Genomic DNA, 144179 nt, shown 5'->3' on the forward strand with positions numbered 1-144179 from the left:
TGCAGGTGAAACATTTTCTCTGGTTTCTCAGTCTGTTTCCTGTTGCCGGTATAAAGTTCCTGCAGTTTTCACTGTAAAACCGAGTTGGAGCTTGTACCTCACCATATATATGTATGGATTGGAATTTGCAACTTAAAAGAAACTTTGTGTTCCCAACAAGCTAGGGGAAGGACGGCTTTCACACACACTTATCTCTCAGAACTGAGCATGTGGAGAGACGTTCGTTCATCTAGCAAAAAGGGAACGGTGTGCAAGAGAAAATTTTACTCTGGTTTCTCAGTCTGATTCCTAGTGCCGTTTTGAAGTTCCTGCAGTTTTAACTGTAAAACAGATTTGGGGCTAGTACCTCCCCATATATATGTATGGAATGGAGTTTGCAACTGAAAAGAAACTTAGTGTTCCCAACAAGCTAGGTGAAGGACGGCTTTCACACACACTTATATCTCAGAACTGAGCATGTGGAGAGACTTTCGTTCATCTAGCACAAAGGGAACGGGTTGCAGGAGAAACTTTTTCTCTGGTTTCCTAGTCTGATTCCTATTGCCGGTTTGAAGTTCCTGCAGTTTTCACTGTAAAACCGAGTTGGAACAAGTACCTCCACATATATATGTATGGATTGGAGTTTGCATGTGAAAAGAAACTTTGTGTTCCCAACAAGCTAGTTAAAGGACGGCATTCACACACAATTATCTCTCAGAACTGAGCATGTGGAGAGACGTTCGTTCATCTAGCACAAAGGGAACGGGTTGCAGGAGAAACATTTACTCTGGTTTCTCAGTCTGTTTCCTAGTGCCGGTATGAATTTCCTGCAGTTTTCACTGTAAAACAGAGTTGGAGCTAGTACCTCCCCATATATATGTATGGAGTGGAGTTTGCAACTGAAAAGAAACTTTGTGTTCCCAACAAGCTAGGTGAAGGACGGCTTTCACACACACTTATCTCTCAGAACTGAGCATGTGGAGAGACGTTCGTTCATCTAGCACAAACGGAACGGGTTGCTGGAGAAACTTTTACTCTGGTTTCTCAGTCTGTTTCCTAATGCCGGTTTGAATTTCCTGCAGTTTTCACTGTAAAACCGAGTTGGAGCTAGTACCTACCCATATATATGTATGGAGTGGAGTTTGCAACTGAAAAGAATCTTTGTGTTCCCAACAAGCTAGGTGAAGGACAGCTTCCACACACACTTATCTCTCAGAACTGAGCATGTGGAGAGACGTTCGTTCATCTAGCACAAAGGGAACGGTTTGCAGGAGAAACTTTTACTCTGGATTCTCAGTCTGTCTCCTAGTGCCGGTTTGAAGTTCCTTCAGTTTTCACTGTAAAACATGGTTGGAGCTAATACCTCCCCATATATATGTATGGAGTGGTGTTTGCAACTGAAAAGAAACTTTGTGTTCCCAACAAGCTAGAGGAAGGACGGATTTCACACACACTTATCTCTCAGAACTTAGCATGTGGAGAGACGTTCGTTCATCTAGCACAAAGGGAACGGGTTGCAGGAGAAAATTTTACTCTGGTTTCTCAGTCTGTTTCCTAGTGCCGGTTTGATGTTCCTGCAGTTTTAACTTTAAAACAGAGTTGGGGCTAGTACCTCCCCATATATATGTATGGAGTGGAGTTTGCAACTGAAAAGCAACTTTGTGTTCCCAACTAGCTAGTTGAAGGACGGCTTCCACACACACTTATCTCTCAGACCTGGGCATGTGGAGAGACGTTCGTTCATCTAGCACAAACTGAACGGGTTGCAGGATAATCTTTTTCTCTGGTTTCTCAGTCTGTTTCCTTGTGCCGGTTTAAAGTTCCTGCAGTTTTCTCTGTAAAACCGAGTTGGAGCTTGTACCTCACCATATATATGTATGGATTGGAGTTTGCAACTTAAAGGAACTTTGTTTTCCCAAGAAGCTAGGTGAAGGACGGATTTTACACACACTTATCTCTCAGAACTGAGCATGTGGAGAGACGTTCGTTCATCTAGCACAAAGGGAACGGGTTGCAGGAGAAACTTTTACTCTGGTTTCTCAGTCTGTTTCCTAGTGCCGGTTTGAATTTCCTGCAGTTTTCACTGTAAAACAGAGTTGGAGCTAGTACCTACCCACATAAATGTATGGATTGGAGTTTGCAACTGAAAAGAATCTTTGTGTTCCCAACAAGCTAGGTGAAGGACGGCTTTCACACACACTTATCTCTCAGAACTGAGCATGAGGAGAGACGTTTGTTCATCTAGCACAAAGGGAACTGGTTGCAGGAGAAACATTTTCTCCGGTTTCTCAGTCTGTTTCCTGTTGCCGGTTTAAAGTTCCTGCAGTTTACACTGTAAATCCGAGTTGGAGCTTGTCCCTCCCCATATATATATATGGATTGATGTATGCAACTGAAAGGAAATTTGTGTTCCCAAGAAGCAAGGTGAAGGACGGCTTTCACACACACTTATATCTCAGAACTGAGCATGTGGAGAGACTTTCGTTCATTTAGCACAAAGGGAACGGGTTGCAGGAGAAACTTTTACTCTGGTTTCTCAGTCTGATTCCTATTGCCGGTTTGAAGTTCCTGCAGTTTTCACTGTAAAACCGAGTTGGAGCAAGTACTTCCACATATATATGTATGGATTGGAGTTTGCAAGTGAAAAGAAACTTTGTGTTCCCAACAAGCTAGGTAAAGGACGGCTTTCACACACAATTATCTCTCAGAACTGAGCATGTGGAGAGACGTTCGTTCATCTAGCACAAAGGGAACGGGTTGCAGGAGAAACATTTACTCTGGTTTCTCAGTCTGTTTCCTAGTGCCGGTATGAATTTCCTGCAGTTTTCACTGTAAAACAGAGTTGGAGCTAGTACCTCCCCATATATATGTATGGAGTGGAGTTTGCAACTGAAAAAAAACTTTGTGTTCCCAACAAGCTAGGTGAAGGACGGCTTTCACACACACTTATCTCTTAGAACTGAGCATGTGGAGAGACGTTCGTTCATCTAGCACAAAGGGAACGGGTTGCAGGAGAAACTTTTACTCATTTTTCTCAGTCTGTTTCCTAGTGCCGGTTTGAAGTTCCTTCAGTTTTCACTGTAAAACCGAGTTGGAGCTAGTACCACACCATATATACGTATGGAGTGGAGTTTGCAACTGAAAAGAAACTTTGTTTTCCCAACAAGCTAGGGGAAGGACGGCTTTCACACACACTTATCTCTCAGAACTGAGCATGTGGAGAGACGTCCGTTCATCTAGCACAAAGGGAACGGGTTGCAGGAGAAAATTTTACTCTGCTTTCTCAGTCTGTTTCCTAGTGCCGGTTTGAAGTTCCTTCAGTTTTCACTGTAAAACAGAGTTGGGGCTAGAACCTCCCCATATATATTTATGGAGTGGAGTTTGCAACTGAAAGAAACTTAGTGTTCCCAACAAGCTAGTTGAAGGACGGCTTTCACACACACTTATCTCTCAGAACTCAGCATGTGGAGAGACGTTCGTTCTTCTAGCACAAACTGAACGGGTTGCAGGAGAAACTTTTACTCTGGTTTCTCAGTCTGTTTCCTAGTGCCGGTTTGAAGTTCCTGCAGTTTTCACTGTAAAACCGATTTCGGGCTATTACCTCCCCATTTATATGTATGGAGTGGAGTTTGCAACTGAAAAGAAGCTTTGTGTTCCCAACAAGCTTGGTGAAGGACGGCTTTCACACACACTTATCTCTCACAACTGAGCATGTGGAGAGACGTTCGTTCATTTAGCACAAAGGAACGCGTTGCAGGAGAAACTTTTACTCTGGTTTCTCAGTCTGATGCCTACTGCCGGTTTGAATTTCCTGCAGTTTTCACTGTAAAACCGAGTTGGAGCTAGTACCTCCCCATATATAAATTTGGAGGGGAGTTTGCAACTGAAAAGGAACTTTGTGTTCCCAACAAGCTAGGGGAAGGACGGCTTTCACACACAATTATCTCTCAGAACTGAGCATGTGGAGAGACATTCGTTCATCTAGCACAAAGGGAACGGGTTGCAGGAGAAAATTTTACTCTGGTTTCTCAGTCTGTTTCCTAGTGCCGGTTTGATGTTCCTGCAGTTTTAACTTTAAAACAGAGTTGGGGCTAGTACCTCCCCATATATATGTATGGAGTGGAGTTTGCAACTGAAAAGCAACTTTTTGTTCCCAACTAGCTAGTTGAAGGACGGCTTCCACACACACTTATCTCTCAGACCTGGGCATGTGGAGAGACGTTCGTTCATCTAGCACAAACTGAACGGGTTGCAGGATAAACATTTTCTCTGGTTTCTCAGTCTGTTTCCTTGTGCCGGTTTAAAGTTCCTGCAGTTTTCTCTGTAAAACCGTGTTGGAGCTTGTACCTCACCATATATATATATGGATTGGAGTTTGCAACTTAAAGGAACTTTGTTTTCCCAAGAAGCAGGATGAAGGACGGATTTCACACACACTTATCTCTCAGAACTGAGCATGTGGAGAGACGTTCGTTCATCTAGCACAAAGGGAACGGGTTTCAGGAGAAACTTTTACTCATTTTTCTCAGTCTGTTTCCTAGTGCCGGTTTGAAGTTCCTTCAGTTTTCACTGTAAAACTGAGTTGGAGCTAGTACCTCCCCATATATATGTATGGAGTGGAGTTTGAAACTGAAAAGAAACTTTGTGTTCCCAACAAGCTAGGGGAAGGACGGCTTTCACACACACTTATCTCTCAGAACTGAGCATGTGGAGAGACGTCCGTTCATCTAGCACAAAGGGAACGGTGTGCAAGAGAAAATTTTACTCTGGTTTCTCAGTCTGATTCCTAGTGCCGGTTTGAAGTTCCTGCAGTTTTAACTGTAAAACATATTTGGGGCTAGTACCTCCCCATATATATGTATGGAATGGAGTTTGCAACTGAAAAGAAACTTAGTGTTCCCAACAAGCTAGGTGAAGGACGGCTTTCACACACATTTATCTCTCAGAACTCAGCATGTGGAGAGACGTTCGTTCATCTAGCACAAAGGGAACGGGTTGCAGGAGAAACTTTTACTCTGGTTTCTCAGTCTGTTTCCTAGTGCCGGTTTGAAGTTCCTGCAGTTTTCACTGTAAAACCGATTTCGGGCTATTACCTCCCCATTTATATGTATGGAGTGGAGTTTGCAACTGAAAAGAAGCTTTGTGTTCCCAACAAGCTTGGTGAAGGACGGCTTTCACACACACTTATCTCTCACAACTGAGCATGTGGAGAGACGTTCGTTCATTTAGCACAAAGGAACGCGTTGCAGGAGAAACTTTTACTCTGGTTTCTCAGTCTGATGCCTACTGCCGGTTTGAATTTCCTGCAGTTTTCACTGTAAAACCGAGTTGGAGCTAGTACCTCCCCATATATAAATTTGGAGGGGAGTTTGCAACTGAAAAGGAACTTTGTGTTCCCAACAAGCTAGGGGAAGGACGGCTTTCACACACAATTATCTCTCAGAACTGAGCATGTGGAGAGACATTCGTTCATCTAGCACAAAGGGAACGGGTTGCAGGAGAAAATTTTACTCTGGTTTCTCAGTCTGTTTCCTAGTGCCGGTTTGATGTTCCTGCAGTTTTAACTTTAAAACAGAGTTGGGGCTAGTACCTCCCCATATATATGTATGGAGTGGAGTTTGCAACTGAAAAGCAACTTTTTGTTCCCAACTAGCTAGTTGAAGGACGGCTTCCACACACACTTATCTCTCAGACCTGGGCATGTGGAGAGACGTTCGTTCATCTAGCACAAACTGAACGGGTTGCAGGATAAACATTTTCTCTGGTTTCTCAGTCTGTTTCCTTGTGCCGGTTTAAAGTTCCTGCAGTTTTCTCTGTAAAACCGTGTTGGAGCTTGTACCTCACCATATATATATATGGATTGGAGTTTGCAACTTAAAGGAACTTTGTTTTCCCAAGAAGCAGGATGAAGGACGGATTTCACACACACTTATCTCTCAGAACTGAGCATGTGGAGAGACGTTCGTTCATCTAGCACAAAGGGAACGGGTTTCAGGAGAAACTTTTACTCATTTTTCTCAGTCTGTTTCCTAGTGCCGGTTTGAAGTTCCTTCAGTTTTCACTGTAAAACTGAGTTGGAGCTAGTACCTCCCCATATATATGTATGGAGTGGAGTTTGAAACTGAAAAGAAACTTTGTGTTCCCAACAAGCTAGGGGAAGGACGGCTTTCACACACACTTATCTCTCAGAACTGAGCATGTGGAGAGACGTCCGTTCATCTAGCACAAAGGGAACGGTGTGCAAGAGAAAATTTTACTCTGGTTTCTCAGTCTGATTCCTAGTGCCGGTTTGAAGTTCCTGCAGTTTTAACTGTAAAACATATTTGGGGCTAGTACCTCCCCATATATATGTATGGAATGGAGTTTGCAACTGAAAAGAAACTTAGTGTTCCCAACAAGCTAGGTGAAGGACGGCTTTCACACACATTTATCTCTCAGAACTCAGCATGTGGAGAGACGTTCGTTCATCTAGCACAAAGGGAACGGGTTGCAGGAGAAACTTTTACTCTGGTTTCTCAGTCTGTTTCCTAGTGCCGGTTTGAAGTTCCTGCAGTTTTCACTGTAAAACCGATTTGGGGCTAGTACCTCCCCATATAAATGTATGGAGTGGAGTTTGCAACTGAAAAGAAACTTTGTGTTCCCAACAAGCTAGGGGAAGGACGGCTTTCACACACACTTATATCTCAGGACTGAGCATGTGGAGAGACCTTCGTTCATCTAGCACAAAGGGAACGGGAGGCAGGAGAAACTTTTACTCTGGTTTCTCAGTCTGTTTCCTAGTGCCGGTTTGAAGTTCCTGCAGTTTTCACTGTAAAACCGATTTCGGGCTATTACCTCCCCATTTATATGTATGGAGTGGAGTTTGCAACTGAAAAGAAGCTTTGTGTTCCCAACAAGCTTGGTGAAGGACGGCTTTCACACACACTTATCTCTCACAACTGAGCATGTGGAGAGACGTTCGTTCATTTAGCACAAAGGAACGCGTTGCAGGAGAAACTTTTACTCTGGTTTCTCAGTCTGATGCCTACTGCCGGTTTGAATTTCCTGCAGTTTTCACTGTAAAACCGAGTTGGAGCTAGTACCTCCCCATATATAAATTTGGAGGGGAGTTTGCAACTGAAAAGGAACTTTGTGTTCCCAACAAGCTAGGGGAAGGACGGCTTTCACACACAATTATCTCTCAGAACTGAGCATGTGGAGAGACATTCGTTCATCTAGCACAAAGGGAACGGGTTGCAGGAGAAAATTTTACTCTGGTTTCTCAGTCTGTTTCCTAGTGCCGGTTTGATGTTCCTGCAGTTTTAACTTTAAAACAGAGTTGGGGCTAGTACCTCCCCATATATATGTATGGAGTGGAGTTTGCAACTGAAAAGCAACTTTTTGTTCCCAACTAGCTAGTTGAAGGACGGCTTCCACACACACTTATCTCTCAGACCTGGGCATGTGGAGAGACGTTCGTTCATCTAGCACAAACTGAACGGGTTGCAGGATAAACATTTTCTCTGGTTTCTCAGTCTGTTTCCTTGTGCCGGTTTAAAGTTCCTGCAGTTTTCTCTGTAAAACCGTGTTGGAGCTTGTACCTCACCATATATATATATGGATTGGAGTTTGCAACTTAAAGGAACTTTGTTTTCCCAAGAAGCAGGATGAAGGACGGATTTCACACACACTTATCTCTCAGAACTGAGCATGTGGAGAGACGTTCGTTCATCTAGCACAAAGGGAACGGTGTGCAAGAGAAAATTTTACTCTGGTTTCTCAGTCTGATTCCTAGTGCCGGTTTGAAGTTCCTGCAGTTTTAACTGTAAAACATATTTGGGGCTAGTACCTCCCCATATATATGTATGGAATGGAGTTTGCAACTGAAAAGAAACTTAGTGTTCCCAACAAGCTAGGTGAAGGACGGCTTTCACACACATTTATCTCTCAGAACTCAGCATGTGGAGAGACGTTCGTTCATCTAGCACAAAGGGAACGGGTTGCAGGAGAAACTTTTACTCTGGTTTCTCAGTCTGTTTCCTAGTGCCGGTTTGAAGTTCCTGCAGTTTTCACTGTAAAACCGATTTGGGGCTAGTACCTCCCCATATAAATGTATGGAGTGGAGTTTGCAACTGAAAAGAAACTTTGTGTTCCCAACAAGCTAGGGGAAGGACGGCTTTCACACACACTTATATCTCAGGACTGAGCATGTGGAGAGACGTTCGTTCATCTAGCACAAAGGGAACGGGAGGCAGGAGAAACTTTTACTCTGGTTTCTCAGTCTGTTTCCTAGTGCCGGTTTGAAGTTCCTGCAGTTTTCACTGTAAAACATTGTTGGGGCTACTACCTCCCCTTATATATGTATGGATTGGGGTTTGCAACTGAAAAGAAACTTTGTGTTCCCAACAAGCTAGGTGAAGGACGGCTTTCACACTCACTTATCTGTCAGATATTGACAAGTGGATAGACGTTCGTTTATCTAGAACAAAGGGAACGGGTTGCAGGTGAAACATTTTCTCTGGTTTCTCAGTCTGTTTCCTGTTGCCGGTATAAAGTTCTTGCAGTTTTCACTGTAAAACCGAGTTGGAGCTTGTACCTCACCATATATATGTATAGATTGGAATTTGCAACTTAAAAGAAACTTTGTGTTCCCAACAAGATAGGGGAAGGACGGCTTTCACACACACTTATCTCTCAGAACTGAGCATGTGGAGAGACGTTCGTTCATCTAGCAAAAAGGGAACGGTGTGCAAGAGAAAATTTTACTCTGGTTTCTCAGTCTGATTCCTAGTGCCGGTTTGAAGTTCTTGCAGTTTTAACTGTAAAACAGATTTGGGGCTAGTACCTCCCCATATATATGTATGGAATGGAGTTTGCAACTGAAAAGAAACTTAGTGTTCCCAACAAGCTAGGTGAAGGACGGCTTTCACACACACTTATATCTCAGAACTGAGCATGTGGAGAGACTTTCGTTCATCTAGCACAAAGGGAACGGGTTGCAGGAGAAACTTTTTCTCTGGTTTCTCAGTCTGATTCCTATTGCCGGTTTGAAGTTCCTGCAGTTTTCACTGTAAAACCGAGTTGGAGCAAGTACCTCCACATATATATGTATGGATTGGAGTTTGCATGTGGAAAGAAACTTTGTGTTCCCAACAAGCTAGGTAAAGGACGGCTTTCACACACAATTATCTCTCAGAACTGAGCATGTGGAGAGACGTTCGTTCATCTAGCACAAAGGGAACGGGTTGCAGGAGAAACATTTACTCTGGTTTCTCAGTCTGTTTCCTAGTGCCGGTATGAATTTCCTGCAGTTTTCACTGTAAAACAGAGTTGGAGCTAGTACCTCCCCATATATATGTATGGAGTGGAGTTTGCAACTGAAAAGAAACTTTGTGTTCCCAACAAGCTAGGTGAAGGACGGCTTTCACACACACTTATCTCTCAGAACTGAGCATGTGGAGAGACGTTCGTTCATCTAGCACAAAGGGAACGGGTTGCTGGAGAAACTTTTACTCTGGTTTCTCAGTCTGTTTCCTAATGCCGGTTTGAATTTCCTGCAGTTTTCACTGTAAAACCGAGTTGGAGCTAGTACCTACCCATATATATGTATGGAGTGGAGTTTGCAACTGAAAAGAATCTTTGTGTTCCCAACAAGCTAGGTGAAGGACAGCTTCCACACACACTTATCTCTCAGAACTGAGCATGTGGAGAGACGTTCGTTCATCTAGCACAAAGGGAACGGGTTGCAGGAGAAACATTTTCTCCGGTTTCTCAGTCTGTTTCCTGTTGCCGGTTTAAAGTTCCTGCAGTTTACACTGTAAAACCGAGTTGGAGCTTGTCCCTCCCCATATATATATATGGATTGGTGTATGCAACTGAAAGGAAATTTGTGTTCCCAAGAAGCTAGGTGAAGGACGGCTTTCACACACACTTATATCTCAGAACTGAGCATGTGGAGAGACTTTCGTTCATTTAGCACAAAGGGAACGGGTTGCAGGAGAAACTTTTACTCTGGTTTCTCAGTCTGATTCCTATTGCCGGTTTGAAGTTCCTGCAGTTTTCACTGTAAAACCGAGTTGGAGCAAGTACCTCCACATATATATGTATGGATTGGATTTTGCAAGTGAAAAGAAACTTTGTGTTCCCAACAAGCTAGGTAAAGGACGGCTTTCACACACAATTATCTCTCAGAACTGAGCATGTGGAGAGACGTTCGTTCATCTAGCACAAAGGGAACGGGTTGCAGGAGAAACATTTACTCTGGTTTCTCAGTCTGTTTCCTAGTGCCGGTATGAATTTCCTGCAGTTTTCACTGTAAAACAGAGTTGGAGCTAGTACCTCCCCATATATATGTATGGAGTGGAGTTCGGAACTGAAAAAAAACTTTGTGTTCCCAACAAGCTAGGTGAAGGACGGCTTTCACACACACTTATCTCTTAGAACTGAGCATGTGGAGAGACGTTCCTTCATCTAGCACAAAAGGAACGGGTTGCAGGAGAAACTTTTACTCATTTTTCTCAGTCTGTTTCCTAGTGCCGGTTTGAAGTTCCTTCAGTTTTCACTGTAAAACCGAGTTGGAGCTAGTACCACACCATATATACGTATGGAGTGGAGTTTGCAACTGAAAAGAAACTTTGTTTTCCCAACAAGCTAGGGGAAGGACGGCTTTCACACACACTTATCTCTCAGAACTGAGCATGTGGAGAGACGTCCGTTCATCTAGCACAAAGGGAACGGGTTGCAGGAGAAAATTTTACTCTGCTTTCTTAGTCTGTTTCCTAGTGCCGGTTTGAAGTTCCTTCAGTTTTCACTGTAAAACAGAGTTGGGGCTAGAAACTCCCCATATATATTTATGGAGGGGAGTTTGCAACTGAAAGAAACTTAGTGTTCCCAACAAGCTAGTTGAAGGACGGCTTTCACACACACTTATCTCTCAGAACTCAGCATGTGGAGAGACGTTCGTTCTTCTAGCACAAACTGAACGGGTTGCAGGAGAAACTTTTACTCTGGTTTCTCAGTCTGTTTCCTAGTGCCGGTTTGAAGTTCCTGCAGTTTTCACTGTAAAACCGATTTCGGGCTATTACCTCCCCATTTATATGTATGGAGTGGAGTTTGCAACTGAAAAGAAGCTTTGTGTTCCCAACAAGCTTGGTGAAGGACGGCTTTCACACACACTTATCTCTCACAACTGAGCATGTGGAGAGACGTTCGTTCATTTAGCACAAAGGAACGCGTTGCAGGAGAAACTTTTACTCTGGTTTCTCAGTCTGATGCCTACTGCCGGTTTGAATTTCCTGCAGTTTTCACTGTAAAACCGAGTTGGAGCTAGTACCTCCCCATATATAAATTTGGAGGGGAGTTTGCAACTGAAAAGGAACTTTGTGTTCCCAACAAGCTAGGGGAAGGACGGCTTTCACACACAATTATCTCTCAGAACTGAGCATGTGGAGAGACATTCGTTCATCTAGCACAAAGGGAACGGGTTGCAGGAGAAAATTTTACTCTGGTTTCTCAGTCTGTTTCCTAGTGCCGATTTGATGTTCCTGCAGTTTTAACTTTAAAACAGTGTTGGGGCTAGTACCTCCCCATATATATGTATGGAGTGGAGTTTGCACCTGAAAAGCAACTTTTTGTTCCCAACTAGCTAGTTGAAGGACGGCTTCCACACACACTTATCTCTCAGACCTGGGCATGTGGAGAGACGTTCGTTCATCTAGCACAAACTGAACGGGTTGCAGGATAAACATTTTCTCTGGTTTCTCAGTCTGTTTCCTTGTGCCGGTTTAAAGTTCCTGCAGTTTTCTCTGTAAAACCGTGTTGGAGCTTGTACCTCACCATATATATATATGGATTGGAGTTTGCAACTTAAAGGAACTTTGTTTTCCCAAGAAGCAGGATGAAGGACGGATTTCACACACACTTATCTCTCAGAACTGAGCATGTGGAGAGACGTTCGTTCATCTAGCACAAAGGGAACGGGTTTCAGGAGAAAATTTTACTCATTTTTCTCAGTCTGTTTCCTAGTGCCGGTTTGAAGTTCCTTCAGTTTTCACTGTAAAACTGAGTTGGAGCTAGTACCTCCCCATATATATGTATGGAGTGGAGTTTGAAACTGAAAAGAAACTTTGTGTTCCCAACAAGCTAGGGGAAGGACGGCTTTCACACACACATATCTCTCAGAACTGAGCATGTGGAGAGACGTTCGTTCATCTAGCAAAAAGGGAACGGTGTGCAAGAGAAAATTTTACTCTGGTTTCTCAGTCTGATTCCTAGTGCCGGTTTGAAGTTCCTGCAGTTTTAACTGTAAAACATATTTGGGGCTAGTACCTCCCCATATATATGTATGGAATGGAGTTTGCAACTGAAAAGAAACTTAGTGTTCCCAACAAGCTAGGTGAAGGACGGCTTTCACACACATTTATCTCTCAGAACTCAGCATGTGGAGAGACGTTCGTTCATCTAGCACAAAGGGAACGGGTTGCAGGAGAAACTTTTACTCTGGTTTCTCAGTCTGTTTCCTAGTGCCGTTTTGAAGTTCCTGCAGTTTTCACTGTAAAACCGATGTGGGGCTAGTACCTCCCCATATAAATGTATGGAGTGGAGTTTGCAACTGAAAAGAAACTTTGTGTTCCCAACAAGCTAGGGGAAGGACGGCTTTCACACACACTTATATCTCAGGACTGAGCATGTGGAGAGACGTTCGTTCATCTAGCACAAATGGAACGGGAGGCAGGAGAAACTTTTACTCTGGTTTCTCAGTGTGTTTCCTAGTGCCGGTTTGAAGTTCCTGCAGTTTTCACTGTAAAACATTGTTGGGGCTACTACCTCCCCTTATATATGTATGGATTGGGGTTTGCAACTGAAAAGAAACTTTGTGTTCCCAACAAGCTAGGTGAAGGACGGCTTTCACACTCACTTATCTGTCAGATCTGGACAAGTGGATAGACGTTCGTTTATCTAGAACAAAGGGAACGGGTTGCAGGTGAAACATTTTCTCTGGTTTCTCAGTCTGTTTCCTGTTGCCGGTATAAAGTTCCTGCAGTTTTCACTGTAAAACCGAGTTGGAGCTTGTACCTCACCATATATATGTATAGATTGGAATTTGCAACTTAAAAGAAACTTTGTGTTCCCAACAAGATAGGGGAAGGACGGCTTTCACACACACTTATCTCTCAGAACTGAGCATGTGGAGAGACGTTCGTTCATCTAGCAAAAAGGGAACGGTGTGCAAGAGAAAATTTTACTCTGGTTTCTCAGTCTGATTCCTAGTGCCGGTTTGAAGTTCCTGCAGTTTTAACTGTAAAACAGATTTGGGGCTAGTACATCCCCATATATATGTATGGAATGGAGTTTGCAACTGAAAAGAAACTTAGTGTTCCCAACAAGCTAGGTGAAGGACGGCTTTCACACACACTTATATCTCAGAACTGAGCATGTGGAGAGACTTTCGTTCATCTAGCACAAAGGGAACGGGTTGCAGGAGAAACTTTTTCTCTGGTTTCTCAGTCTGATTCCTATTGCCGGTTTGAAGTTCCTGCAGTTTTCACTGTAAAACCGATTTGGAGCAAGTACCTCCACATATATATGTATGGATTGGAGTTTGCATGTGAAAAGAATCTTTGTGTTCCCAACAAGCTAGGTGAAGGACAGCTTCCACACACACTTATCTCTCAGAACTGAGCATGTGGAGAGACGTTCGTTCATCTAGCACAAAGGGAACGGTTTGCAGGAGAAACTTTTACTCTGGTTTCTCAGTCTGTTTCCTAGTGCCGGTTTGAAGTTCCTTCAGTTTTCACTGTAAAACCGAGTTGGAGCTAATACCTCCCCATATATTTGTATGGAGTGGTGTTTGCAACTGAAAAGATACTTTGTGTTCCCAACAAGCTAGAGGAAGGACGGATTTCACACACACTTATCTCTCAGAACTTAGCATGTGGAGAGACATTCGTTCATCTAGCACAAAGGGAACGGGTTGCAGGAGAAAATTTTACTCTGGTTTCTCAGTCTGTTTCCTAGTGCCGGTTTGATGTTCCTGCAGTTTTAACTTTAAAACAGAGTTGGGGCTAGTACCTCCCCATATATATGTATGGAGTGGAGTTTGCAACTGAAAAGCAACTTTGTGTTCCCAACTAGCTATTTGAAGGACGGCTTCCACACACACTTATCTCTCAGACCTGGGCATGTGGAGAGACGTTCGTTCATCTAGCACAAACTGAACGGGTTGCAGGATAAACTTTTTCTCTGGTTTCTCAGTCTGTTTCCTTGTGCCGGTTTAAAGTTCCTGCAGTTTTCTCTGTAAAACCGAGTTGGAGCTTGTACCTCACCATATATATGTATGGATTGGAGTTTGCAACTTAAAGGAACTTTGTTTTCCCAAGAAGCTAGGTGAAGGACGGATTTCACACACACTTATCTCTCAGAACTGAGCATGTGGAGAGACGTTCGTTCATCTAGCACAAAGGGAACGGGTTGCAGGAGAAACTTTTACTCTGGTTTCTCAGTCTGTTTCCTAGTGCCGGTTTGAATTTCCTGCAGTTTTCACTGTAAAACATGGTTGGAGCTAGTACCTACCGACATAAATGTATGGAGTGGAATTTGCAACTGAAAAGAATCTTTGTGTTCCCAACAAGCTAGGTGAAGGACGGCTTTCACACACACTTATCTCTCAGAACTGAGCATGAGGAGAGACGTTCGTTCATCTAGCACAAAGGGAACGGGTTGCAGGAGAAACATTTTCTCCGGTTTCTCAGTCTGTTTCCTGTTGCCGGTTTAAAGTTCCTGCAGTTTACACTGTAAAACCGAGTTGGAGCTTGTCCCTCCCCATATATATATATGGATTGGTGTATGCAACTGAAAGGAAATTTGTGTTCCCAAGAAGCTAGGTGAAGGACGGCTTTCACACACACTTATATCTCAGAACTGAGCATGTGGAGAGACTTTCGTTCATTTAGCACAAAGGGAACGGGTTGCAGGAGAAACTTTTACTCTGTTTTCTCAGTCTGATTCCTATTGCCGGTTTGAAGTTCCTGCAGTTTTCACTGTAAAACCGAGTTGGAGCAAGTACCTCCACATATATATGTATGGATTGGAGTTTGCATGTGAAAAGAAACTTTGTGTTCCCAACAAGCTAGGTAAAGGACGGCTTTCACACACAATTATCTCTCAGAACTGAGCATGTGGAGAGACGTTCGTTCATCTAGCACAAAGGGAACGGGTTGCAGGAGAAACATTTACTCTGGTTTCTCAGTCTGTTTCCTAGTGCCGGTATGAATTTCCTGCAGTTTTCACTGTAAAACAGAGTTGGAGCTAGTACCTCCCCATATATATGTATGGAGTGGAGTTTGCAACTGAAAAGAAACTTTGTGTTCCCAACAAGCTAGGTGAAGGACGGCTTTCACACACACTTATCTCTCAGAACTGAGCATGTGGAGAGACGTTCGTTCATCTAGCACAAAGGGAACGGGTTGCTGGAGAAACTTTTACTCTGGTTTCTCAGTCTGTTTCCTAATGCCGGTTTGAAATTCCTGCAGTTTTCTCTGTAAAACCGAGTTGGAGCTTGTACCTCACCATATATATGTATGGATTGGAGTTTGCAACTTAAAGGAACTTTGTTTTCCCAAGAAGCTAGGTGAAGGACGGATTTCACACACACTTATCTCTCAGAACTGAGCATGTGGAGAGACGTTCGTTCATCTAGCACAAAGGGAACGGGTTGCAGGAGAAACTTTTACTCTGGTTTCTCAGTCTGTTTCCTAGTGCCGGTTTGAATTTCCTGCAGTTTTCACTGTAAAACAGAGTTGGAGCTAGTACCTACCCACATAAATGTATGGAGTGGAATTTGCAACTGAAAAGAATCTTTGTGTTCCCAACAAGCTAGGTGAAGGACGGCTTTCACACACACTTATCTCTCAGAACTGAGCATGAGGAGAGACGTTCGTTCATCTAGCACAAAGGGAACGGGTTGCAGGAGAAACTTTTACTCTGGTTTCTCAGTCTGATTCCTATTGCCGGTTTGAAGTTCCTGCAGTTTTCACTGTAAAACCGAGTTGGAGCAAGTACCTCCACATATATATGTATGGATTGGAGTTTGCAAGTGAAAAGAAACTTTGTGTTCCCAACAAGCTAGGTAAAGGACGGCTTTCACACACAATTATCTCTCAGAACTGAGCATGTGGAGAGACGTTCGTTCATCTAGCACAAAGGGAACGGGTTGCAGGAGAAACATTTACTCTGGTTTCTCAGTCTGTTTCCTAGTGCCGGTATGAATTTCCTGCAGTTTTCACTGTAAAACAGAGTTGGAGCTAGTACCTCCCCATATATATGTATGGAGTGGAGTTTGCAACTGAAAAAAAACTTTGTGTTCCCAACAAGCTAGGTGAAGGACGGCTTTAACACACACTTATCTCTTAGAACTGAGCATGTGGAGAGACGTTCGTTCATCTAGCACAAAGGGAACGGGTTGCAGGAGAAACTTTTACTCATTTTTCTCAGTCTGTTTCGTAGTGCCGGTTTGAAGTTCCTTCAGTTTTCACTGTAAAACCGAGTTGGAGCTAGTACCACACCATATATACGTATGGAGTGGAGTTTGCAACTGAAAAGAAACTTTGTTTTCCCAACAAGCTAGGGGAAGGACGGCTTTCACACACACTGATCTCTCAGAACTGAGCATGTGGAGAGACATCCGTTCATCTAGCACAAAGGGAACGGGTTGCAGGAGAAAATTTTACTCTGCTTTCTCAGTCTGTTTCCTAGTGCCGGTTTGAAGTTCCTTCAGTTTTCACTGTAAAACAGAGTTGGGGCTAGAACCACCCCATATATATGTATTTAGTGGAGTTTGCAACTGAAAGCAACTTAGTGTTCCCAACAAGCTAGTTGAAGGACGGCTTTCACACACACTTATCTCTCAGAACTCAGCATGTGGAGAGACGTTCGTTCTTCTAGCACAAACTGAACGGGTTGCAGGAGAAACTTTTACTCTGGTTTCTCAGTCTGATGCCTACTGCCGGTTTGAATTTCCTGCAGTTTTCACTGTAAAACCGAGTTGGAGCTAGTACCTCCCCATATATAATTTTGGAGGGGAGTTTGCAACTGAAAAGGAACTTTGTGTTCCCAACAAGCTAGGGGAAGGACGGCTTTCACACACACTTATCTCTCAGAACTGAGCATGTGGAGAGACATTCGTTCATCTAGCACAAAATGAACGGGTTGCAGGAGAAAATTTTACTCTGGTTTCTCAGTCTGTTTCCTAGTGCCGGTTTGATGTTCCTGCAGTTTTAACTTTAAAACAGAGTTGGGGCTAGTACCTCCCCATATATATGTATGGAGTGGAGTTTGCAACTGAAAAGCAACTTTGTGTTCTCAACTAGCTAGTTGAAGGCGGCTTCCACACACACTTATCTCTCAGACCTGGGCATGTGGAGAGACGTTCGTTCATCTAGCACAAACTGAACGGGTTGCAGGATAAACTTTTTCTCTGGTTTCTCAGTCTGTTTCCTTGTGCCGGTTTAAAGTTCCTGCAGTTTTCTCTGTAAAACCGAGTTGGAGCTTGTACCTCACCATATATATGTATGGATTGGATTTTGCAACTTAAAGGAACTTTGTTTTCCCAACAAGCTAGGTGAAGGACGGGTTTCACACACACTTATCTCTCAGAACTGAGCATGTGGAGAGACGTTCGTTCATCTAGCACAAAGGGAACGGGTTGCAGGAGAAACTTTTACTCTGGTTTCTCAGTCTGTTTCCTAGTGCCGGTTTGAATTTCCTGCAGTTTTCACTGTAAAACAGAGTTGGAGCTAGTACCTACCCACATAAATGTATGGAGTGGAGTTTGCAACTGAAAAGAATCTTTGTGTTCCCAACAAGCTAGGTGAAGGACGGCTTTCACACACACTTATCTCTCAGAACTGAGCATGAGGAGAGACGTTCGTTCATCTAGCACAAAGGGAACGTGTTGCAGGAAAAACATTTTCTCCGGTTTCTCAGTCTGTTTCCTGTTGCCGGTTTAAAGTTCCTGCAGTTTTCACTGTAAAACCGAGTTGGAGCTTGTCCCTCCCCATATATATATATGGATTGGTGTATGCAACTGAAAGGAAATTTGTGTTCCCAAGAAGCTAGGTGAAGGACGGCTTTCACACACACTTATATCTCAGAACTGAGCATGTGGAGAGACTTTCGTTCATTTAGCACAAAGGGAACGGGTTGTAGGAGAAACTTTTACTCTGGTTTCTCAGTCTGATTCCTATTGCCGGTTTAAAGTTCCTGCAGTTTTCACTGTAAAACCGAGTTGGAGCTAGTACCTCCACATATATATGTATGGATTGGAGTTTGCTAGTGAAAGAAACTTTGTGTTCCCAACAAGCTAGGTAAAGGACGGCTTTCACACACAATTATCTCTCAGAACTGAGCATGTGGAGAGACGTTCGTTCATCTAGCACAAAGGGAACGGGTTGCAGGAGAAACATTTACTCTGGTTTCTCAGTCTGTTTCCTAGTGCCGGTATGAATTTCCTGCAGTTTTCACTGTAAAACAGAGTTGGAGCTAGTACCACCCCATATATATGTATGGAGTGGAGTTTGCAACTGAAAAAAACTTTGTGTTCCCAACAAGCTAGGTGAAGGACGGCTTTCACACACACTTATGTCTTAGAACTGAGCATGTGGAGAGACGTTCGTTCATCTAGCACAAAGGGAACGGGTTGCAGGAGAAACTTTTACTCATTTTTCTCAGTCTGTTTCCTAGTGCCGGTTTCAAGTTCCTTCAGTTTTCACTGTAAAACCGAGTTGGAGCTAGTACCTCACCATATATACGTATGGAGTGGAGTTTGCAACTGAAAAGAAACTTTGTTTTCCCAACAAGCTAGGGGAAGGACGGCTTTCACACACACTTATCTCTCAGAACTGAGCATGTGGAGAGACGTTCGTTCATCTAGCACAAAGGGAACGGGTTGCAGGAGAAAATTTTACTCTGCTTTCTCAGTCTGTTTCCTAGTGCCGGTTTGAAGTTCCTTCACTTTTCACTGTAAAACAGAGTTGGGGCTAGAACCTCCCCATATGTATGTATGGAGTGGAGTTTGCAACTGAAAGAAACTTAGTGTTCCCAACAAGCTAGTTGAAGGACGGCTTTCACACACACTTATCTCTCAGAACTCAGCATGTGGAGAGACGTTCGTTCTTCTAGCACAAACTGAACGGGTTGCAGGAGAAACTTTTACTCTTGTTTCTCAGTCTGTTTCCTAGTGCCGGTTTGAAGTTCCTGCAGTTTTCACTGTAAAACCGATTTCGGGCTATTACCTCCCCATATATATGTATGGAGTGGAGTTTGCAACTGAAAAGAAGCTTTGTGTTCCCAACAAGCTTGGTGAAGGACGGCTTTCACACACACTTATCTCTCACAACTGAGCATGTGGAGAGACGTTCGTTCATTTAGCACAAAGGAACGCGTTGCAGGAGAAACTTTTACTCTGGTTTCTCAGTCTGATGCCTACTGCCGGTTTGAATTTCCTGCAGTTTTTACTGTAAAACCGAGTTGGAGCTAGTACCTCCCCATATATAAATTTGGAGGGGAGTTTGCAACTGAAAAGGAACTTTGTGTTCCCAACAAGCTAGGGGAAGGACGGCTTTCACACACACTTATCTCTCAGAACTGAGCATGTGGAGAGACTTTCGTTCATCTAGCACAAAGGGAACGGGTTGCAGGAGAAAATTTTACTCTGGTTTCTCAGTCTGTTTCCTGTTGCCGGTTTGAAGTTCCTGCAGTTTTCACTTTAAAACAGAGTTGGGGCTAGTACATCCCCATATATATGTATGGAGTGGAGTTTGCAACTGAAAAGAAACTTTGTGTTCCCAACTAGCTAGTTGAAGGACGGCTTCCACACACACTTATCTCTCAGATCTGGGCAAGTGGAGAGACGTTCGTTCATCTAGCACAAAGGGAACGGGTTGCAGGAGAAACTTTTACTCTGGTTTCTCAGTCTGTTTCCTAGTGCCGGTTTAAAGTTCCTGCAGTTTTCTCTGTAAAACCGAGTTGGAGCTTGTACCTCACCATATATATGTATGGATTGGAGTTTGCAACTTAAAGGAACTTTGTGTTCCCAAGAAGATAGGTGAAGGACGGCTTTCACACACACTTATCTCTCAGAACTGAGCATCTGGAGAGACTTTCGTTCATCTAGCACAAAGGGAACGGGTTGCAGGAGAAACTATTACTCTGGTTTCTCACTCTGTTTCCTAGTGCCGGTTTGAATTTCCTGCAGTTTTCACTGTAAAACAGAGTTGGAGCTTGTACCTACCCACATATATGTATGGAGTGGAGTTTGCTACTGAAAAGAAACTTTGTGTTCCCAACAAGAGAGGTGAAGGACGGCTTTCACACACACTTATCTCTCAGAACTGAGCATGAGGAGAGACGTTCGTTCATCTAGCACAAAGGGAACGGGTTGCAGGAGAAACTTTTCTCCGGTTTCTCAGTCTGTTTCCTGTTGCCGGTTTAAAGTTCCTGCACTTTTCACTGTAAACCGAGTTGTAGCTTGTCCCTCCCCATATATATATATGGATTGGAGTATGCAACTGGAAGGAACTATGTGTTCCTAAGAACTAGGTGAAGGACGGCTTTCACACACACTTATCTCTCAGAACTGAGCATGTGGAGAGACGTTCGTTCATCTAGCACAAAGGGAACGGGTTGCAGGAGAAACTTTTACTCATTTTTCTCAGTCTGTTTCCTAGTGCCGTTTTGAATTTCCTTCAGTTTTCACTGTAAAACCGAGTTGGAGCTAGTACCTCACCATATATACGTATGGAGTGGAGTTTGCACCTGAAAAGAAACTTTGTTTTCCCAACAAGCTAGGGGAAGGACGGCTTTCACACACACTTATCTCTCAGAACTGAGCATGTGGAGAGACGTTCGTTCATCTAGCACAAAGGGAACGGGTTGCAGGAGAAAATTTTACTCTGGTTTCTCAGTCTATTTCCTAGTGCCGGTTTGAAGTTCCTGCAGTTTTCACTGTAAAACAGAGTTGGGGCTAGAACCTCCCCATATATATGTATGGAGTGGAGTTTGCAACTGAAAAGAAACTTAGTGTTCCCAACAAGCTAGGTGAAGGACGGCTTTCACACACACTTATCTCTCAGAACTCAGCATGTGGAGAGACGTTCGTTCTTCTAGCACAAACTGAACGGGTTGCAGGAGAAACTTTTACTCTGGTTTCTCAGTCTGTTTCCTAGTGCCGGTTTTAAGTTCCTGCAGTTTTCACTGTAAAACCGATTTCGGGCTTGTACCTCCCCATATATATGTATGGAGTGGAGTTTGCAACTGAAAAGAAACTTTGTGTTCCCAACAAGCTAGGTGAAGGACGGCTTTAATACACACTTATCTCTCAGAACTGAGCATGTGGAGAGACGTTCGTTCATCTAGCACAAAGGGAACGGGAGGCAGGAGAAACTTTTACTCTGGTTTCTCAGTCTGTTTCCTAGTGCCGGTTTGAAGTTCCTAGAAGTTTTCACTGTAAAACAGAGTTGGGGCTACTACCTCCCCTTATATATGTATGGAGTGGAGTTTGCAACTGAAAAGAAACTTTGTGTTCCCAACAAGCTAGGTGAAGGACGGCTTTCACACTCATTTATCTCTCAGAATTGGACAAGTGGAGAGACGTTCGTTCATCTAGCACAAAGGGAACGGGTTGCAGGAGAAACATTTTCTCTGGTTTCTCAGTCTGTTTCCTGTTGCCGGTATAAAGTTCCTGCAGTTTTCACTGTAAAACCGAGTTGGAGCTTGTACCTCACCATATATATGTATGGATTGGAGTTTGCAACTTAAAGGAACTTTGTGATCCCAAGAAGCTAGGTGAAGGACGGCTTTCACACACACTTATCTCTCAGAACTGAGCATGTGGAGAGACGTTCGTTCATCTAGCACAAAGGGAAAGGTTGCAGGAGAAACTTTTACTCTGGTTTCTCAGTCTGTTTCCTAGTGCCGTTTTGAATTTGCTGCAGTTTTCACTGTAAAACCGAGTTGGAGCTAGTACCTACACATATATATGTATGGAGTGGAGTTTGCAACTGAAAAGAAACTTTGTGTTCCCAACAAGATAGGTGAAGGACGGCTTTCACACACACTTATCTCTCAGAACTGAGCATGTGGAGAGACTTTCGTTCATCTAGCACAAAGGGAACGGTTTGCAGGAGAAACTTTTACTCATTTTTCTCAGTCTGTTTCCTAGTGCCGGTTTGAAGTTCCTGCAGTTTTCACTGTAAAACCGAGTTGGAGCTAGTACCTCCCCATATATATGTAAGGATTGCAGTTTGCAACTGAAAAGAAACTTTGTGTTCCCAACAAGCTAGGGGAAGGACGGCTTTCACACACACTTATCTCTCAGAATTGAGCATGTTTAGAGACGTTCGTTCATGTAGCACAAAAGGAACGGGTTGCAGGAGAAAATTTTACTCTGGTTTCTCAGTCTGTTTCCTAGTGCCGGTTTGAAGTTCCTGCAGTTTTCACTGTAAAACAGAGTTGGGGCTAGTACCTCCCCATATATATGTATGGAGTGGATTTTGCAACTGAAAAGAAACTTTGTGTTCCCAACAAGCTAGGTGAAGGACGGCTTTCACACACACTTATCGCTCAGAACTGAGCATGTGGAGAGACGTTCGTTAAACTAGCACAAAGTGAACGGGTGGCAGGAGAAACTTTTACTCTGCTTTCTCAGTCTGTTTCCTAGTGCCTGTTTGAAGTTCCTACAGTTTTCACTGTAAATTCGAGTTGGGGCTACTACCTCCCCATATATATGTATGGAGTAGAGTTTGCAACTAAAAAGAATCTTTGTATTCCCAACAAGCTATGTGAAGGACGGCTTTCACACACACTTATCTCTCAGATCTGGTCTAGTGGAGAGACGTTCGTTCAACTAGCACAAAGGGAACGGGTTGCTGGAGAAACTTTTAATCATTTTTCTCAGTCTGTTTCCTAGTGCCGGTTTGAAGTTCCTGCAGTTTTCACTGTAAAACCGAGTTGGAGCTAGTACCTCCCCATATATATGTATGGAGTGGAGTTTGCAACTGGAAAGAAACTTTGTGTTCCCAACAAGCTAGGGGAAGGACGGCTTTCACACACACTTATTTCTCAGAACTTAGCATGTGGAGAGACTTTCGTTCATCTAGCACAAAGGGAACGGGTTGCAGGAGAAAATTTTACTCTGGTTTCTCAGTGTGTTTCCTAGTGCCGGGTTGAAGTTCCTGCAGTTTTCACTGTAAAACAGAGTTGGGGCTTGTACCACCCCATATATATGTATGGAGTGGAGTTTGCAACTGAAAAGAAACTTTGTGTTCCCAACAAGCAAGGTGAAGGACGGCTTTCACACACACTTATCTCTCAGAACTGAGCATGTGGAGAGACGTTCGTTCATCTAGCACAAAGGAACGGGTTGCAGGAGAAAATTTTACTCTGGTTTCTCAGTCTGTTTCCTACTGCCGGGTTGAAGTTCCTGCAGTTTTCACTGTAAAACCGAGTTGGGGCTAGTACCTACCGATATATATGTATGGAGTGGAGTATGCAACTGAAAAGAAACTTTGTGTTCCCAACAAGCTAGTTGAAGGACGGCTTTCACACACACTTAACACTCAGAACTTAGCATGTGGAGAGACGTTCGTTCATCTAGCACAAAGGGAACGGGAGGCAGGAGAAACTTTTACTCTGGTTTCTCAGTCTGTTTCCTAGTGCTGGTTTGAAGTTCCTGCAGTTTTCATTGTAAAACAGTGTTGGGGCTACTACCTCCCCTTATATATGTATGGAGTGGAGTTTGCAACTGAAAAGAAACTTTGTGCTCAGAACAAGCTAGGTGAAGGACGGCTTTCACACTCACTTATCTCTCAGATCTGGACAAATGGAGAGACGTTCGTTCATCTAGCACAAAGGGAACGGGTTGCAGGAGAAAATTTTCTCTGGTTTGTCAGTCTGTTTCCTGTTGCCGGTTTGAAGTTCCTGCAGTTTTCACTGTAAAACCGAGTTGGAGCTAGTACGTCCCCATATATATGTATGGAGTGGAGTTTCAACTGAAAAGAAACTTTGTGTTCCCAAGAAGCTATGAGAAGGACGGCTTTCACACACACTTATCTCTCAGAACTGAGCATGTGGAGACTTTCGTTCAGTTAGCACAAAAGGAACGGGTGGCAGGAGAAATTTTACTCTGGTTTCTCAGTCTGTTTCCTAGTGCCGGTTAGAAGTTCCTGCAGTTTTCACTGTAAAACCGATTTTGGGCTACTACCTCCCCATATATATGTATGGAGTGGAGTTTGCAACTGAAAAGAATCTTTGTGTTCCCAACAAGCTAGGTGAAGTACGGCTTTCACACACACGTATATCTCAGATCTGGGCAAGTGGAGAGACGTTCATTCATCTAGCAGAAAAGGAACGGTTTGCAGGAGAAACTTTTTCTCTGGTGTCTCAGTCTGTTTCCTGTTGCCGGTTTAAAGTTCCTGCAGTTATCACTGTAAAACCGAGTTGCAGCTTGTCCCTCCCCATATATATGTATGGATTGGAGTTTGCAACTGAAAGGAACTTTGTGTTCCAAGGAAGCTAGGTGAAGGACGGCTTTCACACACACTTAACACTCAGAACTGAGCATGTGGAGAGACGTTCGTTCATCTAGCACAAAGGGAACGGGTTGCAGGAGAAACTTTTACTCATTTTTCTCAGTCTGTTTCCTAGTGCCGTTTTGAATTTCCTTCAGTTTTCACTGTAAAACCGAGTTGGAGCTAGTACCTCACCATATATACGTATGGAGTGGAGTTTGCACCTGAAAAGAAACTTTGTTTTCCCAACAAGCTAGGGGAAGGACGGCTTTCACACACACTTATCTCTCAGAACTGAGCATGTGGAGAGACGTTCGTTCATCTAGCACAAAGGGAACGGGTTGCAGGAGAAAATTTTACTCTGGTTTCTCAGTCTATTTCCTAGTGCCGGTTTGAAGTTCCTGCAGTTTTCACTGTAAAACAGAGTTGGGGCTAGAACCTCCCCATATATATGTATGGAGTGGAGTTTGCAACTGAAAAGAAACTTAGTGTTCCCAACAAGCTAGGTGAAGGACGGCTTTCACACACACTTATCTCTCAGAACTCAGCATGTGGAGAGACGTTCGTTCTTCTAGCACAAACTGAACGGGTTGCAGGAGAAACTTTTACTCTGGTTTCTCAGTCTGTTTCCTAGTGCCGGTTTTAAGTTCCTGCAGTTTTCACTGTAAAACCGATTTCGGGCTTGTACCTCCCCATATATATGTATGGAGTGGAGTTTGCAACTGAAAAGAAACTTTGTGTTCCCAACAAGCTAGGTGAAGGACGGCTTTAATACACACTTATCTCTCAGAACTGAGCATGTGGAGAGACGTTCGTTCATCTAGCACAAAGGGAACGGGAGGCAGGAGAAACTTTTACTCTGGTTTCTCAGTCTGTTTCCTAGTGCCGGTTTGAAGTTCCTAGAAGTTTTCACTGTAAAACAGAGTTGGGGCTACTACCTCCCCTTATATATGTATGGAGTGGAGTTTGCAACTGAAAAGAAACTTTGTGTTCCCAACAAGCTAGGTGAAGGACGGCTTTCACACTCATTTATCTCTCAGAATTGGACAAGTGGAGAGACGTTCGTTCATCTAGCACAAAGGGAACGGGTTGCAGGAGAAACATTTTCTCTGGTTTCTCAGTCTGTTTCCTGTTGCCGGTATAAAGTTCCTGCAGTTTTCACTGTAAAACCGAGTTGGAGCTTGTACCTCACCATATATATGTATGGATTGGAGTTTGCAACTTAAAGGAACTTTGTGATCCCAAGAAGCTAGGTGAAGGACGGCTTTCACACACACTTATCTCTCAGAACTGAGCATGTGGAGAGACGTTCGTTCATCTAGCACAAAGGGAAAGGTTGCAGGAGAAACTTTTACTCTGGTTTCTCAGTCTGTTTCCTAGTGCCGTTTTGAATTTGCTGCAGTTTTCACTGTAAAACCGAGTTGGAGCTAGTACCTACACATATATATGTATGGAGTGGAGTTTGCAACTGAAAAGAATCTTTGTGTTCCCAACAAGATAGGTGAAGGACGGCTTTCACACACACTTATCTCTCAGAACTGAGCATGTGGAGAGACTTTCGTTCATCTAGCACAAAGGGAACGGTTTGCAGGAGAAACTTTTACTCATTTTTCTCAGTCTGTTTCCTAGTGCCGGTTTGAAGTTCCTGCAGTTTTCACTGTAAAACCGAGTTGGAGCTAGTACCTCCCCATATATATATAAGGATTGCAGTTTGCAACTGAAAAGAAACTTTGTGTTCCCAACAAGCTAGGGGAAGGACGGCTTTCACACACACTTATCTCTCAGAATTGAGCATGTTTAGAGACGTTCGTTCATGTAGCACAAAAGGAACGGGTTGCAGGAGAAAATTTTACTCTGGTTTCTCAGTCTGTTTCCTAGTGCCGGTTTGAAGTTCCTGCAGTTTTCACTGTAAAACAGAGTTGGGGCTAGTACCTCCCCATATATATGTATGGAGTGGATTTTGCAACTGAAAAGAAACTTTGTGTTCCCAACAAGCTAGGTGAAGGACGGCTTTCACACACACTTATCGCTCAGAACTGAGCATGTGGAGAGACGTTCGTTAAACTAGCACAAAGTGAACGGGTGGCAGGGGAAACTTTTACTCTGCTTTCTCAGTCTGTTTCCTAGTGCCTGTTTGAAGTTCCTACAGTTTTCACTGTAAATTCGAGTTGGGGCTACTACCTCCCCATATATATGTATGGAGTAGAGTTTGCAACTAAAAAGAATCTTTGTATTCCCAACAAGCTATGTGAAGGACGGCTTTCACACACACTTATCTCTCAGATCTGGTCTAGTGGAGAGACGTTCGTTCAACTAGCACAAAGGGAACGGGTTGCTGGAGAAACTTTTAATCATTTTTCTCAGTCTGTTTCCTAGTGCCGGTTTGAAGTTCCTGCAGTTTTCACTGTAAAACCGAGTTGGAGCTAGTACCTCCCCATATATATGTATGGAGTGGAGTTTGCAACTGGAAAGAAACTTTGTGTTCCCAACAAGCTAGGGGAAGGACGGCTTTCACACACACTTATTTCTCAGAACTTAGCATGTGGAGAGACTTTCGTTCATCTAGCACAAAGGGAACGGGTTGCAGGAGAAAATTTTACTCTGGTTTCTCAGTGTGTTTCCTAGTGCCGGGTTGAAGTTCCTGCAGTTTTCACTGTAAAACAGAGTTGGGGCTTGTACCACCCCATATATATGTATGGAGTGGAGTTTGCAACTGAAAAGAAACTTTGTGTTCCCAACAAGCAAGGTGAAGGACGGCTTTCACACACACTTATCTCTCAGAACTGAGCATGTGGAGAGACGTTCGTTCATCTAGCACAAAGGAACGGGTTGCAGGAGAAAATTTTACTCTGGTTTCTCAGTCTGTTTCCTACTGCCGGGTTGAAGTTCCTGCAGTTTTCACTGTAAAACCGAGTTGGGGCTAGTACCTACCGATATATATGTATGGAGTGGAGTATGCAACTGAAAAGAAACTTTGTGTTCCCAACAAGCTAGTTGAAGGACGGCTTTCACACACACTTAACACTCAGAACTTAGCATGTGGAGAGACGTTCGTTCATCTAGCACAAAGGGAACGGGAGGCAGGAGAAACTTTTACTCTGGTTTCTCAGTCTGTTTCCTAGTGCTGGTTTGAAGTTCCTGCAGTTTTCATTGTAAAACAGTGTTGGGGCTACTACCTCCCCTTATATATGTATGGAGTGGAGTTTGCAACTGAAAAGAAACTTTGTGCTCCCAACAAGCTAGGTGAAGGACGGCTTTCACACTCACTTATCTCTCAGATCTGGACAAATGGAGAGACGTTCGTTCATCTAGCACAAAGGGAACGGGTTGCAGGAGAAAATTTTCTCTGGTTTGTCAGTCTGTTTCCTGTTGCCGGTTTGAAGTTCCTGCAGTTTTCACTGTAAAACCGAGTTGGAGCTAGTACGTCCCCATATATATGTATGGAGTGGAGTTTCAACTGAAAAGAAACTTTGTGTTCCCAAGAAGCTATGAGAAGGACGGCTTTCACACACACTTATCTCTCAGAACTGAGCATGTGGAGACTTTCGTTCATTTAGCACAAAAGGAACGGGTGGCAGGAGAAATTTTACTCTGGTTTCTCAGTCTGTTTCCTAGTGCCGGTTAGAAGTTCCTGCAGTTTTCACTGTAAAACCGATTTTGGGCTACTACCTCCCCATATATATGTATGGAGTGGAGTTTGCAACTGAAAAGAATCTTTGTGTTCCCAACAAGCTAGGTGAAGTACGGCTTTCACACACACGTATATCTCAGATCTGGGCAAGTGGAGAGACGTTCATTCATCTAGCAGAAAAGGAACGGTTTGCAGGAGAAACTTTTTCTCTGGTGTCTCAGTCTGTTTCCTGTTGCCGGTTTAAAGTTCCTGCAGTTATCACTGTAAAACCGAGTTGCAGCTTGTCCCTCCCCATATATATGTATGGATTGGAGTTTGCAACTGAAAGGAACTTTGTGTTCCAAGGAAGCTAGGTGAAGGACGGCTTTCACACACACTTATCTCTCAGAACTCAGCATGTGGAGAGACATTCATTCATCTAGCACAAAGGGTATGGTTTGCCTGAGAAATTTTTCTCCGGTTTCTCAGTCTGTTTCCTGTTGCCGGTTTAAAGTTCCTTCAGATTTCACTGTAAAACCGAGTTTGAGCTAGTACCTACCCATATATATGTATGGATTGGATTTTGCAACTGAAAAGAAACTTTGTGTTCCCAACAAGCTAGGGGAAGGACGGCTTTCACACACACTTATCTCTCAGATCGGAGCAAGTGGAGAGACGTTCGTTCATCTAGCACAAAGGAACGGGTTGCAGGAGAAAATTTTACTCTGGATTCTCAGTCTGTTTCCTAGTGCCGGTTTGAAGTTCCTGCAGTTTTCACTGTAAAACCGAGTTGGGGCTAGTACCTCCCGATATATATGTATGGAGTGGAGTTTGCAACTGAAAAGAAACTTTGTGTTCCCAACAAGCTAGGTGAAGGACGGCTTTCACACACACTTAACACTCAGAACTGAGCATGTGGAGAGACGTTCGTTCATCTAGCACAAAGGGAACGGGTTGCAGGAGAAACTTTTCTCTGGTTTCTCAGTCTGTTTCCTGTTGCCGGTTTGAAGTTCCTGCAGTTTTCACTGTAAAACCGAGTTGGAGCTAGTACGTCCCCATATATATGTATGGAGTGGAGTTTCAACTGAAAAGAAACTTTGTGTTCCCAAGAAGCTAGGAGAAGGACGGCTTTCACACACACTTATCTCTCAGAACTGAGCATGTGGAGAGACTTTCGTTCATTTAGCACAAAGGGAACGGGTGGCAGGAGAAATTTTACTCTGGTTTCTCAGTCTGTTTCCTAGTGCCGGTTAGAAGTTCCTGCAGTTTTCACTGTAAAACCGATTTTGGGCTACTACCTCCCCATATATATGTATGGAGTGGAGTTTGCAACTGAAAAGAATCTTTGTGTTCCCAACAAGCTAGGTGAAGGACGGCTTTCACACACACGTATATCTCAGATCTGCGCAAGTGGAGAGACGTTCGTTCATCTAGCAGAAAGGGAACGGGTTGCAGGAGAAACATTTTCTCTGGTGTCTCAGTCTGTTTCCTGTTGCCGGTTTAAAGTTCCTGCAGTTATCACTGTAAAACCGAGTTGCAGCTGGTCCCTCCCCATATATATGTATGGATTGGAGTTTGCAACTGAAAGGAACTTCGTGTTCACAAGATGCTAGGTGAAGGACGGCTTTCACACACACTTTTCTCTCAGAACTCAGCATGTGGAGAGACGTTCGTTCTTCTAGCACAAACTGAACGGGTTGCAGGAGAAACTTTTACTCTGGTTTCTCAGTCTGTTTCCTAGTGCCGGTTTTAAGTTCCTGCAGTTTTCACTGTAAAACCGATTTCGGGCTTGTACCTCCCCATATATATGTATGGAGTGGAGTTTGCAACTGAAAAGAAACTTTGTGTTCCCAACAAGCTAGGTGAAGGACGGCTTTAATACACACTTATCTCTCAGAACTGAGCATGTGGAGAGACGTTCGTTCATCTAGCACAAAGGGAACGGGAGGCAGGAGAAACTTTTACTCTGGTTTCTCAGTCTGTTTCCTAGTGCCGGTTTGAAGTTCCTAGAAGTTTTCACTGTAAAACAGAGTTGGGGCTACTACCTCCCCTTATATATGTATGGAGTGGAGTTTGCAACTGAAAAGAAACTTTGTGTTCCCAACAAGCTAGGTGAAGGACGGCTTTCACACTCATTTATCTCTCAGAATTGGACAAGTGGAGAGACGTTCGTTCATCTAGCACAAAGGGAACGGGTTGCAGGAGAAACATTTTCTCTGGTTTCTCAGTCTGTTTCCTGTTGCCGGTATAAAGTTCCTGCAGTTTTCACTGTAAAACCGAGTTGGAGCTTGTACCTCACCATATATATGTATGGATTGGAGTTTGCAACTTAAAGGAACTTTGTGATCCCAAGAAGCTAGGTGAAGGACGGCTTTCACACACACTTATCTCTCAGAACTGAGCATGTGGAGAGACGTTCGTTCATCTAGCACAAAGGGAAAGGTTGCAGGAGAAACTTTTACTCTGGTTTCTCAGTCTGTTTCCTAGTGCCGTTTTGAATTTGCTGCAGTTTTCACTGTAAAACCGAGTTGGAGCTAGTACCTACACATATATATGTATGGAGTGGAGTTTGCAACTGAAAAGAATCTTTGTGTTCCCAACAAGATAGGTGAAGGACGGCTTTCACACACACTTATCTCTCAGAACTGAGCATGTGGAGAGACTTTCGTTCATCTAGCACAAAGGGAACGGTTTGCAGGAGAAACTTTTATTCATTTTTCTCAGTCTGTTTCCTAGTGCCGGTTTGAAGTTCCTGCAGTTTTCACTGTAAAACCGAGTTGGAGCTAGTACCTCCCCATATATATATAAGGATTGCAGTTTGCAACTGAAAAGAAACTTTGTGTTCCCAACAAGCTAGGGGAAGGACGGCTTTCACACACACTTATCTCTCAGAATTGAGCATGTTTAGAGACGTTCGTTCATGTAGCACAAAAGGAACGGGTTGCAGGAGAAAATTTTACTCTGGTTTCTCAGTCTGTTTCCTAGTGCCGGTTTGAAGTTCCTGCAGTTTTCACTGTAAAACAGAGTTGGGGCTAGTACCTCCCCATATATATGTATGGAGTGGATTTTGCAACTGAAAAGAAACTTTGTGTTCCCAACAAGCTAGGTGAAGGACGGCTTTCACACACACTTATCGCTCAGAACTGAGCATGTGGAGAGACGTTCGTTAAACTAGCACAAAGTGAACGGGTGGCAGGGGAAACTTTTACTCTGCTTTCTCAGTCTGTTTCCTAGTGCCTGTTTGAAGTTCCTACAGTTTTCACTGTAAATTCGAGTTGGGGCTACTACCTCCCCATATATATGTATGGAGTAGAGTTTGCAACTAAAAAGAATCTTTGTATTCCCAACAAGCTATGTGAAGGACGGCTTTCACACACACTTATCTCTCAGATCTGGTCTAGTGGAGAGACGTTCGTTCAACTAGCACAAAGGGAACGGGTTGCTGGAGAAACTTTTAATCATTTTTCTCAGTCTGTTTCCTAGTGCCGGTTTGAAGTTCCTGCAGTTTTCACTGTAAAACCGAGTTGGAGCTAGTACCTCCCCATATATATGTATGGAGTGGAGTTTGCAACTGGAAAGAAACTTTGTGTTCCCAACAAGCTAGGGGAAGGACGGCTTTCACACACACTTATTTCTCAGAACTTAGCATGTGGAGAGACTTTCGTTCATCTAGCACAAAGGGAACGGGTTGCAGGAGAAAATTTTACTCTGGTTTCTCAGTGTATTTCCTAGTGCCGGGTTGAAGTTCCTGCAGTTTTCACTGTAAAACAGAGTTGGGGCTTGTACCACCCCATATATATGTATGGAGTGGAGTTTGCAACTGAAAAGAAACTTTGTGTTCCCAACAAGCAAGGTGAAGGACGGCTTTCACACACACTTATCTCTCAGAACTGAGCATGTGGAGAGACGTTCGTTCATCTAGCACAAAGGAACGGGTTGCAGGAGAAAATTTTACTCTGGTTTCTCAGTCTGTTTCCTACTGCCGGGTTGAAGTTCCTGCAGTTTTCACTGTAAAACCGAGTTGGGGCTAGTACCTACCGATATATATGTATGGAGTGGAGTATGCAACTGAAAAGAAACTTTGTGTTCCCAACAAGCTAGTTGAAGGACGGCTTTCACACACACTTAACACTCAGAACTTAGCATGTGGAGAGACGTTCGTTCATCTAGCACAAAGGGAACGGGAGGCAGGAGAAACTTTTACTCTGGTTTCTCAGTCTGTTTCCTAGTGCTGGTTTGAAGTTCCTGCAGTTTTCATTGTAAAACAGTGTTGGGGCTACTACCTCCCCTTATATATGTATGGAGTGGAGTTTGCAACTGAAAAGAAACTTTGTGCTCCCAACAAGCTAGGTGAAGGACGGCTTTCACACTCACTTATCTCTCAGATCTGGACAAATGGAGAGACGTTCGTTCATCTAGCACAAAGGGAACGGGTTGCAGGAGAAAATTTTCTCTGGTTTGTCAGTCTGTTTCCTGTTGCCGGTTTGAAGTTCCTGCAGTTTTCACTGTAAAACCGAGTTGGAGCTAGTACGTCCCCATATATATGTATGGAGTGGAGTTTCAACTGAAAAGAAACTTTGTGTTCCCAAGAAGCTATGAGAAGGACGGCTTTCACACACACTTATCTCTCAGAACTGAGCATGTGGAGACTTTCGTTCAGTTAGCACAAAAGGAACGGGTGGCAGGAGAAATTTTACTCTGGTTTCTCAGTCTGTTTCCTAGTGCCGGTTAGAAGTTCCTGCAGTTTTCACTGTAAAACCGATTTTGGGCTACTACCTCCCCATATATATGTATGGAGTGGAGTTTGCAACTGAAAAGAATCTTTGTGTTCCCAACAAGCTAGGTGAAGTACGGCTTTCACACACACGTATATCTCAGATCTGGGCAAGTGGAGAGACGTTCATTCATCTAGCAGAAAAGGAACGGTTTGCAGGAGAAACTTTTTCTCTGGTGTCTCAGTCTGTTTCCTGTTGCCGGTTTAAAGTTCCTGCAGTTATCACTGTAAAACCGAGTTGCAGCTTGTCCCTCCCCATATATATGTATGGATTGGAGTTTGCAACTGAAAGGAACTTTGTGTTCCAAGGAAGCTAGGTGAAGGACGGCTTTCACACACACTTATCTCTCAGAACTCAGCATGTGGAGAGACATTCATTCATCTAGCACAAAGGGTATGGTTTGCCTGAGAAATTTTTCTCCGGTTTCTCAGTCTGTTTCCTGTTGCCGGTTTAAAGTTCCTTCAGATTTCACTGTAAAACCGAGTTTGAGCTAGTACCTACCCATATATATGTATGGATTGGATTTTGCAACTGAAAAGAAACTTTGTGTTCCCAACAAGCTAGGGGAAGGACGGCTTTCACACACACTTATCTCTCAGATCGGAGCAAGTGGAGAGACGTTCGTTCATCTAGCACAAAGGAACGGGTTGCAGGAGAAAATTTTACTCTGGATTCTCAGTCTGTTTCCTAGTGCCGGGTTGAAGTTCCTGCAGTTTTCACTGTAAAACCGAGTTGGGGCTAGTACCTCCCGATATATATGTATGGAGTGGAGTTTGCAACTGAAAAGAAACTTTGTGTTCCCAACAAGCTAGGTGAAGGACGGCTTTCACACACACTTAACACTCAGAACTGAGCATGTGGAGAGACGTTCGTTCATCTAGCACAAAGGGAACGGGTTGCAGGAGAAACTTTTCTCTGGTTTCTCAGTCTGTTTCCTGTTGCCGGTTTGAAGTTCCTGCAGTTTTCACTGTAAAACCGAGTTGGAGCTAGTACGTCCCCATATATATGTATGGAGTGGAGTTTCAACTGAAAAGAAACTTTGTGTTCCCAAGAAGCTAGGAGAAGGACGGCTTTCACACACACTTATCTCTCAGAACTGAGCATGTGGAGAGACTTTCGTTCATTTAGCACAAAGGGAACGGGTGGCAGGAGAAATTTTACTCTGGTTTCTCAGTCTGTTTCCTAGTGCCGGTTAGAAGTTCCTGCAGTTTTCACTGTAAAACCGATTTTGGGCTACTACCTCCCCATATATATGTATGGAGTGGAGTTTGCAACTGAAAAGAATCTTTGTGTTCCCAACAAGCTAGGTGAAGGACGGCTTTCACACACACGTATATCTCAGATCTGCGCAAGTGGAGAGACGTTCGTTCATCTAGCAGAAAGGGAACGGGTTGCAGGAGAAACATTTTCTCTGGTGTCTCAGTCTGTTTCCTGTTGCCGGTTTAAAGTTCCTGCAGTTATCACTGTAAAACCGAGTTGCAGCTGGTCCCTCCCCATATATATGTATGGATTGGAGTTTGCAACTGAAAGGAACTTCGTGTTCACAAGAAGCTAGGTGAAGGACGGCTTTCACACACACTTTTCTCTCAGAACTCAGCATGTGGAGAGACATTCATTCATCTAGCACAAAGGGAAAGGGTTGCAGGAGAAACTTTTACTCTGGTTTCTCAGACTGTTTCCTACTGCCGGTTTGAATTTCCTGCAGTTTTCACTGTAAAACAGAGTTGGAGCTAGCACCACCCCATATATATGTATGGAGAGGAGTTTGCAACTGAAAAGAAACTTTGTGTTCCCAACAAGCTAGTTGAAGGACAGCTTTCACACACACTTATCACTCAGAACTCAGCATGCGGAGAGACGTTCGTTCATCTAGCACAAAGGGAACGGGTGGCAGGAGAAAATTTTACTCTGGTTTCTCAGTCTGTTTCCTAGTGCAGGTTTGAAGTTCCTGCAGTTTTCACTGTAAAACCGAGTTGGGGCTACTACCACCCCGTATATATGTATGGAGTGGAGTTTGCAACTGAAAAGAAACTTTGTGTTCCCAACAACTATATGAAGGACGGCTTTCACACACACTTATCTCTCAGATCTGGGCAAGTGGAGAGACGTTCGTTCATCTAGCACAAAGGGAATGGTTTGCCTGAGAAATTTTTCTCCGGTTTCTCAGTCTGTTTCCTGTTGCCGGTTTAAAGTTCCTGCAGTTTTCACTGTAAACCGATTTGGAGCTTGTCCCTCCCCATATATATGTATGGATTGGAGTTTGCAACTGAAAGGAACTTTGTGTTCCCAAGATGCTAGGTGAAGGAAGGCATTCACACACACTTATCTCTCAGAACTGAGCATGTGGAGAGACGTTCGTTCACCTAGCACAAAGGGAACTGGTTGCAGGAGAAACTTTTACTCTGGTTTCTTAGTCTGTTTCCTAGTGCCGGTATGAATTTCCTATAGTTTTCACTGTAAAACAGAGTTGGAGCAAGTACCTACCCATATATATTTATGGAGTGGAGTTTGCAACTGAAAAGAAACTTTGTGTTCCCAACAAGATAAGGGAAGGACGGCTTTCACACACACTTATCTCTCAGATCTGGGCAAGTGGAGAGACGTTCGTTCACCTAGCACAAAGGAACGGGTTGCAGGAGAAAATTTTACTCTGGATTCTCAGTCTGTTTCCTAGTGCCGGGTTGAAGTTTCTGCAGTTTTCACTGTAAAACAGAGTTGGGGCTAGTACCTCCCCATATATATGTATGGAGTGGAGTTTGCTACTGAAAAGAAACTATGTGTTCCCAGCAAGCTAGGTGAAGGACGGCTTTCACACACACATGTCTCTCAGAACTCAGCATGTGGAGAGACGTTCGTTCATCTAGCACAAAGGGAACGGGTTGCAGGAGAAACTTTTCTCTGGTTTCTCAGTCTGTTTCCTAGTGCCGGTTTGAATTTCCTGCTGTTTTCACTGTAAAACCGAGTTTGAGCTAGTACCTACCCATATATATGTATGGAGTGGATTTTGCAACTGAAAAGAAACTTTGTGTTCCCAACAAGCTAGGTGAAGGACGGCTTTCACACACACTTATCTCTCAGAACTGAGCATGTGGAGAGACGTTCGTTCATCTAGCACAAAGGGAACGGGTTGCAGGAGAAACTTTTACTCATTTTTCTCAGTATGTTTCCTACTTCCTGTTTGAAGTTTCTTCAGTTTTCACTGTAAAACCGTGTTGGAGCTAGTACCTACCCATATATATGTATGGAGTGGAATTTGCAACTGAAAAGAAACTTTGTGTTCCCAACAAGCTAGGGGAAGGACGGCTTTCACACACACTTATCTCTCAGAACTGAGCATGTGGAGAGACATTCGTTCATCTAGCACAAAGGGAACGGTTTACAGGAGAAAATTTTACTCTGGTTTCTCAGTCTGTTTCCTAGTGCCGGTTTGAAGTTCCTGCAGTTTTCACTGTAAAACAGATTTGGGGCTAGTACCTCCCCATATATATGTATGGAGTGGAGTTTGCAACTGAAAAGAAACTTTGTGTTCCCAACAAGTTAGTTGAAGGACGGCTTCCACACACACTTATCTCTCAGATCTGGGCAAGTGGAGAGACGTTCGTTCATCTAGCACAAAGGGAACGGGTTGCAGGAGAAACTTTTTCTCTGGTTTCTCAGTCTGTTTCCTGTTGCCGGTTTAAAGTTCCTGCAGTTTTCACTGTAAAACCGAGTTGGAACTTGTTCCTCCCCATATATATGTATGGATTGGAGTTTGCAACTTAAAGGAACTTTGTGTTCCTAAGAAGCTAGGTGAAGTACGGCTTTCACACACACTTATCTCTCAGAACTGAGCATGTGGAGAGACGTTCGTTCATCTAGCACAAAGGGAACTAGTTGCAGGAGAAACTTTTACTCATTTTTCTCCATCTGTTTCCTAGTGCCGGTTTGAAGTTCCTTCAGATTTCACTGTAAAACGGAGTTGGAGCTAGTACCTCCCCATATATATGTATGGAGTGGATTTTGCAACTGAAAATAAATTTTGTGTTCCCAAAAAGCTAGGGGAAGGACGGCTTTCACACACACTTATCTCTCAGAACTCAGCATGTGGAGAGACTTTCGCTCATCTAGCACAAAGGGAACGGGTTGCAGGAGAAAATTTTACTCTGGATTCTCAGTCTGTTTCCTAGTGCCGGTTTGAAGTTCCTGCAGTTTTCACTGTAAAAGAGAGTTGGGGCTAGTACCTCCCCATATATATGTATGGAGTGGAGTTTGCAACTGAAAAGAAACTTTGTGTTCCCAGCAAGCTAGTTGAAGGACGGCTTTCACACACACATATCTCTCAGAACTGGGCAAGTGGAGAGACGTTCGTTCATCTAGCACAAAGGGAATGGTTTGCCTGAGAAATTTTTCTCCGGTTTCTAAGTCTGTTTCCTGTTGCCGGTTTAAAGTTCCTGCAGTTTTCACTTTAAACCGATTTGGAGCTTGTCCCACCCCATATATATGTATGGATTGGAGTTTGCAACTGAAAGGAACTTGTGTTCCCAAGATGCTAGGTGAAGGACGGCTTTCACACACACTTATATCTCAGAACTGAACATGTGGAGAGACATTTGTTCATCTAGCACAAAGGGAACGGTTTGCAGGAGAAACTTTTACTCTGGTTTATCAGTCTGTTTCCTACTGCCGGTTTGAAGTTCCTGCAGTTTTCACTGTAAAACAGAGTTGGAGCTAGTATCTCCGCATATATATGTATGGATTGGAGTTTTCAAGTGAAAAGAAACTTTGTGTTCCCAACAAGCTAGGTGAAGGAAGGCATTCACACACACTTATCTCTCAGAACTGAGCATGTGGAGAGACGTTCGTTCACCTAGTACAAAGGGAACTGTTTGCAGGAGAAACTTTTACTCTGGTTTCTTAGTCTGTTTCCTAGTGCCGGTATGAATTTCCTGCAGTTTTCACTGTAAAACAGATTTGGAGCAAGTACCTACCCATATATATTTATGGAGTGGAGTTTGCAACTGAAAAGAAACTTTGTGTTCCCAACACGCTAGGGGAAGGACGGCTTTCACACACACTTATCTCTCAGATCTGGGCAAGTAGAGAGACGTTCGTTCATCTAGCACAAAGGAACGGGTTGCTGGAGAAAATTTACTCTGGATTCTCAGTCTGTTTCCTAGGGCCGGGTTGAAGTTTCTGCAGTTTTCACTGTAAAACAGAGTTGGGGCTAGTACCTCCCCATATATATGTATGGAGTGGAGTTTGCAACTGAAAAGAAACTTTGTGTTCCCAGCAAGCTAGGTGAAGGACGGCTTTCACACACAAATGTCTCTCAGAACTCAGCATTTGGAGAGACGTTCGTTCATCTAGCAAAAAGGGAACGGGTTGCAGGAGAAACTTTTACTCTGGTTTCTCAGTCTGTTTCCTAGTGCCGGTTTGAATTTCCTGCAGTTTTCAGTGTAAAAAAGAGTTGGAGCTAGTACCTACCCATATATGTGTATGGAGTGGAGTTTGCAACTGAAAAGAAACTTTGTGTTCCCAACAAGCTAGGCGAAGGACGGCTTTCACACAAACTTATCTCTCAGAACTGAGCATGTGGAGAGACGTTCTTTCATCTAGCACAAAGGGAACGGGATGCAGGAGAAACTTTTTCTCTGGTTTCTCAGTCTGTTTCCTAGTGCCGGTTTGAAGTTCCTGCAGTTTTCACTGTAAAATCGAGTTGGAGCTTGTACCTCACCATATACATGTATGGATTGGATTTTGCAACTTAAAAGAACTTTGTGTTCCCAAGAAGCTAGGTGAAGGACGGCTTTCACACGCACTTATCTCTCAGAACTGAGTATGTTGAGAGACGTTCGTTCATCTAGCACAAACGGAACGGGTTGCAGGAGAAACTTTTACTCCGGTTTCTCAGTCTGTTTCCTAGTGCCGGTTTGAATTTCCTGCTGTTTTCACTGTAAAACCGAGTTTGAGCTAGGTCCTACCCATATATATGTATGGAGTGGATTTTGCAACTGAAAAGAAACTTTGTGTTCCCAACAAGCTAGGTGAAGGACGGCTTTCACACACACTTATCTCTCAGAACTGAGCATGTGGAGAGACGTTCGTTCATCTAGCACAAAGGGAACGGGTTGCAGGAGAAACTTTTACTCATTTTTCTCAGTATGTTTCCTACTTCCTGTTTGAAGTTTCTTCAGTTTTCACTGTAAAACCGTGTTGGAGCTAGTACCTCCCCATATATAAGTATGGAGTGGAGTTTGCAACTGAAAAGAAACTTTGTGTTCCCAACAAGCTATGGGAAGGACGGCTTTCACACACACTTATCTCTCAGAACTGAGCATGTGGAGAGACGTTCGTTCATCTAGCACAAAGGGAATGAGTTGCAGGAAAAAATTTTACTCTGGTTTCTCAGTCTGTTTCCTAGTGCCGGTGTGAAGTTCCTGCAGTTTTCACTGTAAAACCGAGTTGGAGCTTGTACCGCCCCATAAATATGTATGGAGTGCAGTTTGCAACTGAAAAGAAACTTTGTGTTCCCAACAAGTTAGGTGAAGGAGGGCTTTCACACACAATTATCACTCAGGACTGAGCATGTGGAGAGACGTTCGTTCATCTAGCACAAATAGAACGGGTTGCAGTAGAAAATATGACTCTGGTTTCTCAGTCTGTTTCCTAGTGCCGGTTTGAATTTCCTGCATTTTTCACTGTAAAACAGAGTTGGAGCTAGTACCTACCCATATATATGTATGGAGTGGAGTTTGCAACTGAAAAGAAACTTTGTGTTCCCAACAAGCTAGGTGAAAGACGGCTTTCACACACACTTATCTCTCAGAACTGAGCATGTGGAGAGACGTTCGTTCATCTAGCACAAAGGGAACTAGTTGCATGAGAAACTTTTACTCATTTTTCTCCATCTGTTTCCTAGTGCCGGTTTGAAGTTCCTTCAGATTTCACTGTAAAACGGAGTTGGAGCTAGTACCTCCCCATATATATGTATGGAGTGGATTTTGCAACTGAAAATAAATTTTGTGTTCCCAACAAGCTAGGGGAAGGACGGCTTTCACACACACTTATCTCTCAGAACTCAGCATGTGGAGAGACTTTCGCTCATCTAGCACAAAGGGAACGGGTTGCAGGAGAAACTTTTACTCATTTTTCTCAGTATGTTTCCTACTTCCTGTTTGAAGTTTCTTCAGTTTTCACTGTAAAACCGTGTTGGAGCTAGTACCTACCCATATATATGTATGGAGTGGAATTTGCAACTGAAAAGAAACTTTGTGTTCCCAACAAGCTAGGGGAAGGACGGCTTTCACACACACTTATCTCTCAGAACTGAGCATGTGGAGAGACATTCGTTCATCTAGCACAAAGGGAACGGTTTACAGGAGAAAATTTTACTCTGGTTTCTCAGTCTGTTTCCTAGTGCCGGTTTGAAGTTCCTGCAGTTTTCACTGTAAAACAGATTTGGGGCTAGTACCTCCCCATATATATGTATGGAGTGGAGTTTGCAACTGAAAAGAAACTTTGTGTTCCCAACAAGTTAGTTGAAGGACGGCTTCCACACACACTTATCTCTCAGATCTGGGCAAGTGGAGAGACGTTCGTTCATCTAGCACAAAGGGAACGGGTTGCAGGAGAAACTTTTTCTCTGGTTTCTCAGTCTGTTTCCTGTTGCCGGTTTAAAGTTCCTGCAGTTTTCACTGTAAAACCGAGTTGGAACTTGTTCCTCCCCATATATATGTATGGATTGGAGTTTGCAACTTAAAGGAACTTTGTGTTCCTAAGAAGCTAGGTGAAGGACGGCTTTCACACACACTTATCTCTCAGAACTGAGCATGTGGAGAGACGTTCGTTCATCTAGCACAAAGGGAACTAGTTGCAGGAGAAACTTTTACTCATTTTTCTCCATCTGTTTCCTAGTGCCGGTTTGAAGTTCCTTCAGATTTCACTGTAAAACGGAGTTGGAGCTAGTACCTCCCCATATATATGTATGGAGTGGATTTTGCAACTGAAAATAAATTTTGTGTTCCCAAAAAGCTAGGGGAAGGACGGCTTTCACACACACTTATCTCTCAGAACTCAGCATGTGGAGAGACTTTCGCTCATCTAGCACAAAGGGAACGGGTTGCAGGAGAAAATTTTACTCTGGATTCTCAGTCTGTTTCCTAGTGCCGGTTTGAAGTTCCTGCAGTTTTCACTGTAAAAGAGAGTTGGGGCTAGTACCTCCCCATATATATGTATGGAGTGGAGTTTGCAACTGAAAAGAAACTTTGTGTTCCCAGCAAGCTAGTTGAAGGACGGCTTTCACACACACATATCTCTCAGAACTGGGCAAGTGGAGAGACGTTCGTTCATCTAGCACAAAGGGAATGGTTTGCCTGAGAAATTTTTCTCCGGTTTCTAAGTCTGTTTCCTGTTGCCGGTTTAAAGTTCCTGCAGTTTTCACTTTAAACCGATTTGGAGCTTGTCCCACCCCATATATATGTATGGATTGGAGTTTGCAACTGAAAGGAACTTGTGTTCCCAAGATGCTAGGTGAAGGACGGCTTTCACACACACTTATATCTCAGAACTGAACATGTGGAGAGACATTTGTTCATCTAGCACAAAGGGAACGGTTTGCAGGAGAAACTTTTACTCTGGTTTATCAGTCTGTTTCCTACTGCCGGTTTGAAGTTCCTGCAGTTTTCACTGTAAAACAGAGTTGGAGCTAGTATCTCCGCATATATATGTATGGATTGGAGTTTTCAAGTGAAAAGAAACTTTGTGTTCCCAACAAGCTAGGTGAAGGAAGGCATTCACACACACTTATCTCTCAGAACTGAGCATGTGGAGAGACGTTCGTTCACCTAGTACAAAGGGAACTGTTTGCAGGAGAAACTTTTACTCTGGTTTCTTAGTCTGTTTCCTAGTGCCGGTATGAATTTCCTGCAGTTTTCACTGTAAAACAGATTTGGAGCAAGTACCTACCCATATATATTTATGGAGTGGAGTTTGCAACTGAAAAGAAACTTTGTGTTCCCAACACGCTAGGGGAAGGACGGCTTTCACACACACTTATCTCTCAGATCTGGGCAAGTAGAGAGACGTTCGTTCATCTAGCACAAAGGAACGGGTTGCTGGAGAAAATTTACTCTGGATTCTCAGTCTGTTTCCTAGGGCCGGGTTGAAGTTTCTGCAGTTTTCACTGTAAAACAGAGTTGGGGCTAGTACCTCCCCATATATATGTATGGAGTGGAGTTTGCAACTGAAAAGAAACTTTGTGTTCCCAGCAAGCTAGGTGAAGGACGGCTTTCACACACAAATGTCTCTCAGAACTCAGCATTTGGAGAGACGTTCGTTCATCTAGCAAAAAGGGAACGGGTTGCAGGAGAAACTTTTACTCTGGTTTCTCAGTCTGTTTCCTAGTGCCGGTTTGAATTTCCTGCAGTTTTCAGTGTAAAACAGAGTTGGAGCTAGTACCTACCCATATATGTGTATGGAGTGGAGTTTGCAACTGAAAAGAAACTTTGTGTTCCCAACAAGCTAGGCGAAGGACGGCTTTCACACAAACTTATCTCTCAGAACTGAGCATGTGGAGAGACGTTCTTTCATCTAGCACAAAGGGAACGGGATGCAGGAGAAACTTTTTCTCTGGTTTCTCAGTCTGTTTCCTAGTGCCGGTTTGAAGTTCCTGCAGTTTTCACTGTAAAATCGAGTTAGAGCTTGTACCTCACCATATACATGTATGGATTGGATTTTGCAACTTAAAAGAACTTTGTGTTCCCAAGAAGCTAGGTGAAGGACGGCTTTCACACGCACTTATCTCTCAGAACTGAGTATGTTGAGAGACGTTCGTTCATCTAGCACAAACGGAACGGGTTGCAGGAGAAACTTTTACTCCGGTTTCTCAGTCTGTTTCCTAGTGCCGGTTTGAATTTCCTGCTGTTTTCACTGTAAAACCGAGTTTGAGCTAGGTCCTACCCATATATATGTATGGAGTGGATTTTGCAACTGAAAAGAAACTTTGTGTTCCCAACAAGCTAGGTGAAGGACGGCTTTCACACACACTTATCTCTCAGAACTGAGCATGTGGAGAGACGTTCGTTCATCTAGCACAAAGGGAACGGGTTGCAGGAGAAACTTTTACTCATTTTTCTCAGTATGTTTCCTACTTCCTGTTTGAAGTTTCTTCAGTTTTCACTGTAAAACCGTGTTGGAGCTAGTACCTCCCCATATATAAGTATGGAGTGGAGTTTGCAACTGAAAAGAAACTTTGTGTTCCCAACAAGCTATGGGAAGGACGGCTTTCACACACACTTATCTCTCAGAACTGAGCATGTGGAGAGACGTTCGTTCATCTAGCACAAAGGGAATGAGTTGCAGGAAAAAATTTTACTCTGGTTTCTCAGTCTGTTTCCTAGTGCCGGTGTGAAGTTCCTGCAGTTTTCACTGTAAAACCGAGTTGGAGCTTGTACCGCCCCATAAATATGTATGGAGTGCAGTTTGCAACTGAAAAGAAACTTTGTGTTCCCAACAAGTTAGGTGAAGGTGGGCTTTCACACACAATTATCACTCAGGACTGAGCATGTGGAGAGACGTTCGTTCATCTAGCACAAATAGAACGGGTTGCAGTAGAAAATATGACTCTGGTTTCTCAGTCTGTTTCCTAGTGCCGGTTTGAATTTCCTGCATTTTTCACTGTAAAACAGAGTTGGAGCTAGTACCTACCCATATATATGTATGGAGTGGAGTTTGCAACTGAAAAGAAACTTTGTGTTCCCAACAAGCTAGGTGAAAGACGGCTTTCACACACACTTATCTCTCAGAACTGAGCATGTGGAGAGACGTTCGTTCATCTAGCACAAAGGGAACTAGTTGCATGAGAAACTTTTACTCATTTTTCTCCATCTGTTTCCTAGTGCCGGTTTGAAGTTCCTTCAGATTTCACTGTAAAACGGAGTTGGAGCTAGTACCTCCCCATATATATGTATGGAGTGGATTTTGCAACTGAAAATAAATTTTGTGTTCCCAACAAGCTAGGGGAAGGACGGCTTTCACACACACTTATCTCTCAGAACTCAGCATGTGGAGAGACTTTCGCTCATCTAGCACAAAGGGAACGGGTTGCAGGAGAAAATTTTACTCTGGATTCTCAGTCTGTTTCCTAGTGCCGGTTTGAAGTTCCTGCAGTTTTCACTGTAAAAGAGAGTTGGGGCTAGTACCTCCCCATATATATGTATGGAGTGGAGTTTGCAACTGAAAAGAAACTTTGTGTTCCCAGCAAGCTAGGTGAAGGACGGCTTTCACACACACATATCTCTCAGAACTCAGCATGTGGAGAGACGTTCGTTCATCTAGCAAAAATGGAACGGGTTGCAGGAGAAACTTTTACTCTGGTTTCTCAGTCTGTTTCCTAGTGCCGGTTTGAAGTTCCTGCAGTTTTCACTGTAAAACCGAGCTGGAACTAGTACCTCCCTATATATATGTATGGAGTGGAGTTTCAACAGAAAAGAAACTTTGTGTTCCCTAGAAGCTAGTTGAAAGACGGCTTTCACACACACTTATCTCTCAGATCTGAGCATGTGGAGAGACTTTCGTTCATCTAGCACAAAGGGAACGGTTTGCAGTGGAAACTTTTACTCTGGTTTCTCAGTCTGTTTCCTGTTGCCGGTTTGAAGTTCCTGCAGTTTTCACTGTAAAACCGAGTTGGAGCTAGTACCTCCCCATATATATGTATGGATTGGAGATTGCAACTGAAAAGAAACTTTGTGTTCCCAACAAGCTAGGGGAAGGACGGCTTTCACACACACTTATCTGTCAGATCTCAGCATGTGGAGAGACGTTCGTTCATCTAGCAAAAAGGGAAAGGGTTGCAGGAGAAACTTTACCCATTTATCTCAGTCTGTTTCCTAGTGCCGGTTTGAAGTTCCTGCAGTTTTCACTGTAAAATCGAGTTGGAACTAGTACCTCCCCATATATATGTATGGAGAGGAGTTTGCAAATGAAAAGAAACTTTGTATTCCCAACAAGCTACGTGAAGGAAGACTTTCACACACACTTATCTCTCAGAAATGAGCATGTGGAGAGACGTTCGTTCATCTAGCACAAAGGGAACGGGTTGCAGTAGAAAATTTGACTCTGGATTCTCAGTCTGTTTCCTAGTGCCGGTTTGATGTTCCTGCAGTTTTCACTGTAATCCGAGTTGGAGCTATTACCTCCCTATATATATGTATGGAGTGGAGTTTGAAACTGAAAAGAAACTTTGTGTTCCCAACAAGCTAAGTGAAGGACGGCTTTCACACACACTTATCTCTCAGAACTGAGCATGTGGAGAGACGTTCGTTCATCTAGCACAAAGGGAACGGGTTGCAGGGGAAACTTTTACTCTGGTTTCTCAGTCTGTTTCCTGTTGCCGGTTTGAAGTTCCTGCAGTTTTCACTGTAAAACCGAGTTGGAGCTAGTACCTCCCCATATATATGTATGGAGTGGAGTGTCAACTGAAAAGAAACTTTGTGTTCCCAAAAAGCTAGGTGAAGGACGGCTTTCACACACACTTATCTCTCAGAACTGAGCATGTGGTGAGACGTTCGTTCAGCTAGCACAAAGGGAACGGGTTACAGGAGAAAGTTTTACTCTGGTTTCTCAGTCGGTTTCCTAGTGCCGGTTTGATGTTCCTGCAGTTTTCACAGTAAAACAGAGTTGGGGCTAGTACCTCCCCATATATATGTATGGATTGGATTTTGCAACAGAAAAGAAACTTTGTGTTCCCAACAAGTTAGGTGAAGGACGGCTTTCACACACACTTATCTCTCAGATCTCAGCATGTGGAGAGACGTTCGTTCATCTAGCACAAAGGGAAAGGGTTGCAGGAGAAACTTTACTCATTTATCTCAGTCAGTTTCCTAGTGCCGTTTTGAAGTTCCTGCAGTTTTCACTGTAAAATCGAGTTGGAGCTAGTACCTCCCCATATATATGTATGGTGGGTAGTTTGCAACAGAAAAGAAACTTTGTGTTCCCAACAAGCTAGGTGAAGGACGACTTTCACACACACATATCTCTCAGAAATGAGCATGTGGAGAGACTTTCGTTCATCTATCACAAAGGGAACGGGTTGCAGAAGAAAATTTAACTCTGATCTCTCAGTCTGTTTCCTAGTGCCGGTTTGAAGTTCCTGCAGTTTTCACTGTAAAACAGATTTGGAGCTAGTAACTCTCCATATATATGTATGGAGTGGGGTTTGCAACTGAAAATAAACTTTGTGTTCCCAACAAGCTAGGGGAAGGACGGCTTTCACACACACTTATCTCTCAGAACTGAGCATGTGGAGAGACGTTCGTTCATCTAGCACAAAGGGAATGGGTTGCAGGAAAAAATTTTACTCTGGTTTCTCAGTCTGTTTCCTAGTGCCGGTGTGAAGTTCCTGCAGTTTTCACTGTAAAACCGATTTGGAGCTTGTACCGCCCCAAAAATATGTATGGAGTGGAGTTTGCAACTGAAAAGAAACTTTGTGTTCCCAACAAGCTAGGTGAAGGAGGGCTTTCACACACAATTATCACTCAGGACTGAGCATGTGGAGAGACGTTCGTTCATCTAGCACAAAGGGAACGGGTTGCAGGAGAAAATTTACTCATTAATTTCAGTCAGTTTCCTAGTGCCGTTTTGAAGTTCCTGCAGTTTTCACTGTAAAACCGAGTTGGAGGTAGTACCTCCCTATATATATGTATGGAGTGGAGTTTGCAACTGAAAAGAATCTTTGTGTTCCCAACAAGCTAGGTGAAGGACGGCTTTCACACACACTTATTTCTGAGAACTGAGCATGTGGAGAGACTTTCGTTCATCTAACACAAAGGGAACGGGTTGCAGGAGAAAATTTTAATCTGGTTTCTCAGTCTGTTTCCTAGTGCCGGTTTGAAGTTCCTGCAGTTTTCACTGTAAAACAGAGTTGGAGCTAGTACCAACCCATATATATGTATGGAGTGGATTTTGCAACTGAAAAGAAACTTTGTGTTCCCAACAAGCTAGGTGAAGGACGGCTTTCACACACACTTATTTCTCAGAAATGAGCATGTGGAGAGACATTCGTTCATCTAGCACAAAGGGAACGTGTTGCGGTAGAAAATTTGACTCTGGTTTCTCAGTCTGTTTCCTAGTGCCGATATGAATTTCCTACAGTTTTCACTATAAAACAGAGTTGGTGCAAGTACCTACCCATATATATTTATGGAGTGGAGTTTGCAACTGAAAAGAAACTTTGTGTTCCCAACAAGCTAGGGGAAGGACGGCTTTCACACACACTTATCTCTCAAATCTGGGCAAGTGGAGAGACGTTCGTTCATCTAGCACAAAGGAACGGGTTGCAGGAGAAAATTTTACTCTGGATTCTCAGGCTGTTTCCTAGTTCCGGTTTGAAGTTCCTGCAGTTTTCACTGTAAAACAGAGTTGGGGCTAGTACCTCCCCATATATATGTATGGAGTGGAGTTTGCAACTGAAAAGAAACTTTATGTTCCCAGCAAGCTAGCTGAAGAACGGCTTTCACACACACATATCTCTCAGAACTCAGCATGTGGAGAGACGTTCGTTCATCTAGCAAAATGGGAACGGGTTGCAGGAGAAACTTTTACTCTGTTTTCTCAGTCTGTTTCCTAGTGCCGGTTTGAATTTCCTGCAGTTTTCACTGTAAAACAGAGTTGGAGCTAGTACCTACCCATATATATGTATGGAGTGGAGTTTGCAACTGAAAAGAAACTTTGTGTTCCCAACAAGCTAGGCGAAGGACGGCTTTCACACAAAATTATCTCTCAGAACTGAGCATGTGGAGAGACGTTCGTTCATCTAGAACAAAGGGAACGGGTTGCAGGAGAAACTTTTTCTCTGGTTTCACAGTCTGTTTCCTAGTGCCGGTTTGAAGTTCCTGCAGTTTTCACTTTAAAACCGAGTTGGAGCTTGTACCTCACCATATACATGTATGGATTGGATTTTGCAACTTAAAAGAACTTTGTGTTCCCAAGAAGCTAGGTGAAGGACGGCTTTCACACGCACTTATCTCTCAGAACTGAGTATGTTGAGAGACGTTCGTTCATCTAGCACAAAGGGAACGGATTGCAGGAGAAACTTTTACTCTGGTTTCTCAGTCTGTTTCCTAGTGCCGGTTTGTATTTCCTGCTGTTTTCACTGTAAAACCGAGTTTGAGCTAGTACCTACCCATATATATGTATGGAGTGGAGTTTGCAACTGAAAAGAAACTTTGTGTTCCCAACAAGCTATGTGAAGGACGGCTTTCACACACACTTATCTCTCAGATCTGGGCAAGTGGAGAGACGTTCGTTCATCTAGCACAAAGGGAATGGGTTGCAGGAGAAATTTTTCTCCGGTTTCTCAGTCTGTTTCCTGTTGCCGGTTTAAAGTTCCTGCAGTTTTCACTGTAAAACAGAGTTGGGGCTAGTACCTCCCCATATATATGTATGGAGTGGGGTTTGCAACTGAAAGGAAATTTGTGTTCCCAAGAAGCTAGGTGAAGGACGGCTTTCACACACACTTATCTCTCAGAACTTAGCATGTGGAGAGACGTTCGTTCATCTAGCACAAAGGGAACGGGTTGCAGGAGAAACTTTTACCCTGGTTTCTCACTCTGTTTCCTAGTGCTGGTTTGAAGTTCCTGCAGTTTTCACTGTAAAACAGAGTTGGAGCTAGTACCTCCCCATATATATGTATGGAGTGGAGTTTGCAACTGAAAAGAAACTTTGTGTTCCCAACAAGTTATGTGAAGGACGGCTTTCACACACAATTATCTCTCAGAACTGAGCATGTGGAGACACGTTCGTTCATCTAGCACAAAGGGAACGGGTTGCAGGAGAAACTTTTACTCATTTATCTCAGTCTGATTCCTAGTGCCGGTTTGAAGTTCCTGCAGTTTTCACTGTAAAACCGTGTTGGCGCTAGTACCTCCCCATATATATGTATGGAGTGGAGTTTGCAACTGAAAAGAAACTTTGTGTTCCCAACAAGCTAGGTGAAGGACGGCTTTCACACACACTTATCTCTCAGAACTGAGCATGTGGAGAGACGTTCGTTCATTTAGCACAAAGGGAATGGTTTGCAGTAGAAAATTTAACTCTGGTTTCTCAGTCTGTTTCCTAGTGCCGGTTTGAATTTCCTGCATTTTTCACTGTAAAACCGAGTTGGAACCAGTACCTCCCTATATATATTTATGGATTGGAGTTTGCAACTGAAAAGAAACTTTGTGTTCCCAACAAGATATGTGAAGGACGGCTTTCACACACACTTATCTCTCAGAGCTGAGCATGTGGAGAGACGTTCGTTCATCTAGCACAAAGGGAACGGGTTGCAGCGGAAACTTTTACTCTGGTTTCTCAGTCTGTTTCCTGATGCCGGTTTGAAGTTCCTGCAGCTTTCACTGTAAAACCGAGTTGGAGCTAGCACCTCCCCATATATATGTATGGAGTGGAGTTTGCAACTGAAAAGAAACTTTGTGTTCCCAACAAGCTAGGTGAAGGACGGCTTTCACACACACTTATCTCTCAGAACTGAGCATGTGGAGAGACGTTCGTTCATCTAGCACAAAGGGAACGGGTTGCAGGAGAAATTTTACTCTGGTTTCTCAGTCTGTTTCCTGTTGCCGGTTTGAATTTCCTGCATTTTTCACTGTAAAACCGAGATGGAGCTAGTACCTCCCCATATATATGTATGTAGTGGAGTTTCAACTGAAAAGAAACTTTGTTTTCCCAAAAAGCTAGGTGAAGGACGGCTTTCACTCACAATTATCTCTCAGATCTCAGCATGTGGAGAGACGTTCGTTCATCTAGCACAAAGGGAAAGGGTTGCAGGAGAAACTTTACTCATTTATCTCAGTCAGTTTCCTAGTGCCGTTTTGAAGTTCCTGCAGTTTTCACTGTAAAACCGATTTGGAGCTAGTACCTCCCTATATATATGTATGGAGTGGAGTTTGCAACTGAAAAAAAAATTTGTGTTCCCAACAATAAAGGTGAAGTACGGCATTCACACACAATTATCTCTCAGAACTGAGCATGTGGATAGACGTTCGTTCATCTAGCACAATGGGGACGGGTTGCAGGAGAAACTTTTACTCTGGTTTCTCAGTCTGTTTCCTAGTTCCGGTTTGAAGTTCCTGCAGTTTTCACTGTAAACCGGAGTTTTAGCTAGGAGCTCCCCATATATATGAATGGAGTGGAGTTTGCAAGTGAAAAGAAACTTTGTGTTCCCAAGAAGCTAGGTGAAGGACGGCTTTCACACACACTTATCTCTCAGAACTGAGCATGTGGAGAGACTTTCGTTCATCTAGCACAAATGGAACGGGTTGCAGGAGAAAATTTTACTCTGGTTTCTCAGTCTGTTTCCTAGTGCCGGTATTAAATTCCTGCAATTTTCACTGTAAAACAGAGTTGGGGCTAGTACCTCCCCATATATATGTATGGAGTGGAGTTTGCAACTGAAAAGAAACTTTGTGTTCCCAACAAGCTAGGTGAAGGACGGCTTTCACACACAATTATTTCTGAGAACTGAGCATGTGGAGAGACTTTCGTTCATCTAACACAAAGGGAACGGTTTGCAGGAGAAACTTTTACTCTGGTTTCTCAGTTTGTTTCCTAGTGCCGGTTTGAAGTTCCTGCAGTTTTCACTGTAAAACAGAGTTGGAGCTAGTACCAACCCATATATATGTATGGAGTGGATTTTGCAACTGAAAAGAAACTTTGTGTTCCCAACAAGCTAGGTGAAGGACGACTTTCACACACACTTATCTCTCAGAAATGAGCATGTGGAGAGACATTCGTTCATCTAGCACAAAGGGAACGTGTTGCGGTAGAAAATTTGACTCTGGTTTCTCAGTCTGTTTCCTAGTGCCGGTATGAATTTCCTACAGTTTTCACTGTAAAACAGAGTTGGTGCGAGTACCTACCCATATATATTTATGGAGTGGAGTTTGCAACTGAAAAGAAACTTTGTGTTCCCAACAAGCTAGGGGAAGGACGGCTTTCACACACACTTATCTCTCAGATCTGGGCAAGTGGAGAGACGTTCGTTCATCTAACACAAAGGAACGGGTTGCAGGAGAAAATTTTACTCTGGATTCTCAGGCTGTTTCCTAGTTCCGGTTTGAAGTTCCTGCAGTTTTCACTGTAAAACAGAGTTGGGGTTAGTACCTCCCCATATATATGTATGGAGTGGAGTTTGCAACTGAAAAGAAACTTTGTGTTCCCAGCAAGCTAGGTGAAGGACGGCTTTCACACACACATATCTCTCAGAACTCAGCATGTGGAGAGACGTTCGTTCATCTAGCAAAATGGGAACGGGTTGCAGGAGAAACTTTTACTCTGTTTTCTCTGTCTGTTTCCTAGTGCCGGTTTGAATTTCCTGCAGTTTTCACTGTAAAACAGTGTTGGAGCTAGTACCTACCCATATATATGTATGGAGTGGAGTTTGCAACTGAAAAGAAACTTTGTGTTCCCAACAAGCTAGGCGAAGGACGGCTTTCACACAAACTTATCTCTCAGAACTGAGCATGTGGAGAGACGTTCGTTCAGCTAGCACAAAGGGAACGGGTTGCAGGAGAAACTTTTTCTCTGGTTTCACAGTCTGTTTCCTAGTGCCGGTTTGAAGTTCCTGCAGTTTTCACTGTAAAACCGAGTTGGAGCTTGTACCTCACCATATACATGTATGGATTGGATTTTGCAACTTAAAAGAACTTTGTGTTCCCAAGAAGCTAGGTGAAGGACGGCTTTCACACGCACTTATCTCTCAGAACTGAGTATGTTGAGAGACGTTCGTTCATCTAGCACAAAGGGAACGGATTGCAGGAGAAACTTTTACTCTGGTTTCTCAGTCTGTTTCCTAGTGCCGGTTTGAATTTCCTGCTGTTTTCACTGTAAAACCGAGTTGGAGCTAGTACCTACCCATATATATGTATGGAGTGGAGTTTGCAACTGAAAAGAAACTTTGTGTTCCCAACAATCTATGTGAAGGACGGCTTTCACACACACTTATCTCTCAGAACTGAGCATGTGGAGAGACGTTCGTTCATCTAGCACAAAGGGAATGGGTTGCAGGAAAAAATTTTACTCTGGTTTCTCAGTCTGTTTCCTAGTGCCGGTGTGAAGTTCCTGCATTTTTCACTGTAAAACCGAGTTGGAGCTTGTACCGCCCCTTAAATATGTATGGAGTGGAGTTTGCAACTGAAAAGAAACTTTGTGTTCCCAACAAACTAGGTGAAGGAGGGCTTTCACACACAATTATCACTCAGGACTGAGCATGTGGAGAGACGTTCGTTCATCTAGCAAAAAGGGAACGGGTTGCAGTAGAAAATTTGTCTCTGGCTTCTCAGTCTGTTTCCTAGTGCCGGTTTGAAGTTCCTGCAGTTTTCAATGTAAAACCGAGCTGGAACTAGTACCTCCCCATATATATGTATGGAGGGTAGTTTGCAACTGAAAAGAAACTTTGTGTTCCCAACAAGCTAGGTGAAGGAAGACATTCACACACACTTATTTCTCAGAAATGAGCATGTGGAGAGACGTTCGTTCATCTATCACAAAGGGAACGGGTTGCAGAAGAAAATTTGTCTCTGGTCTCTCAGTCTGTTTCCTAGTGCCGGTTTGAAGTTCCTGCAGTTTTCACTGTAAATCCGAGTTGGAGCAATTACCTCCCTATATATATGTATGGAGTGGAGTTTGCAACTGAAAAGAAACTTTGTGTTCCCAACAAGCTAGGTGAAGGACGGCTTTCACACACACTTATCTCTCAGAACTGAGCATGTGGAGAGAAGTTCGTTCATCTATCACAAAGGGAACGGGTTGCAGGAGGAACTTTTACTCTGGTTTCTCAGTCTGTTTCCTGTTGCCGGTTTGAAGTTCGTGCAGTTTTCACTGTAAAACCGAGTTGGAGCTAGTACCTCCCCATATATATGTATGGAGAGGAATTTGCAACTGAAAGGAACTTTGTGTTCCCAAGGAGCTAGGTGAAGGACGGCTTTAACACACACATATCTCTCAGAACTGAGCATGTGGAGAGATATTCGTTCAACTAGCACAAAGGGAACGGGTTGCAGGAGAAAATTTTACTCTGGTTTCTCAGTCTGTTTCCTAGTGCAGGTTTGAAGTTCCTGCAGTTTTCACTGTAAAACCGAGTTGGAGCTTGTACCACCCCTTATATATGTATGGAGTGGAGTTTGTAAGTGAAAAGAAATTTTGTGTTCCCAACAATCTAGGTGAAGGACGTCTTTCACACACACTTATCTCTCAGAACTTAGCATGTGGAGAGACGTTCGTTCATCTAGCAAAAAGGGAACGGGTTGCAGGTGAAACTTTACTCTGGTATCTAAGTCTGTTTCCTAGTGCCGGTTTCAATTTCCTGCAGTTTTCACTGTAAAACCGAGTTGGAGCTAGTACCTCCCCATATATATGTATGGAGTGGAGTTTGCAACTGAAAAGAAACTTTGAGTTCCCAACAAGCTAGGTGAAGGACGGCTTTCACATACATTTAACTCTCAGAACTGAGCAAGTGGAGAGACGTTCGTTCATCTAGTACAAATGGAACGGGATGCAGGTGAAACTTTTTCTCTGGTTTCTCAGTCTGTTTCCTGTTGCCGGTTTAAAGTTCCTGCAGTTTTCACTGTAAAACCGAGTTGGAGCTTGTACCTCCCATATATATGTATGGAGTGGAGTGTGCAACTGAAAGGAACTTTGTGTTCCCAAGAAGCTAGGTGAAGGACGGCTTTCACACACACTTATCTCTCAGAACTGAGCATGTGGAGAGACGTTCGTACATCTAGCACAAAGGGAACGGGTTGCAGGAGAAACTTTTACTCTGGTTTCTCAGTCTGTTTCCTAGTGCCGGTTTGAAGTTCCTGCAGTTTTCACTGTAAAACCGAGTTGGAGCTTGTACCTCCCCATATATATGTATGGAGTGGAGTTTGCAAGTGAAAAGAAACTTTGTGTTCCCAACAAGCTAGGTGAAGGACGGCTTTCAAACACACCTATCTCTCAGAACTGAGCATGTATAGAGACGTTCGTTCATCTAACACAAAAGGAACGGGTTGCAGGAGAAACTTTACTCTGTTTTCTCAGTCATTTCCTAGTGTCAGGTTTTAAGTTCCTGCAGTTTTCACTGTAAAACCGAGTTGGAGCTAGACCCTCCCCATATATATGTATGGAGTGGAGTTTGCAACTGAAAGGAACTTTGTGTTCCCAAGGAGCTAGGTGAAGGACGGCTTTAACACACACTTATCTCTCAGAACTGAGCATGTGGAGAGATGTTCGTTCAACTAGCACAAAGGGAACGGGTTGCAGGTGAAACTTTTACTCTGGTTTCTCAGTCTGTTTCCTAGTTCCGGTTTGAAGTTCCTGCAGTTTTCACAGTAATACAGATTTGGAGTTTGTACCACCCCTTATATATATATGGAGTGGAGTTTGTAAGTGAAAAGAAATTTTGTGTTCCCAACAATCTAGGTGGAGGACGGCTTTCACACACACTTATCTCTCAGAACTTAGCATGTGGAGAGACGTTCGTTCATCTAGCAAAAAGGGAACGGGTTGCAGGTGAAACTTTACTCTGGTATCTCATTCTGTTTCCTAGTGCCGGTTTCAAGTTCCTGCAGTTTTCACTGTAAAACCGAGTTGGAGCTAGTACCTCCCCACATATATGTATGGAGTGGAATTTGCAACTGAAAAGAAACTTTGTGTTCCCAACAAGCTAGGTGAAGGACGGCTTTCAAACACAATTATCTCTCAGAACTGAGCAAGTGGAGAGACTTTCGTTCATCTAGTACAAATGGAACGGGATGCAGGTGAAACTTTTTCTCTGGTTTCTCAGTGTGTTTCCTGTTGCCGGTTTGAATTTCCTGCATTTTTCACTGTAAAACCGAGTTGGAGCTAGTACCTCCCCATATATATGTATGGAGTGGAGTTTCAACTGAAAAGAAACTTTGTTTTTCCAAAAAGCTAGTTGAAGGACTGCTTTCACTCACAATTATCTCTCAGATCTCAGCATGTGGAGAGACGTTCGTTCATCTAGCACAAAGGGAAAGGGTTGCAGGAGAAACTTTACTCATTTATCTCAGTCAGTATCCTAGTGCCGTTTTGAATTTCCTGGAGTTTTCACTGTAAAACCGAGTTGGAGCTAGTACCTCCCTATATATATGTATGGATTGGAGTTTGCAACTGAAAAAAAAATTTGTGTTCCCAACAATAAAGGTGAAGTACGGCATTCACACACAATTATCTCTCAGAACTGAGCATGTGGATAGACGTTCGTTCATCTAGCACAATGGGAACGGGTTGCAGGAGAAACTTTTACTCTGGTTTCTTAGTCTGTTTCCTAGTTCCGGTTTGAAGTTCCTGCAGTTTTCACTGTAAACCGGAGTTTTAGCTAGGAGCTCCCCATATATATGTATGGAGTGGAGTTTGCAAGTGAATAGAAACTTTGTGTTCCCAAGAAGCTATGTGAAGGACGGCTTTCACACACACTTATCTCTCAGAACTGAGCATGTGGAGAGACGTTCGTTCATCTAACACAAAGGGAACGGGTTGCAGGAGAAACTTTTACTCTGGTTTCTCAGTCTGTTTCCTAGTGCCGGTTTGAAGTTCCTGCAGTTTTCACTGTAAAACAGAGTTGGAGCTAGTACCAACCCATATATATGTATGGAGTGGATTTTGCAACTGAAAAGAAACTTTGTGTTCCCAACAAGCTAGGTGAAGGACGGCTTTCACACAAACTTATCTCTCAGAAATGAGCATGTGGAGAGACATTCGTTCATCTAGCACAAAGGGAACGGGATGCGGTAGAAAATTTGACTCTGGTTCCTCAGCCTGTTTCCTAGTGCCGGTTTGAAGTTCCTGCAGTTTTCACTGTAAAACCGAGTTGGAGCTATTACCTCCCTATATATATGTATGGAGTGGATTTTGCAACTGAAAAGAAACTTTGTGTTACAAACAAGCTAGGTGTAGGATGGATTTCACCACACATTTCTCTCAGAACTGAGCATGTGGAGAGATGTTCGTTTATCTATCACAAAGGGAACGGGTTGCAGGAGAAATTTTACTCTGGTTTCTCAGTCTGTTTCCTAGTGCCGGTGTGAAGTTCCTGCAGTTTTCACTGTAAAACCGAGTTGGAACTAGGAGCTCCCCATATATATGTATGGAGTGGAGTTTGCAACTGAAAAGAAACTTTGTGTTCCCAAGAAGTTAGGTGAAGGACGGCTTTCACACACAATTATCTCTCAGAACTGAGCATGTGGAGAGACGTTCGTTCATCTAGCACAAAGGGAAAGGGTTGCAGGAGAAACTTTACCCATTTATCTCAGTCTGTTTCCTAGTGCCGGTTTGAAGTTCCTGCAGTTTTCATTGTAAATCCGAGTTGGAGCTATTACCTCCCTATATATATGTATGGAGTGGAGTTTGAAACTGAAAAGAAACTTTGTGTTCCCAACAAGCTAAGTGAAGGACGGCTTTCACACACACTTATCTCTCAGAACTGAGCATGTGGAGATACGTTCGTTCATCTAGCACAAAGGGAACGGGTTGCAGGGGAAACTTTTACTCTGGTTTCTCAGTCTGTTTCCTGTTGCCGGTTTGAAGTTCCTGCAGTTTTCACTGTAAAACCGAGTTGGAGCTAGTACCTCCCCATATATATGTATGGAGTGGAGTGTCAACTGAAAAGAAACTTTGTGTTCCCAAAAAGCTAGGTGAAGAACGGCTTTCACACACACTTATCTCTCAGAACTGAGCATGAGGTGAGACGTTCGTTCAGCTATCACAAAGGGAACGGGTTACAGGAGAAAATTTTACTCTAGTTTCTCAGTCGTTTTCCTAGTGCCGGATTGATGTTCCTGCAGTTTTCACAGTAAAACAGAGTTGGGGCTAGTACCTCCCCATATATATGTATGGATTGGATTTTGCAACTGAAAAGAAACTTTGTGTTCCCAACAAGTTATGTGAAGGACGGCTTTCACACACACTTATCTCTAAGAACTCAGCATGTGGAAAGACGTTCGTTCATCTAGCACAAAGGGAAAGGGTTGTAGGAGAAACTTTACTCATTTATCTCAGTCAGTTTCCTAGTGCCGTTTTGAAGTTCCTGCAGTTTTCACTGTAAAATCGAGTTGGAGCTAGTACCTCCCCATATATATGTATGGAGGGTAGTTTGCAACTGAAAAGAAACTTTGTGTTCCCAACAAGCTAGGTGAAGGAAGACTTTCACACACACTTATCTCTCAGAAATGAGCATGTGGAGAGACGTTCGTTCATCTAGCACAATGGGAACGGGTTGCAGGAGAAACTTTTACTCTGGTTTCTTAGTCTGTTTCCTAGTTCCGGTTTGAAGTTCCTGCAGTTTTCACTGTAAACCGGAGTTTTAGCTAGGAGCTCCCCATATATATGTATGGAGTGGAGTTTGCAAGTGAATAGAAACTTTGTGTTCCCAAGAAGCTATGTGAAGGACGGCTTTCACACACACTTATCTCTCAGAACTGAGCATGTGGAGAGACGTTCGTTCATCTAACACAAAGGGAACGGGTTGCAGGAGAAACTTTTACTCTGGTTTCTCAGTCTGTTTCCTAGTGCCGGTTTGAAGTTCCTGCAGTTTTCACTGTAAAACAGAGTTGGAGCTAGTACCAACCCATATATATGTATGGAGTGGATTTTGCAACTGAAAAGAAACTTTGTGTTCCCAACAAGCTAGGTGAAGGACGGCTTTCACACAAACTTATCTCTCAGAAATGAGCATGTGGAGAGACATTCGTTCATCTAGCACAAAGGGAACGGGATGCGGTAGAAAATTTGACTCTGGTTCCTCAGTCTGTTTCCTAGTGCCGGTTTGAAGTTCCTGCAGTTTTCACTGTAAAACCGAGTTGGAGCTATTACCTCCCTATATATATGTATGGAGTGGATTTTGCAACTGAAAAGAAACTTTGTGTTACAAACAAGCTAGGTGTAGGATGGATTTCACCACACATTTCTCTCAGAACTGAGCATGTGGAGAGATGTTCGTTTATCTATCACAAAGGGAACGGGTTGCAGGAGAAATTTTACTCTGGTTTCTCAGTCTGTTTCCTAGTGCCGGTGTGAAGTTCCTGCAGTTTTCACTGTAAAACCGAGTTGGAACTAGGAGCTCCCCATATATATGTATGGAGTGGAGTTTGCAACTGAAAAGAAACTTTATGTTCCCAAGAAGTTAGGTGAAGGACGGCTTTCACACACAATTATCTCTCAGAACTGAGCATGTGGAGAGACGTTCGCTCATCTAGCACAAAGGGAAAGGGTTGCAGGAGAAACTTTACCCATTTATCTCAGTCTGTTTCCTAGTGCCGGTTTGAAGTTCCTGCAGTTTTCATTGTAAATCCGAGTTGGAGCTATTACCTCCCTATATATATGTATGGAGTGGAGTTTGAAACTGAAAAGAAACTTTGTGTTCCCAACAAGCTAAGTGAAGGACGGCTTTCACACACACTTATCTCTCAGAACTGAGCATGTGGAGATACTTTCGTTCATCTAGCTCAAAGGGAACGGGTTGCAGGGGAAACTTTTACTCTGGTTTCTTAGTCTGTTTCCTGTTGCCGGTTTGAAGTTCCTGCAGTTTTCACTGTAAAACCGACTTGGAGCTAGTACCTCCCCTTATATATGTATGGAGTGGAGTGTCAACTGAAAAGAAACTTTGTGTTCCCAAAAAGCTAGGTGAAGAACGGCTTTCACACACACTTATCTCTCAGAACTGAGCATGAGGTGAGACGTTCGTTCAGCTATCACAAAGGGAACGGGTTACAGGAGAAAATTTTACTCTAGTTTCTCAGTCGTTTTCCTAGTGCCGGATTGATGTTCCTGCAGTTTTCACAGTAAAACAGAGTTGGGGCTAGTACCTCCCCATATATATGTATGGATTGGATTTTGCAACTGAAAAGAAACTTTGTGTTCCCAACAAGTTATGTGAAGGACGGCTTTCACACACACTTATCTCTCAGAACTCAGCATGTGGAAAGACGTTCGTTCATCTAGCACAAAGGGAAAGGGTTGTAGGAGAAACTTTACTCATTTATCTCAGTCAGTTTCCTAGTGCCGTTTTGAAGTTCCTGCAGTTTTCACTGTAAAATCGAGTTGGAGCTAGTACCTCCCCATATATATGTATGGAGGGTAGTTTGCAACTGAAAAGAAACTTTGTGTTCCCAACAAGGTAGGTGAAGGAAGACTTTCACACACACTTATCTCTCAGAAATGAGCATGTGGAGAGACGTTCGTTCATCTATCACAAAGGAACGGGTTGCAGAAGAAAATTTGACTCTGGTCTCTCAGTTTGTTTCCAAGTGCCGGTTTGAAGTTCCTGCAGTTTTCACTGTAAATCCGAGTTGGAGCTATTACCTCCCTATATATATGTATGGAGTGGAGTTTGCAACTGAAAAGAAACTTTGTGTTCCCAACAAGCTAGTTGAAGGACGGCTTTCACACACACTTATCTCTCAGAACTGAGCATGTGGAGAGAAGTTCGTTCATCTATCACAAAGGGAACGGGTTGCAGGAGAAACTTTTACTCTGGTTTCTCAGTCTGTTTCCTGTTGCCGGTTTGAAGTTCGTGCAGTTTTCACTGTAAAACCGAGTTGGAGCTAGTACCTCCCCATATATATGTATGGAGAGGAATTTGCAACTGAAAGGAACTTTGTGTTCCCAAGGAGCTAGGTGAAGGACGGCTTTAACACACACATATCTCTCAGAACTGAGCATGTGGAGAGATATTCGTTCAACTAGCACAAAGGGAACGGGTTGCAGGAGAAACTTTTACTCTGGTTTCTCAGTCTGTTTCCTAGTGCAGGTTTGAAGTTCCTGCAGTTTTCACTGTAAAACCGAGTTGGAGCTTGTACCACCCCTTATATATGTATGGAGTGGAGTTTGTAAGTGAAAAGAAATTTTGTGTTCCCAACAATCTAGGTGAAGGACGTCTTTCACACACACTTATCTCTCAGAACTTAGCATGTGGAGAGACGTTCGTTCATCTAGCAAAAAGGGAACGGGTTGCAGGTGAAACTTTACTCTGGTATCTCAGTCTGTTTCCTAGTGCCGGTTTCAATTTCCTGCAGTTTTCACTGTAAAACCGAGTTGGAGCTAGTACCTCCCCATATATATGTATGGAGTGGAGTTTGCAACTGAAAAGAAACTTTGAGTTCCCAACAAGCTAGGTGAAGGACGGCTTTCACATACAATTAACTCTCAGAACTGAGCAAGTGGAGAGACGTTCGTTCATCTAGTACAAATGGAACGGGATGCAGGTGAAACTTTTTCTCTGGTTTCTCAGTCTGTTTCCTGTTGCCGGTTTAAAGTTCCTGCAGTTTTCACTGTAAAACCGAGTTGGAGCTTGTACCTCCCATATATATGTATGGAGTGGAGTTTGCAACTGAAAGGAACTTTGTGTTCCCAAGAAGCTAGGTGAAGGACGGCTTTCACACACACTTATCTCTCAGAACTGAGCATGTGGAGAGACGTTCGTACATCTAGCACAAAGGGAACGGGTTGCAGGAGAAACTTTTACTCTGGTTTCTCAGTCTGTTTCCTAGTGCCGGTTTGAAGTTCCTGCAGTTTTCACTGTAAAACCGAGTTGGAGCTTGTACCTCCCCATATATATGTATGGAGTGGAGTTTGCAAGTGAAAAGAAACTTTGTGTTCCCAACAAGCTAGGTGAAGGACGGCTTTCAAACACACCTATCTCTCAGAACTGAGCATGTATAGAGACGTTCATTCATCTAACACAAAAGGAACGGGTTGCAGGAGAAACTTTACTCTGGTTTCTCAGTCATTTCCTAGTGTCAGGTTTTAAGTTCCTGCAGTTTTCACTGTAAAATCGAGTTGGAGCTAGTACCTCCCCATAAATATGTATGGAGTTTAGTTTGAAATTGAAAAGAAACTTTGTGTTCACAACAAGCTAGGTGAAGGACGGCTTTCACACACACTTATCTCTCAGATCTGAGCATGTGGAGAGACTTTCGTTCATCTACCACAAAGGGAACGGGTTGCAGGAGAAACTTTTTCTCTGGTTTCACAGTCTGTTTCCTGTTGCCGGTTTGAAGATCCTGCAGTTTTCACTGTACAACCGAGTTGGTGCTAGTACCTCCCCATATATATGTATGGAGTGGAGTTTCAACTGAAAAGAAACTTTGTGTTCCCAAGAGGCTAGGTGAAGGACGGGTTTCACACACACTTATCTCTCTGAACTGACAATGTGTAGAGAGCTTCGTTCATCTAGCACAAAGGGAACGGGTTGCAAGAGAAACTTTTCTCTGTTTTCTCAGTCTGTTTCCTAGTGCCGATTTGAAATTCCTGCAGTTTTCACTGTAAAACCGAGTTGGATCTAGTAACTCCCCATATAAATGTATGGAGTGGAGTTTGCAACTGAAAAGAAACTTTGTGTTACCAACAAGCTAGGGGAAGGACGGCTTTCACACACACTTATCTCTCAGAACTGAGCAAGTGGAGAGACGTTCGTTCATCTAGCACAAAGGGAACGGGTTGCAGGAGAAACTTTTTCTCTTGTTTCTCAGTCTGTTTCCTGTTGCCGGTTTAAAGTTCCTGCATTTTCACTGTAAAACCTAGTTGGAGATAGTACCTCCCCATATATATGTATGGAGTGGAGTTTGCAACTGAAAGGAACTTTGTGTTCCAAAGGAGCTAGGTGAAGGACGGCTTTAACACACACTTATCTCTCAGAACTGAGCATGTGGAGAGATGTTCGTTCAACTAGCACAAAGGGAACGGGTTGCAGGTGAAACTTTTACTCTGGTTTCTCAGTCTGTTTCCTAGTTCCGGTTTGAAGTTCCTGCAGTTTTCATAGTAATACAGATTTGGAGCTTGTACCACCCCTTATATATGTATGGAGTGGAGTTTGTAAGTGAAAAGAAATTTTGTGTTCCCAACAATCTAGGTGAAGGACGGCTTTCACACACACTTATCTCTCAGAACTTAGCATGTGGAGAGACGTTCGTTCATCTAGCAAAAAGGGAACGGGTTGCAGGTGAAACTTTACTCTGGTATCTCAGTCTGTTTCCTAGTGCCGGTTTCAAGTTCCTGCAGTTTTCACTGTAAAACCGAGTTGGAGCTAGTACCTCCCCACATATTTGTATGGAGTGGAATTTGCAACTGAAAAGAAACTTTGTGTTCCCAACAAGCTAGGTGAAGGACGGCTTTCAAACACAATTATCTCTCAGAACTGAGCCAGTGGAGAGACTTTCGTTCATCTAGTACAAATGGAACGGGATGCAGGTGAAACTTTTTCTCTGGTTTCTCAGTCTGTTTCCTGTTGCCGGTTTAAAGTTCCTGTAGTTTTCACTGTAAAACCGAGTTGGAGCTAGTACCTCCCCATATATATGTATGGAGTGGAGTTTGCAACTGAAAGGAACTTTGTGTTCCCAAGGAGCTAAGTGAAGGACGGCATTAACACACACTTATCTCTCAGAACTGAGCATGTGGAGAGATGTTCGTTCAACTAGCACAAAGGGAACGGGTTGCAGGGGAAATTTTACTCTGGTTTCTCAGTCTGTTTCCTGTTGCCGGTTTGAATTTCCTGCATTTTTCACTGTAAAACCGAGTTGGAGCTAGTACCTCCCCATATATATGTATGGAGTGGAGTTTCAACTGAAAAGAAACTTTGTTTTTCCAAAAAGCTAGTTGAAGGACTGCTTTCACTCACAATTATCTCTCAGATCTCAGCATGTGGAGAGACGTTCGTTCATCTAGCACAAAGGGAAAGGGTTGCAGGAGAAACTTTACTCATTTATCTCAGTCAGTATCCTAGTGCCGTTTTGAATTTCCTGGAGTTTTCACTGTAAAACCGAGTTGGAGCTAGTACCTCCCTATATATATGTATGGAGTGGAGTTTGCAACTGAAAAAAAACTTTGTGTTCCCAACAATAAAGGTGAAGGACGGCTTTCACACACACTTATCTCTCAGAACTGAGCATGTGGAGAGACTTTCGTTCATCTAGCACAAATGGAACGGGTTGCAGGAGAAAATTTTACTCTGGTTTCTCAGTCTGTTTCCTAGTGCCGGTATTAATTTCCTGCAATTTTCACTGTAAAACAGAGTTGGGGCTAGTACCTCCCCATATATATGTATGGAGTGGAGTTTGCAACTGAAAAGAAACTTTGTGTTCCCAACAAGCTAGGTGAAGGACGGCTTTCACACACACTTATTTCTGAGAACTGAGCATGTGGAGAGACGTTCGTTCATCTAACACAAAGGGAACGGGTTGCAGGAGAAACTTTTACTCTGGTTTCTCAGTCTGTTTCCTAGTGCCGGTTTGAAGTTCCTGCAGTTTTCACTGTAAAACAGAGTTGGAGCTAGTACCAACCCATATATATGTATGGAGTGGATTTTGCAACTGAAAAGAAACTTTGTGTTCCCAACAAGCTAGGTGAAGGACGGCTTTCACACACACTTATCTCTCAGAAATGAGCATGTGGAGAGACATTCGTTCATCTAGCACAAAGGGAACGGGATGCTGTAGAAAATTTGACTCTGGTTCCTCAGTCTGTTTCCTAGTGCCGGTTTGAAGTTCCTGCAGTTTTCACTGTAAAACCGAGTTGGAGCTAGTACCTCCCTATATATATGTATGGAGTGGATTTTGCAACTGAAAAGAAACTTTGTGTTACAAACAAGCTAGGTGTAGGATGGATTTCACCACACATTTCTCTCAGAACTGAGCATGTGGAGAGATTTTCGTTTATCTATCACAAAGGGAACGGGTTGCAGGAGAAATTTTACTCTGGTTTCTCAGTCTGTTTCCTAGTGCCGGTGTGAAGTTCCTGCAGTTTTCACTGTAAAACCGAGTTGGAACTAGGAGCTCCCCATATATATGTATGGAGTGGAGTTTGCAACTGAAAAGAAACTTTGTGTTCCCAAGAAGTTAGGTGAAGGACGGCTTTCACACACAATTATCTCTCAGAACTGAGCATGTGGAGAGACGTTCGTTCATCTAGCACAAAGGGAAAGGGTTGCAGGAGAAACTTTACCCATTTATCTCAGTCTGTTTCCTAGTGCCGGTTTGAAGTTCCTGCAGTTTTCATTGTAAATCCGAGTTGGAGCTATTACCTCCCTATATATATGTATGGAGTGGAGTTTGAAACTGAAAAGAAACTTTGTGTTCCCAACAAGCTAAGTGAAGGACGGCTTTCACACACACTTATCTCTCAGAACTGAGCATGTGGAGATACGTTCGTTCATCTAGCACAAAGGGAACGGGTTGCAGGGGAAACTTTTACTCTGGTTTCTCAGTCTGTTTCCTGTTGCCGGTTTGAAGTTCCTGCAGTTTTCACTGTAAAACCGAGTTGGAGCTAGTACCTCCCCATATATATGTATGGAGTGGAGTGTCAACTGAAAAGAAACTTTGTGTTCCCAAAAAGCTAGGTGAAGAACGGCTTTCACACACACTTATCTCTCAGAACTGAGCATGAGGTGAGACGTTCGTTCAGCTATCACAAAGGGAACGGGTTACAGGAGAAAATTTTACTCTAGTTTCTCAGTCGTTTTCCTAGTGCCGGATTGATGTTCCTGCAGTTTTCACAGTAAAACAGAGTTGGGGCTAGTACCTCCCCATATATATGTATGGATTGGATTTTGCAACTGAAAAGAAACTTTGTGTTCCCAACAAGTTATGTGAAGGACGGCTTTCACACACACTTATCTCTCAGAACTCAGCATGTGGAAAGACGTTCGTTCATCTAGCACAAAGGGAAAGGGTTGTAGGAGAAACTTTACTCATTTATCTCAGTCAGTTTCCTAGTGCCGTTTTGAAGTTCCTGCAGTTTTCACTGTAAAATCGAGTTGGAGCTAGTACCTCCCCATATATATGTATGGAGGGTAGTTTGCAACTGAAAAGAAACTTTGTGTTCCCAACAAGCTAGGTGAAGGAAGACTTTCACACACACTTCTCTCTCCGAAATGAGCATGTGGAGAGACGTTCGTTCATCTATCACAAAGGGAACGGGTTGCAGAAGAAAATTTGACTCTGGTCTCTCAGTTTGTTTCCTAGTGCCGGTTTGAAGTTCCTGCAGTTTTCACTGTAAATCCGAGTTGGAGCTATTACCTCCCTATATATATGTATGGAGTGGAGTTTGCAACTGAAAGAAACTTTGTGTTCCCAACAAGCTAGGTGAAGGACGGCTTTCACACACACTTATCTCTCAGAACTGAGCATGTGGAGAGAAGTTCGTTCATCTATCACAAAGGGAACGGGTTGCAGGAGAAACTTTTACTCTGGTTTCTCAGTCTGTTTCCTGTTGCCGGTTTGAAGTTCGTGCAGTTTTCACTGTAAAACCGAGTTGGAGCTAGTACCTCCCCATATATATGTATGGAGAGGAATTTGCAACTGAAAGGAACTTTGTGTTCCCAAGGAGCTAGGTGAAGGACGGCTTTAACACACACATATCTCTCAGAACTGAGCATGTGGAGAGATATTCGTTCAACTAGCACAAAGGGAACGGGTTGCAGGAGAAAATTTTACTCTGGTTTCTCAGTCTGTTTCCTAGTGCAGGTTTGAAGTTCCTGCAGTTTTCACTGTAAAACCGAGTTGGAGCTTGTACCACCCCTTATATATGTATGGAGTGGAGTTTGTAAGTGAAAAGAAATTTTGTGTTCCCAACAATCTAGGTGAAGGACGTCTTTCACACACACTTATCTCTCAGAACTTAGCATGTGGAGAGACGTTCGTTCATCTAGCAAAAAGGGAACGGGTTGCAGGTGAAACTTTACTCTGGTATCTAAGTCTGTTTCCTAGTGCCGGTTTCAATTTCCTGCAGTTTTCACTGTAAAACCGAGTTGGAGCTAGTACCTCCCCATATATATGTATGGAGTGGAGTTTGCAACTGAAAAGAAACTTTGAGTTCCCAACAAGCTAGGTGAAGGACGGCTTTCACATACATTTAACTCTCAGAACTGAGCAAGTGGAGAGACGTTCGTTCATCTAGTACAAATGGAACGGGATGCAGGTGAAACTTTTTCTCTGGTTTCTCAGTCTGTTTCCTGTTGCCGGTTTAAAGTTCCTGCAGTTTTCACTGTAAAACCGAGTTGGAGCTTGTACCTCCCATATATATGTATGGAGTGGAGTTTGCAACTGAAAGGAACTTTGTGTTCCCAAGAAGCTAGGTGAAGGACGGCTTTCACACACACTTATCTCTCAGAACTGAGCATGTGGAGAGACGTTCGTACATCTAGCACAAAGGGAACGGGTTGCAGGAGAAACTTTTACTCTGGTTTCTCAGTCTGTTTCCTAGTGCCGGTTTGAAGTTCCTGCAGTTTTCACTGTAAAACCGAGTTGGAGCTTGTACCTCCCCATATATATGTATGGAGTGGAGTTTGCAAGTGAAAAGAAACTTTGTGTTCCCAACAAGCTAGGTGAAGGACGGCTTTCAAACACACCTATCTCTCAGAACTGAGCATGTATAGAGACGTTCGTTCATCTAACACAAAAGGAACGGGTTGCAGGAGAAACTTTACTCTGGTTTCTCAGTCATTTCCTAGTGTCAGGTTTTAAGTTCCTGCAGTTTTCACTGTAAAATCGAGTTGGAGCTAGTACCTCCCCATATATATGTATGGAGTTTAGTTTGAAATTGAAAAGAAACTTTGTGTTCACAACAAGCTAGGTGAAGGACGGCTTTCACACACACTTATCTCTCAGATCTGAGCATGTGGAGAGACTTTCGTTCATCTACCACAAAGGGAACGGGTTGCAGGAGAAACTTTTTCTCTGGTTTCACAGTCTGTTTCCTGTTGCCGGTTTGAAGATCCTGCAGTTTTCACTGTACAACCGAGTTGGTGCTAGTACCTCCCCATATATATGTATGGAGTGGAGTTTCAACTGAGAAGAAACTTTGTGTTCCCAAGAGGCTAGGTGAAGGACGGGTTTCACACACACTTATCTCTCTGAACTGACAATGTGTAGAGAGCTTCGTTCATCTAGCACAAAGGGAACGGGATGCAAGAGAAACTTTTCTCTGCTTTCTCAGTCTGTTTCCTAGTGCCGATTTGAAATTCCTGCAGTTTTCACTGTAAAACCGAGTTGGATCTAGTAACTCCCCATATAAATGTATGGAGTGGAGTTTGCAACTGAAAAGAAACTTTGTGTTACCAACAAGCTAGGGGAAGGACGGCTTTCACACACACTTATCTCTCAGAACTGAGCAAGTGGAGAGACGTTCGTTCATCTAGCACAAAGGGAACGGGTTGCAGGAGAAACTTTTTCTCTTGTTTCTCAGTCTGTTTCCTGTTGCCGGTTTAAAGTTCCTGCATTTTCACTGTAAAACCTAGTTGGAGCTAGTACCTCCCCATATATATGTATGGAGTGGAGTTTGCAACTGAAAGGAACTTTGTGTTCCCAAGGAGCTAGGTGAAGGACGGCTTTAACACACACTTATCTCTCAGAACTGAGCATGTGGAGAGATGTTCGTTCAACTAGCACAAAGGGAACGGGTTGCAGGTGAAACTTTTACTCTGGTTTCTCAGTCTGTTTCCTAGTTCCGGTTTGAAGTTCCTGCAGTTTTCACAGTAATACAGATTTGGAGTTTGTACCACCCCTTATATATGTATGGAGTGGAGTTTGTAAGTGAAAAGAAATTTTGTGTTCCCAACAATCTAGGTGAAGGACGGCTTTCACACACACTTATCTCTCAGAACTTAGCATGTGGAGAGACGTTCGTTCATCTAGCAAAAAGGGAACGGGTTGCAGGTGAAACTTTACTCTGGTATCTCAGTCTGTTTCCTAGTGCCGGTTTCAAGTTCCTGCAGTTTTCACTGTAAAACCGAGTTGGAGCTAGTACCTCCCCACATATATGTATGGAGTGGAATTTGCAACTGAAAAGAAACTTTGTGTTCCCAACAAGCTAGGTGAAGGACGGCTTTCAAACACAATTATCTCTCAGAACTGAGCAAGTGGAGAGACTTTCGTTCATCTAGTACAAATGGAACGGGATGCAGGTGAAACTTTTTCTCTGGTTTCTCAGTCTGTTTCCTGTTGCCGGTTTAAAGTTCCTGTAGTTTTCACTGTAAAACCGAGTTGGAGCTAGTACCTCCCCATATATATGTATGGAGTGGAGTTTGCAACTGAAAGAAACTTTGTGTTCCCAAGAGGCTAGGTGAAGGACGGGTTTCACACACACTTATCTCTCTGAACTGACAATGTGTAGAGAGCTTCGTTCATCTAGCACAAAGGGAACGGGTTGCAAGAGAAACTTTTCTCTGTTTTCTCAGTCTGTTTCCTAGTGCCGATTTGAAATTCCTGCAGTTTTCACTGTAAAACCGAGTTGGATCTAGTAACTCCCCATATAAATGTATGGAGTGGAGTTTGCAACTGAAAAGAAACTTTGTGTTACCAACAAGCTAGGGGAAGGACGGCTTTCACACACACTTATCTCTCAGAACTGAGCAAGTGGAGAGACGTTCGTTCATCTAGCACAAAGGGAACGGGTTGCAGGAGAAACTTTTTCTCTTGTTTCTCAGTCTGTTTCCAGTTGCCGGTTTAAAGTTCCTGCATTTTCACTGTAAAACCTAGTTGGAGCTAGTACCTCCCCATATATATGTATGGAGTGGAGTTTGCAACTGAAAGGAACTTTGTGTTCCCAAGGAGCTAGGTGAAGGACGGCTTTAACACACACTTATCTCTCAGAACTGAGCATGTGGAGAGATGTTCGTTCAACTAGCACAAAGGGAACGGGTTGCAGGTGAAACTTTTACTCTGGTTTCTCAGTCTGTTTCCTAGTTCCGGTTTGAAGTTCCTGCAGTTTTCACAGTAATACAGATTTGGAGTTTGTACCACCCCTTATATATGTATGGAGTGGAGTTTGTAAGTGAAAAGAAATTTTGTGTTCCCAACAATCTAGGTGAAGGACGGCTTTCACACACACTTATCTCTCAGAACTTAGCATGTGGAGAGACGTTCGTTCATCTAGCAAAAAGGGAACGGGTTGCAGGTGAAACTTTACTCTGGTATCTCAGTCTGTTTCCTAGTGCCGGTTTCAAGTTCCTGCAGTTTTCACTGTAAAACCGAGTTGGAGCTAGTACCTCCCCACATATATTTATGGAGTGGAATTTGCAACTGAAAAGAAACTTTGTGTTCCCAACAAGCTAGGTGAAGGACAGCTTTCAAACACAATTATCTCTCAGAACTGAGCAAGTGGAGAGACTTTCGTTCATCTAGTACAAATGGAACGGGATGCAGGTGAAACTTTTTCTCTGGTTTCTCAGTCTGTTTCCTGTTGCCGGTTTAAAGTTCCTGTAGTTTTCACTGTAAAACCGAGTTGGAGCTAGTACCTCCCCATATATATGTATGGAGTGGAGTTTGCAACTGAAAGGAACTTTGTGTTCCCAAGGAGCTAAGTGAAGGACGGCATTAACACACACTTATCTCTCAGAACTGAGCATGTGGAGAGATGTTCGTTCAACTAGCACAAAGGGAACGGGTTGCAGGGGAAATTTTACTCTGGTTTCTCAGTCTGTTTCCTGTTGCCGGTTTGAATTTCCTGCATTTTTCACTGTAAAACCGAGGTGGAGCTAGTACCTCCCCATATATATGTATGGAGTGGAGTTTCAACTGAAAAGAAACTTTGTTTTTCCAAAAAGCTAGTTGAAGGACTGCTTTCACTCACAATTATCTCTCAGATCTCAGCATGTGGAGAGACGTTCGTTCATCTAGCACAAAGGGAAAGGGTTGCAGGAGAAACTTTACTCATTTATCTCAGTCAGTATCCTAGTGCCGTTTTGAATTTCCTGGAGTTTTCACTGTAAAACCGAGTTGGAGCTAGTACCTCCCTATATATATGTATGGAGTGGAGTTTGCAACTGAAAAAAAACTTTGTGTTCCCAACAATAAAGGTGAAGTACGGCATTCACACACAATTATCTCTCAGAACTGAGCATGTGGATAGACGTTCGTTCATCTAGCACAATGGGAACGGGTTGCAGGAGAAACTTTTACTCTGGTTTCTTAGTCTGTTTCCTAGTTTCGGTTTGAAGTTCCTGCAGTTTTCACTGTAAACCGGAGATTTAGCTAGGAGCTCCCCATATATATGTATGGAGTGGAGTTTGCAAGTGAATAGAAACTTTGTGTTCCCAAGAAGCTATGTGAAGGACGGCTTTCACACACACTTATCTCTCAGAACTGAGCATGTGGAGAGACTTTCGTTCATCTAGCACAAATGGAACGGGTTGCAGGAGAAAATTTTACTCTGGTTTCTCAGTCTGTTTCCTAGTGCCGGTATTAATTTCCTGCAATTTTCTCTGTAAAACAGAGTTGGGGCTAGTACCTCCCCATATATATGTATGGAGTGGAGTTTGCAACTGAAAAGAAACTTTGTGTTCCCAACAAGCTAGGTGAAGGACGGCTTTCACACACACTTATTTCTGAGAACTGAGCATGTGGAGAGACGTTCGTTCATCTAACACAAATGGAACGGGTTGCAGGAGAAACTTTTACTCTGGTTTCTCAGTCTGTTTCCTAGTGCCGGTTTGAAGTTCCTGCAGTTTTCATTGTAAATCCGAGTTGGAGCTATTACCTCCCTATATATATGTATGGAGTGGAGTTTGAAACTGAAAAGAAACTTTGTGTTCCCAACAAGCTAAGTGAAGGACGGCTTTCACACACACTTATCTCTCAGAACTGAGCATGTGGAGATACGTTCGTTCATCTAGCACAAAGGGAACGGGTTGCAGGGGAAACTTTTACTCTGGTTTCTCAGTCTGTTTCCTGTTGCCGGTTTGAAGTTCCTGCAGTTTTCACTTTAAAACCGAGTTGGAGCTAGTACCTCCCCATATATATGTATGGAGTGGAGTGTCAACTGAAAAGAAACTTTGTGTTCCCAAAAAGCTAGGTGAAGAACGGCTTTCACACACACTTATCTCTCAGAACTGAGCATGAGGTGAGACGTTCGTTCAGCTATCACAAAGGGAACGGGTTACAGGAGAAAATCTTACTCTAGTTTCTCAGTCGTTTTCCTAGTGCCGGATTGATGTTCCTGCAGTTTTCACAGTAAAACAGGGTTGGGGCTAGTACCTCCCCATATATATGTATGGATTGGATTTTGCAACTGAAAAGAAACTTTGTGTTCCCAACAAGTTATGTGAAGGACGGCTTTCACACACACTTATCTCTCAGAACTCAGCATGTGGAAAGACGTTCGTTCATCTAGCACAAAGGGAAAGGGTTGTAGGAGAAACTTTACTCATTTATCTCAGTCAGTTTCCTAGTGCCGTTTTGAAGTTCCTGCAGTTTTCACTGTAAAATCGAGTTGGAGCTAGTACCTCCCCATATATATGTATGGAGGGTAGTTTGCAACTGAAAAGAAACTTTGTGTTCCCAACAAGCTAGGTGAAGGAAGACTTTCACACACACTTATATCTCAGAAATGAGCATGTGGAGAGACGTTCGTTCATCTATCACAAAGGGAACGGGTTGCAGAAGAAAATTTGACTCTGGTCTCTCAGTTTGTTTCCTAGTGCCGGTTTGAAGTTCCTGCAGTTTTCACTGTAAATCCGAGTTGGAGCTATTACCTCCCTATATATATGTATGGAGTGGAGTTTGCAACTGAAAAGAAACTTTGTGTTCCCAACAAGCTAGGTGAAGGACGGCTTTCACACACACTTATCTCTCAGAACTGAGCATGTGGAGAGAAGTTCGTTCATCTATCACAAAGGGAACGGGTTGCAGGAGAAACTTTTACTCTGGTTTCTCAGTCTGTTTCCTGTTGCCGGTTTGAAGTTCGTGCAGTTTTCACTGTAAAACCGAGTTGGAGCTAGTACCTCCCCATATATATGTATGGAGAGGAATTTGCAACTGAAAGGAACTTTGTGTTCCCAAGGAGCTAGGTGAAGGACGGCTTTAACACACACATATCTCTCAGAACTGAGCATGTGGAGAGATATTCGTTCAACTAGCACAAAGGGAACGGGTTGCAGGAGAAACTTTTACTCTGGTTTCTCAGTCTGTTTCCTAGTGCAGGTTTGAAGTTCCTGCAGTTTTCACTGTAAAACCGAGTTGGAGCTTGTACCACCCCTTATATATGTATGGAGTGGAGTTTGTAAGTGAAAAGAAATTTTGTGTTCCCAACAATCTAGGTGAAGGACGTCTTTCACACACACTTATCTCTCAGAACTTAGCATGTGGAGAGACGTTCGTTCATCTAGCAAAAAGGGAACGGGTTGCAGGTGAAACTTTACTCTGGTATCTCAGTCTGTTTCCTAGTGCCGGTTTCAATTTCCTGCAGTTTTCACTGTAAAACCGAGTTGGAGCTAGTACCTCCCCATATATATGTATGGAGTGGAGTTTGCAACTGAAAAGAAACTTTGAGTTCCCAACAAGCTAGGTGAAGGACGGCTTTCACATACAATTAACTCTCAGAACTGAGCAAGTGGAGAGACGTTCGTTCATCTAGTACAAATGGAACGGGATGCAGGTGAAACTTTTTCTCTGGTTTCTCAGTCTGTTTCCTGTTGCCGGTTTAAAGTTCCTGCAGTTTTCACTGTAAAACCGAGTTGGAGCTTGTACCTCCCATATATATGTATGGAGTGGAGTTTGCAACTGAAAGGAACTTTGTGTTCCCAAGAAGCTAGGTGAAGGACGGCTTTCACACACACTTATCTCTCAGAACTGAGCATGTGGAGAGACGTTCGTACATCTAGCACAAAGGGAACGGGTTGCAGGAGAAACTTTTACTCTGGTTTCTCAGTCTGTTTCCTAGTGCCGGTTTGAAGTTCCTGCAGTTTTCACTGTAAAACCGAGTTGGAGCTTGTACCTCCCCATATACATGTATGGAGTGGAATTTGCAAGTGAAAAGAAACTTTGTGTTCCCAACAAGCTAGGTGAAGGACGGCTTTCAAACACACCTATCTCTCAGAACTGAGCATGTATAGAGACGTTCGTTCATCTAACACAAAAGGAACGGGTTGCAGGAGAAAATTTACTCTGGTTTCTCAGTCATTTCCTAGTGTCAGGTTTTAAGTTCCTGCAGTTTTCACTGTAAAATCGAGTTGGAGCTAGTACCTCCCCATATATATGTATGGAGTTTAGTTTGAAATTGAAAAGAAACTTTGTGTTCACAACAAGCTAGGTGAAGGACGGCTTTCACACACACTTATCTCTCAGATCTGAGCATGTGGAGAGACTTTCGTTCATCTACCACAAAGGGAACGGGTTGCAGGAGAAACTTTTTCTCTGGTTTCACAGTCTGTTTCCTGTTGCCGGTTTGAAGATCCTGCAGTTTTCACTGTACAACCGAGTTGGTGCTAGTACCTCCCCATATATATGTATGGAGTGGAGTTTCAACTGAAAAGAAACTTTGTGTTCCCAAGAGGCTAGGTGAAGGACGGGTTTCACACACACTTATCTCTCTGAACTGACAATGTGTAGAGAGCTTCGTTCATCTAGCACAAAGGGAACGGGTTGCAAGAGAAACTTTTCTCTGTTTTCTCAGTCTGTTTCCTAGTGCCGATTTGAAATTCCTGCAGTTTTCACTGTAAAACCGAGTTGGATCTAGTAACTCCCCATATAAATGTATGGAGTGGAGTTTGCAACTGAAAAGAAACTTTGTGTTACCAACAAGCTAGGGGAAGGACGGCTTTCACACACACTTATCTCTCAGAACTGAGCAAGTGGAGAGACGTTCGTTCATCTAGCACAAAGGGAACGGGTTGCAGGAGAAACTTTTTCTCTTGTTTCTCAGTCTGTTTCCTGTTGCCGGTTTAAAGTTCCTGCATTTTCACTGTAAAACCTAGTTGGAGCTAGTACCTCCCCATATATATGTATGGAGTGGAGTTTGCAACTGAAAGGAACTTTGTGTTCCCAAGGAGCTAGGTGAAGGACGGCTTTAACACACACTTATCTCTCAGAACTGAGCATGTGGAGAGATGTTCGTTCAACTAGCACAAAGGGAACGGGTTGCAGGTGAAACTTTTACTCTGGTTTCTCAGTCTGTTTCCTAGTTCCGGTTTGAAGTTCCTGCAGTTTTCACAGTAATACAGATTTGGAGTTTGTACCACCCCTTATATATGTATGGAGTGGAGTTTGTAAGTGAAAAGAAATTTTGTGTTCCCAACAATCTAGGTGAAGGACGGCTTTCACACACACTTATCTCTCAGAACTTAGCATGTGGAGAGACGTTCGTTCATCTAGCAAAAAGGGAACGGGTTGCAGGTGAAACTTTACTCTGGTATCTCAGTCTGTTTCCTAGTGCCGGTTTCAAGTTCCTGCAGTTTTCACTGTAAAACCGAGTTGGAGCTAGTACCTCCCCACATATATGTATGGAGTGGAATTTGCAACTGAAAAGAAACTTTGTGTTCCCAACAAGCTAGGTGAAGGACGGCTTTCAAACACAATTATCTCTCAGAACTGAGCAAGTGGAGAGACTTTCGTTCATCTAGTACAAATGGAACGGGATGCAGGTGAAACTTTTTCTCTGGTTTCTCAGTCTGTTTCCTGTTGCCGGTTTAAAGTTCCTGTAGTTTTCACTGTAAAACCGAGTTGGAGCTAGTACCTCCCCATATATATGTATGGAGTGGAGTTTGCAACTGAAAGGAACTTTGTGTTCCCAAGGAGCTAAGTGAAGGACGGCATTAACACACACTTATCTCTCAGAACTGAGCATGTGGAGAGATGTTCGTTCAACTAGCACAAAGGGAACGGGTTGCAGGGGAAATTTTACTCTGGTTTCTCAGTCTGTTTCCTGTTGCTGGTTTGAATTTCCTGCATTTTTCACTGTAAAACCGAGTTGGAGCTAGTACCTCCCCATATATATGTATGGAGTGGAGTTTCAACTGAAAAGAAACTTTGTTTTTCCAAAAAGCTAGTTGAAGGACTGCTTTCACTCACAATTATCTCTCAGATCTCAGCATGTGGAGAGACGTTCGTTCATCTAGCACAAAGGGAAAGGGTTGCAGGAGAAACTTTACTCATTTATCTCAGTCAGTATCCTAGTGCCGTTTTGAATTTCCTGGAGTTTTCACTGTAAAACCGAGTTGGAGCTAGTACCTCCCTATATATATGTATGGAGTGGAGTTTGCAACTGTAAAAAAACTTTGTGTTCCCAACAATAAAGGTGAAGTACGGCATTCACACACAATTATCTCTCAGAACTGAGCATGTGGATAGACGTTCGTTCATCTAGCACAATGGGAACGGGTTGCAGGAGAAACTTTTACTCTGGTTTCTTAGTCTGTTTCCTAGTTTCGGTTTGAAGTTCCTGCAGTTTTCACTGTAAACCGGAGATTTAGCTAGGAGCTCCCCATATATATGTATGGAGTGGAGTTTGCAAGTGAATAGAAACTTTGTGTTCCCAAGAAGCTATGTGAAGGACGGCTTTCACACACACTTATCTCTCAGAACTGAGCATGTGGAGAGACTTTCGTTCATCTAGCACAAATGGAACGGGTTGCAGGAGAAAATTTTACTCTGGTTTCTCAGTCTGTTTCCTAGTGCCGGTATTAATTTCCTGCAATTTTCACTGTAAAACAGAGTTGGGGCTAGTACCTCCCCATATATATGTATGGAGTGGAGTTTGCAACTGAAAAGAAACTTTGTGTTCCCAACAAGCTAGGTGAAGGACGGCTTTCACACACACTTATTTCTGAGAACTGAGCATGTGGAGAGACGTTCGTTCATCTAACACAAAGGGAACGGGTTGCAGGAGAAACTTTTACTCTGGTTTCTCAGTCTGTTTCCTAGTGCCGGTTTGAAGTTCCTGCAGTTTTCACTGTAAAACAGAGTTGGAGCTAGTACCAACCCATATATATGTATGGAGTGGATTTTGCAACTGAAAAGAAACTTTGTGTTCCCAACAAGCTAGGTGAATGACGGCTTTCACACACACTTATCTCTCAGAAATGAGCATGTGGAGAGACATTCGTTCATCTAGCACAAAGGGAACGGGATGCTGTAGAAAATTTGACTCTGGTTCCTCAGTCTGTTTCCTAGTGCCGGTTTGAAGTTCCTGCAGTTTTCACTGTAAAACCGAGTTGGAGCTAGTACCTCCCTATATATATGTATGGAGTGGATTTTGCAACTGAAAAGAAACTTTGTGTTACAAACAAGCTAGGTGTAGGATGGATTTCACCACACATTTCTCTCAGAACTGAGCATGTGGAGAGATTTTCGTTTATCTATCACAAAGGGAACGGGTTGCAGGAGAAATTTTACTCTGGTTTCTCAGTCTGTTTCCTAGTGCCGGTGTGAAGTTCCTGCAGTTTTCACTGTAAAACCGAGTTGGAGCTAGGAGCTCCCCATATATATGTATGGAGTGGAGTTTGCAACTGAAAAGAAACTTTGTGTTCCCAAGAAGTTAGGTGAAGGACGGCTTTCACACACAATTATCTCTCAGAACTGAGCATGTGGAGAGACGTTCGTTCATCTAGCACAAATGGGACGGATGCAGGAGAAAATTTTACTCTGGTTTCTCAGTCTGTTTCCTAGTGCCGGTTTGAAGTTCCTGCAATTTTCACTGTAAAACAGATTTGGGGCTAGTACCTCCCCATATATATGTATGGAGTGGAGTTTGCAACTGAAAAGAAACTTTGTGTTCCCAACAAGCTATGTGAAGGACGGCTTTCACACACACTTATCTCTCAGAACTGAGCATGTATAGAGACGTTCGTTCATCTAACACAAAAGGAACGGGTTGCAGGAGAAACTTTACTCTGGTTTCTCAGTCATTTCCTAGTGTCAGGTTTTAAGTTCCTGCAGTTTTCACTGTAAAATCGAGTTGGAGCTAGTACCTCCCCATATATATGTATGGAGTTTAGTTTGAAATTGAAAAGAAACTTTGTGTTCACAACAAGCTAGGTGAAGGACGGCTTTCACACACACTTATCTCTCAGATCTGAGCATGTGGAGAGACTTTCGTTCATCTACCACAAAGGGAACGGGTTGCAGGAGAAACTTTTTCTCTGGTTTCACAGTCTGTTTCCTGTTGCCGGTTTGAAGTTCCTGCAGTTTTCACTGTACAACCGAGTTGGTGCTAGTACCTCCCCATATATATGTATGGAGTGGAGTTTCAATTGAAAAGAAACTTTGTTTTCCCAAGAGGCTAGGTGAAGGACGGGTCTCACACACACTTATCTCTCTGAACTGACAATGGGTAGAGAGCTTCGTTCATCTAGCACAAAGGGAACGGGTTGCAGGAGAAACTTATCTCTGTTTTCTCAGTCTGTTTCCTTGTGCCGGTTTGAAATTCCTGCAGTTTTCACTGTAAAACCGAGTTGGATCTAGTAACTCCCCATATAAATGTATGGATTGGATTTTGCAACTGAAAAGAAACTTTGTGTTACCAACAAGCTAGGGGAAGGACGGCTTTCACACACACTTATCTCTCAGAACTGAGCAAGTGGAGAGACGTTCGTTCATCTAGCACAAAGGGAACTGGTTGCAGGAGAAACTTTTTCTCTTGTTTCTCAGTCTGTTTCCTGTTGCCGGTTTAAAGTTCCTGCATTTTCACTGTAAAACCGAGTTGGAACTAGTACCTCCCCATATATATGTATGGAGTGGAGTTTGCAACTGAAAGCAACTTTGTGTTCCCAAGGAGCTAGGTGAAGGACGGCTTTAACACACACTTATCTCTCAGAACTGAGCATGTGGATAGATGTTCGTTCAACTAGCACAATGGGAACGGGTTGCAGGTGAAACTTTTACTCTGGTTTCTCAGTCTGTTTCCTAGTTCCGGTTTGAAGTTCCTGCAGTTTTCACAGTAATACATATTTGGAGTTTGTACCACCCCTTATATATGTATGGAGTGGAGTTTGTAAGTGAAAAGAAATTTTGTGTTCCCAACAATCTAGGTGAAGGACGGCTTTCACACACACTTATCTCTCAGAACTTAGCATGTGGAGAGACGTTCGTTCATCTAGTACAAATGGAACGGGATGCAGGTGAAACTTTTTCTCTGGTTTCTCAGTCTGTTTCCTGTTGCCGGTTTAAAGTTCCTGTAGTTTTCACTGTAAAACCGAGTTGGAGCTAGTACCTCCCCATATATATGTATGGAGTGGAGTTTGCAACTGAAAGGAACTTTGTGTTCCCAAGGAGCTAAGTGAAGGACGGCATTAACACACACTTATCTCTCAGAACTGAGCATGTGGAGAGATGTTCGTTCAACTAGCACAAAGGGAACGGGTTGCAGGATAAACTTTTACTCTGGTTTCTCAGTCTGTTTCCTAGTTCCGGTTTGAAGTTCCTGCAGTTTTCACTGTAAAACCGAGTTGGAGCTTGTACCACCCCTTATATATGAATGGAGTGGAGTTTGTAAGTGAAAAGAAACTTTGGGTTCCCAACAATCTAGGTGAAGGACGGCTTTCACACACACTTATCTCTCAGAACTTAGCATGTGGAGAGACGTTCGTTCATATAGCAAAAAGGGAACGGGATGCAGGTGAAACTTTTTCTCTGGTTTCTCAGTCTGTTTCCTGTTGCCGGTTTAAAGTTCCTGCAGTTTTCACTGTAAAACCGATTTGGAGCTTGTACCTCCCCATATATATGTATGGATTGGAGTTTGCAAGTGAAAAGAAACTTTGTGTTCCCAACAAGCTAGGTGAAGGGCGGCTTTCAAACACACTTATCTCTCAGAACTGAGCATGTATAGAGACATTCGCTCATCTAACACAAAGGGAACGGGTTGCAGGGAAACTTTACTCTGGTTTCTCAGTCTGTTTCCTAGTGACGTTTTGAAGTTCCTGCAGTTTTCACTGTAAAACCGAGTTGGAGCTAGTACCTCCCCATATATATGTATGGAGTTTAGTTTGAAATTGAAAACAAACTTTGTGTTCACAACAAGCTAGGTGAAGGACGGCTTTCACACACACATATCTCTCAGAACTGAGCATGTGGAGAGACTTTCGTTCATCTACCACAAAGGGAACGGGTTGCAGGAGAAACTTTTTCTCTGGTTTCTCAGTCTGTTTCCTGTTTCCGGTTTGAAGTTCCTGCAGATTTCACTGTACAACCGAGTTGGTGCTAGTACCTCCCCATATATATGTATTGAGTGGAGTTACAACTGAAAATAAACTTTGTGTTCCCAAGAGGCTAGGTGAAGGACGGCTTTCACACACAATTTTCTCTCTGAACTGACAATGTGTAGAGAGCTTCGTTCATCTAGCACAAAGGGAACGGGTTGCAGGAGAAAGTTTTCTCTGTTTTCTCAGTCTGTTTCCTAGTGCCGGTTTGAAATTCCTGCAGTTTTCACTGTAAAACCGAGTTGGATCTAGTACCTCCCCATATATATGTATGGAGTGTAGTTTGCAACTGAAAAGAAACTTTGTGTTACCAACAAGCTAGGGGAAGGACGGCTTTCACACACATTATCTCTCAGAACTGAGCAAGTGGAGAGACGTTCGTTCATCTAGCACAAGGGAACGGTTTGCAGGAGAAACTTTTTCTCTGCTTTCTCAGTCTGTTTCCTGTTGCCGGTTTAAAGTTCCTGCAGTTTTCACTGTAAAACCGAGTTTGAGGTAGTACCTCCCCATATATATGTATGGAGTGGAGTTTGCAACTGAAAAGAAAGTTTGTGTTCCCAACAAGCTATGTGAAGGACGGCTTTCACACACACTTATCTCTTAGTACTGAGCATGTGGAGAGACGTTCGTTCATCTAGCAAAAATGGAATGGGATGCAGGAAAAACTTTTACTCTGGTTTCTCAGTCTGTTTCCTAGTGCCGGTTTGAAATTCCTGCAGTTTTCACTGTAAAACCGAGTTGGAGCTAGTACCTCCCCAAATATATGTATGGAGTGGGGTTTGCAAGTGAAAAGAAACTTTGTCTTCCCAAAAAGCTGGTTGAAGGACGGCTTTCACACACACTTATCTCTCAGAACTGAGCATGTGGAGAGACGTTCGTTCTTCTAGCAAAAATGGAACGGTTTGCAGGAGAAACTTTACTCTGGTTTCTCAGTCTGTTTCCTAGTGCCGGTTTGAAGTTCCTGCAGTTTTCACTGTAAAACCGAGTTGGAGCTAGTACCTCCCCATATATATGTATGGAGTGGAGTTTGCAACTGAAAGGAACTTTGTGTTCCCAAGGAGATAGGTGAAGGACGGAATTAACACACACTTATATCTCAGAACTGAGCATGTGGAGAGATGTTCGTTCAACTAGCACAAAGGGAACGGGTTGCAGGAGAAACTTTTACTCTGGTTTCTCAGTCTGTTTCCTAGTGCAGGTTTGAAGTTCCTGAAGTTTTCACTGTAAAACAGAGTTGGAGGTTGTACCACCCCTTATATATGTATGGAGTGGAGTTTGTAAGTGAAAAGAAACTTTGTGTTCCCAACAATCTAGGTGAAGGACGGCTTTCACACACACTTATCTCTCAGAACTTAGCATGTGGAGAGACGTTCGTTCATCTAGCAAAAAGGGAACGGGTTGCAGGTGAAACTTTACTCTGGTATCTCAGTCTGTTTCCCAGTGCCGGTTTCAAGTTCCTGCAGTTTTCACTGTAAAACCGAGTTGGAGCTTGTACATCCCCATATATATGTATGGAGTGGAGTTTGCAAGTGAAAAAAACTTTGTGTTCCCAACAAGCTAGGTGAAGGACGGCTTTCAAACACACTTATCTCTCAGAACTGAGCATGTATAGAGACGTTCGTTCATCTAACACAAAGGGAACGGGTTGCAGGAGAAACTTTACTCTGGTTTCTCAGTCTGTTTCCTAGTGACGGTTTGAAGTTCCTGCAGTTTTCACTATAAAATCGAGTTGGAGCTAGTACCTCCCCATATATATGTATGGAGTTTAGTTTGAAATTGAAAAGAAACTTTGTGTTCACAAGAAGCTATGTGAAGGACGGCTTTCACACACACTTATTTCTCAGAACTGAGCATGTGGAGAGACTTTCGTTCATGTACCACAAAGGGAACGGGTTGCAGGAGAAACTTTTTCTCTGGTTTCTCAGTCTGTTTCCTGTTGCCGGTTTGAAGTTCCTGCAGTTTTCACTGTACAACCGAATTGGTGCTAGTACCTCCCCATATATATGTATTGAGTGGAGTTTCAACTGAAAAGAAACTTTGTGTTCCCAAGAGGCTAGGTGAAGGACGGCTTTCACACACACTTATCTCTCTGAACTGACAATGTGTAGAGATCTTCGTTCATCTAGCACAAAGGGAACGGGTTGCAGGAGAATGTTTTCTCTGTTTTCTCAGTCTGTTTCCTAGTGCCGGTTTGAAATTCCTGCAGTTTTCACTGTAAAACTGAGGTGGATCTAGTACCTCCCCATATATATGTATGGAGTGGAGTTTGGAACTGAAAAGAAACTTTGTGTTACCAACAAGCTAGGTCAAGTACGGCTTTCACACACAATTATCTCTCAGAACTGAGCAAGTGGAGAGACGTTCGTTCATCTAGCAAAAAGGGAACGGGTTGCAGGAGAAACTTTTACTCTGGTTTCTCAGTCTGTTTCCTAGTGCCGGTTTGACGTTCCTGCAGTTTTCACTGTAAAACCGAGTTTGAGGTAGTACCTCCCCATATATATGTATGGGGTGGAGTTTGCAACTGAAAAGAAAGTTTGTGTTCCCAACAAGCTAGGTGAAGGACGGCTTTCACACACACATATCTCTCAGTACTGAGCATGTGGAGAGACGTTCGTTCATCTAGCAAAAATGGAATGGGATGCAGGAGAAACTTTTACTCTGGTTTCTCAGTCTGTTTCCTAGTGCCGGTTTGAAGTTCCTGCAGTTTTCACTGTAAAACCGAGTTGGAGCTAGTACATCCCCAAATATATGTATGGAGTGGGGTTTGCAAGTGAAAGAAACTTTGTGTTCCCAAAAAGCTGGTTGAAGGACGGCTTTCACACACACTTATCTCTCAGAACTGAGCATGTGGAGAGACGTTCGTTCTTATAGCAAAAATGGAACGGTTTGCAGGAGAAACTTTACTCTGGTTTCTCAGTCTGTTTCCTAGTGCTGGTTTGAACTTCCTGAAGTTTTCACTGTAAAACCTAGTTGGAGCTAGTACCTCCCCATATATATGTATGGAGTTTAGTTTGCAAGTGAAAAGAAACTTTGTGTTCCCAAGAAGCTACGTGAAGGACGGCTTTCACACACACTTATCTCTCAGAACTGAGCATGTGGAGAGACGTTCGTTCATCTAGCACAAAGGGAACGGGTTGCAGGAGAAACTTTTACTCTGGTTTTTCAGTGTGTTTCCTAGTGTCGGTTTGAAGTTCCTGCAGGTTTCACTGTTAAATCGAGTTGGAGCTAGTACCTCCCCATATATATGTATGGAGATTAGTTTGCAATTGAAAAGAAACTTTGTGTTCCCAACAAGCTAGGTGAAGGACGGCTTTCACACACAATTATCTCTCAGAACTGAGCAAGTGGAGAGACGTTCGTTCATCCAGCACAAAGGGAACGGTTTGCAGGAGAAACTTTTACTCTGGTTTCTCAGTCTGTTTCCTGTTGCCGGTTTAAAGTTCCTGCAGTTTTCACTGTAAAACCGTGTTGGAGCTAGTACCTCCCCATATATATGTATGGAGTGTAGTTTGCAACTGAAAGGAACTTTGTGTTCCCAAGAAGCTAGGTGAAAGTCGGCTTTCACACACATATTTCTCTGAGAACTGAGCATGTGGAGAGACGTTCGTTCATCTAGCAAAAAGGGAACGGGTTGCAGGAGAAACTTTTTCTCTGGTTCCTCAGTCTGTTTCCTGTTGCCGGTTTAAAGTTCCTGCAGTTTTCACTGTAAAACCGAGTTGGAGCTAGTACCTCCCCATATATATGTATGGAGTGTAGTTTGCAACTGAAAGGAACTTTCTGTTCCCAAGAAGCTAGGTGAAGGTCGGCTTTCACACACACTTATCTCTCAGAACTGAGCATGTGGAGAGACGTTCGTTCATCTAGCAAAAATGGATCGGGTTGCAGGAGAAACTTTACTCTGGTTTCTCAGTCTGTTTCCTAGTGCCGGTTTGAAGTTCCTGCAGTTTTCACTGTAAAACCGAGTTGGAGCTAGTACCTTCCCTTATATATGTATGGATTGGGGTTTGCAAGTGAAAAGAAACTTTGTGTTCCCAAAAAGCTGGTTGAAGGACGGCTTTCACACACACTTATCTCTCAGAACTGAGCATGTGGAGAGACGATCGTTCATCTAGTACAAAGGGAACGGGTTGCAGGTGAAACTTTTTCTCTAGTTTCTCAGTCTGTTTCCTGTTGCCGGTTTAAATTTCCTGCAGTTTTCACTGTAAAACCGAGTTGGAGCTAGTACCTCCCCATATATATGTATGGATTGGGGTTTGCAAGTGAAAAGAAACTTTGTGTTCCCAAAAAGCTGGTTGAAGGACGGCTTTCACACACACTTATCTCTCAGAACTGAGCATGTGGGGAGACGATCGTTCATCTAGTACAAAGGGAACGGTTTGCAGGTGAAAATATTCTCTAGTTTCTCAGTCTGTTTCCTGTTGCCGGTTTAAAGTTCCTGCAGTTTTCACTGTAAAACCGAGTTGGAGCTAGTACCTCCCCATATATATGTATGGAGTGGAGTTTGCAACTGAAAGGAACTTTGTGTTCCCAAGAAGCTAGGTGAAGAATGGCTTTCACACACACTTATCTCTCAGAACTGAGCATGTGGAGAGACGTTCGTTCATCTAGCACAAAGGGAACGGGTTGCAGGAGAAACTTTTTCTCTGGTTCCTCAGTCTGTTTCCTGTTGCCGGTTTAAAGTTCCTGCAGTTTTCACTGTAAAACCGAGTTGGAGCTAGTACCTCCCCTTATATATGTATGGAGTGTAGTTTGCAACTGAAAGGAACTTTGTGTTCCCAAGAAGCTAGGTGAAGGTCGGCTTTCCCACACACTTATCTCTCAGAACTGAGCATGTGGAGAGACGTTCGTTCATCTAGCACAAAGGGAACGGGTTGCAGGAGAAAATTTTACTCTGGTTTCTCAGTCTGTTTCCTAGTGACGGTTTGAAGTTCCTGCAGTTTTCACTGTAAAATCGAGTTGGAGCTAGTACCTCCCCATATATATGTATGGAGTTTAGTTTGAAATTGAAAAGAAACTTTGTGTTCACAACAAGCTAGGTGAAGGACGGCTTTCACACACACTTATCTCTCAGAACTGTGCATGTGGATAGACTTTCGTTCATCTACCACAAAGGGAACGGGTTGCAGGAGAAACTTTTTCTCTGGTTTCTCAGTCTGTTTCCTGTTGCCGGTTTGAAGTTCCTGCAGTTTTCACTGTACAACCGAATTGGTGCTAGTACCTCCCCATATATATGTATTGAGTGGAGTTTCAACTGAAAAGAAACTTTGTGTTCCCAAGAGGCTAGGTGAAGGACGGCTTTCACACACACTTATCTCTCTGAACTGACAATGTGTAGAGATGTTCGTTCATCTAGCACAAAGGGAACGGGTTGCAGGAGAATGTTTTCTCTGTTTTCTCAGTCTGTTTCCTAGTGCCGGTTTGAAATTCCTGCAGTTTTCACTGTAAAACCGAGTTGGATCTAGTACCTCCCCATATATATGTATGGAGTGGAGTTTGGAACTGAAAAGAAACTTTGTGTTACCAACAAGCTAGGTCAAGTACGGCTTTCACACACAATTATCTCTCAGAACTGAGCAAGTTGAGAGAGGTTCGTTCATCTAGCAAAAAGGGAACGGGTTGCAGGAGAAACTTTTACTCTGGTTTCTCAGTCTGTTTCCTAGTGCCGGTTTGACGTTCCTGCAGTTTTCACTGTAAAACCGAGTTTGAGGTAGTACCTCCCCATATATATGTATGGGGTGGAGTTTGCAACTGAAAGGAAAGTTTGTGTTCCCAACAAGCTAGGTGAAGGACGGCTTTCACACACACATATCTCTCAGTACTTAGCATGTGGAGAGACGTTCGTTCATCTAGCAAAAATGGAATGGGATGCAGGAGAAACTTTTACTCTGGTTTCTCAGTCTGTTTCCTAGTGCCGGTTTGAAGTTCCTGCAGTTTTCACTGTAAAACCGAGTTGGAGCTAGTACCTCCCCAAATATATGTATGGAGTGGGGTTTGCAAGTGAAAAGTAACTTTGTGTTCCCAAAAAGCTGGTTGAAGAACGGCTTTCACACACACTTATCTCTCAGAACTGAGCATGTGGAGAGACGTTCGTTCTTCTAGCAAAAATGGAACGGTTTGCAGGAGAAACTTTACTCTGTTTTCTCAGTCTGTTTCCTACTGCCGGTTTGAAGTTCCTGCAGTTTTCACTGTAAAACAGAGTTGGAGCTAGTACCTCCCCATATATATATATGGAGGTTTGTTTGCAAGTGAAAAGAAACTTTGTGTTCCCAAGAAGCTACGTGAAGGACGGCTTTCACACACACTTATCTCTCAGAACTGAGCATGTGGAGAGACGTTCGTTCATCTAGCACAAAGGGAACGGGTTGCAGGAGAAACTTTTACTCTGGTTTCTCAGTCTGTTTCCTAGTGCCGGTTTGAAGTTCCAGCAGTTTTCACTGTAAAACCGAGTTGGAGCTTGTACCTCCCCATATATATGTATGGAGTGGAGTTTGCAAGTGAAAAGAAACTTTGTGTTCCCAACAAGCTAGGTGAAGGACGGCTTTCACACACACTTATCTCTCAGAACTAGGCATGTGGAGAGACGTTCGTTCATCTAGCAAAAAGGAAACGGGTTGCAGGAGAAACTTTACTCTGGTTTCTCAGTCTGTTTCCTAGTGCCGGTTTGAAGTTCCTGCAGTTTTCACTGTAAAACCGAGTTGGAGCTAGAACCTTCCCATATATATGTATGGAGTTAAGTTTGCAAGTGAAAAGAAACTTTGTGTTCCCAAAAAGCTACGTGAAGGACGGCTTTCACACACACTTATCTCTCAGAACTGAGCATGTGGAGAGACGTTCGTTCATCTAGCACAAAGGGAACGGGTTGCAGGAGAAACTTTTACTCTGGTTTTTCAGTCTGTTTCCTAGTGTCGGTTTGAAGTTCCTGCAGTTTTCACTGTAAAATCGAGTTGGAGCTATTACCTCCCCATATATATGTATGGAGATTTGTTTGCAATTGAAAAGAAAATTTGTGTTCCCAACAAGCTAGGTGAAGGACGGCTTTCGCACACAATTATCTCTCAGAACTGAGCAAGTGGAGAGACGTTCGTTCATCTAGCACAAAGGGAACGTTTTGCAGGAGAAAATTTTTCTCTGGTTTCTCAATCTGTTTCCTGTAGCCGGGTTAAAGTTCCTGCAGTTTTCACTGTAAAACCGGGTTGGAGCTAGTACCTCCCCATATATATGTATGGAGTGTAGTTTGCAACTGAAAGGAACTTTGTGTTCCCAAGAAGCTAGGTGAAGTTCGGCTTTCACACACACTTATCTCTCAGAAATGAGCATGTGGAGAGACGTTCGTTCATCTAGCAAAAATGGAACGGGTTGCAGGAGAAACTTTTACTCTGGTTTCTCAGTCTGTTTCCTAGTGCCGGTTTGACGTTCCTGCAGTTTTCACTGTATAACCGAGTTTGAGGTAGTACCTCCCCATATATATGTATGGAGTGGAGTTTGCAACTGAAAAGAAAGTTTGTGTTCCCAACAAGCTAGGTGAAGGACGGCTTTCACACACACTTATCTCTCAGTACTGAGCATGTGGAGAGACGTTCGTTCATCTAGCAAAAATGGAATGGGATGCAGGAGAAACTTTTACTCTGGATTCTCAGTCTGTTTCCTGTTGCCGGTTTGAAGTTCCTGCAGTTTTCACTGTAAAACCGAGTTGGAGCTAGTACCTTCCCTTATATATGTATGGAGTGGGGTTTGCAAGTGAAAAGAAACTTTGCGTTCCCAAAAAGCTGGTTGAAGGACGGCTTTCACACACACTTATCTCTCAGAACTGAGCATGTGGAGAGACGTTCGTTCATCTAGCAAAAATGGAACGGGTTGCAGGAGAAACTTTACTCTGGTTTCTCAGTCTGTTTCCTAGTGCCGGTTTGAAGTTCCTGCAGTTTTCACTGTAAAACCGAGTTTGAGCTAGTACCTCCCCATATATATGTATGGAGTTTAGTTTGCAAGTGAAAAGAATCTTTGTGTCCGCAACAAGCTAGGTGAAGGACGGCTTTCACACACACTTATCTCTCAGAACTGAGCATGTGGAGAGACTTTCGTTCATCTAGCACAAAAGGAACGGGTTGAAGGGGAAACTTTTACTCTGGTTTCTCAGTCTGTTTCCTGTTGCCGGTTTGAAGTTCCTGCAGTTTTCACTGTACGACCGAGTTGGTGCTAGTACCTCCCCATATAAATGTATGGAGTGGAGTTTCAACTGAAAAGAAACTTTTTGTTCCCAAGAGGCTAGGTGAAGGACGGCTTTCACACACACTTATCTCTCTGAACTGAGCATGGGTAGAGAGCTTCGTTCATCTAGCACAAAGGGAACGGTTTGCAGGAGAAACTTACCTCTGTTTTCTCAGTCTGTTTCCTAGTGCCGGTTTCAAGTTCCTGCAGTTTTCACTGTAAAACCGAGTTGGAGCTAGTACCTCCCCATATATATGTATGGAGTGGAGTTTGAAACTGAAAAGAACTTTGTGTTCCCAAGAAGCTAGGTGAAGGACGGCTTTCACACACACTTATCTCTCAGAACTGAGCATGTGGAGAGACGTTCGTTCATCTAGCACAAAGGGAACGGGTTGCAGGAGAAACTTTTACTCTGGTTTCTCAGTCTGTTTCCTAGTGCCGGTTTGAAGTTCCTGCAGTTTTCACTGTAAAACCGAGTTGGAGCTTGTACCTCCCCATATATATGTATGGAGTGGAGTTTGCAAGTGAAAAGAAACTATGTGTTCCCAACATGCTGGTGAAGGACGGCTTTCAAACACACATATCTCTCACAACTGAGCATGTATAGAGACGTTCGTTCATCTAGCACAAAGTAACGTGTTGCAGGAGAAACTTTACTCTGGTTTCTCAGTCTGTTTCCGAGTGTCGGTTTGAAGTTCCTGCAGTTTTCACTGTAAAATCGAGTTGGAGCTAGTACCACCCCATATATATGTATGGAGTTTAGTTTGAAATTGAAAAGAAACTTTGTGTTCACAACAAGCTAGATGAAGGACGGCATTCACACACACATAACTCTCAGAACTGAGCATGTGGAGAGACTTTCGTTCATCTAGCACAAAGGGAACGGGTTGCAGGAGAAACTTTTACTCTGGTTTCTCAGTCTGTTTCCTGTTGCCGGTTTGAAGTTCCTGCAGTTTTCACTGTACAACCGAGTTGGTGCTAGTACTTCCCCATATATATGTATGGAGTGGAGTTTCAACTGAAAAGAAACTTTGTGTTCCCAAGAGGCTAGGTGAAGGACGGCTTTCACACACACTTATCTCTCTGAACTGACAATGTGTAGAGAGCTTCGTTCATCTAGCACAAAGGGAACGGTTTGCAGGAGAAATTTTCTCTATTTTCTCAGTCTGTTTCCTAGTGCCGGTTTGAAATTCCTGCAGTTTTCACTGTAAAACCGAGTTGGATCTAGTACCTCCCCATATATATGTATGGAGTGGAGTTTGCAACTGAAAAGAAACTTTGTGTTCCCAACAAGCTTGGTGAAGGGCGGCTTTCACACACAATTATCTCTCAGAACTGAGCAAGTGGAGAGACGTTCGTTCATCTAGCACAAAGGGAACTGTTTGCAGGAGAAACTTTTTCTCTGGTTTCTCAGTGTGTGTCCTGTTGCCGGTTTAAAGTTCCTGCAGTTTTCACTGTAAAACCGTGTTGGAGCTTGTACCTCCCCAAATAATTTTATGGAGTGGAGTTTGCAAGTGAAAAGAATCTTTGTGTTCCCAAAAAGCTAGTTGAAGGACGGCTTTCACACACACTTATCTCACAGAACTGAGCATGTGGAGAGACGTTCGTTCATCTAGCACAAAGGGAACGGTTTGCAGGTTAAACTTTTCTCATTTTTCTCAGTCTGTTTCCTAGTGCCGGTTTGAAGTTCCTGCAGTTTTCACTGTAAAACCGAGTTGGAGCTAGTTCTTCACCATATATATGTATAGAGTGGAGTTTGCAAGTGAAAAGAAACTTTGTGTTCCCAACAAGCTAGGTGAAGGACGGCTTTCACACACACTTATCTCTCAGAACTGAGCATGTGGAGAGACGTTCGTTCATCTAGCAAAAATGGAACGGGTTGCAGGAGAAACTTTTACTCTGGTTTCTCAGTCTGTTTCCTCTTGCCGGTTTAAAGTTCGTGCAGTTTTCACTGTAAAACCGAGTTGGAGCTAGTACCTCCCCATATATATGTATGGAGTGGAGTTTCAACTGAAAAGAAACTTTTTGTTCCCAAGAAGCTAGGTGAAGGTCGGCTTTCACACACACTTATCCCTCAGAACTGACCATGTGGAGAGACGTTCGTTCATCTAGAACAAAGGGAACGGGTTGCAGGGAAACTTTCACTCAGTTTTCTCTGTCTGTTTCCTAGTGCCAGTTTGAAATTCCTGCAGTTTTCACTGTTAAACCGAGTTGGAGCTAGTATCTCCCCATATATATATATGGATTGGAGTTTGCAAGTGAAAAGAAACTTTGTGTTCCTAACAAGCTAGGTGAAGGACGGCTTTCACACACACGTATCGCTCAGAACTGAGCATGTGGAGAGACGTTCGTTCATCTAGCACAAAGGGAACGGGTTGCAGGAGAAATTTTACTCTGGTTTGTCAGTCTGTTTCCTTGTGCCGGTTTGAAGTTCCTGCAGTTTTCACTGTAAAACCGAGTTTGGGCTAGTACCTCCCCATATATATTTATGGAGAGGAGTTTGCAACTGAAAATAAACTTTGTGTTCCCAACAAGCTAGGTGAAGGACGGCATTCACACACACTTATCTCTCAGAACTGAGAATGTGGAGAGACTTTCGTTCATCTAGCACAAATGGAACGGATTGCAGGAGAAAATTTTACTTTGGTTTCTCAGTCTGTTTCCTAGTGCCGGTTTGAAGTTCCTGCAATTTTCACTGTAAAAGAGAGTTGGGGCTAGTACCTCCCCATATATATGTATGGAGGGGAGTTTGCAACTGAAAAGAAACTTTGTGTTCCCAACAAGCTAGGTGAAGGACGGCTTTCACAAACACTTATTCCTGAGAACTAAGCATGTGGAGAGACGTTCGTTCATCTAACACAAATGGAACCGGTTGCAGGAGAAACTTTGTCTCATTTATCTCAATCTGTTTCCTAGTGCCGGTTAGAAGTTCCTGCAGTTTTCACTGTAAATCCGAGTTGGGGCTAGTACCTCCCCATATATATGTATGGAGTGGAGTTTGCAACTGAAAAGTAACTATGTGTTCCCAAAAAGCTAGCTGAAGGACGGCTTTCACACACACTAATCTCTCAAAACTGAGCATGTGGAGAGACGTTCGTTCATCTAGCACAAAGGGAACGGGTTGCAGGAGAAACTTTTACTCTGGTTTCTCAGTCTGTTTCCTGTTGCCAGTTTGAAGTTCCTGCAGTTTTCTCTTTAAAACCGAGTTGGAGCTAGTACCTCCCCATATATATGTATGGAGTGGAGTTTCAACTGAAAAGAATCTTTGTGTTCCCAACAAGCTAGGTGAAGGGCGGCTTTCACACACACTTATCTCTCAGAACTGAGCATGTGGAGAGACGTTCGTTCATCTAGCATAAAGGGAATGGGTTGCGGTAGTAAATTTGACTCTGGTTTCTCAGTCTGTTTCCTAGTGCCGGTTTGAAGTTCCTGCAATTTTCATTGTAAAACCGAGTTGGAGCTAGTACCTCCCTATATATATGTATGGAGTGGAGTTTGCAACTGAAAAGAAACTTTGTGTTCCAAACAAGCTAGGTGAAGTACGGCTTTCACCACACATATCTCTCAGAACTGAGCATGTGGAGAGAAGTTCGTTCATGTATCACAAAGGGAACGGGTTGCAGGAGAAACTTTTACTCTGGTTTCTCAGTCTTTTTCCTGTTGCCGGTTAGAAGTTCGTGCAGTTTTCACTGTAAAACCGAGTTGGAGCTAGCACCTCCCCATATATATGTATGGAGTGGAGTTTCAACTGAAAAGAAACTTTTTGTTCCCAAGAAGCTAGGTGAAGGTCGGCTTTCACACACACTTATCACTCAGAACTGAGCATGTGGAGAGACGTTCGTTCATCTAGCACAAAAGGAACGGGTTGCAGGGTAACTTTTCACTCAGGTTTCTCAGTCTGTTTCCTAGTGCCAGTTTGAAGTTCCTGCAGTTTTCACTGTAAAACCGAGTTGGAGCTAGTATCTCCCCATATATATGTATGGATTGGAGTTTGCAAGTGAAAAGAAACTTTGTTTTCCTAACAAGCTAGGTGAAGGACGGCTTTCACACACACTTATCTCTCAGAACTGAGCATGTGGAGAGACGTTCGTTCATCTAGCACAAAGGGAACGGGTTGCAGGGGAAACTTTTACTCTGGTTTGTCAGTCTGTTTCCTTGTGCCGGTTTGAAGTTCCTGCAGTTTTCACTGTAAAACAGAGTTGGGGCTAGTACTTCCCCATATATATTTATGGAGAGGAGTTTGCAACTGAAAAGAAACTTTGTGTTCCCAACAAGCTAGGTGAAGGACGGCATTCACACACACTTATCTCTCAGAACTGAGAATGTGGAGAGACGTTCGTTCATCTAGCACAAATGGGACGGATTGCAGGAGAAAATTTTACTCTGGTTTCTCAGTCTATTTCCTAGTGCCGGTTTGAAGTTCCTGCAATTTTCACTGTAAAACAGAGTTGGGTCTAGTACCTTCCCATATATATGTATGGAGTAGAGTTTGCAACTGAAAAGAAACTTTGTGTTCCAAACAAGCTAGGTGAAGTACGGCTTTCACCACACATATCTCTCAGAACTGAGCATGTGGAGAGAAGTTCGTTCATGTATCACAAAGGGAACGGGTTGCAGGAGAAACTTTTACTCTGGTTTCTCAGTCTTTTTCCTGTTGCCGGTTTGAAGTTCGTGCAGTTTTCACTGTAAAACCGAGTTGGAGCTAGCACCTCCCCATATATATGTATGGAGTGGAGTTTCAACTGAAAAGAAACTTTTTGTTCCCAAGAAGCTAGGTGAAGGTCGGCTTTCACACACACTTATCACTCAGAACTGAGCATGTGGAGAGACGTTCGTTCATCTAGCACAAAAGGAACGGGTTGCAGGGTAACTTTTCACTCAGGTTTCTCAGTCTGTTTCCTAGTGCCAGTTTGAAGTTCCTGCAGTTTTCACTGTAAAACCGAGTTGGAGCTAGTATCTCCCCATATATATGTATGGATTGGAGTTTGCAAGTGAAAAGAAACTTTGTTTTCCTAACAAGCTAGGTGAAGGACGGCTTTCACACACACTTATCTCTCAGAACTGAGCATGTGGAGAGACGTTCGTTCATCTAGCACAAAGGGAACGGGTTGCAGGGGAAACTTTTACTCTGGTTTGTCAGTCTGTTTCCTTGTGCCGGTTTGAAGTTCCTGCAGTTTTCACTGTAAAACAGAGTTGGGGCTAGTACTTCCCCATATATATTTATGGAGAGGAGTTTGCAACTGAAAAGAAACTTTGTATTCCCAACAAGCTAGGTGAAGGACGGCATTCACACACACTTATCTCTCAGAACTGAGAATGTGGAGAGACGTTCGTTCATCTAGCACAAATGGGACGGATTGCAGGAGAAAATTTTACTCTGGTTTCTCAGTCTGTTTCCTAGTGCCGGTTTGAAGTTCCTGCAATTTTCACTGTAAAACAGAGTTGGGTCTAGTACCTTCCCATATATATGTATGGAGTAGAGTTTGCAACTGAAAAGAAACTTTGTGTTCCCAACAAGCTAGGTGAAGGACGGCTTTCACACACACTTATCCCTGAGAACTAAGCATGTGGAGAGACTTTCGTTCATCAAACTCAAATGGAACCGGTTGCAGGAGAAGCTTTGACACATTTATCTCACTCTGTTTCCTAGTGCCGTTTAGGAGTTCTTGCAGTTTTCACTGTAAAACCGAGTTGGGGCTCGTACATCCCCATATATATGTATGGAGTGGAGTTTGCAACTGAAAAGTAACTATGTGTTCCCAAAAAGCCAGCTGAAGGACGGCTTTCACACACACTTAACTCTCAGAATTTAGCATGTGGAGAGATGTTCGTTCAACTAGCACAAAGGGAACGGGTTGCAGGAGAAGCTTTTACTCTGGTTTCTCAGTCTGTTTCCTAGTGCAGGTTTGAATTTCCTGCAGTTTTCACTGTAAAACAGAGTTGGAGCTTGTACCACCCCTTATATATGTATGGAGTGGAGTTTGTAAGTGAAAAGAAATTTTGTGTTCCCAACAATCTAGGTGAAGGACGGCTTTCACACACACTTATCTCTCAGTACTGAGCATGTGGAGAGACGTTCGTTCATCTAGCAAAAATGGAATGGGATGCAGGAGAAACTTTTACTCTGGTTTCTCAGTCTGTTTCCTAGTGCCGGTTTGAAGTTCCTGCAGTTTTCACTGTAAAACCGAGTTGGAGCTAGTAACTCCCCAAATATATGTATGGAGTGGGGTTTGCAAGTGAAAAGAAGCTTTGTGTTCCCAAAAAGCTGGTTGAAGGACGGCTTTCACACACACTTATCTCTCAGAACTGAGCATGTGGAGAGACGTTCGTTCATCTAGCAAAAATGGAACGGGTTACAGGAGAAACTTTACTCTGGTTTCTCAGTCTGTTTCCTAGTGCCGGTTTGAAGTTCCTGCAGTTTTCACTGTAAAACCGAGGTGGAGCTAGTACCTCCCCATATATATGTATGGAGTTTAGTTTGCAAGTTAAAAGAAACTTTGTGTCCCCAACAAGCTAGGTGAAGTTCGGCTTTCATTCACACTTATCTCTCTGAACTGAGCATTGGTAGAGAGCTTCGTTCATCTAGCACAAAGGGAACGATTTGCAGGAGAAACTTATCTCTGTTTTCTCAGTCTGTTTCCTAGTGCCGGTTTCAAGTTCCTGCAGTTTTCACTGTAAAACCGAGTTGGAGCTAGTACCTCCCCATATATATGTATGGAGTGGAGTTTGCAACTGAAAAGAAACTTTGAGTTCCCAACAAGCTAGGTGAAGGACGGCTTTCACACATAATTATCTTTCAGAACTGAGCAAGTGGAGAGACGTTCGTTCATCTAGTACAAAGGGAACGGGTTGCAGGTGAAACTTTTTCCCTAGTTTCTCAGTCTGTTTCCTGTTGCCGGTTTAAAGTTCCTGCAGTTTTCACTGTAAAACCGAGTTGGAGCTAGTACCTCCCCATATATATGTATGGAGTGGAGTTTGCAACTGAAAGGAACTTTGTGTTCCCAAGAAGCTAGGTGAAGGATGGCTTTCACACAAACTTATCTCTCAGAACTGAGCATGTGGAGAGACGTTCATTCATCTAGCACAAAGGGAACGGGTTGCAGGAGAAACTTTTACTCTGGTTTCTCAGTCTGTTTCCTAGTGCCGGATAGAAGTTCCTGCAGTTTTCACTGTAAAACCGAGTTGGAGCTTGTACCTCCCCATATATATGTATGGAGTGGAGTTTGCAAGTGAAAAGAAACTTTGTGTTCCCAACAAGCTAGGTGAAGGACGGCCTTCACACACACTTATCTCTCAGAACTGAGCATGTGGAGAGACGTTCGTTCATCTAGAAAAAGGGAACGGGTTGCAGGAGAAACTTTACTCTGGTTTCTCAGTCTGTTTCCTAGTGCCGGTTTGAAGTTCCTGCAGTTTTCACTGTAAAACCGAGGTGGAGCTAGTACCTTCCCATATATATGTATGGAGTTAAGTTTGCAAGTGAAAAGAAACTATGTGTTCCCAAGAAGCTACGTGAAGGACGGCTTTCACACACACTTATCTCTCAGAACTGAGCATGTGGAGAGACGTTCGTTCATCAAGCACAAAGGGAACGGGTTGCAGGAGAAACTTTTACTCTGGTTTCTCAGTCTGTTTCCTAGTGCCGGTTTGAAGTTCCTGCAGTTTTCACTGTAAAATCGAGTTGGAGCTAGTACGTCCCCATATATATGTATGGAGTTTAGTTTGAAATTGAAAAGAAACTTTGTGTTCACAACAAGCTAGGTGAAGGACGGCTTTCACACACACTTATCTCTCAGGACTGAGCATTTGGAGAGACTTTCGTTCATCTACCACAAAGGGAACGGGTTGCAGGGGAAACTATTTCTCTGGTTTCTCAGTCTGTTTCCTGTTGCCGGTTTGAAGTTCCTGCATTTTCACTGTACAACCGAGTTGGTGCTAGTACCTCCCCATATATATGTATGGAGTGGATTTTCAACTGAAAAGAAAATTTGTGTTCCCAAGAGGCTAGGTGAAGGACGGCTTTCACACACACTTATCTCTCTGAACTTACAATGTGTAGAGAGCTTCGTTCATCTAGCACAAAGTGAACGGGTTGCAGGAGAAACTTTTCTCTGTTTTCTCAGTCTGTTTCCTAGTGCCGGTTTGAAGTTCCTGCAGTTTTCACTGTAAAACCGAGTTGGAGCTAGTACCTCCCCATATATATGTATGGAGTTTAGTTTGCAAGTTAAAAGAAACTTTGTGTCCCCAACAAGCTAGTTGAAGGATGGCTTTCACTCACACTTATCTCTCTGAACTGAGCATGGGTAGAGAGCTTCGTTCATCTAGCACAAAGGGAACGGTTTGCAGGAGAAACTTATCTCTGTTTTCTCAGTCTGTTTCCTAGTGCCGGTTTCAAGTTCCTGCAGTTTTCACTGTAAAATCGAGTTGGAGCTAGTACCTCCCCATATATATGTATGGAGTGGAGTTTGCAACTGAAAGGAACTATGTGTTCCCAAGAAGCTAGGTGAAGGACGGCTTTCACACACACTTATCTCTCAGAACTGAGCATGTGGAGAGACGTTCGTTCTTCTAGCACAAAGGGAACGGTTTGCAGGAGAAACTTTTACTCTGGTATCTCAGTCTGTTTCCTAGTGCCGGTTTGAAGTTCCTGCAGTTTTCACTGTAAAACCGAGTTGGAGCTTGTACCTCCCCATATATATGTATGGAGTGGAATTTGCAAGTGAAAAGAAACTTTGTGTTCCCAACAAGCTAGTTGAAGGACGGCCTTCACACACACTTATCTCTCAGAACTGAGCATGTGGAGAGACGTTCGTTCATCTAGCACAAATGGAACGGATTGCAGGAGAAACTTTACTCTGGTTTCTCAGTCTGTTTCCTAGTGCCGGTTTGAAGTTCCTGCAGTTTTCACTGTAAAACTGAGTTGGAGCTTGTACCTTCCCATATATATGTATGGAGTTAAGTTTGCAAGTGAAAAGAAACTTTGTGTTCCCAAGAAGCTACGTGAAGGACGGCTTTCACACACACTTATCTCTCAGAACTGAGCATTTGGAGAGACTTTCGTTCATCTACCACAAAGGGAACGGGTTGCAGGAGAAACTTTTTCTCTGGTTTCTCAGTCTGTTTCCTGTTGCCGGTTTGAAGTTCCTGCAGTTTTCACTGTACAACCGAGTTGGTGCTAGTACCTCCCCATATATATGTATGGAGTGGAGTTTCAACTGAAAAGAAACTTTGTGTTCCCAAGAGACTAGGTGAAGGACGGCTTTCACACACACTTATCTCTCTGAACTGACAATGTGTAGAGAGCTTCGTTCATCTAGCACAAAGTGAACGGGTTGCAGGGGAAACTTTTCTCTGGTTTCTCAGTCTGTTTCCTAGTGCCGGTTTGAAGTTCCTGCAGTTTTCACTGTAAAACCGATTTGGAGCTAGTACCTCCCCATATATATGTATGGAGTTAGTTTGCAATTTAAAAGAATCTTTGTGTCCCCAACAAGCTAGGTGAAGGACGGCTTTCACTCAAACTTATCTCCCTGAACTGAGCATGGGTAGAGAGCTTCGTTCATCTAGCACAAAGGGAACGGTTTGCAGGAGAAACTTATCTCTGTTTTCTCAGTCTGTTTCCTAGTGCCGGTTTCAAGTTCCTGCAGTTTTCACTGTAAAACAGAGTTGGAGCTAGTACCTCCCCATATATATGTATGGAGTGGAGTTTGCAATTGAAAAGAAACTTTGAGTTCCCAACAAGCTATGTGAAGGACGGCATTCACAAACAATTATCTCTCAGAACTGAGCAAGTGGAGAGACGTTCGTTCATCTAGTACAAAGGGAACGGGTTGCAGGTGAAACTTTTTCTCTAGTTTCTCAGTCTGTTTCCTGTTGCCGGTTTAAAGTTCCTGCAGTTTTCACTGTAAAACCGAGTTGGAGCTAGTACCTCCCCATATATATGTATGGAGTTTAGTTTGAAAATGAAAAGAAACTTTGTGTTCACAACAAGCTAGTTGAAGGACGGCCTTCACACACACTTATCTCTCAGAACTGAGCATGTGGAGAGACGTTCGTTCATCTAGCACAAATGGAACGGATTGCAGGAGAAACTTTACTCTGGTTTCTCAGTCTGTTTCCAGTGCCGGTTTGAAGTTCCTGCAGTTTTCACTGTAAAACCGAGTTCGAGGTTGTACCTTCCCATATATATGTATGGAGTTAAGTTTGCAAGTGAAAAGAAACTTTGTGTTCCCAAGAAGCTACGTGAACGACGGCTTTCACACACACTTATCTCTCAGAACTGAGCATGTGGAGAGACTTTCGTTCATCTAGCACAAAGGGAACGGGTTGCAGGAGAAACTTTTACTCTGGTTTCTCAGTCTGTTTCCTAGTGCCGGTTTGAAGTTCCTGCAGTTTTCACTGTACAACCGAGTTGGTGCTAGTACCTCCCCATATATATGTATGGAGTGGAGTTTCAACTGAAAAGAAACTTTGTGTTCCCAAGAGACTAGGTGAAGGACGGCTTTCACACACACTTATCTCTCTGAACTGACAATGTGTAGAGAGCTTCGTTCATCTAGCACAAAGTGAACGGGTTGCAGGGGAACCTTTTCTCTGGTTTCTCAGTCTGTTTCCTAGTGCCGGTTTGAAGTTCCTGCAGTTTTCACTGTAAAACCGATTTGGAGCTAGTACCTCCCCATATATATGTATGGAGTTTAGTTTGCAATTTAAAAGAATCTTTGTGTCCCCAACAAGCTAGGTGAAGGACGGCTTTCACTCACACTTATCTCTCTGAACTGAGCATGGGTAGAGAGCTTCGTTCATCTAGCACAAAGGGAACGGTTTGCAGGAGAAACTTATCTCTGTTTTCTCAGTCTGATTCCTAGTACCGGTTTCAATTTCCTGCAGTTTTCACTGTAAAACAGAGTTGGAGCTAGTACCTCCCCATATATATGTATGGAGTGGAGTTTGCAATTGAAAAGAAACTTTGAGTTCCCAACAAGCTATGTGAAGGACGGCTTTCACAAACAATTATCTCTCAGAACTGAGCAAGTGGAGAGACGTTCGTTCATCTAGCACAAAGGGAACGGGTTGCAGGAGAAACTTTTACTCTGGTTTCTCAGTCTGTTTCCTAGTGCCGGATTGAAGTTCCTGCAGTTTTCACTGTAAAACCGAGTTGGAGCTTGTACCTCCCCATATATATATATGGAGTGGAGTTTGCAAGTGAAAAGAAACTTTGTGTTCCCAACAAGCTAGGTGAAGGACGGCCTTCACACACACTTATCTCTCAGAACTGAGCATGTGGAGAGACGTTCGTTCATCTAGAAAAAGGGAACGGGTTGCAGGAGAAACTTTACTCTGGTTTCTCAGTCTGTTTCCTAGTGCCGGTTTGAAGTTCCTGCAGTTTTCACTGTAAAACCGAGGTGGAGCTAGTACCTTCCCATATATATGTATGGAGTTAAGTTTGCAAGTGAAAAGAAACTATGTGTTCCCAAGAAGCTACGTGAAGGACGGCTTTCACACACACATATCTCTCAGAACTGAGCATGTGGAGAGACGTTCTTTCATCAAGCACAAAGGGAACGGGTTGCAGGAGAAACTTTTACTCTGGTTTCTCAGTCTGTTTCCTAGTGCCGGTTTGAAGTTCCTGCAGTTTTCACTGTAAAATCGAGTTGGAGCTAGTACCTCCCCATATATATGTATGGAGTTTAGTTTGAAATTGAAAAGAGCTTTGTGTTAACAACAAGCTAGGTGAAGGACGGCTTTCACACACACTTATCTCTCAGAACTGAGCATTTGGAGAGACTTTCGTTCATCTACCACAAAGGGAACGGGTTGCAGGAGAAACTTTTTCTCTGGTTTCTCAGTCTGTTTCCTGTTGCCGGTTTGAAGTTCCTGCAGTTTTCACTGTACAACCGAGTTGGTGCTAGTACCTCCCCATATATATGTATGGAGTGGAGTTTCAACTGAAAAGAAACTTTGTGTTCCCAAGAGACTAGGTGAAGGACGGCTTTCACACACACTTATCTCTCTGAACTGACAATGTGTAGAGAGCTTCGTTCATCTAGCACAAAGTGAACGGGTTGCAGGGGAAACTTTTCTCTGGTTTCTCAGTCTGTTTCCTAGTGCCGGTTTGAAGTTCCTGCAGTTTTCACTGTAAAATCGAGTTGGAGCTAGTACCTCCCCATATATATGTATGGAGTTTAGTTTGAAATTGAAAAGAGCTTTGTGTTAACAACAAGCTAGGTGAAGGACGGCTTTCACACACACTTATCTCTCAGAACTGAGCATTTGGAGAGACTTTCGTTCATCTACCACAAAGGGAACGGGTTGCAGGAGAAACTTTTTCTCTGGTTTCTCAGTCTGTTTCCTGTTGCCGGTTTGAAGTTCCTGCAGTTTTCACTGTACAACCGAGTTGGTGCTAGTACCTCCCCATATATATGTATCGAGTGGAGTTTCAACTGAAAAGAAACTTTGTGTTCCCAAGAGACTAGGTGAAGGACGGCTTTCACACACACTTATCTCTCTGAACTGACAATGTGTAGAGAGCTTCGTTCATCTAGCACAAAGTGAACGGGTTGCAGGGGAAACTTTTCTTGGTTTCTCAGTCTGTTTCCTAGTGCCGGTTTGAAGTTCCTGCAGTTTTCACTGTAAAACCGATTTGGAGCTAGTACCTCCCCATATATATGTATGGAGTTAGTTTGCAATTTAAAAGAATCTTTGTGTCCCCAACAAGCTAGGTGAAGGACGGCTTTCACTCAAACTTATCTCCCTGAACTGAGCATGGGTAGAGAGCTTCGTTCATCTAGCACAAAGGGAACGGTTTGCAGGAGAAACTTATCTCTGTTTTCTCAGTCTGTTTCCTAGTGCCGGTTTCAAGTTCCTGCAGTTTTCACTGTAAAACAGAGTTGGAGCTAGTACCTCCCCATATATATGTATGGAGTGGAGTTTGCAATTGAAAAGAAACTTTGAGTTCCCAACAAGCTATGTGAAGGACGGCATTCACAAACAATTATCTCTCAGAACTGAGCAAGTGGAGAGACGTTCGTTCATCTAGTACAAAGGGAACGGGTTGCAGGTGAAACTTTTTCTCTAGTTTCTCAGTCTGTTTCCTGTTGCCGGTTTAAAGTTCCTGCAGTTTTCACTGTAAAACCGAGTTGGAGCTAGTACCTCCCCATATATATGTATGGAGTTTAGTTTGAAAATGAAAAGAAACTTTGTGTTCACAACAAGCTAGTTGAAGGACGGCCTTCACACACACTTATCTCTCAGAACTGAGCATGTGGAGAGACGTTCGTTCATCTAGCACAAATGGAACGGATTGCAGGAGAAACTTTACTCTGGTTTCTCAGTCTGTTTCCAGTGCCGGTTTGAAGTTCCTGCAGTTTTCACTGTAAAACCGAGTTCGAGCTTGTACCTTCCCATATATATGTATGGAGTTAAGTTTGCAAGTGAAAAGAAACTTTGTGTTCCCAAGAAGCTACGTGAACGACGGCTTTCACACACACTTATCTCTCAGAACTGAGCATGTGGAGAGACTTTCGTTCATCTAGCACAAAGGGAACGGGTTGCAGGAGAAACTTTTACTCTGGTTTCTCAGTCTGTTTCCTAGTGCCGGTTTGAAGTTCCTGCAGTTTTCACTGTACAACCGAGTTGGTGCTAGTACCTCCCCATATATATGTATGGAGTGGAGTTTCAACTGAAAAGAAACTTTGTGTTCCCAAGAGACTAGGTGAAGGACGGCTTTCACACACACTTATCTCTCTGAACTGACAATGTGTAGAGAGCTTCGTTCATCTAGCACAAAGTGAACGGGTTGCAGGGGAACCTTTTCTCTGGTTTCTCAGTCTGTTTCCTAGTGCCGGTTTGAAGTTCCTGCAGTTTTCACTGTAAAACCGATTTGGAGCTAGTACCTCCCCATATATATGTATGGAGTTTAGTTTGCAATTTAAAAGAATCTTTGTGTCCCCAACAAGCTAGGTGAAGGACGGCTTTCACTCACACTTATCTCTCTGAACTGAGCATGGGTAGAGAGCTTCGTTCATCTAGCACAAAGGGAACGGTTTGCAGGAGAAACTTATCTCTGTTTTCTCAGTCTGATTCCTAGTACCGGTTTCAATTTCCTGCAGTTTTCACTGTAAAACAGAGTTGGAGCTAGTACCTCCCCATATATATGTATGGAGTGGAGTTTGCAATTGAAAAGAAACTTTGAGTTCCCAACAAGCTATGTGAAGGACGGCTTTCACAAACAATTATCTCTCAGAACTGAGCAAGTGGAGAGACGTTCGTTCATCTAGCACAAAGGGAACGGGTTGCAGGAGAAACTTTTACTCTGGTTTCTCAGTCTGTTTCCTAGTGCCGGATTGAAGTTCCTGCAGTTTTCACTGTAAAACCGAGTTGGAGCTTGTACCTCCCCATATATATATATGGAGTGGAGTTTGCAAGTGAAAAGAAACTTTGTGTTCCCAACAAGCTAGGTGAAGGACGGCCTTCACACACACTTATCTCTCAGAACTGAGCATGTGGAGAGACGTTCGTTCATCTAGAAAAAGGGAACGGGTTGCAGGAGAAACTTTACTCTGGTTTCTCAGTCTGTTTCCTAGTGCCGGTTTGAAGTTCCTGCAGTTTTCACTGTAAAACCGAGGTGGAGCTAGTACCTTCCCATATATATGTATGGAGTTAAGTTTGCAAGTGAAAAGAAACTATGTGTTCCCAAGAAGCTACGTGAAGGACGGCTTTCACACACACATATCTCTCAGAACTGAGCATGTGGAGAGACGTTCTTTCATCAAGCACAAAGGGAACGGGTTGCAGGAGAAACTTTTACTCTGGTTTCTCAGTCTGTTTCCTAGTGCCGGTTTGAAGTTCCTGCAGTTTTCACTGTAAAATCGAGTTGGAGCTAGTACCTCCCCATATATATGTATGGAGTTTAGTTTGAAATTGAAAAGAGCTTTGTGTTAACAACAAGCTAGGTGAAGGACGGCTTTCACACACACTTATCTCTCAGAACTGAGCATTTGGAGAGACTTTCGTTCATCTACCACAAAGGGAACGGGTTGCAGGAGAAACTATTTCTCTGGTTTCTCAGTCTGTTTCCTGTTGCCGGTTTGAAGTTCCTGCAGTTTTCACTGTACAACCGAGTTGGTGCTAGTACCTCCCCATATATATGTATGGAGTGGAGTTTCAACTGAAAAGAAACTTTGTGTTCCCAAGAGGCTAGGTGAAGGACGGCTTTCACACACACTTATCTCTCTGAACTGACAATGTGTAGAGAGCTTCGTTCATCTAGCACAAATTGAACGGGTTGCAGGAGAAACTTTTCTCTGGTTTCTCAGTCTGTTTCCTAGTGCCGCTTTGAAGTTCCTGCAGTTTTCACTGTAAAACCGAGTTGGAGCTAGTACCTCCCCATATATATGTATGGAGTTTACTTTGCAAGTTAAAAGAAACTTTGTGTCCCCAACAAGCTAGTTGAAGGATGGCTTTCACTCACACTTATCTCTCTGAACTGAGCATGGGTAGAGAGCTTCGTTCATCTAGCACAAAGGGAACGGTTTGCAGGAGAAACTTATCTCTGTTTTCTCAGTCTGTTTCCTAGTGCCGGTTTCAAGTTCCTGCAGTTTTCACTGTAAAATCGAGTTGGAGCTAGTACCTCCCCATATATATGTATGGAGTGGAGTTTGCAACTGAAAGGAACTATGTGTTCCCAAGAAGCTAGGTGAAGGACGGCTTTCACACACACTTATCTCTCAGAACTGAGCATGTGGAGAGACGTTCGTTCTTCTAGCACAAAGGGAACGGGTTGCAGGAGAAACTTTTACTCTGGTTTCTCAGTCTGTTTCCTAGTGCCGGTTTGAAGTTCCTGCAGTTTTCACTGTAAAACCGAGTTGGAGCTTGTACCTCCCCATATATATGTATGGAGTGGAGTTTGCAAGTGAAAAGAAACTTTGTGTTCCCAACAAGCTAGTTGAAGGACGGCCTTCACACACACTTATCTCTCAGAACTGAGCATGTGGAGAGACGTTCGTTCATCTAGCACAAATGGAACGGATTGCAGGAGAAACTTTACTCTGGTTTCTCAGTCTGTTTCCTAGTGCCGGTTTGAAGTTCCTGCAGTTTTCACTGTAAAACCGAGTTGGAGCTTGTACCTTCCCATATATATGTATGGAGTTAAGTTTGCAAGTGAAAAGAAATTTTGTGTTCCCAAGAAGCTACGTGAAGGACGGCTTTCACACACACTTATCTCTCAGAACTGAGCATGTGGAGAGACTTTCGTTCATCTAGCACAAAGGGAACGGGTTGCAGGAGAAACTTTTACTCTGGTTTCTCAGTCTGTTTCCTAGTGCCGGTTTGAAGTTCCTGCAGTTTTCACTGTAAAATCGAGTTGGAGCTAGTACCTCCCCATATATATGTATGGAGTTTAGTTTGAAAATGAAAAGAAACTTTGTGTTCACAACAAGCTAGGTGAAGGACGGCTTTCACACACACTTATCTCTCAGAACTGAGCATTTGGAGAGACTTTCGTTCATCTACCACAAAGGGAACGGGTTGCAGGAGAAACTTTTTCTCTGGTTTCTCAGTCTGTTTCCTGTTGCCGGTTTGAAGTTCCTGCAGTTTTCACTGTACAACCGAGTTGGTGCTAGTACCTCCCCATATATATGTATGGAGTGGTGTTTCAACTGAAAAGAAAATTTGTGTTCCCAAGAGACTAGGTGAAGTACGGCTTTCACACACACTTATCTCTCTGAACTGACAATGTGTAGAGAGCTTCGTTCATCTAGCACAAAGTGAACGGGTTGCAGGGGAAACTTTTCTCTGGTTTCTCAGTCTGTTTCCTAGTGCCGGTTTGAAGTTCCTGCAGTTTTCACTGTAAAACCGATTTGGAGCTAGTACCTCCCCATATATATGTATGGAGTTTAGTTTGCAATTTAAAAGAATCTTTGTGTCCCCAACAAGCTAGGTGAAGGACGGCTTTCACTCACACTTATCTCTCTGAACTGAGCATGGGTAGAGAGCTTCGTTCATCTAGCACAAAGGGAACGGTTTGCAGGAGAAACTTATCTCTGTTTTCTCAGTCTGTTTCCTAGTGCCGGTTTCAAGTTCCTGCAGTTTTCACTGTAAAACAGAGTTGGAGCTAGTACCTCCCCATATATATGTATGGAGTGGAGTTTGCAATTGAAAAGAAACTTTGAGTTCCCAACAAGCTATGTGAAGGACGGCTTTCACAAACAATTATCTCTCAGAACTGAGCAAGTGGAGAGACGTTCGTTCATCTAGTACAAAGGGAACGGGTTGCAGGTGAAACTTTTTCTCTTGTTTCTCAGTCTGTTTCCTGTTGCCGGTTTAAAGTTCCTGCAGTTTTCACTGTAAAACCGAGTTGGAGCTAGTACCTCCCCATATGTATGTATGGATTGGAGTTTGCAACTGAAAGGAACTTTGTGTTCCCAAGAAGCTAGGTGAAGGACGGCTTTCACACACACTTATCTCTCAGAACTGAGCATGTGGAGAGACGTTCGTTCATCTAGCACAAAGGGAACGGGTTGCAGGAGAAACTTTTACTCTGGTTTCTCAGTCTGTTTCCTAGTGCCGGATTGAAGTTCCTGCAGTTTTCACTGTAAAACCGTGTTGGAGCTTGTACCTCCCCATATATATGGATGGAGTGGAGTTTGCAAGTGAAAAGAAACTTTGTGTTCCCAACAAGCTAGGTGAAGGACCGCCTTCACACACACTTATCTCTCAGAACTGAGCATGTGGAGAGACGTTCGTTCATCTAGAAAATGGGAACGGGTTGCAGGAGAAACTTTACTCTGGTTTCTCAGTCTGTTTCCTAGTGCCGGTTTGAAGTTCTTGCAGTTTTCACTGTAAAACCGAGTTGGAGCTAGTACCTCCCCATATATATGTATGGAGTTTAGTTTGCAATTGAAAAGAAACTTTGTGTTCCCAACAAGCTAGGTGAAGGACGGCTTTCACACACAATTATCTCTCAGAACTGAGCAAGTGGAGAGACGTTCGTTCATCTAGCACAAAAGGAAAGGTTTGCAGGAGAAACTTTTTCTCTGGTTTCTCAGTCTGTTTCCTGTTGCCGGTTTAAAGTTCCTGCAGTTTTCACTGTAAAACCGAGTTGGAGCTAGTACCTCCCCATATATATGTATGGAGTGTAGTTTGCAACTGAAAGGAACTTTGTGTTCCCAAGAATCTATGTGAAGGTCGGCTTTCACACACACTTATCTCTCAGAACTGAGCATGTGGAGAGACGTTCGTTCATCTAGCAAAAATGGAACGGGTTGCAGGAGAAACTTTTACTCTGGTTTCTCAGTCTGTTTCCTAGTGTCGGTTTGAAGTTCCTGCAGTTTTCACTGTAAAATCGAGTTGGAGCTAGTACCTCCCCATATATATGTATGGAGTTTAGTTTGCAATTGAAAAGAAACTTTGTGTTCCCAACAAGCTAGTTGAAGGACGGCTTTCACACACAATTATCTCTCAGAACTGAGCAAGTGGAGAGACGTTCGTTCATCTAGCACAAAAGGAACGGTTTGCAGGAGAAACTTTTTCTCTGGTTTCTCAGTCTGTTTCCTGTTGCCGGTTTAAAGTTCCTGCAGTTTTCACTGTGAAACCGAGTTGGAGCTAGTACCTCCCCATATATATGTATGGAGTGTAGTTTGCAACTGAAAGGAACTTTGTGTTCCCAAGAATCTATGTGAAGGTCGGCTTTCACACACAATTATCTCTCAGAACTGAGCATGTGGAGAGACGTTCGTTCATGTAGCAAAAATGGAACTAGTTGCAGGAGAAACTTTTACTCTGGTTTCTCAGTCTGTTTCCTAGTGCCGGTTTGACGTTCCTGCAGTTTTCACTGTAAAACCGATTTGGATCTAGTACCTCCCCAAATATATGTATGGAGTGGGGTTTGCAAGTGAAAAGAAACTTTGTGTTCCCAAAAAGCTGGTTGAAGGACGGCTTTCACACACACTTATCTCTCAGAACTGAGCATGTGGAGAGACGTTCGTTCATCTAGCAAAAATGGAACGGGTTGCAGGAGAAACTTTTACTCTGGTTTCTCAGTCTGTTTCCTAGTGCCGGTTTGAAGTTCCTGCAGTTTTCACTGTAAAATCGAGTTGGAGCTAGTACCTCCCCATATATATGTATGGAGTTTAGTTTGAAAATGAAAAGAAACTTTGTGTTCACAACAAGCTAGGTGAAGGACGGCTTTCACACACACTTATCTCTCAGAACTGAGCATTTGGAGAGACTTTCGTTCATCTACCACAAAGGGAACGGGTTGCAGGAGAAACTTTTTCTCTGGTTTCTCAGTCTGTTTCCTGTTGCCGGTTTGAAGTTCCTGCAGTTTTCACTGTACAACCGAGTTGGTGCTAGTACCTCCCCATATATATGTATGGAGTGGAGTTTCAACTGAAAAGAAACTTTGTGTTCCCAAGAGACTAGGTGAAGGACGGCTTTCACACACACTTATCTCTCTGAACTGACAATGTGTAGAGAGCTTCGTTCATCTAGCACAAAGTGAACGGGTTGCAGGGGAAACTTTTCTCTGGTTTCTCAGTCTGTTTCCTAGTGCCGGTTTGAAGTTCCTGCAGTTTTCACTGTAAAACCGATTTGGAGCTAGTACCTCCCCATATATATGTATGGAGTTTAGTTTGCAATTTAAAAGAATCTTTGTGTCCCCAACAAGCTAGGTGAAGGACGGCTTTCACTCAAACTAATCTCTCTGAACTGAGCATGGGTAGAGAGCTTCGTTCATCTAGCACAAAGGGAACGGTTTGCAGGAGAAACTTATCTCTGTTTTCTCAGTCTGTTTCCTAGTGCCGGTTTCAAGTTCCTGCAGTTTTCACTGTAAAATCGAGTTGGAGCTAGTACCTCCCCATATATATGTATGGAGTGGAGTTTGCAACTGAAAGGAACTATGTGTTCCCAAGAAGCTAGGTGAAGGACGGCTTTCACACACACTTATCTCTCAGAACTGAGCATGTGGAGAGACGTTCGTTCTTCTAGCACAAAGGGAACGGGTTGCAGGAGAAACTTTTACTCTGGTTTCTCAGTCTGTTTCCTAGTGCCGGTTTGAAGTTCCTGCAGTTTTCACTGTAAAACCGAGTTGGAGCTTGTACCTCCCCATATATATGTATGGAGTGGAGTTTGCAAGTGAAAAGAAACTTTGTGTTCCCAACAAGCTAGTTGAAGGACGGCCTTCACACACACTTATCTCTCAGAACTGAGCATGTGGAGAGACGTTCGTTCATCTAGCACAAATGGAACGGATTGCAGGAGAAACTTTACTCTGGTTTCTCAGTCTGTTTCCTAGTGCCGGTTTGAAGTTCCTGCAGTTTTCACTGTAAAACCGAGTTGGAGCTTGTACCTTCCCATATATATGTATGGAGTTAAGTTTGCAAGTGAAAAGAAACTTTGTGTTCCCAAGAAGCTACGTGAAGGACGGCTTTCACACACACTTATCTCTCAGAACTGAGCATGTGGAGAGACTTTCGTTCATCTAGCACAAAGGGAACGGGTTGCAGGAGAAACTTTTACTCTGGTTTCTCAGTCTGTTTCCTAGTGCCGGTTTGAAGTTCCTGCAGTTTTCACTGTAAAATCGAGTTGGAGCTAGTACCTCCCCATATATATGTATGGAGTTTAGTTTGAAAATGAAAAGAAACTTTGTGTTCACAACAAGCTAGGTGAAGGACGGCTTTCACACACACTTATCTCTCAGAACTGAGCATTTGGAGAGACTTTCGTTCATCTACCACAAAGGGAACGGGTTGCAGGAGAAACTTTTTCTCTGGTTTCTCAGTCTGTTTCCTGTTGCCGGTTTGAAGTTCCTGCAGTTTTCACTGTACAACCGAGTTGGTGCTAGTACCTCCCCATATATATGTATGGAGTGGTGTTTCAACTGAAAAGAAAATTTGTGTTCCCAAGAGACTAGGTGAAGTACGGCTTTCACACACACTTATCTCTCTGAACTGACAATGTGTAGAGAGCTTCGTTCATCTAGCACAAAGTGAACGGGTTGCAGGGGAAACTTTTCTCTGGTTTCTCAGTCTGTTTCCTAGTGCCGGTTTGAAGTTCCTGCAGTTTTCACTGTAAAACCGATTTGGAGCTAGTACCTCCCCATATATATGTATGGAGTTTAGTTTGCAATTTAAAAGAATCTTTGTGTCCCCAACAAGCTAGGTGAAGGACGGCTTTCACTCACACATATCTCTCTGAACTGAGCATGGGTAGAGAGCTTCGTTCATCTAGCACAAAGGGAACGGTTTGCAGGAGAAACTTATCTCTGTTTTCTCAGTCTGTTTCCTAGTGCCGGTTTCAAGTTCCTGCAGTTTTCACTGTAAAACAGAGTTGGAGCTAGTACCTCCCCATATATATGTATGGAGTGGAGTTTGCAATTGAAAAGAAACTTTGAGTTCCCAACAAGCTATGTGAAGGACGGCTTTCACAAACAATTATCTCTCAGAACTGAGCAAGTGGAGAGACGTTCGTTCATCTAGTACAAAGGGAACGGGTTGCAGGTGAAACTTTTTCTCTTGTTTCTCAGTCTGTTTCCTGTTGCCGGTTTAAAGTTCCTGCAGTTTTCACTGTAAAACCGAGTTGGAGCTAGTACCTCCCCATATGTATGTATGGATTGGAGTTTGCAACTGAAAGGAACTTTGTGTTCCCAAGAAGCTAGGTGAAGGACGGCTTTCACACACACTTATCTCTCAGAACTGAGCATGTGGAGAGACGTTCGTTCATCTAGCACAAAGGGAACGGGTTGCAGGAGAAACTTTTACTCTGGTTTCTCAGTCTGTTTCCTAGTGCCGGATTGAAGTTCCTGCAGTTTTCACTGTAAAACCGTGTTGGAGCTTGTACCTCCCCATATATATGGATGGAGTGGAGTTTGCAAGTGAAAAGAAACTTTGTGTTCCCAACAAGCTAGGTGAAGGACCGCCTTCACACACACTTATCTCTCAGAACTGAGCATGTGGAGAGACGTTCGTTCATCTAGAAAATGGGAACGGGTTGCAGGAGAAACTTTACTCTGGTTTCTCAGTCTGTTTCCTAGTGCCGGTTTGAAGTTCTTGCAGTTTTCACTGTAAAACCGAGTTGGAGCTAGTACCTCCCCATATATATGTATGGAGTTTAGTTTGCAATTGAAAAGAAACTTTGTGTTCCCAACAAGCTAGGTGAAGGACGGCTTTCACACACAATTATCTCTCAGAACTGAGCAAGTGGAGAGACGTTCGTTCATCTAGCACAAAAGGAAAGGTTTGCAGGAGAAACTTTTTCTCTGGTTTCTCAGTCTGTTTCCTGTTGCCGGTTTAAAGTTCCTGCAGTTTTCACTGTAAAACCGAGTTGGAGCTAGTACCTCCCCATATATATGTATGGAGTGTAGTTTGCAACTGAAAGGAACTTTGTGTTCCCAAGAATCTATGTGAAGGTCGGCTTTCACACACACTTATCTCTCAGAACTGAGCATGTGGAGAGACGTTCGTTCATCTAGCAAAAATGGAACGGGTTGCAGGAGAAACTTTTACTCTGGTTTCTCAGTCTGTTTCCTAGTGTCGGTTTGAAGTTCCTGCAGTTTTCACTGTAAAATCGAGTTGGAGCTAGTACCTCCCCATATATATGTATGGAGTTTAGTTTGCAATTGAAAAGAAACTTTGTGTTCCCAACAAGCTAGTTGAAGGACGGCTTTCACACACAATTATCTCTCAGAACTGAGCAAGTGGAGAGACGTTCGTTCATCTAGCACAAAAGGAACGGTTTGCAGGAGAAACTTTTTCTCTGGTTTCTCAGTCTGTTTCCTGTTGCCGGTTTAAAGTTCCTGCAGTTTTCACTGTGAAACCGAGTTGGAGCTAGTACCTCCCCATATATATGTATGGAGTGTAGTTTGCAACTGAAAGGAACTTTGTGTTCCCAAGAATCTATGTGAAGGTCGGCTTTCACACACAATTATCTCTCAGAACTGAGCATGTGGAGAGACGTTCGTTCATGTAGCAAAAATGGAACTAGTTGCAGGAGAAACTTTTACTCTGGTTTCTCAGTCTGTTTCCTAGTGCCGGTTTGACGTTCCTGCAGTTTTCACTGTAAAACCGATTTGGATCTAGTACCTCCCCAAATATATGTATGGAGTGGGGTTTGCAAGTGAAAAGAAACTTTGTGTTCCCAAAAAGCTGGTTGAAGGACGGCTTTCACACACACTTATCTCTCAGAACTGAGCATGTGGAGAGACGTTCGTTCATCTAGCAAAAATGGAACGGGTTGCAGGAGAAACTTTTACTCTGGTTTCTCAGTCTGTTTCCTAGTGCCGGTTTGAAGTTCCTGCAGTTTTCACTGTAAAATCGAGTTGGAGCTAGTACCTCCCCATATATATGTATGGAGTTTAGTTAGAAAATGAAAAGAAACTTTGTGTTCACAACAAGCTAGGTGAAGGACGGCTTTCACACACACTTATCTCTCAGAACTGAGCATTTGGAGAGACTTTCGTTCATCTACCACAAAGGGAACGGGTTGCAGGAGAAACTTTTTCTCTGGTTTCTCAGTCTGTTTCCTGTTGCCGGTTTGAAGTTCCTGCAGTTTTCACTGTACAACCGAGTTGGTGCTAGTACCTCCCCATATATATGTATGGAGTGGAGTTTCAACTGAAAAGAAACTTTGTGTTCCCAAGAGACTAGGTGAAGGACGGCTTTCACACACACTTATCTCTCTGAACTGACAATGTGTAGAGAGCTTCGTTCATCTAGCACAAAGTGAACGGGTTGCAGGGGAAACTTTTCTCTGGTTTCTCAGTCTGTTTCCTAGTGCCGGTTTGAAGTTCCTGCAGTTTTCACTGTAAAACCGATTTGGAGCTAGTACCTCCCCATATATATGTATGGAGTTTAGTTTGCAACTGAAAGGAACTTTGTGTTCCCAAGAATCTATGTGAAGGTCGGCTTTCACACACACTTATCTCTCAGAACTGAGCATGTGGAGAGACGTTCGTTCATCTAGCAAAAATGGAACGGGTTGCAGGAGAAACTTTTACTCTGGTTTCTCAGTCTGTTTCCTAGTGTCGGTTTGAAGTTCCTGCATTTTTCACTGTAAAATCGAGTTGGAGCTAGTACCTCCCCATATATATGTATGGAGTTTAGTTTGCAATTGAAAAGAAACTTTGTGTTCCCAACAAGCTAGTTGAAGGACGGCTTTCACACACAATTATCTCTCAGAACTGAGCAAGTGGAGAGACGTTCGTTCATCTAGCACAAAAGGAACGGTTTGCAGGAGAAACTTTTTCTCTGGTTTCTCAGTCTGTTTCCTGTTGCCGGTTTAAAGTTCCTGCAGTTTTCACTGTGAAACCGAGTTGGAGCTAGTACCTCCCCATATATATGTATGGAGTGTAGTTTGCAACTGAAAGGAACTTTGTGTTCCCAAGAATCTATGTGAAGGTCGGCTTTCACACACAATTATCTCTCAGAACTGAGCATGTGGAGAGACGTTCGTTCATGTAGCAAAAATGGAACTAGTTGCAGGAGAAACTTTTACTCTGGTTTCTCAGTCTGTTTCCTAGTGCCGGTTTGACGTTCCTGCAGTTTTCACTGTAAAACCGATTTGGATCTAGTACCTCCCCAAATATATGTATGGAGTGGGGTTTGCAAGTGAAAAGAAACTTTGTGTTCCCAAAAAGCTGGTTGAAGGACGGCTTTCACACACACTTATCTCTCAGAACTGAGCATGTGGAGAGACGTTCGTTCATCTAGCAAAAATGGAACGGGTTGCAGGAGAAACTTTTACTCTGGTTTCTCAGTCTGTTTCCTAGTGCCGGTTTGAAGTTCCTGCAGTTTTCACTGTAAAATCGAGTTGGAGCTAGTACCTCCCCATATATATGTATGGAGTTTAGTTTGAAAATGAAAAGAAACTTTGTGTTCACAACAAGCTAGGTGAAGGACGGCTTTCACACACACTTATCTCTCAGAACTGAGCATTTGGAGAGACTTTCGTTCATCTACCACAAAGGGAACGGGTTGCAGGAGAAACTTTTTCTCTGGTTTCTCAGTCTGTTTCCTGTTGCCGGTTTGAAGTTCCTGCAGTTTTCACTGTACAACCGAGTTGGTGCTAGTACCTCCCCATATATATGTATGGAGTGGAGTTTCAACTGAAAAGAAACTTTGTGTTCCCAAGAGACTAGGTGAAGGACGGCTTTCACACACACTTATCTCTCTGAACTGACAATGTGTAGAGAGCTTCGTTCATCTAGCACAAAGTGAACGGGTTGCAGGGGAAACTTTTCTCTGGTTTCTCAGTCTGTTTCCTAGTGCCGGTTTGAAGTTCCTGCAGTTTTCACTGTAAAACCGATTTGGAGCTAGTACCTCCCCATATATATGTATGGAGTTTAGTTTGCAATTTAAAAGAATCTTTGTGTCCCCAACAAGCTAGGTGAAGGACGGCTTTCACTCAAACTAATCTCTCTGAACTGAGCATGGGTAGAGAGCTTCGTTCATCTAGCACAAAGGGAACGGTTTGCAGGAGAAACTTATCTCTGTTTTCTCAGTCTGTTTCCTAGTGCCGGTTTGAAGTTCCTGCAGTTTTCACTGTAAAACAGAGTTGGAGCTAGTACCTCCCCATATATATGTATGGAGTGGAGTTTGCAACTGAAAAGAAACTTTGAGTTCCCAACAAGCTATGTGAAGGACGGCTTTCACAAACAATTATCTCTCAGAACTGAGCAAGTGGAGAGACGTTCGTTCATTTAGCACAAAAAGAACGGTTTGCAGGAGAAACTTTTTCTCTGGTTTCTCAGTCTGTTTCCTGTTGCCGGTTTAAAGTTCCTGCAGTTTTCACTGTAAAACCGAGTTGGAGCTAGTACCTCCCCATATATATGTATGGAGTGTAGTTTGCAACTGAAAGGAACTTTGTGTTCCCAAGAATCTATGTGAAGGTCGGCTTTCACACACACTTATCTCTCAGAACTGAGCATGTGGAGAGACGTTCGTTCATCTAGCAAAAATGGAACGGGTTGCAGGAGAAACTTTTACTCTGGATTCTCAGTCTGTTTCCTAGTGTCGGTTTGAAGTTCCTGCAGTTTTCACTGTAAAACCGAGTTGGAGCTTGTACCTCCCCATATATATGTATGGAGTGGAGTTTGCAAGTGAAAAGAAACTTTGTGTTCCCAACAAGATAGGTGAAGGACCGCCTTCACACACACTTATCTCTCAGAACTGAGCATGTGGAGAGACGTTCGTTCATCTAGCAAAAATGGAACGGGTTGCAGGAGAAACTTTTACTCTGGATTCTCAGTCTGTTTCCTAGTGTCGGTTTGAAGTTCCTGCAGTTTTCACTGTAAAACCGAGTTGGAGCTTGTACCTCCCCATATATATGTATGGAGTGGAGTTTGCAAGTGAAAAGAAACTTTGTGTTCCCAACAAGATAGGTGAAGGACCGCCTTCACACACACTTATCTCTCAGAACTGAGCATGTGGAGAGACGTTCGTTCATCTAGAAAATGGGAACGGGTTGCAGGAGAAACTTTACTCTGGTTTCTCAGTCTGTTTCCTAGTGCCGGTTTGAAGTTCTTGCAGTTTTCACTGTAAAACCGAGTTGGAGCTAGTACCTCCCCATATATATGTATGGAGTTTAGTTTGCAATTGAAAAGAAACTTTGTGTTCCCAACAAGCTAGGTGAAGGACGGCTTTCACACACAATTATCTCTCAGAACTGAGCAAGTGGAGAGACGTTCGTTCATCTAGCACAAAAGGAAAGGTTTGCAGGAGAAACTTTTTCTCTGGTTTCTCAGTCTGTTTCCTGTTGCCGGTTTAAAGTTCCTGCAGTTTTCACTGTAAAACCGAGTTGGAGCTAGTACCTCCCCATATATATGTATGGAGTGTAGTTTGCAACTGAAAGGAACTTTGTGTTCCCAAGAATCTATGTGAAGGTCGGCTTTCACACACACTTATCTCTCAGAACTGAGCATGTGGAGAGACGTTCGTTCATCTAGCAAAAATGGAACGGGTTGCAGGAGAAACTTTTACTCTGGTTTCTCAGTCTGTTTCCTAGTGTCGGTTTGAAGTTCCTGCAGTTTTCACTGTAAAATCGAGTTGGAGCTAGTACCTCCCCATATATATGTATGGAGTTTAGTTTGCAATTGAAAAGAAACTTTGTGTTCCCAACAAGCTAGTTGAAGGACGGCTTTCACACACAATTATCTCTCAGAACTGAGCAAGTGGAGAGACGTTCGTTCATCTAGCACAAAAGGAACGGTTTGCAGGAGAAACTTTTTCTCTGGTTTCTCAGTCTGTTTCCTGTTGCCGGTTTAAAGTTCCTGCAGTTTTCACTGTGAAACCGAGTTGGAGCTAGTACCTCCCCATATATATGTATGGAGTGTAGTTTGCAACTGAAAGGAACTTTGTGTTCCCAAGAATCTATGTGAAGGTCGGCTTTCACACACAATTATCTCTCAGAACTGAGCATGTGGAGAGACGTTCGTTCATGTAGCAAAAATGGAACTAGTTGCAGGAGAAACTTTTACTCTGGTTTCTCAGTCTGTTTCCTAGTGCCGGTTTGACGTTCCTGCAGTTTTCACTGTAAAACCGATTTGGATCTAGTACCTCCCCAAATATATGTATGGAGTGGGGTTTGCAAGTGAAAAGAAACTTTGTGTTCCCAAAAAGCTGGTTGAAGGACGGCTTTCACACACACTTATCTCTCAGAACTGAGCATGTGGAGAGACGTTCGTTCATCTAGCAAAAATGGAACGGGTTGCAGGAGAAACTTTTACTCTGGTTTCTCAGTCTGTTTCCTAGTGCCGGTTTGAAGTTCCTGCAGTTTTCACTGTAAAATCGAGTTGGAGCTAGTACCTCCCCATATATATGTATGGAGTTTAGTTTGAAAATGAAAAGAAACTTTGTGTTCACAACAAGCTAGGTGAAGGACGGCTTTCACACACACTTATCTCTCAGAACTGAGCATTTGGAGAGACTTTCGTTCATCTACCACAAAGGGAACGGGTTGCAGGAGAAACTTTTTCTCTGGTTTCTCAGTCTGTTTCCTGTTGCCGGTTTGAAGTTCCTGCAGTTTTCACTGTACAACCGAGTTGGTGCTAGTACCTCCCCATATATATGTATGGAGTGGAGTTTCAACTGAAAAGAAACTTTGTGTTCCCAAGAGACTAGGTGAAGGACGGCTTTCACACACACTTATCTCTCTGAACTGACAATGTGTAGAGAGCTTCGTTCATCTAGCACAAAGTGAACGGGTTGCAGGGGAAACTTTTCTCTGGTTTCTCAGTCTGTTTCCTAGTGCCGGTTTGAAGTTCCTGCAGTTTTCACTGTAAAACCGATTTGGAGCTAGTACCTCCCCATATATATGTATGGAGTTTAGTTTGCAATTTAAAAGAATCTTTGTGTCCCCAACAAGCTAGGTGAAGGACGGCTTTCACTCAAACTAATCTCTCTGAACTGAGCATGGGTAGAGAGCTTCGTTCATCTAGCACAAAGGGAACGGTTTGCAGGAGAAACTTATCTCTGTTTTCTCAGTCTGTTTCCTAGTGCCGGTTTGAAGTTCCTGCAGTTTTCACTGTAAAACAGAGTTGGAGCTAGTACCTCCCCATATATATGTATGGAGTGGAGTTTGCTACTGAAAAGAAACTTTGAGTTCCCAACAAGCTATGTGAAGGACGGCTTTCACAAACAATTATCTCTCAGAACTGAGCAAGTGGAGAGACGTTCGTTCATTTAGCACAAAAAGAACGGTTTGCAGGAGAAACTTTTTCTCTGGTTTCTCAGTCTGTTTCCTGTTGCCGGTTTAAAGTTCCTGCAGTTTTCACTGTAAAACCGAGTTGGAGCTAGTACCTCCCCATATATATGTATGGAGTGTAGTTTGCAACTGAAAGGAACTTTGTGTTCCCAAGAATCTATGTGAAGGTCGGCTTTCACACACACTTATCTCTCAGAACTGAGCATGTGGAGAGACGTTCGTTCATCTAGCAAAAATGGAACGGGTTGCAGGAGAAACTTTTACTCTGGATTCTCAGTCTGTTTCCTAGTGTCGGTTTGAAGTTCCTGCAGTTTTCACTGTAAAACCGAGTTGGAGCTTGTACCTCCCCATATATATGTATGGAGTGGAGTTTGCAAGTGAAAAGAAACTTTGTGTTCCCAACAAGATAGGTGAAGGACCGCCTTCACACACACTTATCTCTCAGAACTGAGCATGTGGAGAGACGTTCGTTCATCTAGAAAAAGGGAACGGGTTGCAGGAGAAACTTTACTCTGGTTTCTCAGTCTGTTTCCTAGTGCCGGTTTGAAGTTCTTGCAGTTTTCACTGTAAAACCGAGTTGGAGCTAGTACCTCCCCATATATATGTATGGAGTTTAGTTTGCAATTGAAAAGAAACTTTGTGTTCCCAACAAGCTAGGTGAAGGACGGCTTTCACACACAATTATCTCTCAGAACTGAGCAAGTGGAGAGACGTTCGTTCATCTAGCACAAAAAGAACGGTTTGCAGGAGAAACTTTACTCTGGTTTCTCAGTCTGTTTCCTAGTGCCGGTTTCAATTTCCTGCAGTTTTCACTGTAAAACCGAGTTGGAGCTAGTACCTCCCCATATATATGTATGGAGTGGAGTTTGCAACTGAAAAGAAACTTTGAGTTCCCAACAAGCTAGGTGAAGGACGGCTTTCACACACAATTATCTCTCAGAACTGAGCAAGTGGAGAGACGTTCGTTCATCTAGTACAAAGGAACGGGTTGCAGGTGAAACTTTTTCTCTAGTTTCTCAGTCTGTTTCCTGTTGCCGGTTTAAAGTTCCTGCAGTTTTCACTGTAAAACCGAGTTGCAGCTAGTACCTCCCCTTATATATGTATGGATTGGAGTTTGCAACGGAAAGGAACTTTGTGTTCCCAAGAAGCTAGGTGAAGGACGGCTTTCACACACACTTATCTCTCAGAACTGAGCATGTGGAGACACGTTCGTTCATCTAGCACAAAGGGAACGGGTTGCAGGAGAAACTTTTACTCTGGTTTCTCAGACTGTTTCCTAGTGCCTGTTTGAAGTTCCTGCAGTTTTCACTGTAAAACCGAGTTGGAGCTTGTACCTCCCCTTATATATGTATGGAGTGGAGTTTGCAAGTGAAAAGAAACTTTGTGTTCCCAACAAGCTAGGTGAAGGACGGCTTTCACACACACTTATCTCTCAGAACTGAGCATGTGGAGAGACGTTCGTTCATCTAGAAAAAGGGAACGGTTTGCAGGAAAAACTTTACTCTGGTTTCTCAGTCTGTTTCTTAGTGCCGGTTTGAAGTTCCTGCAGTTTTCACTGTAAAACCGAGTTGGAGCTATTACCTTCCCATATATATGTATGGAGTTAGGTTTGCAAGTGAAAAGAAACTTTGTGTTCCCAAGAAGCTACGTGAAGGACGGCTTTCACACACACTTATCTCTCAGAACTGAGCATGTGGAGACACGTTCGTTCAGATAGCACAAAGGGAACGGGTTGCAGGAGAAACTTTTACTCTGGTTTCTCAGTCTGTTTCCTAGTGTCGGTTTGAAGTTCCTGCAGTTTTCACTGTAAAATCGAGTTGGAGCTAGTACCTCCCCATATATATGTATGGAGTTTAGTTTGCATTTGAAAAGAAACTTTGTGTTCCCAACAAATTAGGTGAAGGACGCCTTTCACACACAATTATCTCTCAGAACTCAGCAAGTGGAGAGACGTTCGTTCATCTAGCACAAAAGGAACGGTTTGCAGGAGAAATTTTTTCTCTGGTTTCTCAGTCTGTTTCCTGTTGCCGGTTTAAAGTTCCTGCAGTTTTCACTGTAAAACCGAGTTGGAGCTAGTACCTCCCCATATATATGTATGGATTGGAGTTTGCAACTGAAAGGAACTTTGTGTTCCCAAGAAGCTAGGTGAAGGACGGCTTTCACACACACTTATCTCTCTGAACTGAGCATGTGGAGAGACGTTCGTTCATCTAGCACAAAGGGAACGGGTTGCAGGAGAAACTTTTACTCTGGTTTCTCAGTCTGTTTCCTAGTGCCGGATTGAAGTTCCTGCAGTTTTCACTGTAAAACCGAGTTGGAGCTTGTACCTCCCCATATATATGTATGGAGTGGAGTTTGCAAGTGAAAAGAAACTTTGTGTTCCCAACAAGCTAGGTGAAGGACGGCCTTCACACACACTTATCTCTCAGAACTGAGCATGTGGAGAGACGTTCGTTCATCTAGAAAAAGGGAACGGGTTGCAGGAGAAACTTTACTCTGGTTTCTCAGTCTGTTTCCTAGTGCCGGTTTGAAGTTCTTGCAGTTTTCACTGTAAAACCGAGTTGGAGCTAGTACCTCCCCATATATATGTATGGAGTTTAGTTTGCAATTGAAAAGAAACTTTGTGTTCCCAACAAGCTAGGTGAAGGACGGCTTTCACACACAATTATCTCTCAGAACTGAGCAAGTGGAGAGAGGTTCGTTCATCTAGCACAAAAGGAACGGTTTGCAGGAGAAACTTTTTGTCTGGTTTCTCAGTCTGTTTCCTGTTGCCGGTTTAAAGTTCCTGCAGTTTTCACTGTAAAACCGAGTTGGAGCTAGTACCTCCCCATATATATGTATGGAGTGTAGTTTGCAACTGAAAGGAACTTTGTGTTCCCAAGAATCTATGTGAAGGTCGGCTTTCACACACACTTATCTCTCAGAACTGAGCATGTGGAGAGACGTTCGTTCATCTAGCAAAAATGGAACGGGTTGCAGGAGAAACTTTTACTCTGGTTTCTCAGTCTGTTTCCTAGTGTCGGTTTGAAGTTCCTGCAGTTTTCACTGTAAAATCGAGTTGGAGCTAGTACCTCCCCATATATATGTATGGAGTTTAGTTTGCAATTGAAAAGAAACTTTGTGTTTCCAACAAGCTAGTTGAAGGACGGCTTTCACACACAAATATCTCTCAGAACTGAGCAAGTGGAGAGACGTTCGTTCATCTAGCACAAAAGGAACGGTTTGCAGGAGAAACTTTTTCTCTGGTTTCTCAGTCTGTTTCCTGTTGCCGGTTTAAAGTTCCTGCAGTTTTCACTGTGAAACCGAGTTGCAGCTAGTACCTCCCCTTATATATGTATGGATTGGAGTTTGCAACGGAAAGGAACTTTGTGTTCCAAAGAAGCTAGGGGAAGGACGGCTTTCACACACACTTATCTCTCAGAACTGAGCATGTGGAGACACGTTCGTTCATCTAGCACAAAGGGAACGGGTTGCAGGAGAAACTTTTACTCTGGTTTCTCAGACTGTTTCCTAGTGCCTGTTTGAAGTTCCTGCAGTTTTCACTGTAAAACCGAGTTGGAGCTTGTACCTCCCCTTATATATGTATGGAGTGGAGTTTGCAAGTGAAAAGAAACTTTGTGTTCCCAACAAGCTAGGTGAAGGACGGCTTTCACACACACTTATCTCTCAGAACTGAGCATGTGGAGAGACGTTCGTTCATCTAGAAAAAGGGAACGGTTTGCAGGAAAAACTTTACTCTGGTTTCTCAGTCTGTTTCCTAGTGCCGGTTTGAAGTTCCTGCAGTTTTCACTGTAAAACCGAGTTTGAGGTAGTACCTTCCCATATATATGTATGGAGTTAGGTTTGCAAGTGAAAAGAAACTTTGTGTTCCCAAGAAGCTACGTGAAGGACGGCTTTCACACACACTTATCTCTCAGAACTGAGCATGTGGAGACACGTTCGTTCAGCTAGCACAAAGGGAACGGGTTGCAGGAGAAACTTTTACTCTGGTTTCTCAGTCTGTTTCCTAGTGTCGGTTTGAAGTTCCTGCAGTTTTCACTGTAAAATCGAGTTGGAGCTAGTACCTCCCCATATATATGTATGGAGTTTAGTTTGCATTTGAAAAGAAACTTTGTGTTCCCAACAAACTAGGTGAAGGACGCCTTTCACACACAATTATCTCTCAGAACTCAGCAAGTGGAGAGACGTTCGTTCATCTAGCACAAAGGGAACGGTTTGCAGGAGAAATTTTTTCTCTGGTTTCTCAGTCTGTTTCCTGTTGCCGGTTTAAAGTTCCTGCAGTTTTCACTGTAAAACCGAGTTGGAGCTAGTACCTCCCCATATATATGTATGGATTGGAGTTTGCAACTGAAAGGAACTTTGTGTTCCCAAGAAGCTAGGTGAAGGACGGCTTTCACACACACTTATCACTCTGAACTGAGCATGTGGAGAGACGTTCGTTCATCTAGCACAAAGGGAACGGGTTGCAGGAGAAACTTTTACTCTGGTTTCTCAGTCTGTTTCCTAGTGCCGGATTGAAGTTCCTGCAGTTTTCACTGTAAAACCGAGTTGGAGCTTGTACCTCCCCATATATATGTATGGAGTGGAGTTTGCAAGTGAAAAGAAACTTTGTGTTCCCAACAAGCTAGGTGAAGGACGGCCTTCACACACACTTATCTCTCAGAACTGAGCATGTGGAGAGACGTTCGTTCATCTAGAAAAAGGGAACGGGTTGCAGGAGAAACTTTACTCTGGTTTCTCAGTCTGTTTCCTAGTGCCGGTTTGAAGTTCTTGCAGTTTTCACTGTAAAACCGAGTTGGAGCTAGTACCTCCCCATATATATGTATGGAGTTTAGTTTGCAATTGAAAAGAAACTTTGTGTTCCCAACAAGCTAGGTGAAGGACGGCTTTCACACACAATTATCTCTCAGAACTGAGCAAGTGGAGAGAGGTTCGTTCATCTAGCACAAAAGGAACGGTTTGCAGGAGAAACTTTTTGTCTGGTTTCTCAGTCTGTTTCCTGTTGCCGGTTTAAAGTTCCTGCAGTTTTCACTGTAAAACCGAGTTGGAGCTAGTACCTCCCCATATATATGTATGGAGTGTAGTTTGCAACTGAAAGGAACTTTGTGTTCCCAAGAATCTATGTGAAGGTCGGCTTTCACACACACTTATCTCTCAGAACTGAGCATGTGGAGAGACGTTCGTTCATCTAGCAAAAATGGAACGGGTTGCAGGAGAAACTTTTACTCTGGTTTCTCAGTCTGTTTCCTAGTGTCGGTTTGAAGTTCCTGCAGTTTTCACTGTAAAATCGAGTTGGAGCTAGTACCTCCCCATATATATGTATGGAGTTTAGTTTGCAATTGAAAAGAAACTTTGTGTTCCCAACAAGCTAGTTGAAGGACGGCTTTCACACACAAATATCTCTCAGAACTGAGCAAGTGGAGAGACGTTCGTTCATCTAGCACAAAAGGAACGGTTTGCAGGAGAAACTTTTTCTCTGGTTTCTCAGTCTGTTTCCTGTTGCCGGTTTAAAGTTCCTGCAGTTTTCACTGTGAAACCGAGTTGGAGCTAGTACCTCCCCATATATATGTATGGAGTGTAGTTTGCAACTGAAAGGAACTTTGTGTTCCCAAGAATCTATGTGAAGGTCGGCTTTCACACACACTTATCTCTCAGAACTGAGCATGTGGAGAGACGTTCGTTCATCTAGCAAAAATGGAACGGGTTGCAGGAGAAACTTTTACTCTGGTTTCTCAGTCTGTTTCCTAGTGTTGGTTTGATGTTCCTGCAGTTTTCACTGTAAAATCGAGTTGGAGCTAGTACCTCCCCATATATATGTATGGAGTTTAGTTTGCAATTGAAAAGAAACTTTGTGTTCCCAACAAGCTAGTTGAAGGACGGCTTTCACACACAATTATCTCTCAGAACTGAGCAAGTGGAGAGACGTTCGTTCATCTAGCACAAAAGGAACGGTTTGCAGGAGAAACTTTTTCTCTGGTTTCTCAGTCTGTTTCCTGTTGCCGGTTTAAAGTTCCTGCAGTTTTCACTGTGAAACCGAGTTGGAGCTAGTACCTCCCCATATATATGTATGGAGTGTAGTTTGCAACTGAAAGGAACTTTGTGTTCCCAAGAATCTATGTGAAGGTCGGCTTTCACACACAATTATCTCTCAGAACTGAGCATGTGGAGAGACGTTCATTCATCTAGCAAAAATGGAACGAGTTGCAGGAGAAACTTTTACTCTGGTTTCTCAGTCTGTTTCCTAGTGCCGGTTTGACGTTCCTGCAGTTTTCACTGTAAAACCGATTTGGATCTAGTACCTCCCCAAATATATGTATGGAGTGGGGTTTGCAAGTGAAAAGAAACTTTGTGTTCCCAAAAAGCTGGTTGAAGGACGGCTTTCACACACACTTATTTCTCAGAACTGAGCATGTGGAGAGATGTTCGTTCATCTAGCAAAAATGGAACGGGTTGCAGGAGAAACTTTACTCTGGTTTCTCAGTCTGTTTCCTAGTGCCGGTTTCAAGTTCCTGCAGTTTTCGCTGTAAAACCGAGTTGGAACTAGTACCTCCCCATATATATGTATGGAGTGGAGTTTGCAAGTGAAAAGAAACTTTGTGTTCCCAACAAGCTAGGTGAAGGACGGCTTTCACACACACTTATCTCTCAGAACTGAGCATGTGGAGAGACGTTCGTTCATCTAGAAAAAGGGAACGGTTTGCAGGAAAAACTTTACTCTGGTTTCTCAGTTTGTTTCCTAGTGCCGGTTTGAATTTCCTGCAGTTTTCACTGTAAAACCGAGTTGGAGCTAGTACCTTCCCATATATATGTATGGAGTTAGGTTTGCAAGTGAAAAGAAACTTTGTGTTCCCAAGAAGCTACGTGAAGGACGGCTTTCACACACACTTATCTCTCAGAACTGAGCATGTGGAGACACGTTCGTTCAGCTAGCACAAAGGGAACGGGTTGCAGGAGAAACTTTTACTCTGGTTTCTCAGTCTGTTTCCTAGTGTCGGTTTGAAGTTCCTGCAGTTTTCACTGTAAAATCGAGTTGGAGCTAGTACCTCCCCATATATATGTATGGAGTTTAGTTTGCATTTGAAAAGAAACTTTGTGTTCCCAACAAACTAGGTGAAGGATGGCTTTCACACACAATTATCTCTCAGAACTGAGCAAGTGGAGAGACGTTCGTTCATCTAGCACAAAAGGAACGGTTTGCAGGAGAAATTTTTTCTCTTGTTTCTCAGTCTGTTTCCTGTTGCCGGTTTAAAGTTCCTGCAGTTTTCAGTGTAAAATCGAGTTGGAGCTAGTACCTCCCCATATATATGTATGGAGTGTAGTTTGCAACTGAAAGGAACTTTGTGTTCGCAAGAATCTATGTGAAGGTCGGCTTTCACACACACTTATCTCTCAGAACTGAGCATGTGGAGACACGTTCGTTCATCTAGCACAAAGGGAACGGGTTGCAGGAGAAACTTTTACTCTGGTTTCTCAGACTGTTTCCTAGTGCCTGTTTGAAGTTCCTGCAGTTTTCACTGTAAAACCGAGTTGGAGCTTGTACCTCCCCTTATATATGTATGCAGTGGAGTTTGCAAGTGAAAAGAAACTTTGTGTTCCCAACAAGCTAGGTGAAGGACGGCTTTCACACACACTTATCTCTCAGAACTGAGCATGTGGAGAGACGTTCGTTCATCTAGAAAAAGGGAACGGTTTGCAGGAAAAACTTTACTCTGGTTTCTCAGTCTGTTTCCTAGTGCCGGTTTGAAGTTCCTGCAGTTTTCACTGTAAAACCGAGTTGGAGCTAGTACCTTCCCATATATATGTATGGAGTTAGGTTTGCAAGTGAAAAGAAACTTTGTGTTCCCAAGAAGCTACGTGAAGGACGGCTTTCACACACACTTATCTCTCAGAACTGAGCATGTGGAGACACGTTCGTTCAGCTAGCACAAAGGGAACGGGTTGCAGGAGAAACTTTTACTCTGGTTTCTCAGTCTGTTTCCTAGTGTCGGTTTGAAGTTCCTGCAGTTTTCACTGTAAAATCGAGTTGGAGCTAGTACCACCCCATATATATGTATGGAGTGGAGTTTGCAAGTGAAAAGAAACTTTGTGTTCCCAACAAGCTAGGTGATGGACGGCTTTCACACACACATATCTCTCAGAACTGAGCATGTGGAGACACGTTCGTTCAGCTAGCACAAATGGAACGGGTTGCAGGAGAAAGTTTTACTCTGGTTTTTCAGTCTGTTTCCTAGTGTCGGTTTGAAGTTCCTGCAGTTTTCACTGTAAAATCGAGTTGGAGCTAGTACCTCCCCATATATATGTATGGAGTTTAGTTTGCATTTGAAAAGAAACTTTGTGTTCCCAACAAGCTAGGTGAAGGACGGCTTTCACACACAATTATCTCTCAGAACTGAGCAAGTGGAGAGACGTTCGTTCATCTAGCACAAAAGGAACGGTTTGCAGGAGAAACTTTTTCTCTGGTTTCTCAGTCTGTTTCCTGTTGCCGGTTTAAAGTTCCTGCAGTTTTCACTGTAAAACCGAGTTGGAGCTAGTACCTTCCCATATATATGTATGGAGTTTAGTTTGCAATTGAAAAGAAACTTTGTGTTCCCAACAAGCTAAGTGAAGGACGGCTTTCACACACAATTATCTCTCAGAACTGAGCAAGTGGAGAGACGTTCGTTCATCTAGCACAAAAGGAAAGGTTTGCAGGAGAAACTTTTTCTCTGGTTTCTCAGTCTGCTTCCTGTTGCCGGTTTAAAGTTCCTGCAGTTTTCACTGTAAAAGCGAGTTGGAGCTTGTACCTCCCCATATATATGTATGGAGTGTAGTTTGCAACTGAAAGGAACTTTGTGTTCCCAAGAAGCTATGTGAAGGTCGGCTTTCACACACACTTATCTCTCAGAACTGAGCATGTGGAGAGACGTTCGTTCATCTAGCAAAATGGGAACGGGTTGCAGGAGAAACTTTTACTGTGGTTTCTCAGTCTGTTTCCTAGTGCTGGTTTGACGTTCCTGCAGTTTTCACTGTAAAACCGAGTTTGAGGTAGTACCTCCCCGTATATATGTATGGAGTGGAGTTTGCAACTGAAAAGAATGTTTGTGTTCCCAACAAGCTAGGTGAAGGACGGCTTTCACACACACTTATCTCTCAGTAATGAGCATGTGGAGAGACGTTCGTTCATCTAGCAAAAATGGAATGGGATGCAGGAGAAACTTTTACTCTGGTTTCTCAGTCTGTTTCCTGTTGCCGGTTTAAAGTTCCTGCAGTTTTCACTGTAAAACCGAGTTGGAGATAGTACCTCCCCTTATATATGTATGGATTGGAGTTTGCAACTGAAAGGAACTTTGTGTTCCCAAGAAGCTAGGTGAAGGACGGCTTTCACACACACTTATCTCTCAGAACTGAGCATGTGGAGAGACGTTCGTTCATCTAGCACAAAGGGAACGGGTTGTAGGAGAAACTTTTACTCTGGTTTCTCTGTCTGTTTCCTACTGCCGGTTTGAAGTTCCTGCAGTTTTCACTGTAAAACCGAGTTGGAGCTTGTACCTCCCCTTATATATGTATGGAGTGGAGTTTGCAAGTGAAAAGAAACTTTGTGTTCCCAACAAGCTAGGTGAAATACGGCTTTCACACACACTTATCTCTCAGAACTGAGCATGTGGAGAGACGTTCGTTCATCTAGAAAAAGGGAACGGTTTGCAGGAAAAACTTTACTCTGGTTTCTCAGTCTGTTTCCTAGTGCCGGTTTGAAGTTCCTGCAGTTTTCACTGTAAAACCGAGTTGGAGCTAGTACATTCCCATATATATGTATGGAGTTAAGTTTGCAAGTGAAAAGAAACTTTGTGTTCCCAAGAAGCTACGTGAAGGACGGCTTTCACACACACTTATCTCTCAGAACTGAGCATGTGGAGAGACGTTCGTTCATCTAGCACAAAGGGAACGGGTTGCAGGAGAAACTTTTACTCTGGTTTTCAGTCTGTTTCCTAGTGTCGGTTTGAAGTTCCTGCAGTTTTCACTGTAAAATCGAGTTGGAGCTAGTACCTCCCCATATATATGTATGGAGTTTAGTTTGCAATTGAAAAGAAACTTTGTGTTCCCAACAAGCTAGGTGAAGGACGGCTTTCACACACAATTATCTCTCAGAACTGAGCAAGTGGAGAGACGTTCGTTCATCTAGCACAAAAGGAACGGTTTGCAGGAGAAAGTTTTTCTCTGGTTTCTCAGTCTGTTTCCTGTTGCCGGTTTAAAGTTCCTGCAGTTTTCACTGTAAAACCGAGTTGGAGCTAGTACCTCCCCATATATATGTATGGAGTGTAGTTTGCAACTGAAAGGAACTTTGTGTTCCCAAGAAGCTATGTGAAGGTCGGCTTTCACACACACTTATCTCTCAGAACTGAGCATGTGGAGAGACGATCGTTCATCTAGCAAAATGGGAACGGGTGGCAGGAGAAACTTTTACTGTGGTTTCTCAGTCTGTTTTCTACTGCTGGTTTGACGTTCCTGCAGTTTTCACTGTAAAACCGACTTTGAGGTTGTACCTCCCCATATATATGTATGGAGTGGAGTTTGCAACTGAAAAGAAAGTTTGTGTTCCCAACAACCTAGGTGAAGGACGGCTTTCACACACACTTATCTCTCAGAACTGAGCATGTGGAGAGACGTTCGTTCATCTAGCAAAAATGGAATGGGATGCAGGAGAAACTTTTACTCTGGTTTCTCAGTCTGCTTCCTAGTGCCGATTTGGAGTTCCTGCAGTTTTCACTGTAAAACCGAGTTGGAGCTAGTACCTCCCCAACTATATGTATGGAGTGGGGTTTGCAAGTGAAAAGAAACTTTGTGTTCCCAAAAAGCTGGTTGAAGGACGGCTTTCACACACACTTATCTCTCAGAACTGAGCATGTGGAGAGACGTTCGTTCATCTAGCAAAAATGGAACGGGTTGCAGGAGAAACTTTACTCTGGTTTCTCAGTCTGTTTCCTAGTGCCGTTTTGAAGTTCCTGCAGTTTTCACTGTAAAACCGAGTTGGAGCTAGTACCTCCCCATATATATGTATGGAGTTTAGTTTGCAAGTGAAAAGAAGCTTTGTGTCCACAACAAGCTAGGTGAAGGACGGCTTTCACACACACTTATCTCTCAGAACTGAGCATGTGGAGAGACGTTCGTTCATCTAGCACAAAGGGAACTGTTTGAAGGGGAAACTTTTACTCTGGTTTCTCAGTCTGTTTCCTGTTGCCGGTTTGAAGTTCCTGCAGTTTTCACTGTACAACCCAGTTGGTGCTAGTACCTCCCCATATAAAATTATGGAGTGGAGTTTCAACTGAAAAGAAACTTTGTGTTCCCAAGAGGCTAGGTGAAGGACGGCTTTCACACACACTTATCTCTCTGAACTGAGCATGGGTAGAGAGCTTCGTTCATCTAGCACAAAGGGAACGGTTTGCAGGAGAAACTTTACTCTGGTTTCTCAGTCTGTTTCCTAGTGCCGGTTACAAGTTCCTGCAGTTTTCACTGTAAAACCGAGTTGGAGCTAGTACCTCACCATATATAGGTATGGAGTGGAGTTTGCAACTGAAAAGAAACTTTGAGTTCCCAATAAGCAAGTTGAAGGACGGCTTTCACACACATTTATCTCTCAGAACTGAGCAAGTGGAGAGACGTTCATTCATCTAGTACAAAGGGAACGGGTTGTAGGTGAAACTTTTTCTCTAGTTTCTCAGTCTGTTTCCTACTGCCGGTTTAAAGTTCCTGCAGTTTTCACTGTAAAACCGAGTTGGAGCTAGTACCTCCCCATATATATTTATGGATTGGAGTTTGCAAATGAAAGGAACTTTGTGTTCCCAAGAAGCTAGGTGAAGGACGGCTTTCACACACACTTATCTCTCAGAACTGAGCATGTGGAGAGACGTTCGTTCATCTAGCACAAAGGGAACGGCTTGCAGGAGAAACTTTTACTCTGGTTTCTCAGTCTGTTTCCTGTTGCCGGTTTGAAGTTCCTGCAGTTTTCACTGTAAAACCGAGTTGGAGCTTGTACCTCCCCTTATATATGTATGGAGTGGAGTTTGCAAGTGAAAAGAAACTTTGTGTTCCCAACAAGCTAGGTGAAGGACGGCTTTCACACACACTTATCTCTCAGAACTGAGCATGTGGAGAGACGTTCGTTCATATAGCACAAATGGAACGGTTTGCAGGAAAAACTTTACTCTGGTTTCTCAGTCTGTTTCCTAGTGCCGGTTTGAAGTTCCTGCAGTTTTCACTGTAAAACCGAGTTGGAGCTAGTACCTTCCCATATATATGTATGGAGTTAAGTTTGCAAGTGAAAAGAAACTTTGTGTTCCCAAGAAGCTACATGAAGGACGGCTTTCACACACACTTATCTCTCAGAACTGAGCATGTGGAGAGACGTTCGTTCATCTAGCAGAAAGGGAACGGGTTGCAGGAGAAACTTTTACTCTGGTTTCTCAGTCTGTTTCCTAGTGTCGGTTTGAAGTTCCTGCAGTTTTCACTGTAAAATCGAGTTGGAGCTAGTACCTCCCCATATATATGTATGGAGTTTAGTTTGCAATTGAAAAGAAACTTTGTGTTCCCTACAAGCTAGGTGAAGTACGGCTTTCACACACAATTCTCTCTCAGAGCTGAGCAAGAGGAGAGACGTTCGTTTATCTAGCACAAAAGAACGGTTTGCAGGAGAAAGTTTTTCTCTGGTTTCTCAGTCTGTTTCCTTTTGCCGGTTTAAAGTTCCTGCAGTTTTCACTGTAAAACCGAGTTGGAGCTAGTACCTCCCCATATATATTTATGGAGTGTAGTTTGCAACTGAAAGGAACTTTGTGTTCCCAAGAAGCTATGTGAAGGTCGGCTTTCACACACACTTATCTCTCAGAACTGAGCATGTGGAGAGACGATCGTTCATCTAGCAAAATGGGAACGGGTTGCAGGAGAAACTTTTATTGTGGTTTCTCAGTCTGTTTCCTAGTGCTGGTTTGACGTTCCTGCAGTTTTCACTGTAAAACCGAGTTTGAGGTAGTACGTCCCCATATATATGTATGGAGTGGAGTTTGCAACTGAAAAGAAAGTTTGTGTTCCCAACAAGCTAGGTGAAGGACGGCTTTCACACACACTTATCTCTCAGTACTGAGCATGTGGAGAGACGTTCGTTCATCTAGCAAAAATGGAATGGGATGCAGGAGAAACTTTTACTCTGGTTTCTCAGTCTGTTTCCTGTTGCCGGTTTAAAGTTCCTGCAGTTTTCACTGTAAAACCGAGTTGGAGGTAGTACCTCCCCTTATATATGTATGGATTGGAGTTTGCAACTGAAAGGAACTTTGTGTTCCCAACAAGCTAGGTGAAGGACGGCTTTCACACACACTTATTTCTAAGATCTGAGCATGTGGAGAGACGTTCGTTCATCTAGCACAAAGGGAACGGGTTGCAGGAGAAACTTTTACTCTGGTTTCTCAGTCTGTTTCCTAGTGCCGGTTTGAAGTTCCTGCAGTTTTCACTGTAAAACCGAGTTGGAGCTTGTACCTCCCCTTATATATGTATGGAGTGTAGTTTGCAAGTGAAAAGAAACTTTGTGTTCCCAACAAGCTAGGTGAAGGACGGCTTTCACACACACTTATCTCTCAGAACTGAGCATGTGGAGAGACGTTCGTTCATCTAGAAAAAGGGAACGGTTTGCAGGAAAAACTTTACTCTGGTTTCTCAGTCTGTTTCCTAGTGCCGGTTTGAAGTTCCTGCAGTTTTCACTGTAAAACCGGGTTGGAGCTAGTACCTTCCCATATATATGTATGGAGTTAAGTTTGCAAGTGAAAAGAAACTTTGTGTTCCCAAGAAGCTACGTGAAGGACGGCTTTCACACACACTTATCTCTCAGAACTGAGCATGTGGAGAGACGTTCCTTCATCTAGCACAAAGGGAACGGGTTGCAGGGGAAACTTTTACTCTGGTTTCTCAGTCTGTTTCCTAGTGTCGGTTTGAATTTCCTGCAGTTTTCACTGTAAAATCGAGTTGGAGCTAGTACCTCCCCATATATATGTATGGAGTTTAGTTTGCAATTGAAAAGAAACTTTGTGTTCCCAACAAGCTAGGTGAAGGACGGCTTTCACACAAAATTATCTCTCAGAACTGAGCATGTGGAGAGACTTTCGTTCATCTAGCACAAAAGGAACGGTTTGCAGGAGAAACTTTTTCTCTGGTTTCTTAGTCTGTTTCCTGTTGCCGGTTTAAAGTTCCTGCAGTTTTCACTGTAAAACCGAGTTGGAGCTAGTACCTTCCCATATATATGTATGGAGTTATGTTTGCAAGTGAAAAGAAACTTTGTGTTCCCAAGAAGCTACGTGAAGTACGGCTTTCACACACACTTATCTCTCAGAACTGAGCATGTGGAGAGACGTTCGTTCATCTAGCACAAAGGGAACGGGTTGCAGGAGAAACTTTTACTCTGGTTTCTCAGTCTGTTTCCTAGTATCGGTTTGAAGTTCCTGCAGTTTTCACTGTAAAACCGAGTTTGAGGTAGTACCTCCCCATATATATTTATGGAGTGGAGTTTGCAACTGAAAAGAAAGTTTGTGTTCCCAACAAGCTAGGTGAAGGACGGCTTTCACACACACTTATCTCTCAGTACTGAGCATGTGGAGAGACGTTCGTTCATCTAGCACAAAGGGAACGGCTTGCAGGAGAAACTTTTACTCTGGTTTCTCAGTCTGTTTCCTGTTGCCGGTTTGAAGTTCCTGCAGTTTTCACTGTAAAACCGAGTTGGAGCTTGTACCTCCCCTTATATATGTATGGAGTGGAGTTTGCAAGTGAAAAGAAACTTTGTGTTCCCAACAAGCTAGGTGAAGGACGGCTTTCACACACACTTATCTCTCAGAACTGAGCATGTGGAGAGACGTTCGTTCATATAGCACAAATGGAACGGTTTGCAGGAAAAACTTTACTCTGGTTTCTCAGTCTGTTTCCTAGTGCCGGTTTGAAGTTCCTGCAGTTTTCACTGTAAAACCGAGTTGGAGCTAGTACCTTCCCATATATATGTATGGAGTTAAGTTTGCAAGTGAAAAGAAACTTTGTGTTCCCAAGAAGCTACGTGAAGTACGGCTTTCACACACACTTATCTCTCAGAACTGAGCATGTGGAGAGACGTTCGTTCATCTAGCACAAAGGGAACGGGTTGCAGGAGAAACTTTTACTCTGGTTTCTCAGTCTGTTTCCTAGTATCGGTTTGAAGTTCCTGCAGTTTTCACTGTAAAACCGAGTTTGAGGTAGTACCTCCCCATATATATGTATGGAGTGGAGTTTGCAACTGAAAAGAAAGTTTGTGTTCCCAACAAGCTAGGTGAAGGACGGCTTTCACACACACTTATCTCTCAGTACTGAGCATGTGGAGAGACGTTCGTTCATCTAGCACAAAGGGAACGGCTTGCAGGAGAAACTTTTACTCTGGTTTCTCAGTCTGTTTCCTGTTGCCGGTTTGAAGTTCCTGCAGTTTTCACTGTAAAACCGAGTTGGAGCTTGTACCTCCCCTTATATATGTATGGAGTGGAGTTTGCAAGTGAAAAGAAACTTTGTGTTCCCAACAAGCTAGGTGAAGGACGGCTTTCACACACACTTATCTCTCAGAACTGAGCATGTGGAGAGACGTTCGTTCATATAGCACAAATGGAACGGTTTGCAGGAAAAACTTTACTCTGGTTTCTCAGTCTGTTTCCTAGTGCCGGTTTGAAGTTCCTGCAGTTTTCATTGTAAAACCGAGTTGGAGCTAGTACCTTCCCATATATATGTATGGAGTTAAGTTTGCAAGTGAAAAGAAACTTTGTGTTCCCAAGAAGCTACGTGAAGGACGGCTTTCACACACACTTATCTCTCAGAACTGAGCATGTGGAGAGACGTTCGTTCATCTAGCAGAAAGGGAACGGGTTGCAGGAGAAACTTTTACTCTGGTTTCTCAGTCTGTTTCCTAGTGTCGGTTTGAAGTTCCTGCAGTTTTCACTGCAAAATCGAGTTGGAGCTAGTACCTCCCCATATATATGTATGGAGTTTAGTTTGCAATTGAAAAGAAACTTTGTGTTCCCAACAAGCTAGGTGAAGTACGGCTTTCACACACAATTCTCTCTCAGAGCTGAGCAAGAGGAGAGACGTTCGTTTATCTAGCACAAAAGAACGGTTTGCAGGAGAAAGTTTTTCTCTGGTTTCTCAGTCTGTTTCCTTTTGCCGGTTTAAAGTTCCTGCAGTTTTCACTGTAAAACCGAGTTGGAGCTAGTACCTCCCCATATATATTTATGGAGTGTAGTTTGCAACTGAAAGGAACTTTGTGTTCCCAAGAAGCTATGTGAAGGTCGGCTTTCACACACACTTATCTCTCAGAACTGAGCATGTGGAGAGACGATCGTTCATCTAGCAAAATGGGAACGGGTTGCAGGAGAAACTTTTATAGTGGTTTCTCAGTCTGTTTCCTAGTGCTGGTTTGACGTTCCTGCAGTTTTCACTGTAAAACCGAGTTTGAGGTAGTACGTCCCCATATATATGTATGGAGTGGAGTTTGCAACTGAAAAGAAAGTTTGTGTTCCCAACAAGCTAGGTGAAGGACGGCTTTCACACACACTTATCTCTCAGTACTGAGCATGTGGAGAGACGTTCGTTCATCTAGCAAAAATGGAATGGGATGCAGGAGAAACTTTTACTCTGGTTTCTCAGTCTGTTTCCTGTTGCCGGTTTAAAGTTCCTGCAGTTTTCACTGTAAAACCGAGTTGGAGCTAGTACCTCCCCTTATATATGTATGGATTGGAGTTTGCAACTGAAAGGAACTTTGTGTTCCCAACAAGCTAGGTGAAGGACGGCTTTCACACACACTTATTTCTAAGATCTGAGCATGTGGAGAGACGTTCGTTCATCTAGCACAAAGGGAACGGGTTGCAGGAGAAACTTTTACTCTGGTTTCTCAGTCTGTTTCCTAGTGCCGGTTTGAAGTTCCTGCAGTTTTCACTGTAAAACCGAGTTGGAGCTTGTACCTCCCCATATATATGTATGGAGTGTAGTTTGCAAGTGAAAAGAAACTTTGTGTTCCCAACAAGCTAGGTGAAGGACGGCTTTCACACACACTTATCTCTCAGAACTGAGCATGTGGAGAGACGTTCGTTCATCTAGAAAAAGGGAACGGTTTGCAGGAAAAACTTTACTCTGGTTTCTCAGTCTGTTTCCTAGTGCCGGTTTGAAGTTCCTGCAGTTTTCACTGTAAAACCGGGTTGGAGCTAGTACCTTCCCATATATATGTATGGAGTTAAGTTTGCAAGTGAAAAGAAACTTTGTGTTCCCAAGAAGCTACGTGAAGGACGGCTTTCACACACACTTATCTCTCAGAACTGAGCATGTGGAAAGACGTTCCTTCATCTAGCACAAAGGGAACGGGTTGCAGGGGAAACTTTTACTCTGGTTTCTCAGTCTGTTTCCTAGTGTCGGTTTGAATTTCCTGCAGTTTTCACTGTAAAATCGAGTTGGAGCTAGTACCTCCCCATATATATGTATGGAGTTTAGTTTGCAATTGAAAAGAAACTTTGTGTTCCCAACAAGCTAGGTGAAGGACGGCTTTCACACAAAATTATCTCTCAGAACTGAGCATGTGGAGAGACTTTCGTTCATCTAGCACAAAAGGAACGGTTTGCAGGAGAAACTTTTTCTCTGGTTTCTTAGTCTGTTTCCTGTTGCCGGTTTAAAGTTCCTGCAGTTTTCACTGTAAAACCGAGTTGGAGCTAGTACCTTCCCATATATATGTATGGAGTTATGTTTGCAAGTGAAAAGAAACTTTGTGTTCCCAAGAAGCTACGTGAAGTACGGCTTTCACACACACTTATCTCTCAGAACTGAGCATGTGGAGAGACGTTCGTTCATCTAGCACAAAGGGAACGGGTTGCAGGAGAAACTTTTACTCTGGTTTCTCAGTCTGTTTCCTAGTATCGGTTTGAAGTTCCTGCAGTTTTCACTGTAAAACCGAGTTTGAGGTAGTACCTCCCCATATATATGTATGGAGTGGAGTTTGCAACTGAAAAGAAAGTTTGTGTTCCCAACAAGCTAGGTGAAGGACGGCTTTCACACACACTTATCTCTCAGTACTGAGCATGTGGAGAGACGTTCGTTCATCTAGCAAAAATGGAATGGGATGCAGGAGAAACTTTTACTCTGGTTTCTCAGTCTGTTTCCTAGTGCCGGTTGAAGTTCCTGCAGTTTTCACTGTAAATCCGAGTTGGAGCTATTACCTCCCCATATATATGTATATAGTGGTGTATGCAAGTGAAAAGAAACTTTGTGTTCCCAAAAAGCTGGTTGAAGGAAGGCTTTCACACACACTTATCTCTCAGTACTGAGCATGTGGAGAGACGTTCGTTCATCTAGCACAAAGGGAACGGGTTGCAGGAGAAACATATACTCTGGTTTCTCAGTCTGTTTCCTGTTGCCGGTTTGAAGTTCCTGCATTTTTCACTGTAAAACCGATTTGGAGCTAGTACCTCCCCATATATATGTATGGAATGGAGTTTCCAACTGAAAACAAACTTTGTGTTCCCAACAAGCTAGGTGAAGCACGGCTTTCACACACAATTATCTCTCAGAACTGAGCAAGTGGAGAGACGTTCTTTCATCTAGCACAAAGGGAACGGATTGCAGGAGAAACTTTTTCTCTTGTTTCCCAGTCTGTTTCCTGTTGCCGGTTTAAAGTTCCTGCATTTTCACTGTAAAACCGAGTTGGAGCTTGTACATCCCCATATATATGTATGGACTGGCGTTTGCAACTGAAAGGAACTTTGTGTTCCCAAGGAGCTAGGTGAAGGACGGCTTTCACACACACTTTTCTCTCTGAACTGACAATGTGTAGAGAGCTTCGTTCATCTAGCACAAGGGAACGGTTTGCAGGAGAAACTTTTACTCTGGTTTCTCAGTCTGTTTCCTAGTATCGGTTTGAAGTTCCAGCAGATTTCACTGTAAAACCGAGTTGGAGCTAGTACCTCCCCATATATATGTATGGAGTTTAGTATGCAAGTTAAAAGAAACTTTGTGTTCCCAACAAGCTAGGTGAAGGATGGCTTTCACATACACTTATCTCTCTGAACTGAGCATGCGTAGAGAGCTTCGTTCATCTAGCACAAGGGAACGGTTTGCAGGAGAAACTTTTCTCTGTTTTCTCAGTCTGTTTCCTAGTGCCGTTTTGAAGTTACTGCAGTTTTCACTGTAAAACCGATTTGGAGCTAGTACCTCCCCATATATATGTATGGAGTGGAGTTTGCAACTGAAAAGAAACTTTGTGTTCCCAACAAGCTAGGTGAAGGACGGCTTTCACACACATTTATCTCTCAGAACTGAGCAAGTGGAGAGACGTTCGTTCATCTAGTACAAAGGGAACGGGTTGCAGGTGAAACTTTTTCTCTAATTTCTCAGTCTGTTTCCTAGTGCCGTTTTGAAGTTCCTGCAGTTTTCACTGTAAAACCGAGTTGGAGCTAGTACCTCCCCATATATATGTATGGATTGGAGTTTGCAACTGGAAGGAACTTTGTGTTCCCAAGAAGCTAGGTGAAGGACGGCTTTCACACACACTTATCTCTCAGAACAGAGCATGTGGAGAGACGTTCGTTCATCTAGCAAAAAGGGAACGGGTTGCAGAAGAGACTTTACTCTGGTTTCTCAGTCTGTTTCCTAGTGCCTGTTTGAAGTTCCTGCAGTTTTCACTGTAAAACCGAGTTGGAGCTAGTACCTCCCCATATATATGTATGGAGTTTAGTTTGCAATTGAAAAGAAACTTTGTGTTCCCAACGAGCTAGGTGAAGGACGGCTTTCACACACACATATCTCTGAGAACTGAGCATGTGGAGAGACGTTCGTTCATCTAGCACAAAGGGAACGGGTTGCAGGAGAAACATATACTGTGGTTTCTCAGTCTGTTTCCTGTTGCCGGTTTGAAGTTCTTGCAATTTTCACTGTAAAACCGAGTTGGTGCTATTACCACCCATATATATGTATGGAGTGGAGTTTCAAGTGAAAAGAAACTTTGTGTTCCCAAGAGGCTAGGTGAAGGACGGCATTCACACACAATTATCTCTCTGAACTGACCATGCGTAGAGAGCTTCGTTCATCTAGCACAAAGGGAAAGGTTTGCAGGAGAAACTTTTCTCTGTTTTCTCAGTCTGTTTCCTAGTGCCGGTTTGAAGTTCCTGCAGTTTTCACTGTAAAACCGATTTGGAGCTAGTACCTCCCCATATATATGTATGGAGTGGGGTTTCCAACTGAAAAGAAACTTTGTGTTCCCAACAAGCTAGGTGAAGGACGGCTTTCACACACAATTATCTCTCAGAACTGAGCAAGTGGAGAGACGTCCGTTCATCTAGCACAAAGGGAACGGATTGCAGGAGAAACTTATCTCTTGTTTCCCAGTCTGTTTCCTGTTGCCGGTTTAAAGTTCCTGCATTTTCACTGTAAAACTGAGTTGGAGCTTGTACCTCCCCATATATATGTATGGAGTGGCGTTTGCAACTGAAAGGTACTTTGTGTTCCCAAGGAGCTAGGTGAAGGACGGCTTTAACCCACACTTATTTCTCAGAATTGAGCATGAGGAGAGATGTTCGTTCAAATAGCACAAAGGGAACGGATTGCAGGAGAAACTTTTTCTCTTGTTTCCCAGTCTGTTTCCTGTTGCCGGTTTAAAGTTCCTGCATTTTCACTGTAAAACTGAGTTGGAGCTTGTACCTCCCCATATATATGTATGGAGTGGCGTTTGCAACTGAAAGGAACTTTGTGTTCCCAAGGAGCTAGGTGAAGGACGGCTTTAACCCACACTTATCTCTCAGAATTGAGCATGAGGAGAGATGTTCGTTCAAATAGCACAAAGGGAACGGGTTGCAGGAGAAACTTTTACTCTGTTTTCTCAGTCTGTTTCCTAGTGTCGGTTTGAAGTTCCTGCAGTTTTCACTGTAAAATCGAGTTGGAGCTAGTACCATCCCATATATATGTATGGAGTTTAGTTTGCAATTGAAAAGAAACTTTGTGTTCACAACAAGCTAGGTGTAGGACGGCTTTCACACACACTTATCTCTCAGAACTGAGCATGTGTAGAGACTTTGGTTCATCTAGCACAAAGGGAACGGGTTGCAGGAGAAACTTTTACTCTGGTTTCTCAGTCTCTTTCCTGTTGCCGGTTTGAAGTTCCTGCAGTTTTCACTGTATAACCGAGTTGGTGCTAGTACTTCCCCATATATATCTATGGAGTGGAGTTTCAACTGAAAAGAAACTTTGTGTTCCCAAGAGGATAGGTGAAGGACGGCTTTCACACACACTTATCTCTCTGAACTGACAATGTGTAGAGAGCTTCGTTCATCTAGCACAAACGGAACGGGTTGCAGGAGAAACTTTTCTCTGTATTCTCAGTCTGTTTCCTGTTGCCGGTTTGAAATTCCTGCAGTTTTCACTGTAAAACCGAGTTGGTTCTAGTACCTCCCCATATATATTTATGGAGTGGAGTTGGCAAGTGAAAAGAAACTTTGTGTTCCCAACAAGCTAGGTGAAGAACGTCTTTCACACACACTTATTTCTTCAGAACTGAGCATGTGGAGAGACGTTCGTTCATCGAGCACAAAGGGAACGGTTTGCAGGAGAAACTTTTACTCTTTTCTCAGTTTGTTTCCTGTTGCCGGTTTGAAGTTTCTGCAGTTTTCACTGTACAACCGATTTGGTGCTAGTACCTCCCCATATATATGTATGGAGTGGAGTTTCAAGTGAAAAGAAACTTTGTGTTCCCAAGAGGCTAGGTGAAGGAGGGCTTTCACACACACTTATCTGTCTGAAATGAGCATGTGTAGAGAGCTTCGTTCATCTAGCACAAAGGGAACGGTTTGCAGGAGAAACTATTCTTTGTTTTCTCATTCTGTTTCTTACTGCCGGTTTGAAGTTCCTGCAGTTTTCACTGTAAAACCGAGTTGGAGCTAGTACCTCCCCATATATATGTATGGAGTTTAGTATGCAAGTGAAAAGAAACTTTGTGTTCCCAACAAGCTAGGTGAAGGACGGCTTTCACACACACTTATCTCTCTGAACTGAGCATGCGTAGAGAGCTTCGTTCATCTAGCACAATGTGAACGGATTGCAGGAGAAACTTTTTCTCTTATTTCCCAGTGTGTTTCCTGTTGCCGGTTTAAAGTTCCTGCATTTTCACTGTAAAACTGTGTTGGAGCTTGTACCTCCCCATATATATGTATGGAGTGGCGTTTGCAACTGAAAGGAACTTTGTGTTCCCAAGGAGCTAGTTGAAGGACGGCTTTAACCCACAATTATCTCTCAGAACTGAGCGTGAGGAGAGATGTTCGTTCAACTAGCACAAAAGGAACGGGTTGCAGGAGAAACTTTTACTCTGGTTTCTTAGTCTGTTTTCTAGTGCCGGTTTGAAGTTCCTGCAGTTTTCACTGTAAAACCGAGTTGGAGCTTGTACCTCCCCATATATATGTATGGATTGGAGTTTGCAAGGAAAAAAAACTTTGTGTTCCCAACAAGCTAGTTGAAGGAAGGCTTTCAAACACACATATCTCTCAGACCTGAGCATGTATAGAGACGTTCGTTCATCTAGCACAAAGGGAACGTGTTGCAGGGGAATCTTTACTCTGGTTTCTCAGTGTGTTTCCTAGTGTAGGTTTGAATTTCCTGCAGTTTTCACTGTAAAACCGAGTTGGAGCTAGTACCACCCCATATATATGTATGGATTTTAGTTTGCAATTGAAAAGAAACTTTGTGTTCACAACAAGCTAGTTGAAGGACGGCTTTCACACACACTTTTCCCTCAGAACTGAGCATGTGGAGAGACTTTCGTTCATCTAGCACAAAGGGAACGGGTTGCAGGAGAAACTTATACTCTGGTTTCTCAGTCTGTTTCCTGTTGCCGGTTTGAAGTTCCTGCAGTTTTCACAGTACAACCGAGTTGGTGCTAGTACTTCCCCATATATATGTATGGAGTGGAGTTTCAACTGAAAAGAAACTTTGTGTTCCCAAGAGGCTAGGTGAAGGACGGCTTTCACACACACTTTTCTCTCTGAACTGACAATGTGTAGAGAGCTTCGTTCATCTAGCACAAAGGGAACGGTTTGCAGGAGAAACTTTTCTCTGTTTTCTCAGTCTGTTTCCTAGTGCCGTTTTGACGTTCCTGCAGTTTTCACTGTAAAACCGAGTTGGAGCTAGTACCTCCCCATATATATGTATGGAGTGGAGTTTGCAACTGAAAAGAAACTTGGTGTTCCCAACATGTTAGGTGAAGGTCGGCTTTCACACTCAATTATCTCTCAGAACTGAGCAAGTGGAGAGACGTTCGTTCATCTAGCACAAATGGAACGGGTTGCAGGAGAAACTTTTTCTCTTGTTTCCCAGTCTGTTTCCTGTTGCCGGTTTAAAGTTCCTGCAGTTTTCACTGTAAATCCGTGTTGGAGTTAGTACCTCCCCATATATATGTATGGAGTGGTGTTTGAAACTGAAAGGAACATTGTGTCCCAAGAAGCTAGGTGAAGGATGGCTTTCACACACACTTATCTCTCAGAACTGAGCATGTGGAGAGACGTTCGTTCATCTAGCACAAAGGGAACGGGTTGGAGGAGAAACTTTTACTCTGGTTTCTCAAGTCTGTTTCCTAGTGCCGGTTTGAAGTTCCTGCATTTCCACTGTAAAACCGAGTTGGAGCTTGTACCCCACCATATATATATATGGAGTGGAGTTTGCAAGTGAAAAGAAACTTTGTGTTCCCAACAAGCTAGGTTAAGGACGGCTTTCAAACAAACTTATCCCTCAGAACTGAGCATGTGGAGAGAAGTTCGTTCATCTAGCAAAAAGGGAACGGGTTGCAGGAGAAACTTTACTCTGGTTTCTAAGTCTGTTTCCTAGTGCCAGTTTGAAGTTCCTGCAGATTTCACTGTAAAACCGAGTTGGAGCTAGTACCTCCCCATATATATGTATGGAGTTTAGTATGCAAGTGAAAAGAAACTTTGTGTTTCCAACAAGCTAGGTGAAGGACGGCTTTCACATACACTTATCTCTCTGAACTGAGCATGCGTAGAGAGCTTCGTTCATCTAGCACAAAGGGAACGGTTTGCAGGAGAAACTTTTCACTGTTTTCTCAGTCTGTTTCCTAATGCCGGTTTGAAGTTACTGCAGTTTTCACTGTAAAACCGATTTGGAGCTAGTACCTCCCCATATATATGTATGGAGTGGAGTTTGCAACTGAAAAGAAACTTTGTGTTCCCAACAAGCTAGGTGAAGGACGGCTTTCACACACACTTATCCCTCAGAACTGAGCATGTGGAGAGACTTTCGTTAACCTAGCACAAAGGGAACGAGTTGCAGGAGAAACTTTTACTCTGGATTCTCAGTCTGTTTCCTGTTGCCGGTTTGAAGTTCCTGCAGTTTTCACCGTACAACCGAGTTGGTGCTAGTACTTCCCCATATATATGTATGGAGTGGAGTTTCAACTGAAAAGAAACTTTGTGTTCCCAAGAGGCTAGGTGAAGGACGGCTTTCACACACACTTTTCTCTCTGAACTGACAATGTGTAGAGAGCTTCGTTCATCTAGCACAAAGGGAACGGTTTGCAGGAGAAACTTTTCTCTGTTTTCTCAGTCTGTTTCCTAGTGCCGGTTTGAAGTTCCTGCAGTTTTCACTGTAAAACCGAGTTGGAGCTAGTACCTCCCCATATATATGTATGGAGTGGAGTTTGCAACTGAAAAGAAACTTTGTGTTCCCAACAAGCTAGGTGAAGGTCGGCTTTCACACACAATTATCTCTCAGAACTGAGCAAGTGGAGAGACGTTCGTTCATCTAGCACAAATGGAACGGGTTGCTGGAGAAAATTTTTCTCTTGTTTCCCAGTGTGTTTCCTGTTGCCGGTTTAAAGTTCCTACATTTTCACTGCAAAAACGCGTTGGAGTTATTACCTCCCCATATATATGTATGGAGTGGAGTTTGCAAGTGAAAAGAAACTTTGTGTTCCCAACAAGCTAGGTGAAGTACGGCTTTCAAACACACATATCTCTCAGAAATGAGCATGAATAGAGACGTTCGTTCATCTAGCACAAAGGTAACGGGTTGCAGGTGAAACTTTACTCTGGTTTCTCAGTCTGTTTCCTAGTGTCGGTTTGAAGTTCCTGCAGTTTTCACTGTCAAATCGAGTTGGAGCTAGTACCTCCCCATATATATGTATGGAGTGGAGTTTGCAACTGAAAAGAAACTTTGTGTTCACAACAAGCTAGGTGAAGGACGGCATTCACACACAATTATCTCTCAGAACTGAGCAAGTGGAGAGACGTTCGTTCATCTAGCACAAAGGGAACGGGTTGCAGGAGAAACTTTTTCTCTTGTTTCCCAGTCTGTTTCCTGTTGCCGGTTTAAAGTTCCTGCATTTTCACTGTAAAAACGAGTTGGAGCTAGTACCTCCCCATATATATGTATGGAGTGGCATTTGCAACTTAAAGGAACTTTGTGTTCCCAAGGAGCTAGGTGAAGGACGGCTTTAACACACACTTATCTCTCAGAAGTGAGCATGAGGGAGATGTTCGTTCAACTAGCACAAAGGGAACTGGTGCAGGAGAAACTTTTACTCTGGTTTCTCAGTCTGTTTCCTAGTGCAGGTTTGAAATTCCTGCAGTTTTCACTGTAAAACCGAGTTGGTTCTAGTACCTCCCCATATATATTTATGGAGTGGAGTTGGCAAGTGAAAAGAAACTTTGTGTTCCCAACAAGCTAGGTGAAGAACGTCTTTCACACACACTTATTTCTTCAGAACTGAGCATGTGGAGAGACGTTCGCTCATCGAGCACAAAGGGAACGGTTTGCAGGAGAAACTTTTACTCTTTTCTCAGTCTGTTTCCTGTTGCCGGTTTGAAGTTTCTGCAGTTTTCACTGTACAACCGATTTGGTGCTAGTACCTCCCCATATATATGTATGGAGTGGAGTTTCAAGTGAAAAGAAACTTTGTGTTCCCAAGAGGCTAGGTGAAGGAGGGCTTTCACACACACTTATCTCTCTGAAATGAGCATGTGTAGAGAGCTTCGTTCATCTAGCACAAAGGGAACGGTTTGCAGGAGAAACTATTCTTTGTTTTCTCATTCTGTTTCTTACTGCCGGTTTGAAGTTCATGCAGTTTTCACTGTAAAAACGAGTTGGAGCTAGTAACTCCCCATATATATGTATGGAGTTTAGTATGCAAGTGAAAAGAAACTTTGTGTTCCCAACAAGCTAGGTGAAGGACGGCTTTCACACACACTTATCTCTCTGAACTGAGCATGCGTAGAGAGCTTCGTTCATCTAGCACAAAGTGAATGGATTGCAGGAGAAACTTTTTCTCTTATTTCCCAGTGTGTTTCCTGTTGCCGGTTTAAAGTTCCTGCATTTTCACTGTAAAACTGTGTTGGAGCTTGTACCTCCCCATATATATATATGGAGTGGCGTTTGCAACTGAAAGGAACTTTGTGTTCCCAAGGAGCTAGTTGAAGGACGGCTTTAACCCACAATTATCTCTCAGAACTGAGCATGAGGAGAGATGTTCGTTCAACTAGCACAAAAGGAACGGGTTGCAGGAGAAACTTTTACTCTGGTTTCTCAGTCTGTTTCCTAGTGCCGGTTTGAAGTTCCTGCAGTTTTCACTGTAAAACCGAGTTGGAGCTTGTACCTCCCCATATATATGTATGGATTGGAGTTTGCAAGAGAAAAGAAACTTTGTGTTCCCAACAAGCTAGTTGAAGGAAGGCTTTCAAACACACATATCTCTCAGAACTGAGCATGTATAGAGACGTTCGTTCATCTAGCACAAAGGGAACGTGTTGCAGGGGAATCTTTACTCTGGTTTCTCAGTCTGTTTCCTAGTGTCGGTTTGAAGTTCCTGCAGTTTTCACTTTAAAACCGAGTTGGAGCTAGTACCACCCCATATATATGTATGGATTTTAGTTTGCAATTGAAAAGAAACTTTGTGTTCACAACAAGCTAGTTGAAGGACGGCTTTCACACACACTTATCTCTCAGAACTGAGCATGTGGAGAGACTTTCGTTCATCTAGCACAAAGGGAACGGTTTGCAGGAGAAACTTTTCTCTGTTTTCTCAGTCTGTTTCCTAGTGCCGTTTTGACGTTCCTGCAGTTTTCACTGTAAAACCGAGTTGGAGCTAGTACCTCCCCATATATATGTATGGAGTGGAGTTTGCAACTGAAAAGAAACTTGGTGTTCCCAACATGATAGGTGAAGGTCGACTTTCACACACAATTATCTCTCAGAACTGAGCAAGTGGAGAGACGTTCGTTCATCTAGCACAAATGGAACGGGTTGCAGGAGAAACTTTTTCTCTTGTTTCCCAGTCTGTTTCCTGTTGCCGGTTTAAAGTTCCTGCAGTTTTCACTGTAAATCCGTGTTGGAGTTAGTACCTCCCCATATATATGTATGGAGTGGTGTTTGAAACTGAAAGGAACATTGTGTCCCAAGAAGCTAGGTGAAGGATGGCTTTCACACACACTTATCTCTCAGAACTGAGCATGTGGAGAGACGTTCGTTCATCTAGCACAAAGGGAACGGGTTGGAGGAGAAACTTTTACTCTGGTTTCTCAAGTCTGTTTCCAAGTGCCGGTTTGAAGTTCCTGCATTTCCACTGTAAAACCGAGTTTGAGCTTGTACCCCACAATATATATATATGGAGTGGAGTTTGCAAGTGAAAAGAAACTTTGTGTTCCCAACAAGCTAGATTAAGGACGGCTTTCAAACAAACTTATCCCTCAGAACTGAGCATGTGGAGAGAATTTCGTTCATCTAGCAAAAAGGGAACGGGTTGCAGGAGAAACTTTACTCTGGTTTCTAAGTCTGTTTCCTAGTGCCAGTTTGAAGTTCCTGCAGATTTCACTGTAAAACCGAGTTGGAGCTAGTACCTCCCCATATATATGTATGGAGTTTAGTATGCAAGTGAAAAGAAACTTTGTGTTTCCAACAAGCTAGGTGAAGGACGGCTTTCACATACACTTATCTCTCTGAACTGAGCATGCGTAGAGAGCTTCGTTCATCTAGCACAAAGGGAACGGTTTGCAGGAGAAACTTTTCTCTGTTTTCTCAGTCTGTTTCCTAGTGCCGGTTTGAAGTTACTGCAGTTTTCACTGTAAAACCGATTTGGAGCTAGTACCTCCCCATATATATGTATGGAGTGGAGTTTGCAACTGAAAAGAAACTTTGTGTTCCCAACAAGCTAGGTGAAGGACGGCTTTCACACACACTTATCCCTCAGAACTGAGCATGTTGAGAGACTTTCGTTAACCTAGCACAAAGGGAACGGGTTGCAGGAGAAACTTTTACTCTGGATTCTCAGTCTGTTTCCTGTTGCCGGTTTGAAGTTCCTGCAGTTTTCACCGTACAACCGAGTTGGTGCTAGTACTTCCCCATATATATGTATGGAGTGGAGTTTCAACTGAAAAGAAACTTTGTGTTCCCAACAAGCTAGGTGAAGG

The sequence above is a fragment of the Camelus dromedarius genome, chromosome 1 (genome assembly GCF_036321535.1).
Source record: "Camelus dromedarius isolate mCamDro1 chromosome 1, mCamDro1.pat, whole genome shotgun sequence".
Taxonomy (NCBI): Eukaryota; Metazoa; Chordata; class Mammalia; order Artiodactyla; family Camelidae; genus Camelus; species Camelus dromedarius.